Genomic DNA, 125,312 nt, shown 5'->3' with positions numbered 1-125,312 from the left:
TAGATTCAGGTCTGGACTTTGACTAGGCCATTCTAACACCTGGATATGTTTATTTGTGAACCATTTCATTCTAGATTTTGCTTTATGTTTCAACTCTTGTTGGAGGATAGATCTCCATCCCATTCTCAGGTCTTTTGCAGACTCCAACAGATTTTCTTCCAGAATGGTCCTGTATTTGGCTCCATCCACCTTCCCATCAATTTTAATCATCTTTGCTACTCCTACTGAGGAAAAGCAGGCCCAAATTATGATGCTGCCACCACCATGTTTGACAGTGAGGATGGTGTGTTCAGGGTGATTAACTTTCTTTCTCTTTTACCAAACATAACGTTTTGCATTGTTGCCAGAAAGTTCGATTTGGGTTTCATCTTACAAGAGCACCTTCTTCCACCTGCTTGCTGTGTCTCCCCGGTGGGTTGTGGTAAACTTTAAATCATACTTTCTATGAGTATCTTTAAGAAATGTCTTTCTACCATAAAGGCAAGATTTGTGCAGTACTATACGGCTTGTTTTCCTATTGACAGAGTCTCCCACCTTAGCTGTAGATCTCTGCAGGTCATCCAGTGAGCATGGGCCTCTTGGCTGCATCTCTGATCAGTCTTCTCCTTGTTTGAGCTGAAAATTTAGAGGGATGGCCGGCTCTTTTAAAATTTTCAGTGGTCTGATACTCCATTTCAATATTATCACTTAGACAGTGCTTCTTTGGATGTTAAAAGCTTGGAAATCTTTTTGTATCCAAATCAAGCTTTAAACTTCTCCACAACAGTACCTCATACCTGCCTGATGTGGTTGTTGTTCTTCATTATGCTCTCTGCGCTTTCAACAGACCACTGTATACGGAGTCTTGATTACACACAGGTGGATTCTTTTTATCACCATCAGTCATTTAGGTCAACAATGGATCATTCAGAGGTCCTCACTGATCTTCTGGAGAGTTTGCTGCACTGAAAATAAATGGGCCAATTCATTTTGTACGCCCTGCTCTTGCTGTTAAAAAAGTTTAAAATGTCCAATACATTTTGTTCCACTTCATGATTGTGTCCGACTTATTGTTGATTCTTAAAAAAAATAAAAATAACATTATTTTTTGTGTTTGATGCCTAAAATGTGGCAAAAGTTTCAAAAGTTCAAGGGGGCCGAATACTTTTTGTCTGCATTTATACACATATGAAGTATTGATTAATGGACTCTACGCACAGATAAATTTCAAAAACATCCAGTTTTTAGATTAAAGCCAGCAATTTCAGCTGCAGCTGAAATGTTTTCATAGAAATATTCAAACATTCTTCCGCATGTTAGAGAACATCTTAGATCTGATGGTGATGTTGAATGAGATCACCTGATTCAGCCTCCAATCTTATCTAAAATTGGTCTCAAATGTATTTATATCCTCCAGTACAAAGCAGGAATGTCCCGATCCAATATTAATATCGCCTATGGGGCCTAAGGAGTCGGTCCAATATTAGCCAAAAAAATAATATTGGATTTTATCGTCCGACAGCTAAAACCTCAGATACTTTCATGCTAATAGAATCACTCTGCTTCTCTAAAAAGTTTCTGTAATTGACTGGTTAATTTACTTGGGTCAGCTGTTTTGATACCTTTTATTTGTTCCCTTGATCAAACCTTTTCTAACATTCTAAAATAAGTAATAAAAGCTAGTATTGTAATGGTCAATGTCGGTAGAGTATTGGAAATGAAAAAGTTGTATTGGAAACCCCGGAAATTTAACTTGGAGCACTTGCAGAACAACCAAATACCCTGATCATATCTCCACCAAAATGTGTGTGCTTTTGAAAAATACACTAAGAAGAAAAAGACTTCTTCCTAAAAACAATCAAAGATAGTCTCCTCCATTTGGAGCCATCTTTGCAATGGGGTTATGGCATGCTTTACCTGAATCCATACAGTAGGTTCTCACTCCAGAGAAAGTGCAAAAAGGACTAAACAGGATCATTCTACAATCATTTAGATAAAACATGGTTATTTTTTTCATATTTGCGGGTCAGCATTTCTGAATTTAGAAGACAAATGTAGACTAAGGAATTCAGTTTAAAAAGTGTTTTTAGGGACAGGTTGGAGGAATCTTGACTGGGACGAGCACAGAGATGGACACCTAAAGACAGAGGGTAAGTGAGCTGAGGATTTGAGCTGATGGATTACAACAGATGAGTGAAAAAGATTTCTGGATTTACGGTTAAGGAGAAGGAGTTTAATCCAGGAGGAGCTGAGTATCCCACTGAGATGAGGCTGGCAGGAGAGATTATGTGAGACAAAATTGAGGATGCAAAGATGAGTAGGGTTGACAGGCAGGTGCAGATTAACAGTCTGAGTTGGAAAGATCCATAAGAAGGAAGGATTACAGCAGAGAGTTAATGTAAGAGAATCTTTGCAAGCAATGGAACTTGACTCAGGACCTGAAAATAACCAGAATAACTCAATGACAGCTGAGAAAGATTCAGACAAGAAGCCAATGGCATGACATACTTGCAGTGGCATTAGGTGGGTAAACATCACAACAATTCCCCCAACTGGGCTACATCCAAGCATTTGCTAACTTACGTGTTAGTATCCACAAAATAAACTGGTGCATCACGGGTAATGTGGGGCTAAAGGGGGGCACAAACTTTTTATACACGCCCTGCAGAGAGGAGGAAGGGAAAGCAGAAACACAACCATTACTGCAGACATCTCAGGCTTTTATTTGATTTGTGTAAAAGGCTCATTTTTAATGCGTTGTTACAGGAGTCCTACCTAAAATCTGCAAAGTAAAACAATACAGTTAAAATTCTTGCAATCTAGGTGTGGTAGATTTTGAGCAAGATTCAGATGCTGTCTCATTAAATCCAGCAGAATAACCATTCAGTCCAGATAACTGAAGCCTCACTGATCAAGGAATGGATTGATCTTAAATTGGTAGAAAACTTTTATTTCATGTGGATGGACCTATTGTTTAACAGCGTCTTACAACATGTTCACAGCTGAGCTGTAGACCCAGAGTTCATCAAGGATCAACTGTTAATGTGAAAACTACAAGTATTACACTCTCAAATCTTGTCTTTATGTGGGAATAACAAGAAAAGCAAAGTTTTGGATGAAAGTCAAAGCCAGTTATAAAGTCCATTTAAATGCAGTCATAAATGTAACCCTCTGAGATAAATGCTTGTTTATTTTATTATATATAACCCTAAACACCCCATCTAATTCCGCTTTAGATACTTAACGAAGAATGCCCAAAAGGGTTGGGCTCTGAGGACCCTAAACTGCAAGATACATAAAAACACATACCAAAATGTTCTTAGTGGGCTATTAGGAAAAACATGCTATACTGTAGTAAAACCGTCTTTTGAAAAACTTCGTATAAAAAAACTTGTATTCTTTCACACGTTCTATTTAAAGGGATAACACATTAAATTTCAGGTGACAAAAAGGTAATGTGCATAGGCCTAGTGGTTTTAATAGAATAGAATAGAAATGTCCCTTAGAATGGAATAGAATTTTTCCTAAGAAAGGAATTGAATAGAATCGTCTCTCAGAATGAAATAGAATAGAGTAGTACAGAATGTCCCTCATAATAAAATAGAACAGAAAAGCATTGTCCCTCTGGATAAAATAGAATAGAAATGTCCCCCAGACTGGAAAAGAATAGAATAGAATAGAATAGAATAGAATAGAATAGAATAGAATAGAATAGAATAGAATAGAATAGAAATGTCCCCCAGAATGGAATAGAATATTCCCTAAGAATAGAATAGTATAGAATTGTCCCTCAGAATAGAAAAGATTAGAATAGAATAGAATAGAATAGAAATGTCCCTCAGAATGGAATAGAATTTTTCCTAAGAAAAGAAAAGAATAGAATCGTCTCTCAGAATAAAATAGAATAGAGTAATACAGAATGCTTACAATATGGAGGAATTGGGAAACTAGATGCTCTCTAAACTTCCTGTTCTCAAAAGTGAAAGTAAGAATATATTATTGCGTAATTTCCTTTACCGTCTAATGTACATGTAGCCTCATGCTACACAGCTGCCCTCGGGAATAAAAAGCCTTTTTAAAAAACTTTAGAGGGAGACTTGAAGGATTTGCTTTGTGAAGCTGCTGCACCTTCTTCTTTGACAGATTCCAGCTGTGCCAGGTGTGCAAAAACTCACTTTTTATTCACAACCAGGAGGTAAGATCACCAACTTCTCATTACTTCTCTGTCTGTTCTCGGTCCCATGTATAGATAGCTATTTATAAGGAGCTTGATGTTCACATGCAAAGCTTTGTAGACTATTAATTGTGCGTAAATGATTTATAGTTCTAGTTTTAAAACGTTCATTAGACAGGTTCAGTTTAAAAACTTGATTAAGTCACACATCTAAAATATAGACTATCTAGATCCAGATGTGATTCATCTACATATATCGTTATCTTTTCTTCTACAAAAATGACACCTTTCTGCAACCACAGCATTTAGACAGTCAGCTATAATCGCTTTTTTCCCCCAAATATACCCTCTGATCGCGCTGGGAGACTATTGTATTTATACTCCTCCTCATGTGGGAAGAAAATGTCTGCAAATTGCAGCACCGGAAGAAAGTATAAAAGAAAAACCTTTAATAGCGTCACCAGACAGTAGTTTACTGTCATTAAAATCATGTGTATGCTATCTCAAGTTTATCCTATAAAATTCCTGTTGCTCAAAATTGAGGAATACCCCAAAGCCTGTGACCTATATAGCAAAATACTCATTAAAGTCATTTTAGTTCTGTATGGGATAGAAAACAATTTGAAAACAGATTTCTAAATAAAACAGCTTTAAATAAAGGAATTTCACTTTGGAAAAGCGTCATCATTTAAATAGATAATTCCTACACTAACATTTTTTATACTAATGAAAAAAAACCAAAAAAAAAAAAAAACAATAAACTTACCACAGCGGATTGTAGAACCACAAAACTCTGCAGTTAAAATAACCCATTGTAATCATACTACCATGAAATTCACAACACAGTTAAAACACCACATCATTATCATACCACTGCTCTTGATTTAGAAAAAAAATGTTTTAAATAATAACAAAAACTGATTTTTGCATTTTTTCCCCTTAAAATTGATCTACAACAAGAAATAACTGCTCTATTTACTTGTTGAAGTACCATGAAACTCACGGCACAGTTAAAACACCTCCTCTTAATCATACTACTGCTCTTAATTTAGAAAGAAAAAACTACAACATGCCACAGAGCTGTTATTGCTTGTTATAGAGCGGTAAAAAAAATGACATAAATATATTTAAACTGTTTTTTTCTGACCGGGGTCTCCAGTTTGCATTTTGCACAGATGTGCACAGGTGGTGGAGAAGATCCTGTGGGACTTCCACACACAAACAGACAAAATACTTGTGGCCAACCAACCAGACATTGTTATCATTGATTAGCAGAAGAAGAGGGACATAGTGATCAATGTGGCCAATCAAAAAGATGGAAAACTCAGGAAAGAAGAACACAAGAAAATACCAATAACCAATAAATTCTTAGGTCAAAATACGAAGGTCTCAATGAAGGACAAGAGAGAGCCTTGAACGTAAAGGCAATGGTAGTGATTGTGTTTATTTGAGCCCTCTGGACAGTAATTGGTCCACTGGAATAGTGGCTTCAACAGATACCTGCAGAAACATCATGGATCTCAGTTCAGAAATGTGCAGTTCTTGAATTTAAGATACTTAGAAGAACCCTTAAGGTCCCAGGCTTCTGGTAGAGGACCCAAGCTTCAGATAAAGGAACCACCCACAAAAGGCAAAGGTATTATTATTTTCCTCCAGGGTGTAAATATAAATACATTTTTAGTGTTTTGATTAATTTTTTTTCAAAAATATTGAAAAAAAAAACATATACTAATGATCATAATAATGCAAAAGGAGCTTTATGTGTTCTTTGCTTTGTAAATCACTCATGGTTTATACTGTTTTAAGAGTACCAAGTTGTGTGCCTTTGTAATAGAATGATAAAATCAAGGTCTGGAAAAAAAGTTTTTTTTAAATAAAAAAAGCACAAAACACTAATGATAACAATAATAATGGAAATGTATAAAAGATGAGCCAGCACAGAAACTACTAACTAATTTTCTCTGTTTTCTCTGCAGTGAGCAGACATGGCTGTCAGTGAGCTGCTTCTAAACTATCTGGACGAGTTGACCAAAGACGAGTTTGACAGGTTTAAGTGGTATCTAACAAATCCGGGGCTGGATAATTTTAAACCAATTCCCAAGGCTCACCTAGAAGGTGCAAAGCGAAATAGACACAGTGAACAAGATGATGCAGAACTACAGGGAAGAAGGTGCTTTGAAGGTCACGGTAACCATCCTAAGGAAGCTACGCAGGAATGATCTTGCAGAGAAACTTTCAAAAGAAAAAGCGGGTGAGATGAGATTATTTGATTCCCTTTGTATTGAACGTTCTTCCTCTTCCATGTATGTGTCTTAATAAGCTGCATCTGTTTGTTGTTTCTGCAGGAATGCAAAGCGCTGCATCCTCAACCTCTGCCACCTCTTCTGCGACGCCTGCTGCTGGTCCATCAGTTGTAGCTCACGAAGGAAGCGTGATCATTGCCCCAAACCTCAATAACAGTGGCCATGGAACATGGAATATAAATATTAGAAAAGATGATTAAATTCATACCATAGAATTGTACTTATTTTAACTCAGGTTATATTTTCAAATCAGCTTTACTCCTGAATCTCCAAAGCATCATCAGCATCAGGAGTTAGTGTAATCAATTATTTTCCTCTTTTTTAACATTGTGACATCATCCTTAAATGCAGTTATCTATCTTATAAATCTACACCTGCAGTAGTTGGAACATTCAGCAACACAGAAACATGACAAATTATTTTACCTTTTTTTCTATAAACCCATGTGGAGTATCTTGGATTTCTTTTTTTAGTTGTCAATTGATTTTATGTGTGTGGCGTTCCTCTAAGTCATCGCATACTTCACTCACCTGCCAATGTTTCCTCCTGGTCTGATGCATTACTGATTTTGACTAACAATGTTTAAGAAGCAAGACAAACACAGGTGCAACAAAGTGATGCACAGTTATTATCATAGAACATTTAAACTCTTTAACTAGACTTTTTCAGCAAGACACACTTTAACTCACTTCTATGGCCACTAGTCTGCTGCATAAAACAATGTTTGGTCTGCAAAGTGGTGAAACCAAAATAACAGTGATACATATGTGTTTGCTTTAGACCCATTTTAATCAAAGTTCTTCCTAGCTCATCTCATACCTTTATAATAAGATGTTCACCTATGATTTTCATGTGTATCTGGTGGAGGATTTGTATCATTTCCTATGTTGTTTCTGATATTTTGATGATTTTCTGTGAAGTTTTTTGATGATTTTACTTTTTGAATGTTTTTATGATATAAAGCGCTTTGAATTGCCTTTCCGCTGAAATGTTCTCTATGAATAAATTTCTTACTTACTCCATTTATTTACATGTATTTCAATATTTAACAGCTGAGTTCAGAATGTGTAAAACTTTCTAAACTGACAGAGGCACCAACACAGGCATGTTATATGAGGTCCTAAACAGACTATTTTAGGGACCCCTGTGAGCCATGGCTAATCTTTAATAGTTAACATTTCTTAGCAAAAAGTGGTATTTTGAACAATTAAGCCTTTGTTTGGCTAAAGATATGATGGAAATAATGAATTTACACAATGTTCTATAAGTAAGTTGTAAATAGTTTAGGCTATTGTTGACAATTTTTAGTCTTTTGTGGTCACTTACTAGAAAAAAAAAAGTGAAAAAAGAAATGTAAGAGGGTAACTTCTTATATAAGTCCTTATTAACGTGCATTTTTTTCTCATATAAAAAATGGTAAATGGCCTGTACTTCATCAAACCATAATTGAGTTAATAGCAGAATTATAAATTAAACCATGCATCAGGAACATGATTAACTAATATGAGACTAATTCACTTGGAAAGAGGCACAAGGAAGGGATGCTGTGTTTCAACACTCCTCTTCACCCTTTAGAGCCTTTAAAATCAGTGGATTGGTTCAGATGGCATATGGGGAACGAAACTTGTTCTTTTTTTGCAGGTGGGTTACTGTTAAATAGAACAAACACATTTCAAACACTACACACTTATGGAGATGATTGAAGAATAATGTTCACCAGCGGGTAACAAGATAAACGTTACCAGGTCCTAACACTAAACTATAACCCTAATTATGGAACCTTAACCTCAAAGCTGAAACCAGTTAGGATGAACATTTTCCACGTTTGCTGCACTTATTTCAGTACATACTGATCTAAATAACAGAAAAGCACTTCACAGAATGGGACAGACAAATTTTGCAGTGTATATATATACCTCCCTCTAGCGTTTGCACTGCAAAATTAGTCTGTACCTTTCAACTTAAAAAAAAAGGGTACAGCTATTTGCCTACAGAAATATAATATATTATGCATACGTGTGTTATTTATTTTATTAATACATAACATTTACAGCATGGGATTAAATAACATGGGAAATAACAAACAAATAACAAACTGAAAGTCTGAATTGTTGCGGAGGGCTCCGGCACGCCGCAAGGATAGCTTTCTTGCGGAATTTTCTGCAGCGCCGGAGTGTCTCGGCAACCGCAGCCGGACAGCTCAGCAGCCGGTGAGAGAGGTTTACGTCTTTTTAATGACTTGGAATCACTGCGGCGCCGCACCCACCGCACCGCAACGGTAAGACCGGAGTCGGTGTGGCCTGGGGTTAAGCTTCTTCAGTTGTTTTTTTTCGTATTGTTTCTACAGAGCGCAGAGCTGCGCAGGTAAGCAAACACTCCCAGCTCTCCAAACCAGGTCAGATCGCCCACTTCATTTCTCTATCTGTTCTCGGTCCCATACATAGATGGCTATTTTCAAAGGTTTATAGACTGCTAATTAAATGATTTATAGCTGCAGCTTTAAAACGTTCATTACACACGGTCGGGTTGGGTTAAAAACTACATTTAAAATCGATTGAAGTCACTAATCGAAACTGCTAACTATCTAGATCCAGATGTGGCTCATCTAACATGTTTTAATCAGGGACCTTTTCTAATGAATTGGCCCCATTAATCATTAGTTCAGCTCGTGCCTCTCTTTGCGCCCACCTGCTGTCATTTCCTGCGTACTTTCACTTCCTGAAGGAAACTACTTGATGCAAACGTGGCTATTTAGCCACAGCAGTTTATGTACTGATAAAATATTTGATCAATTTTATCATATACATTTTGTTTTGTTTGTTTATTTTTATGGGTGAACTGAACAAAATGATAACAAACACACACACACATGTCTGGTTGCAGTATTCCAGTGAGGACTTGACTTCTGTTGCCTTCCATTCATTTGTAAGTGATTATTCTAAACCTAACTATAACCAAAACCCAATGCACATCTTGTAGGGTGTAGGAAAAACAAGCAGCCCCTAACCCTTATTATTATCATGGACTATGTTGCATTGGTCTATGACATAGAATTCAGAATAAAGGCTAATTTTGTGTGAGACAGAAAAATGACAAAATGTGAAAGGATTCAATGTGATTTTTGTAAGACTCTGTGCTTTAGTACTCATTGTTTTATACTCTTTTAATAGTACAAAAACATGAACCTTAGTAATAGAATAATATAATCAAGGTCTGCTGAAAAAAATAGTTTCCAACTTAGAAATAAATTCACTAATGATAATAATGAGAAATGTAGAAAATTAAGCCTGTAAAGAAACTGCAAACTAATTCCCTCTGTTTTCTGTGCAGTGAGGAGACATGGCTGTCATTGAGCAGCTTCTGGCGTGTCTGGACGAGTTGACTGACGACGAGTTTGAAAGGTTTAATTTTTTTCTAATGCATCCAGTCCTGCATGATTTAAAACCAATTCCCAAGGCTCACCTTGACAAGAAAAAGCGAACAGATACAGTGAACAGGATGATACAGAACTACATGGAAGAAGGTGCTTTGAAGGCCACGGTAACCATCCTGGAAAAGGTATACAGGAAAGATCTTGTTGAGAAACTTTCTAAAAAACTGCCAGGTGCGATGAGATTCTTTGATTCCCTTTACATTGAGCCTTCATCCTCTTCCATGTATGTTTCCTAATAAGCTGAATATGTTTGTTGTTTATGCAGAAAGGCAAAGCACTTCATCCTCCACCTCTGCCACCCCTGCTGTGCCGCTTGCCGCTGGTCCATCAATCGTAGCTCAAGACAGACGTACGATCAGCAATATCAGTGACTATGGAAAATGGAACATAACTCTTGACAAAAACTAATTTTATAGAATAGAATGTATTGGAACAGGCTATATTTTTTAATTGTAAATTGGATATAATTTTGAGTGCCAAAAGTTTAATCAGTATAAGAAGTTAGTGTAATCCTCTGACATGGGAGTTGGCTTGTAGCTCGTCTGCCTGTGTGTTTCCTGGACGCCTTTTACAGTTGCTTTTTGTATCTCTGCTTCTTTTTCCTCTAACCCCAGTCGGCCTCGGCAGATGGCCGCTCACACTGAGCCTGGTTCTGCTGGAGGTTTCTCCCTGTTAAAAGGGAGTTTTTTCTCTCCACTGTCGCTGCAATCATTCTTAGTGTGAGGGATTGCTGAGTCATGGCAATCAGCTGGTTTTCCTTGGAGTCCTTCCTTCGAGTCAATGAGTCGATGCAATCAATTGGTTTTCCTTAGATAGAAAACTTTGAATTAATTTGACTGTATATTCTGGCAAACAATAAAGTGCCTTGAGATGACATGTGTTGTGAATTGGTGCTATATAAATAAATTGAATTGAATTAATTATTTTCCTCTTTTTTAACATTGTAAAATCATCCTAAAATGCAGTTATTTAACTGGTTGATCTGCAGCTGCTGTAGTTAAAACACTCAGCAACCCAGAACCATAACAAAAAAAAATTATTTGGATTTTGCTGGTCTCCTAAATTTTACCTTTCATTCTATAAACCTAAAAAATATCCAACAAGCAGAACCTACCTATTATTCTCATGTTTCACATTGTGTAGGAATTAATACCTGAGGCACTTAAACGATTCAAGAACATTCATTTCTCTGGCTTTCTTATAGGTTTGTATTGATTTTACATGTATGTCATTCCTCAAAGATTTCCTAGAAAGGCTTCTTCCTGAGGTGCTGCATCACGCATTTTTACTAACAATGTTTATGACACAGATGCAACAAAGGGATGTTATTAGTAAGTTATTATCAAGGAACATTTAAACTATTTAAAAACTGATTTTGTGAGCAAAACATACTTAAACACGCTCTGCAAGGTGGTGAAGCCACTCTGAAAATAACTGAACTACATATGTGATTCCTTAGGAGCTATTTTGATAACAGTTCCTCCTAGTTTATCTCTTACTTTATACTGAGATGTTCAACTGACATTATAATCTTCCTATGATTATCTTGTGGATGAGTTTATGTGATGATTCTCGTGTTTTAAGGATTTTTTTATTTACTTGATTCATTTAATAAATTATTCTACTTTACTTTTTGTCGTTTTTTATGATGTAAATCACTTTGGATTGCCTTCTTATTAAAATGTGCTATACAAATAAATTTCAACTTTTGTTTTGTTTTTTTTAGGGCCCCTTTCATATTGGCCATGCTTGATTTTTATTTAATGAAAATTGCTTAGCATAAAGTCCTAAATATAAGAGGATAACACTGGATTGTTGGCTCTTTTTGAGATGCATTTTTTATATGAAAATGTGAATTTATTCTCTTAAATATGAAGACAACATTCTGATGTTATCACTCTCCAAATGCATTTTTATCTGTAAAGGCTGTATGCCAGTAACTACTCATAGTTTTATACTTAAAAAACAAAGAGATACAACCTGCTTTTCATTTTAGATACTAAAGGAACTCTAAGAATATGAATAAAAGATGGTCGAGCTCCTTACCATATCTCTGGTGATGGCAGGGCTATTTGCAGGATAGCCCTGCCATCCTACAGAGAAAGCATATTTATGCCACTTGTACCCAGGATCACATTCTTTTGGTCATGATCCAGATTTCATGACTTTTAGTGCTGCATTTGATACGGTTGATCATAATATTCTTTTAGAAAGTCTTGAACATTTTGCAGCAATTAAGGGAACAGCACTAGGTGGGTTTAAATCTTATTCATCTGACAGATTTCAGTTTGTTCATATTAATGATAAATCTTCATGCTCCAGCGCTACCTGTGGAGAAGCATAGGGACAAGCTAGGGGCAATTCTCTTTACTATATATATGCTCCCAAATTGGTAAAATTATTAGACAGCATAGGATTATTTCCATTGTTATGCTGGTGATACTCAGCTATATCTGTTTATAAATCCAGATTAAACTAACCCATTACATAGATTACAGGCATGTCTTGAATATGTGGGACTACTGCATCATTTTACCTGCATGGTGGCCATTTTTTCACTCAGAAATACTGGAAAGACCCCCCACACACAGGCGCTGGGTTGAGGATGTAATGGCACATTTCAAACTTAAGAAAATGAAGCACGAGATCAAGGGATCAACCCAGAGGTTCTATAAGGTCTGGCAGCCGTTTCTAAAATATTTTCAATTACAATTCCCTGCTGGAAACACTGGAACATAATTGAGTAATGTAACCCTACTGCAACATGTCGATATTAATTTATGTATACATTTCTATGATTATTATTTTAGAATTTTTCTCTTCTCACAAATTTCTAATTTTTATATGTTATCCTTTTTGTTTTGTTTTTTTGTTTTTTGTTTTCATTTTACACTATTTTCCCTATGTTATTGCAATTCCGTGTTAATGCTGGGACTGTTGTTTGGTTTTTATTTTATATGGAAAATTCAAAATCCAATTAAAATATTTGAATAAGACATACTGGAAAGATAAAGTCCTTCTGGGTTTTTTTATGGAATAGTGTAACCCCTGTTTGTTTTGATTCCAAAGTATATATGTTATTTTTGTTAAGTTCTTTCAAAAGCGTTAATTCATAGCTGCCAACATATTGTATACCCCATTGAAGGCTGTGATTGTGCAAAAAACTAAATGCCAAAATATCTTACTTTGTTTTTTATTATTAACAGAAAACATCATCACATCAACATAATCCCATTGCACCCAGGGGCGTAGCTAAATGGGAGGCCATGGCCACCTTTAGCCAATCATTGGCCACCGCTATGGCTACCCCCACCAGTTTATTTCCCTCTAATACAGATGGTGGCAAGCATATTCTCAAGTAGAATATTCAAAACATTAAAATTTTTCATATAATAACAATTACGCGACAAAAAAAACATTGTGGTTAATTATGCACATCAATATAGTAACATTAAAGATAAGTACAGAATTAAAGCAGAAATAGATTTTGTGTTTTATGGGGTAAAGAGAAAATTATGTGTCTCTGCAAGTCATATTGGAGTCTTCAGTGAAATCATAGATAAACAAAAAAATATATATTAAATAATCAATTTATGTAGATATTAGTACTTGTTAATATCAATTTTATGCAGAATGATTATTGATAAAGGTAGGTAAGTAATGACAATGGAAAAGATGCTCGCCCCAAACTCAAACCTGTAAGAGTTTTATCCACTCTACCTTTTATCTAGAAAGCATGGGTGTTTTTCATATATTCGCCTAATTTTTAGCTAAGGCTGTGGGAAAGCATAGTTTGTCTTTATTTAGAAAATATGGATGTTTTACTCCTTAATGTTCCTGTTGGAACAGTGTAGATTGACCATAAAGTTTTGGTGCCTATTTACTTTCGACCACCCCTCAGAGTGCATTGGTTATTACCTGGCCACCCATAAAAATATCCTGGCTACGCCTCTGATCGCACCGCACATACTTCAAATAGTCCTGATTAGTTTGTAATGTTTTCAGACATGTAGACTTTATCAGTATTTAATTTAGCAATTAATAACAAACACATTATACGCTTTATTCCCAAAACGTCTTATAAGTAGTAGAACTTTAATTTCCCCATGGCTTGACGTTTATTTAATGAATTAATCATTCTCTCACTGAGGACCGATATACCCTGCATCGCTCTGATCACAAACTGTCTTATATGGTTTTTTATCTGAAAACAAAAGAGATGACTATCTTATTAATAGCATTATCGTCACTTTAAAATTTTATATACATAAATGCAGATTTGGAAAAGCGAAGCCGTTATGGTCTGTATTTAAAAAGGAAATCCATCTACTAAATGTTTCCTTGGACAAAATTCAGAAACCAAAAGCAAAAACTTTGTCATATCACCTCTCTAATTTATTTCAGCCCTCCCTCGATACAAATTAAAGAATAATGCTTACTTGGCATTTTTTTTTGTGTGTGTGTGTGTGTTTTTTGTTATTTTTATTTATCCATTTATCTTTAACTATAATTCTGTTATATTCGAAGTATGTAATTATAGATATCCTTTATTTTCGATTTTTTTTTCTCTCTCTCTCTCTTTGTGAAGCTTATTGCATAAACTTAACATCTGTTTACCTGGCAACTTGAAAGAAAAGAAAAAAATATTAAGAAAAGTGTTAGGAGGTATGATTGACTATAATATAGTCAATCATACCTCCTAATATAGTCAATCATAAAGCACAACATATTATGTTGTGCTTTATTATACTGTATTGACTGCTTTTGTCATTGTTGCTGTTCCAAATAAAGTTATAAAAAATAAATAAATAAAAACCCTGCATCGCTCTGCTCCACGTCTATAGTCAGTCACGTGATCTAACCTAGGACATTCAATTCAAGGTGTAGACAAATCCGGGGTACAGAAATATGAGTAAATTTGAACGGAATATTGAACACAGTTATAAACATTTTGGCTGAGGCTCTATAAAATGTTGGTGGGCGTTTTTTCCTCCCTCACCAGTGTTATACAGTACAGTTGTTTCGCCAAATGTGAATAAAACAATCCCGTTGTTCTACAGCTGCTGACGATTTTGTCCGCACCTTAAGTGTCTGGGACCAGGAAGTGGCGAAGCTGCCAAAGTCTACTACTAGCTACTCGTTAGTTTACTCGATGAAATAACATACATTGAAAAACATAAAAGAAGAGGGTTGTTTTTTAATAGCTTAATAGGTAATATGCGTGCTTGAACGGGGGTTTGTAAACACATTTCAGTGTAATTTAAGGTTAGAGACCGTACAGACTTCTAGCCAGCTTGTTTTGCTAATTGGTAGCTAACAGTTAACCTTAGCAGGTGTTGCGATGGCTGTGTCGCATATAAACTGCTTCGTGGCATGGATTTTATTGTGTGGTATGCTGTCTGGATCTAATGCGAGGATACATAAGCTCATTCTGAAGGTAAGTCTGTTGCATTGTTTTGCTTTAACTTAAGGTCGGCGTTAGCTAGCCTAAGCTAACACCACGGAGAATGACGCCACTCACAATGATGGGTTGACTACATTCAATGGCATGAAACTAGCTAATATCGAGCCATGCTGACGAAGTTATACAATACATAACTCAGTCATGTCTAAGTTATGTATTGTATAATTCAGAACATGCTGGAACCCGTTTAGCTTTTCGATTTAAGGCCATTTGGTTCAAAGATGAATGTAATAGAATAGAAAAACTTTGTCTAGCATACACAATGACGGCAGAAATTTGCTTTTGGCTTGCTCACACTGCAATGTAATCAAATACATTCAAATAAAATTATAAAAGAGTTCATTGCAGATACAGCAGCAGCAGATGCAGTTTATAAAGGGAAAGGAAGCAGAACAAAGTTACTTGTTGAGCTCCTTGATGGCAGAGGGCACTAAATAACTTCTATACACCCTTTCTTGGCATAAGGAAGTCTGTATCTCTGCCATGATGGAACGATCATCTGTCATCTTATGACTGACCTGATGCACTGCTTCACTATAATGCTGAGACTAATTGATTTGTTGTTGGCCTGTAATCTTACTGGCCTGTTCAACAACTCTGTCAAGTTTAGCTTTGTTTTTGGCAGTTAAATGATCAAACCACGTTAAATGTCAGTACTCTCTCAATGGAACACTGATAAACCCTCACAGGATATGGTCACTGGCTTTAAAACCCCTCAGCTGGCACAGCAGGAAGAGCCTTTGCTGGGCTTTCTCATAAACACAGTCAATATGTGCATTAAATGTGAAAGAATTGTCCAAAATGATGCCTAAATATTAACAAGATAACATATGTTTTGATCAACAAAAGTTTTAAATATTGTAAGCAGAATCATAAAACAGAAGAGGAATATAAGTGGCACTTATTGCACATATGGGTTTGTTGCATAGTAGTTATTAGATAAAGAAATATATTAAGCCATAACTGTGCTGAGTAACAAAGTATGAAAGTTAATATGAAAATGAATTATTTAGGCTTTACATGCTCCTAAAAGTCTTGTTTGTAGTTTAAAAAAACAAGACACTATGGTGTTTAAAAAGCTTTGTTTATGGTAACAGAAAAAAAGTTCTTGACAATTCATTATTTTAGCAATTTAGTTTAATTTTACTAAATACAAATGATTATCAGTTTTCTCGTTTACTTGCGTCTTCACTTTATTCAGCCCAGAAGTCACATTATAAATAAAACCTCCAAACTGTTTGTCTGGCTTGTTCGACTTGTGTCTGGCTTGTTTAGTATTATTCGACTGAATCTAATCTTGTTTCTGTTATTTTCAGAATGAAACACGGTTCGCTGTTGACATCAACAATTTTGGTTTCTTTGCAAATGGAACTCTATATGTGAACCTGACTTCTTTGGGGCTTAATGAAAAACTTGTAAACTACAGCATCTATCCAGTGAGTTCTTCTTTCTTTTTATTTTATTTCTATTTTTTAAATATTATAAAAGGGTGGAAAGAAATACTTTTTCTTGGGGCTCATTACCTCTGCAATTCTAGTATTTTCATCGTATATCCTGGTTGAGAAATTAACATAATTGTGGATGTAATAGATACAGTTTGCTTGTTTGTTTTCAATGCATACATTTTCTTGCATAGAGCTTGTGTAATTTACCCAGTGTTGAAATGCTTAATTACCCAATTCTGAAAAGAGGAAACTAGAACACCAAAAGAGGTTTTCTAGCTTGTATATAAAAAAACAAGTGTTTACTACAGCAGTCCATGCTGCTCTGCTGCCACTACTCCAGTTCCTTTGATGTTTTTTCCTTACTTTGACCCAAAAATTTATTTTTTTAAAGTTTATTTTCGTTTTCTATTTTTTACGAGTGGCTTAACAATTGTCCCACCAGGCCATATCTGGGTTTCCCCTAACAGTTCTGTTTTGTTTAGACTGAAGTGAATGGTTTAATGTAAAGCAGAACCAGCTACATAGTTTATTGTTGATGAAATAAAATAAAAAGCTTTTTCTTTCTTCACTGTCTTTACCAAACCACAAGGAAATTTTACTAATAAAATAAACATTAACACATCTTTACAAAGCGTATTTGTTTATTTGGTCAGTGATTGCTGATTGGAAGTGCCCATACTAAGCATTTTTAATCTGAATAGATCTATTGTTACACCCCAAATGAATCAGCATTTAGTATGTATGGTAGGAAGTCTTTTAATCAAGTAAGGGCACAATGCTGATGTAGCAATTGGTCTTGCTTAACAAACCCTAGAAAATTGTAAACAGTCTGTTGGGCGAAAAAAATAAAAAATAAACTTTAACCATCTGTGTTCTCACCTGTTTTTTTCTTTTATCATTTATGAAAACCAATAACACAGATTAGCTATAGCCAAAGCGGATTCATATTGATCTATTGTGTGTGGCAAGTGCAGCATGTAGATTCACTGTAACCATTCTGATTACCTCTAGGTTGGTTTTAGCCTGTCCAGGTCACGGGTTAATGGGGTGTTACCTTACACAGTGAGTACCGCCTTTATAACTAACCATCTGGTTACTTCAGGTTTCAGTCAGTTGGATAATGTTGTGATCTCTTTAGGCAGAGGAGAGTGAGGATTGCCCGCTCACAGCCACCAAGCAAACCAATGATGAGCCTCTCATCCTTTTTCTCATTGACATCATCAAAATGAGGTATGTTTAAAGATCAGCGGTTATTATTTTTTTCATGGGTTTAAGTGAAGTTTAAATGTATTTTTTTTTTTCTGTCTAGAGTCAATGTTTATGCCATGGGTAATCAAGATAATGTCCTGATAGCCAAAGCCAAGTCAGATAAGGCAAAAGGTTTGTGTTGTTGATATGTTGCACTTTCTCAAATTAACTAACCCAGTGGGAATGATGCAACTGTTTTATAGTGACTAAACTTAAACTTGAGTTTTATTCTGTATCTGTGATCTTTTGAAGAAAGGAAAGTTAGAGATGATGGGAATCAGCAGAAACCAGCAGATTCTAACAAAGTAAAGCCAGCTGAAGAAAATGACTCAGAAGATGGTAAAAAGACAAAGACAGCAGGTGGGAACAGTCAGGAGAATGGACAAGAAGGTGGCCAACCAAGTCAGAAGAATGCTCAAGAAGGTGGCCAACCAAGTCAGAAGAATGCACAAGAAGGTGGCCAACCAAGTCAGAAGAATGCACAAGAAGGTGGCCAACAAAGTACAAACAAAGAACAGTCAACCCCTTTTGAAGAAGCTAAGAAAGTGGAGGGAACCACATTCCTGGTAAATTGGGTTTCTTGATCATGAATAAATCTGAAGATTTCCTCTTTAAATCAATGTCTTAACTGTAATTTCATTTAGCTGAACCAAACAACCAAGCCGATTTTAGCACTGGACAAAATCAAGGGCTTCTATAACTTCAGTGTAAGTGCCCCTTTCTCTGCCTCTACATATAATTTGGGAGCGTTTGATTTGTTGTCCTATTAGGTTAAATATGTGTCTATTCCTCTACAGTTCCAGTTGGTGGTTGGCCCAAAGGCAGAAGGTCTTTACAGCCTGAAGTTCCACTACTGTCAGAACAGGATGCCTGGAATTAGGATTCCTTACTCTTTGAGAGTGAGTTCAGAGTGTTTTTACCAGTCTGTGCTCCCTTAGCTATCTGTCAGGGTTGATTTAATTATGCTTTCCTCTGCAGGTGGACGTGACAGAGACAAACCCAGGGAGCTTCCTGTCTGCAGCAGAAATCCCCTTGTCCCGCCTTTACATATGTATGGCTGGAGTCTTCTTTGCTGCAGCCTTGGTCTGGGTGTACACTCTCATGAAGCACAGGTACGTAACATAAATCATAGTCAAATTGTGACAGAATTTTCTTATTCAGTTTTATTTTCCAAGTTACTGGTAGCTCAATTACTCAGTCATATCTTTTATAGCCACTGTGGTTTGTTCCTTGGAGGTGGATACTGTTAGATGTAATCAAACTTCAAAAGTATTTTTGATAAATATATATATATTAGTGCTGTCAAAATTATCGCGTTATTAACGCGTTAACGCGAGGCCATTTTAACGGCGATAATTTTTTTAACGTGAGATTAACGCTATGTGGTTTTATGGTACAATTTTCCAAGTACATCCCGCTGCAGCCTGCGGGAAGGCAGGGCTATTTTCCCCCAGTGTATGTATAGGCTTCGAGAGCGGACCTCCTCAAGGGAAAAAGACGCTCATACACTGGGTGACGCTAGTGCCTTTTCTTTAAGCCCCACCACCAACAAACAAGTTGAGTGTCTGGTAACTAGTAGCAACCAGAAATACGCTGAGAAAAAAGATTACTGAGGTGAAATGGAATCTGCTACGGCACTCTTGCTGTCTGTGTACGCAACAGGTCGGTATCGTGTGTGTGTGTGTGTCTGTGTGTGGGTGGGTGGGTGGGTGTGTGTGTGTTCTCATTTTTGTTAAGAGGCTGAAAAGTAACTTTCTAGAGCATAGACTCCATCTAGTGATGTCGGTCTATTGATTTTGATGTATTGATTGAAAATTGTTCATTATTATCTTGGTTAATTAACATCTAATGTTAACTCTACTAAATTTTATAGCAGTAGGGTAAAATGCTTGTCTTTGTTCAAAAGACTGTATTAACTGTAAAGACTGTCTTTTACATCAGCCTGTTTTCAGGGCCTTTTTTTTTGGCTACATATTTGTTATTTTTTGCTACATGCCTCCCCATCTTCTTGCCATATGTTTCTATGGCATAAATCAGTATCTGTGACCTGTTTTCATTTAAAAAAAGAACATTGGCACAAACCTAGCCTGTATGTATTTTTTTGTATGTCATCGAGAGTATTTAAATGATTTTCAATCAGGAAAAAAATGTGCGATTAAAATGCGATTAATCGCGAGTTAACTCAGTCATTGATGCGATTAATCGCGATTAAAAAATTTAATCGATTGACAGCACTAATATATATATATATATATATATATATATATATATATATATATATATATATATATATATATATATATATATATATATATATATATACATACCTGGAATATTTTTCTTGTTAATGGGATTTACATTACACTACATCCCACAATCCAAACATCCTCTTGCTGCTTTATTCTGTGTTCTTGTTAAGCAGAGTGGAGTCTGCTGCACCCTCTTGCCTGCAGATGGCATGACGCCCACACCCAAAAAAAAAAAACATGGATCACTGCATTAAAGAAAGTACACATCCTAGATGGGCTTGGTTAACACAAAGATTTTTTTAAGATATGAAGGCTGCTGTATTTTTTTCCCCCACATATGTAAAAGTCAAGGCTAGCTAGCAAGCAGCTATGCTTTGGAATAAGCTGCAGATAACTTGTTCAAAACTAACCAAAAACATACAAATAATATTAATTATAAGAGGCCTCATATGGTTAAAGAGGAATAACTAGTTAGAGGGAAGCAGGAGAAAAAGATATATTGGCCTCTACTGAGGCCTTTTTTTTTTTTCCTCCTCTTATTCATTTTTTAGACACTTTTTCTCTTACGACCCTCGGCCAAAGAACCGTGGTGAGAAAGGTGAGCTTCAATGATTGTCTGAAACTATAGCTCACCTAATTATATGCGCCTGAAAGAACAGATAGCTAACGGGACGAGCACATAGGAAGGCCTTAAGTAAACATATCACCAAAATGATTGACAGTTAGGAGGACCACTTATTTAGATGATCCACCAGGAAAAAATAAAGTCCTCCACTATACCCTTAAGTTAGATTTTTAAGTATATTTTCTTTGCTTTTTTGCAGGTACAGTGTGTTTAAGATCCACTGGCTGATGGCAGCATTGGCATTCACCAAATCCACCTCTTTGGTTTTCCATAGTGTAAGGACTCCATCACATTCCTATTTGTTATATCTTCCTATCCACAAAAACTGTGTTTATCTCTTCTCTTTTTTTAACACAAGGTTTAACTCTTGTGTCTTCACAGATCAACTATCACTTCATAAACACGCAGGGGCGTCCTATTGAAGGCTGGGCCGTCATGTATTATATCACACACCTGTAAGTAATTTCTCCTGCCCTTTTCTCTGTTATGTTAGAATTATACATGGATTTTAACATGCTATATTTATACCAGACTGAAAGGAGCTCTCCTGTTCATTACACTGGCACTGATTGGAACAGGCTGGGCTTTTGTTAAATACATCCTGTCTGACAAAGAGAAGAAAATCTTCATGATAGTCATCCCTCTGCAGGTACTGTGTGTGGACTTGGAAAAATAGTCTTCATGGAAAGATTATGTAATATTTGCTAAACTTTGTAGCTTTTTTTGTTTTTCTTTGCAGGTCCTGGCTAATGTTGCATTCATCATTATAGAGTCTACAGAAGAAGGCACCAGTGAATACTATCTGTGGAAGGAGATCCTCTTTCTGGTGGACCTCATCTGCTGTGGAGCCATCCTGTTCCCTGTTGTCTGGTCAGTGTGGAGATGTAGAAGCTGTGTTTATTATACGGTTCTAGTTTAGTTCATTTCCGCATGACTCGGCTTAAAATAAACTTTTTTGTTGTTGTTAAACCGTACACATGAAAAACGGCTCCATTTCTACATGTTTCTTTACTAATTTGAAGTGAGTCTAGATGCAAACTGTAGTTGTAACAGTTTACCCTGATCTGCATATAACCTAATATCTAAAATGCTAACACCAACTTACCACTCAGAATTAGTCCCCGTTCTATGATCAGATGTCTCTGGAGGCCCAGCCTCTCTCAGGCCAATTTCCTCTGTCTCTGCTGAAGACAGTGAGGGGAAATCTTCAGCATCTTACGATCACAAAACAATCCTTCACAAAACTGACGGTGTCAAAAACCATTGATCTTTGCTTTTGATAAAAAATATATTGTTGGGTTTTAACAGCTAATTTGCTGGGAGTGGCGTGTTTACCTGAGTTGACCGTCTCATACTGAGAAGTAGCTCGGATGTGCTCCAGACCTACACCTGAATAGGTTATTGTAGCCACGCTGCAGTTTAAACATGTCACGTTAAAAAATTTCATTTCATTAAGACACTTAGTTTCTGATGGCTTTAGTCAATAGGAAAACATGTCAGTAGAATAATTGTTAACTTACAATATTTAAAGTGAGATGAGGATTAGCGTTAGCTTCTGTAAACTCCCCCAATCACTAAAGGTCCTGAGCAGAATGAAATGCTCTCTAGCTCCTAATGGCACTGTCACACCTTGACGATTTCGCCACTGTATGTCGACAAACGAAGAAGTTGGCAAAAACGCTGCTCTAAGTTGGATAAGTTATGGGTACGTTTTGTCTAAATTATGAGCACGCTGAAGCATACTGACACATGTCGACATATGTAAAGAAATGTTTGCGTATTGGCAGCATTTTGGTATAAAAAGGGGTTCACAGAAGGAAACAGCCTGTATTCCTCCTGACTGCATCCCCTCATAATGTGAGCGTGAAGGTGAGTGTGATGGAACCTCCCTGCATTCACGCCCATTGACACGACCACCAAACTTCCTAGACATGACGCTGAATCTGCTACGACTGCAAACCTTTTTTCTTTTTGTTTCGTTTTTTTGGCTGCCGGTAAACAGCAGCTAGATTAATATTGCGACAGTGAAGGTTAGAGAAATCTTCTATATGCCTCCGGGCGTATTGCTGCTCCCCTCAGGACACTGGCTTGTGAAATTTCATGTGCATTGCACTGCTGTGCATTATGCATAAGTTAGGCTGTCGTTGGACATAATTTCTAGACTCGTTATGAATAGTCTATGCATACGCCCAAAATTAAAAACAATACATTGAGAGCAGCATATGCCAACATTTTGTCAGGATGCAGAGCTGCACTGTGAGGTCTCCTGCTCTGCTAGAACCGGAGGTTTATTCAAAGACTTTCTAAGTAAAAGTGAAGTTGATTCAAAGCCTTTCTAAAGCAAAAGCTAGCATCGATAAACTCCCTGTGATGCTAGCTACCTTTCACAAGCAAGTGTTATCAGGGCTATCAGCTAGACTTTCTTGGTTTAACATGTAGTTTCAATTCTAACTTCCTCCTGCATTGTGCTCCTGGTTGCCTACGAATCTGTGAATCTTTCTATAAATATGTGCTGGGCTAAAATTAGGTGAATTTGGCTCTAGTGTAAAAGACTTTCATTTTTACCAGTAAAGCTCCTTGTCCATTCAGTCAATTTTCCATTAAATTTCCACCCCAGGATATCATCCATTTCTATTTAAACTAGTATTGAATTGGTCTGATAAGACCAAGTATTTATAGATGTCACTTTCTTCTTTCATGTTCCATTTATACCTTCCTGTTGATCACCCTTATCTTCACAGGTCAATCCGTCACTTACAGGAGGCTTCAAGCACAGATGGGAAAGGTTGGTAGTGTGAGTGTGTGTACAACTGTCTAGCCCTCAGAGTGAGGACCATTTTTCCAATTTCACCATCAAATTGAGGACCAGTTGTTTTAAAGTGAGGACATTTTGCCCGTCCTCACATGCTATTTTGCTAATGATAAGGTTTAGGGCTAAGGTGTCAACTGGTTAGGGTTAGGTATGCATTGATAATGGTTAGGTTTTATGGTTAGTTATAATGTTAGGGCATAGAAAGGGTTGAAAAGGACTGAAAATCAATGAAAGTCAATTGGAGTCAACACATGGCCGTCACTACGATGGCAGAACGAGCGCGTGTGTGTAAATATATACACTATATTGCCAAAAGTATTTGCTCACCCATCCAAATTATTGGAATCAGGTGTTCCAATCACTTCCATGGCCACAGGTGTATAAATTCAAGCACCTAGGCATGCAGACTGTTTTTACAAACATTTGTGAAAGAATGGGTCGCTCTCAGGAGCTCAGTGAATTCCAGCGTGGAACTGTGATAGGATGCCACCTGTGCAACAAATCCAGTCGTGAAATTTCCTCGCTCCTAAATATTCCACAGTCAACTGTCAGCTGTATTATAAGAAAATGGAAGTGTTTGGGAACGACAGCAACTCAGCCACGAAGTGGTAGGCCACGTAAACTGACGGAGCGGGGTCAGCGGATGCTGAAGCGCATAGTGCGAAGAGGTCGCCAACTTTCTGCAGAGTCAATCACTACAGACCTCCAAACTTCATGTGGCCTTCAGATTAGCTCAAGAACAGTGCGCAGAGAGCTTCATGGAATGGGTTTCCATGGTCGAGCAGCTGCATCCAAGCCATACATCACCAAGTGCAATGCAAAGCGTCGGATGCGGTGGTGTAAAGCACGCCGCCACTGGACTCTAGAGCAGTGGAGACGCGTTCTCTGGAGTGACGAATCGCGCTTCTCCATCTGGCAATCTGATGGACGGGTCTGGGTTTGGCGGTTGCCAGGAGAACGGTACTTGTCTGACTGCATTGTGCCAAGTGTAAAGTTTGGTGGAGGGGGGATTATGGTGTGAGGTTGTTTTTCAGGAGCTGGGCTTGGCCCCTTAGTTCCAGTGAAAGGAACTCTGAATGCTTCAGCATACCAAGACATTTTGGACAATTCCATGCTCCCAACTTTGTGGGAACAGTTTGGAGCTGGCCCCTTCCTCTTCCAACATGACTGTGCACCAGTGCACAAAGCAAGGTCCATAAAGACATGGATGACAGAGTCTGGTGTGGATGAACTTGACTGGCCTGCACAGAGTCCTGACCTCAACCCGATAGAACACCTTTGGGATGAATTAGAGCGGAGACTGAGAGCCAGGCCTTCTCGTCCAACATCAGTGTGCGACCTCACAAATGCGCTTCTGGAAGAATGGTCAAAAATTCCCATAAACACACTCCTAAACCTTGTGGACAGCCTTCCCAGAAGAGTTGAAGCTGTTCTAGCTGCAAAGGGTGGACCGACGTCATATTGAACCCTATGGATTAGGAACGGGATGTCACTTAAGCTCATATGTGAGTCAAGGCAGGTGAGCAAATACTTTTGGCAATATAGTGTATATATATGTGTGTATTTATTTATTTATTTGTATGTATTTAAAGGCTGCCGTTTGTTCTACCTGTTTTGATTGTGGTCTTGGATTTTTCCAGCTGCCATGAACCTGGAGAAGCTCAAGCTGTTCAGGCATTACTACGTCATGGTGAGAAAGGCTTCTTTTAATCAATAGTACTGATCATGCAGTGTTTTCTAGGTCAACTTGATGCAGTTGCTATGTTTACATTTAGTCTAAAATGTTTTTGTTTTTGTTCAGCTTTATCACACTCATCAAACTACATCCTTTGCTTAGATTTTTAAATTTAGCTGAGTCATTGCTGCAGGGCTGAGCAAACCTTATCTCTAAGATATGAATATGATACTTCACTGCAAAACAAGACTTTCATCCAATTTTTAGACTCCATCTTAGGGTATTAATTTGTTTTGTTTGCCTTTCTTAGATTGTGTGCTATATCTACTTCACAAGGATAATAGCAATTCTGCTGAAGATCACAATGCCCTTCCAGTGGCAGTGGTGCTATGAGGTAAGACGTCAGCAGCGCACATTGACATTTCCCTGACTTTGTTGCACAGCTCCTGTATTTAAAAGGTCAAACACCGTATGGAGCAGAATCATAAGCTAGGAGCTATTATTTTATGTCACTGTCTGGGTGATATCAAATTAACTTTTTCAAAACCTCACAAAAAGGCCTTATTGCCATCCCTGACACCTAAAAGGCCTAATATAGACTGATTAACAGGTGAATAGAAGCTGTTTCGGTTACCATCAAAATTATAATATTTCTGATTGGTCTAATGGCTCTCTCTGTAAGCACATTTTATTTAGCCATACCAAGGGGGATACTGGCTCTTTCGCTTTAAGACATATTTGTTTTAGATCTGTTTATCACAGCTCTCTGAGGGTGATATTCTAACTTACTGAGGTCTATAAAAATGACGCCCTCCTCTTTTCTCAGTTTTTGGTGGAGGTGTCAACTTTGATCTTCTTTGTGCTGACGGGCTACAAATTTCGACCAGCATCCAATAACCCCTACCTCCAGCTTCCCCAGGATGAAGAGGATGTAGAGATGGATGAAGTGTAAGTATGTTAGATTCCCCTTAATTTAGTTTGTTAGCTCATATATTAAAAGATCCTAATCTGTCTTTTCTTTACTTGTGTTTTCTTCTGTAGAGTGACGGAGTCAGGAGCACTGGAAGGCATCTCCAAAGTTAAGAAGACGTCTAACGGACGTGAGCGCCAGAAAGAGCCTGCTCTGTAGGTGGAGAGCTGCTTGTTTTTCAGAGGGACCAACCGAGCCGCCCGCGGCCAGGCCAGCTGGGTGTGAAGAGGCTCACATGGACCAAGGCTCCCCACTTCCACAGACTGCTCTCTGTTTAAAACTCATCAGTGGTTGCAAAGCTTGTGGCCACTGTCTGGCTATGCAAAAAGAAAGGAAAAAAACAAAACAAAAAAAAAACGTTATGATTATAAAATACGGCTAACATGATGGACGCTCACTGTTTTGTTGGGGACACTCCACCCAGAACCCGAAGGGTTTCAGGAGCCTTTTTTTCCCCCTCATGGACAGTTGGAGATGTGGAACAGAGCTCTGGAATCCATATTTTTCTCGTCTGTTTCTCTCCAAAGATAATTATTATTATTATTATTTTAGACAAAGACTTGCTTTTGGGAGTGTTAATGTCAGCTATTTAAAACGGTACTTCTACCACTTGGTTGTATCTTTTTTTTGTGATATGGGGACATTTATGGCTGTGAGATGACACAAATTTTCTTCCTTTGGATAAAATAACCCATGCTCAGGTTAAAGAGAAAAAAAGCTCATTGGTGTATTTATAACAGTCAATTGTTTCCAACCTGTCACACAGCACCATACACCTTCTCCTCATTGGCTTTGATTTATACATTAAAACGTTTAACAGGAAGATTTATTTCAAGATGTCGCGGTTTTTTGCGTATTGAAACGTTTTCTCTATCATCTGTGTTGGAGCATTAGCCGTTCCTCCCAGTGTGTCGTTTTGGAGTGCTGCTGTAATTTAGTGCTTTAGTGGTTGGAAACAACCTGCTTATTCCCCTTATTGACCTGAAGAACTTTAATCGACGTAAGAGAGAAGTTTCGGTCGTATTTTCAGGACGGCTGAGTCTTTGTGAGCAGAGAAGGACCGGAACTGATTTTTGAATTTAGCTGCTTTTAGTTTTAAATTCTTTTGCTCTTGATGTGACTCTTATTTAATTAATCACAGGTGACTTCAGCAGCGTGTGCAGCCAGACAGGGTAGGTGACCATTGATTAAAGGCTATTTGTAAATATGACTGTTCATACAAGAAGAGGTGGATGTGTTGAAGGCTGCCTAGTGTTTCAGGATGTTATCAGCTTAGTTTCAGTGAGGGTTTCTGTTCTTTCATTACTCATTTAAATGGACCCACTGGGAAGAAAAGATATAAAAATGCTACTGAGATTTATCCCCAGTCGCTCCTGTCCAAGAGGACAGATCTGCACAGTGTTTACACACAGAACCCGTCGAGAGGTAACAGTATAAATTCAAGTGAGTTGGCTGAAGACATCTTTTGTTTTTTTATTGTTACAGAAGGTTATTGGATGTATGTATGAACTGTCACAATAAAGTTGAAGGTTTTAAAAGCTCTCGGGTCACTCTGTTGTGGATAACGGTCATAATATGATTTAAAATCTGTTTTCTGTTGAATTAATTCATTAAAAAAATAAATCTCATTTTAAAGGAAGACCCTGTTAGGGCGAACTACAGTCTGCTTTTTGTTTTGTTTTTGTTTTTTTCTTGTCCCATTTAAATGTCAGATGAACAAAAAGGGGGGAAAAACTACCTAAATCTAGTGAATTCTCATTACAGTGTTAAAATCAAGTCCATGCATGTTTTTGGACATGTTTCTTTAATCCTATTGCAACTGGTTACTTTTTCTTCTCTCATAAGTGCCATTAGTTTTGTGTTGAATGTTAGACAGTATATTCTACTGGACTTGGTAATCATGCCTAAATGTTCAATTCAAAAATACTTTAATAATCCCAAAGGGAAATTAAATGTTGCTTTAAAGGTGTTGATAACTGTAGACAGGAAGGATCTCCTGTAGCTGGTCTGTCTTGCATCAGATCTGGAGAAGCCTCTTACTAAAATGACACTCTTTTGGTTGAATAAAAATCTTCTGAAGGAAGGATGCTAGATGTACATAATGTAATAAATAATTCTTCTTTGTGAAATAGTCACCAGAAGTTCAGAAAGAGTTCTTAGAACAGAACTGACCTTCTCAATTAGCTTATTGAACTTTTTTAAGTCTTGCTCTAATACTGTTACCCCAGCAGATGATGGAAATAGTTTTTTTTTTTTTTTTGGATCAAACAAATATAAATCATAGGAAATTCCCATCTTATACCACTGTGGCCAGTTAATTGATTTTCCCCCAGTATACATTTTTTTAGCATTACATAAATGAGCAAGTGATGACTTAATAAAATCCCAACGATCCGCTCTATGTAATTTATTCCAAATTAATTTGGCTGCTGTAATAATGGGATGATAAACCGGAGAGGTTTATCAGAGGGATTAAAAGCAGGTAAGCAAGCTCTAATTGTTTTGCATATAAAACCTAACAATACCATTTAAAATAAGCTAAGGGAAAAACCACCTTTGTCAACGCTTGCTTGTATCTATTTGATACTCATGCAGTGATGTGATTTACCCCATAAAAAAATCCAATATTAAGACATCTAGCTTTTAGAAAAGGAGTACTGACAGGAATATTACAGAGGATTTAGAAAACATTTGACACTGTCATTTTCTTTATAGAGTTCATTTTTCCCCACAGGGACAAGTGAATTTTACACCACCTACCAAAGTTAGTTCTTATTTTTTGCATCAAGGGACAGGTATTCATTTGAACCATATTATTATTATAATCAGATGGATTTTAGGTTTTGATGTAGAGGGATGTGATGGAAACCAAAAAATTTAGAAAGGTTTTACCATTTTTTAGTAGGTTTATGTGTCATTAAGTCAACTGATTTCAAACAGAGTCCCCAGGACCCACTATCCTGCATGCTTTAGGTATTTCCCTGCCTCTAGTTTAATGAATTGGGGATTATCAGGCCCTGGCAGTCTGCAGAAGCTTCTGACGAGGGAGTGCAATTATTTAATGCTGGTGTGCTGGAGCAGAGACCTAAAACATGCAGGACAGTGGGATCAAAGGACAGAGGCGTAGCCACAATTTTTTAATAAGGGTGACGAGGCAATAACCAATGCACATTAAGGGGGGGGGGGGTGTCAATCTACTCTGTTCCAAAACGAAAATGAACAACAACATCCATATTTTCTAAATAAAGACAAACTATACTTTCCTAAAGCCTTTGCTAACAAATAGATGCATATATTTAAACATCTATGCTGTCTAAATTAAAGATGTAGTGGATGAAATTCTTTCAGTTTTTAGTTCTGGGGCGAACATCTTATTATCATTACTAACCTACTTTTATTAACAATCATTCAGCATAAAATGTATCTTTAAATGTACTAATATCTACATTAAATTGATTACTTATTGTTGAAGTAGTTATTTTTCTGATTCCAGTGAAGATTCCTAGATGACTTGCAGAGACATCATTTTCTCTTTACCCCATATAAGACAAAATCTAATTCTGAAAAGAGAAAAAAAAAATTAAATTGAAGCATAAAGAGGAGTTAGACCTTGAGGCAACAGTCTTCTTAAACAGAACAGAGATACGTTTATGGATAAACCAGGAACATTATCCATTTCATGAGTCACAGAAAATATCTCTTTACAGGCAATGTTGTTGGGGGGCATTAAATTGGCTATAGAAGCAAAACAGCACATAGTTCCCCACCAGGTAGAGACCTAATGTTTTTGTTTCCACTCACAAGATGAGAAATTATATTTTTTAATCATTAAGAGGTTAAAAAAAAACTACCGTACCCAGAAAGGATCCTGTGCCTAGTCTGGAAGCTCCTCCCACTATAGGCGGGCCCCGGGCCCCATCCTCTCCTCCTCTCCTCTCCTCTCCTCTCTGCAGTAAACCCTCCAGCTCCTGTCCGGCTGCAGCGCACTGCAGTCTCCATCACTCCTCCACCCTGCGCACTCCTTGCAGCTGGGAAATAAACCCTCACAGGCCCGCCACAATGTAAGTACTGATATCAAAGCATCGATTATGATCATTACTTTAACCCTAAGCTTTATCTGTTGCATAATGACTTGCAAATTTAATTATCTCGGCTTGATGCAGAAAGTTCATTTTTGTTGCATTTTTTTAAAACCGTGCGTATTTACATGGGCTGCTGGTTAGTGTGCATGATCACAGAGCACATATTTACAGACTGCATTATTTATTTGTCCTTTTAAAGCTGTGAATAACAGTATCCTGTCACAGGATCTTCTGATAGAGGTAATAACTGATCATCCATGACCTTAAAACGCCTTTGCTTTGGTGAACAGACTGATGATGCAGCAGATTTCTCTCCTCAGCAGCAGGAACACGTGTCCTGTTTCATCTCTGCAGTGATGAAATCCACTCCTGAATGCTGCAGCAGCCTGATTCACTGCCTGGCATTCCCCTGCTGTCTGCCAGGAGTCCTTTAACTTCATCTTATTCTTTAATCGGGGTCGTTTAACTTTCCAACATGTTTTCTTTACTTCTTCACTTTCTGAGCTCCATATACAACATTTTCAGCTTTTTCTTTAAAATTTTGTTCAATGTGTCATGAAAAAAAATATTTATTAGACAAAGACACATGTCTGTGTGTCCCTTTTTCAGGAGGTTTATCACAGGTGTAGCTGTTTTGGCCCTGGTGGTTTCGATTGAAGGCAGTGTGGGGTAAGTTGACAGCTTCAAGTTTGAACACATCTGTCATGCATGCATCTATCATGCATTTCTATTTCAAATCTGAATGAAATGTGGGGAAAGTAGCCTGATGCATCTTGACGACTTAAGTTTTATTTAGCGATCAATTAAAATCAGCAGAAAAAACACAGCATATTGCAGCAGTTCTATCAGGATAAGCCGCATTAAAGGCTCAAACTATATCTAAGTATATCAATGGAAAGTTTAGTGGAGGGAAAACATCGGGTAGAAATAGTTCAAAAGACAGCAAGAATAATCACACCATTTAGATAATTATGAAGTAAGGCTCATTGGTTTGCAGTGAATTAGAGCCTCATGAGCCACCATACACAGATGCAACCCTGTCATTAGCTCCTACCTGTTAGTTTATAACTTTGTGTGAGGTGCATCAGTGTCACTTTTGTTTTACTGGTGTCAAATGTCATAAAGTTAGTGCAGACTGTATAACTTAGCATGCCTTTAATCCCAACCAGACTGTGTTGAGCTCCATGTTGATTTTACAGAGTGGTCTGGGACCCTGTTTGGCGAATCAGATACAATTCTTTAAGCAAAACTAGTTAGGCACCTTACTTGGTTCCCAACTGGGTCACTTATGTTTGTTTTATAGGAAAATCTGTCAAATGTTTTAATTTATTGATTTAGAATGTCCTATTTTTACTGTTTCCAGGTTGAAACCTATAAATAATTTGTTAATATAGTTAAAAATGTCAAATACGTCATCTGAAACCAATGATTAAGCAAAGTTCTTACCTATATGGGCCTCATATATAATTGTTAACCTCTACTGACTGTTCCTCTGGAATATTCCTGGTGCACAAATAGCCAACAATAGAAAAAAACGGAAAATATTAAATGTTACATCAACAAAGATTGGAAATATTTAGTAATCATTGATACCCTCTTTCATTAATTTTTTTTTTCTTTGCATCCTAATCATCCTCCTGCTAAATTAATAAAATCCTCATCAGCCCAGGCTGATTGACTCGGCTTGTTTTCATTACCAGCTGTTTTAGAGACAATCTAAAAAAAAAATGAACAGACCTCAAAATGCATCAAGGTGACACATTTTATGAAATTCAAGCTGACCTTTTTGGTTATCTGTCATTTTTACCTTATCCGACCTTCTATAAGCTCAGTATCAGAGTTTTTATCCACTTTTGTCCCTATCTGTCCTCTGTCCTTCATACCAATCCTGTGTTTATGCCTTTTTAGATTAGAAGAGGTGACGCTTTGACTGATGTGATAACATTAATTAAAATGTGTTTCCTTGTATATTTTTTCACTGTGTTGCAGACCAGCTACCAACACCAGCTTCTGCACCGAGTCCAGGGAATGTCTGGAATATGAGCTGATCTGCAAAACAGACGAGTATGAAGTGAGTCTGAAGTGCCAACAAGCGGCTTAAACACAAACCCTGCTGCTTCTAGAATTCATATCTGTCACCTTTCATGGTTGTGTGTGTTCAGGTGCGACATATCAGCCCCACTCGCTGGGTGTCAACAGATGCAGAGGCCTATTTTATGGGGGTGGGTGCAGCCATGGCTTTCAGGAGGCTCTTCATGTATATCAATGGAGGAAATGAAGAAGGTAAGGATGGGAGAGGAGACGAATCTGTCTTACTCAATAACTTTTGATTAATTAAAATTCTGTGGGTTTTTGTCTAGGTGTGAAGATGGAGATGACAGCTCCTGTACTGGTGAAGGTCCCAGAAGAAACCACGATGTGGGAGCCTGCTGTTTATACGCTCAGCTTCCTGCTGCCGTCAGCCTATCAGGATAAACCGCCTGCACCCACTAATGACAAGGTGAACTAGATAGAACCTATAACTGCAGAAGGATGCAGTTTCTCTGTTTGGGTTGGGCAGCTGTCCTTGAAAGTTAGAAGGTTGAACTCTGAGGAGCTCTGCATAATGTGATCAGGGTTGTTTCTTCTGTTTTTTTTTTTTTTCATCTTAACGATCAATAATAGGCACTGATGCAGAAAACTGAGTCTGTCTCTCATCCTGCTTTCACTCAGAGGAACAGAAAGATAAAAGCTTTTGGCTCCAAACATATTTCTTATAAATCCATATAGACAGATTAATAAATGCATCCCCTGAAACTTGATGACTTTAAATCTATTCAGTTATTAACTCAGATCTAAACCCAGGAGTGTGTTTCCAAACCAGTCATAGCATTGTAGCTTTGGCTGCATGTTCAGATTATTGTCCTACTGGAAGGTTCCTGCCCTTTTTCCAGCCAAGTTTTGCATTTTATTAACCTGTGTCGCCCAGTCTTCATGATGCTGTTAAACTAATGTTTTCTACCAAAGCAGTCAGATTGACTGTATCTACTTACCGGGAAATGTCTGAAGTCAGTTCATCACTTTAAATTATTATTATTTTTTAATACTGTCAGAATAGAATTGCATTTGTAAAAATAATGATGACCTCCTTTCCGTTGATCTATCACATAAAATCTAAACGCAACACACAGAAGCTTTGGTTGGAGGGTTGGAGTGTGGCACAGATTACAGGTTATCATAACCTTTTTATATAACTGCTAATATTTTAACCCTTTTTTGGAAACTTGATGAAATACTTAGTTGTTCTTGGAGGAGAGAGTGTGACCTTATCACTTTTGTGGGTTTTGTTTTTTGTTTTTTTAACGGCACTAGTGGCTCATTTTTTTATACTGTAGGCTGACAGGAAAGGGGGTATGAGAGACAACAGGTAAGACTCACGTCAAGGACTAAGGCCGCCGTCGTGCGCGCTAACCACAGAGCCAACGAAACTTGCCCCTTCAATTTTGTAACATTTAAAAGAAAAATTTTTTTTTTTATTTAAAAGAAATTTCATGGCAAAAACCAGAGTACATGTAATTACAAAAAAATAATAATAATAATTAATTAGTTTGGTTTAAACTAAATAGTGTTTCTATAAAAATAAATTGTTGCAATTTGCCTTTTTTGCTACATATTGGTATTTAGGGTTAAAGGTTTATACCAAAAATCATCACATATTTGTTCTTATTGGGGTAAAATAATATTAATCTTATTTTCCCTGATTCAGCAAAAGGAAAGGCATCGTTTGCTCTGGGTAAGACCTGCACTGGTTCATCACTTTAGTTCAGACACATTAATGCATCTGGATGGGTTATAGTTGGTAACTCAGAAAAACTGGACAAAGACCTTCACAGAGAGTAGAAGACCCTTTTAGAATACTCAGTGCCAGTGGCTGAAGTATCAGAAGTATCATCTGGGATGTCGATCTTGCTGCTTCCTGATATGTTTTCCTTGTTTTTTTCCACAGCTGTATTTTACTGAGATGCCGGAGATGGACGTGTACGTGAGGAGCTACGGAGGCTGGATGATGTCGGTCACCTCCAGGCTTCACTCCCACATGCTGACCAAAGAGCTTCAGAGGGTGCACGCTTCCTACAACCACAGTTATCACTATGGAGTGGGTTATGACAGGTAGGTAACATTTTACTCCTGTTTGCTCCAGTAATGTCAAACCATGTTCTATTTTATCTGGAAATTCCTTTCCAAACACTTCTATGCACTTGTCTTCTGCTCTTCCTCTTGTGCTTGCAGTCCCTTAAAGCTGCTAAACAGGCATAATGAGGTGTGGTACGTGGCTGAAGGCCAACCGGTTTGCACAGATCCACAGGAGCCCACTCCTGCACACACTCCCCGGCCCACGCCAACACACTTACTCCTGGACTCCTCTTCTGAAATGCTGTCTGATTCCCCCTACCTCACTCCAGCTAACCTGTCCTCAAACACAACCTTTAACTCCTCCTCTCTGCCGTCCTCTGACCCTTCAGCTGTCCTCCCATCTGAAACGCTGGCAAACAATCTCTCTGACCATCACACCGAGGCCGCTTTCAGTCCCCCTCCAACTTCCACCGTTATCTCACAGGACCCTGCCGCAGCCAACATGTCCGACCCGACCTCTGCGAGCCCTTCCCTGGAGCCGGAGCACGATGCTGGTGTGTGGAACATCACAACCAGCAGCTCCGTGGACACACAAGCTGACCCTGACACTAAAGTCCAACCAGATGATGTCCATTAGCAACACAGAAGCTATCACACATGGTGTTAGATACTCTGATATGATGTACTCTTTTCTTTCAATATGCAATCTGCTCTTATTGTACCACAGCGTTTCCCCTGCAGCCTCCTCCTCAGCCCAGTGTATGTCTGTTCACTTTGTCACTCTGAAGTTATCATGATACTGCATTCTTATCTAAATAGCATAAATGTTAGGTTAAATCAAATGTAACTGTTAGGACTTTAATGAGAATCTGGGATTTACCGCAACATAATATTACATCTGTAGAGAGGAAACAGTCCTAATGTGGAGTTTGACGTTACTGAATTTTTCTGTGCAGCTTCAGCTTTCTCTGAGCTTCATTGCCTACTTTCTTCCTCTGCTGTTCGTGTGGAAACATATTGAGTCGTGAAATCAGCGAGTGCATTTAATGGGGTCTTTGCTGCAGAGAAAATAATCACACGAAATGTGAAAGTTTCCCAACTGTCTGTGAAGCCATTCATTACTGGCTTAAATCATTTCAAATAGCCTCTGCGACTGCTTGGGCCTCCAGACCAACAGGGGGCATCCAAGAGTGACAAAATTCTCACACTAAATTAGTTTGACCTTTGTGATATTTTTGACTCTTAAACTGCAGAAAGCAATAAGGATAACAATTCCAGCACATTTTAGATTATTTCATACATAAAACCTTTTCATATTCTTCATTGCTATTGCTTAAAACCATTAATGAGACTAAACATATAACTTCAGCTCAATTCATTAAGATAAATCTTTTGCTATGCAATTTGGTCACAAAGGTTTTAGCTCATAAAATACAATATAAACAACTTTCCAGAGTAGGAGAAAAAAAAACAATGCAGAGAAAAGATCAATGCTTGAAGTATTTCGCTTTAAAATCTTCATTATTGTTAAGATGCTTCAATCTTTATCCAAACTGAGCATGAATGATTAAAAATCACCAAAACTTGTGACCTTTAATTAGACTTTGACAGTTAAAACTTGGTTAACTTCAGTCTTCCTTTTGTAAAAAACTCATTTGTCCAAGGCTTTCAGTGACTGATGGGTTACAAACTGGCATTCATGTGTTAAGACTGCAACAAAGATCCTAAATAACTGTGCTGCATCCAGTGCAATAAAAAGTATTTATATTAATTAAAAAAATCATTCTGTAGTAATGCATCTCAGAGCTATGTGGTGAAGGAAGACGCAATAAAACAGTACACTCTTGAATGCTTCTTATAAATGCTTTTTGACTTAACCCTATTTACCTTATTTCAACTCACAGCTGGGAATCAGGATGCAGCTTGAAGAGGGGAGTGATGGTTCCTTCTCAGTAGATGGACACAGATTACCTGGGTCAGTTTCAAAGGCAGCTGCGGGAAAGAGCACCTATGATGTGATAGTTAACCCACAGAAGAGTCCTGCAGGTCACCCTGTTAAAACAAACTTTTATCCATGTTGATGGTTCCCCTGCATCTAAAAACTTGTTGTGGTGAGACTGAGAAAAGCTTTTTAAAGGTATAGTAGAGGATTTTCATACATTTTTGAATAGATCAGCCTTCTCCACTTAAAAAAAAATACACATGCACAACCCTATACCTGTAGGAAATGCCTACTAAACGTGTGCATAAGCCCGTTTCTCCTCGTGCACGCTCTGTTTAAAATTTGCTGTTTGCATCACTCATACAAGTTTACTTTCCAAAATAAGATTAGCAATTTTTCCAATATGTCAGACTCACCACCGGTAAGTGAAAATGGGGACGAGCATGTACGATGGCATTATGTAAACATATAACCAGAAAGATTGACAATTAGGAGGACCACTTATTTAGATGATACACCAGGAGGAAGAACATCCTCCACTGTACCTTTACATTTGTTTTTACCTTAGAAATCCAGAAATGTCTGTAACGATCCATAAAAAACTGTAAATTCAAGCAATGATTGAGCTCAACTCTGAATATTCAGTGAAGCTGTTACATTTTTACGATGACCAAGTAAATATTGAAATAACCTATAATAATATACGGTACCAATTATGGCTACAAACATCAATGCCAGGAACAAAGGCTCTAACTTCCAGCCTCAAACAAACTTCAGCTGTTTTAATCGTCCAATCTGCAGTAAGAAGGTCAGAACACATTCCAAATCTTAAACAGCAATATACAGAACCTCAGGATTAGGCCCATTATTCTTTCCTCTGTTACAGATATCTGGAGTTAGCAAGGTTGTCTAAACCCAAAGATCACCCTGAACTTGATTCTAAATTAATCCTGTGGTGTTAAGAAGGAGCATACTATAATCTTAAAAAGAAAGAATAATTAAGTAATTCAAGTTTGTATTTATTTATAGACTATCAGCACTTATCTCCACCTGAGAGTATGACAGTCCAGATTCCTCTTGCATGTCATTCGGCATTATGCTAACAGTTTATTGTACAAAAACAGGTTTAAAGCAGCATCTAATGCTCTCACATCATCAGTTTCGTTAAATCACAAGTTTACATTGTGATATTTCACAACGTGGAGTAAAGAACCTTTCATGCTGCAGTGATAATGTCTGAAAACTGCTGGGATTAAATAACATCCAAACAAAGTCCTCTAAAAGTTGAACACAGTTCATCTCTGCATCACATACTTATGGCTATCAAATGTGCTTTTATCCACATAGTAACAGGTACTGGGAGAGTTAACATGAAGAAAAAAAAAAATCAAAGTCAGCCATCTGATGTGACTTGAAGGCATTTTCCTATGTTGATAGGCACTATTCAGCCTATCAACATGCTTTTCTCAATGTGCAAATTAAAAGGGTTTGATTTTCCTCCACAGAGAGGTTTGAACTTCAAACTAAAAAGAACAGGAAATTGTCTTTTTTGAAAGAAATGCTCCGTTTTCTCTTTTACAGTGTGTCTCTGTTACACAGTGAACATTTTAATAGATGTTAAAGGGAATAGAAATAGAAATAGGTTTGTAATTCTGAAAAATGGGAGAGATTACACAGAATCTGTGTGCACATAAATAGATTTGTGTCCGAATATTTTTTTTTTTCCAATTTAATAACATTCTAATTTACACTCCTCCTCACTTGGAGATAGCCACCTTCTTGGTGACAGTTGCTCTCCGGTTACTGCCTCCTCCCGCTCCTCCTCCACCGCCTCCCTGCCAAAGCTGGCTGGGGATGGTGAAGGCGTCCACACTCATCCCCATGGTTTTTGATGGGATGGTGCTGAATTGCTTCCTGTCTGAGCTGTATTTGAAGATGGACTCCACCTGGCTGGAGCTAACCGACCGAGGGCCCACGCCCGCCAGCCGCACCAGCTCCTGCGTGTCAGGGTTCATGGTGTAAACGCCTCTAAACTGACAGTTGGAGTCGCGGAAGAGAATGAGGAAGTGATTGGCAGAGCTCTTTTCCATCTCCTGAAACCAGAGCAAAGAGAACACGAAAATAAAAAGGTTATTTTAAATTCTCAGACACTATGTGAAAAATGTCTGTCATAGAAAACAAAATATATCCTAACCTCAACGATCTTGTTTTTTTGCGTCTCGTTCACCTTCCCAGCCAGGCAGCAGCGCGACAAAGCATTGTGAATAATGAATTTATTGGACTTGAAGCTTGGTTCTTTGAAGAGTTTTGGACCTGAGAATGAGAGTCACAGTTATTAGCGTTACAGAGCCATGTTTGAACACAGGGACTCTCCTGCTTATTTCTAAATAACGTAACACAGCTGATCAAAGGCCTGTTTAACCAATCAAAACATTACTATTTGAATATACAGACTTTATTCTTACCAGACAGAGAACTTTGATTTGATTTGCCAGTTTAGTTAATCTCATTATAGATTTATATTTTGATTCTATTAACAGCTGATTTTCTCCAAATCTTAAACTAGTCTACATCTACACTAAGTTAAATAATTTACTTACACACGACTGACTGTTTCAATATACTAACACTGAATTCATCTGGTGCTAGTATGTATCCAGTCACTGAATGCAGGTCTGTGCTGTGTGGTGATGTACCTGTGTATTCTGGGGCAGGCGAGGTCCCATTGGAACCAGACTCCCAGTCTTTGTCTCCATTCTGATTTATGGGTCTGCTTGGTGTCACGCATCGTGAAGGGGAATCAAAACGGCTGTTGGATGACATAACACTCTTTACTTTCTAATTAATTATGATGAATGAGATGGGAGTAGGACATGTAGGTTAAAACCATTTTCTATTGTTCAACATCATCCTCAAAATCAGACAAACATGGCAGCAAAAACAACAAATTTCTCCACAGTGTTGCCTTGTTTATAAGTAAGGCGAGTTGTTTTTTTTGTTGTTGCCATAAATAAGCTTTTCTAACTGCATGCAATTTTATTTACTTTTTAATTTGCCAATCCCAGCCTCTGTATGACTCACATCACTGAATTTATAGCAGATATAAAAGGTATCTATAGTGGCAAAGCTTCAAATATGGAAGCTCCAATAGTCCCTATAATCAGGGATTAATTGGACAAACTCAGATTTCTACACCTCCACCATCAGTTTCAGCATTACCACAGAGGAGAAAAAACTATCAACAGATGGTGACAATGAAATTAGCTACATCTGTTGATAGTTAGTTGATAGTTTTCAATATTCAGGGGGCTGAATATTGTGTAATAGGTGCTCAAACATACACCTCACCATTACATTTTGTATGTGAAAAAGTAATTGCCCCTTAAACCTAATAGCTGCTTGTGGCAAGTGTTTGGGATCACTCTTGGTTTACTCTTCCTGCTAGAATAGCGTTTTATTTATTTACAGTGAATTGGCTGTTTTGGTTTAACCTGGTATAAGTCAGATTGATAAATGTAGTTCTATTGGAATTCTACTATCTACTTAGAGACTACTGACAGAAGACTGATGGTGGATTTTACAGGACCTTAACCCACCATCACAGAGGGTACTAAGCTTGCGTGGGTAGAGGATTTAGGCATTGCACTGCACAATGAGATTTGGCAAGATAGCTTGAAATATAAACATACAACATCTCTTTGCTTGAGGCATGGCCTTATTCAGTTTAAAGTTTTACATTGCACTATTAAAATGAGGTGTTGGCTAGAATATTCCCTGATACTAGCCCAGACTAGAGTGTCCAAGATGTAGTCAAAATCCAGCCACAGTAGGTAACATGTTTTGCTTTTATTTTAACAGTGTTTTGGTGCACAGCTTGGCTATGTGTCGGGATGTAATGCATGTATAATGCAGTGCTGCTAGTTGGGCATGACTGTGGTTAGCTTAACACATGGCCATGTCTGCTTCTCCCTGAGCCATGCAGAGGTGCTGAGGCTCTGCTGCCTTTAGGCTTCTCCTTGAAGCAGCCAAGAAGACTTTAACAGGAAAGCTTGGTGTATTCTCAAAACTCTCACACATAATAGGGAGACCACTGCAATCTCCAAGCATAATTGAAGACTTCTAAAATCAAAGAGAAGACTTGTTCTTGCTATTTTTAAACATTGAGATAAGTCTAACCCAGGTGGGAACAGGGATTAAGCAAAGTGCCATTTTTAAACTGGACTTTTGGGCATTAGCAGCAGCATGGAACAGAAATTACATACAGCAGAAGATCAGCTGACATGTCTGGTCTCTGCGCTGTTTTTTATTTATTTAAATGTGTTATACTCTCATCATCAGGTAACAGGAATGGACAGAAAACCAGGAAAGTAGTGTCAAATTCAGGTGTACCTCTGGGGTTTCTTTGTGGACTCGCCATTATTTCCAGACTCCTCTGTGGCTGCAAGGTTTAGTGAGGATTGAGAGTAGACCTTTTTCATCTTGGAGCCTAAGAAAATAAAATAAAAATGACTAGTACTGAAGCTACCAACACATACTAATTTTTCTCCTTATTTTGTCATTGTACCAGTTGCTCCCTTGGCTGGACTCAGAGACAGCTTGGTTTCTTCCCGGGTCATGCTGCGAGGCCTGGAGCGGGTTTTCTTAACAGAACTTCGGGCTTGATGATTAGTTGTTTTCTGCTTCAGGACTTTGTCCAGGTCCTCCATGATTCTAAGCTGATGTCTTCGCTCGTACTCCCCTCGTGTGAAATCGTCTCGCCGAGCGGGAGTTGCAGGAGGTGTGGGGGAAGGTGAGGTGGTGACTGCTGGAGGCGTATTGGATGGGAATGCAGCCCCTCTTTCAGATGATGCCGGTCTGGGAAAAAACACAAGCCCAAAGGTTATTCTCAAGTTAGCAAACTGGCTTCTAATAGGAGACACGATTTGAACAATGGAAAGCATTAACTTGTGAAAGCATACTTATATGTGGGGTTTACCTGTTTTCTCTTTCTTGCTCATGCCATTGTCTTCTCTTTTTCAGCTCCTCCGTTCTTTTCTGCTGTCTCTCTAAAAGCAGAGCTCTGCGCTGAGCTATTTCCCCTTCACTGTGTGCATCCTCCTACAAACACACCACAATTCACTTAACTAGCAAATGTCTGGCAGCCTTTAAGTGGTGAAAAACACATCAACCTTTGCAGAAATACCAGAAAGATCAATTTAGTAAAATGTACGATCTCTTGGTCAGTTTTATGCAGTATAATTATGCAGAGTAAGCTCTGTAATGAAAGAGGCTGCTGAGGCCTAAACTCGGAGAGGAAAAACTAAACTGTCTTCTAGGTTTAGAAAGTGTTTTACAATAAAACAAAACTGTGACCATCTATCATCATATATGTTTATTTAAGCAATGCATCTAGATTATACTGTTATGTATTTATACCCTTTGATTTGTTCATACATTTTTTAAATCTTACTACCACAAACTTTGACGCATTTCATTAGGACTTTATGAGACAAACCCAAATAAATTTGCTTTTTTTCTACAGAATAATGAACAAGTTGCACTTGCAATCAGCCACGCAGAGTTGATATTTAAAACTTGTGAGACACCCAATCCTCACAAGCTTCACACTTCTAGAGATTAAATATTTTGATATATTTTTTTTTCTTTGCAAAACTATTTCACCTTAGTGTGATTGGATAGAGTGCAGTTAAACATCCATTTTAGGAATTTGCAGAGATTCCCAGAAGGTTAGGACATCTGCCATGAATATACTTTGATCTGAAGTATGTGTGGCTCCTTGCTTAGATTTAGGATGATCTTTAACCCCAATCTATAATCCATTGCAGCCTTTATTAGATGTTATTCGAGAGCTGTGCTTTATTTCTTTTCAGCAATCTTTCCATGAACTCTGGTCAGTTTCTACACCCCTGCAGAAGAAAGCATCCACACAGCTCGTGGTGTAACATCCATGTTTGGGATCCCTGTGTTAACAAGGTGCAGAACTAATAATTTCCCCGTGATTAGACTTCCTCCTCAGCAGCTCCCCCAGATTTAGGCATTTATTACACTTCTTGAAAATCTAGTACCGTTTCCCTTCTATTTTAAAGTTCATCAGTGCGTGTTGGTCTGTGATATACCTACTGTAGGAGCCATTTGTCCTGTCCTGTGTTTATCGCCACCAGTTGGCGTATTTCATTTTGAGTTCTGATTGTTTGATGGGTGATGGGGTTATTTAAGGTCAACCATTCTGTTCAGGTGTAATTAATGAGAGGAGGCAACCGTTTTCTACTATGTTTTGTTTAGATTATGTCAAATATATGTATTTATATAAGGCAATTGGTAAAACTATGGACATTGTTATGTTAATAAATGACTTTATTATAAGTCAAAGGAAAGATTGGCATGATGGTCTTAATTGAGCGTACGTAAAACTAACGCCTTCAGGAATAACAACCAGTAGCCTAAAATATAGGATTTTAGCCACTACATGTACTAATACACATTAAAGTTTGGGGATTGTAGTGAAACAATAAGGAACAATTTCAGTATTATTATATTTCAGTATTATTCAGACATTGAAATAGCCTACCTTTAATTCCATAGATTAAAAAATAGGGCGTCTAGGAAACACTGAACAATGTCATACCCTTTTTTTGTAAACTGTTTTTATTGCTGTCCTTTTTGAATGTGATGGATTTGTTGTTGAGTATAAACACTAACCTTAAAGAAGAATCCGATTCCTCCTCTTGCTCCGGGTTCAGTCTTCTCTCCGCTTGGCTCTGCTGTCTCAGTGAAACTGCTTTGCTGCTCTGCTAGTTGGGTCTGTGCTTCAGGCCCATCTCTGTCAGCGGTAGCTTGACCAATTATATTGACGGGACCTTGGTGCTGAGGAAGTGGGCTTCTCCCTGCTTCTGAAGCAGATTCTGTGTGGTCGCTCATGGAATCAGAGGAAAACTCCTGACCCTCATCGATTGGTTCATCACTGCCCCCCTCTGGCCCTCCAGCAAAAGACTGCAACGCCTCAGTCAGGCTGCAGGGCTGCTGAGCACCGTCGCCTCTTTCCCCATCTCCTCCTGCGCTATATGCAGCTGAGAGGGACAGGGTGTCAATCTCAAAGGAGCACTCAGAGGGAGCACCGGAGCTGCTGCCTCCAGCAGCCCTAGGCCTTTCCTGTCTGATCTGAGGCAGGACGGGCAGTGCTCCTACTGACTCTGCATCCTCTTGCTCCAGCTCCAGGCTGAACTGGGTGGGTGTCTCACTCGAACCCGTGTCAGAGGTGCTCTCATCAGGAGGCATCTGCTGTGTAGTCCGAGGGGACTCCTGTGGGGTTCGAGGTCCACCGATGTGGAAGGAGGAGGAGGTCTGGACCTGACACTTACTGGGTGAGACGCGTCGCAGGTGTGGGATGGTGTCCACATTCTGGGTCGGTGTCAAGACACGGTTGAGCGGAGGGAATTTGAGCTCTGAGGGCCGTGGGTGAGGTTGGTGGTGGGGACGGCTGCTGTTTTTGGGACTGCGGGGAGAGGATGAGGAGTGGATTTTACTTCGAGGAGCTGGACAGGAGCTGGAGATGATCACCTTTGGGGAGGTGGCTGAGGGAAGGATGTGGGAGCGGCGGGATGGGGAAGTAGTCTCAGTGGAATTAGAAGCAGCAGGTATGACCCAAGCCTTAGTACCGCTCCTGGAAGGAGTTCTCGGGGGTGTCTTTGTCGGGGTGTGAGGGGGGGTTCTACTATTGCTTCTTGGGAAGGTCTTAGGTACGTTTGGGGGTCTTTGGCTGCTCATGAGCTGCTGCTGCTGTTCTGTTAGTTTCTGCATGTCCTTTTGGAGAGACTGCAAGGCTTCACTCAGCTTCTGCACCACTTCATTGTATTCCACGATGACAGCCTCTCCTCCTTTCTCCGGGCCCTTTCCATCTACCGTCTCTGCTCCTTTCTCTGCTCCTTTCTCTGCTCCTTTCTTGCTCTCCACAGAGAAGGTGACCTGTTTCTCCAAACGAGGAGGGTTGGAAACAGACGGCTTCTCTTTCTCTGTCTCTTTCTCCTCCTCCTGTTTCAGTTGTTCCTCCATGCGAGTCAGACGCTCCTCAAGGGTCAACCCATCCTCCTCTGCTCCCTCCACTCCTCCCTCACCTTGCTCTCTTTTCAGCTGAAGGAAAGCATTTTTCCCAAGCCGTTGCCTGTGCCTCGCAAAAATGGCTTCGATTCGTCTCTTTTGAGCTTCGATATTCTTGCGTTTTTCTTCCAGTCGTGCTCCAAGCTCCCAGGCTTCAGAGCCTGGCTCGGACCCTCGGGGACCTGGACTCCCTTGCTGACCAGACGCTGGCGTGGAAGGGGTGTGTGGTGTGCCTGGGGTGGTTGGGGTTGGAGCTGAGGTTGATTCCTCTCCAGGGGTGGCGGGGTGTCTTCGTCTGTTGTCTCTGCGTTCAGCAAAGCTGGTCATGCGTGGACTGTCGTTGTTATGATTCCCTTTACCGTTAGAGGGCCGGATATTCCCAGGGACATTTCTGGGAGCTTCATCTGATGCTTCTGAAGAGTCAATGCTGCCATCTCGTAGAACAGAGTCGTCATCACGCGACATATCAGATTGCTTTTTTGATCTGTCCTTCCTACCTTGCCTTTCACCAATTCCAGCATCCCCCCTGACTGGTCGATACTGGACTCCAGCGCGACAGGGAGCAGAGCTGCTGAGCTGAGGACTGTCCTCTTCAGGGGAGTGCAAAAAGAAACCTGCAGGAGCTCCATCAGGACACAGCCTGGGCTCCGGCCTGCAGGAAAAAACCTCTCGTCCACTTTTCTCTGACGTTCTTCCCTTCATCCTATCTTTACCGCCGGGTATAAGAACCACCTGCCGAGCCTCCTCGATGGTGGGCAGCTCTCTGAGCGGTGCTGTATGTGCATATGGGACCCAGGAGGAGTGCTGCGAAGGGGCCGAAGCACTGACCAGGTGGCTGAGGTCCTCTGGAGGGCTGAACGGGACACGAGTCATCCCTGTTGAGGCTGCCGGTGAGCTCAGAGCCGGGGTGCCGGTGAGGTTGTCGGTGCTGATAGAGCGAAAGACAGAATCTATTGGGTTTCCCATGACAATGTCAACATCACTGTCCAGGCCGAATGGGATGCTGAAAGTCACTGCTGACAGAGGACGACTGCAGAGAGGTGGGTGACGACACAAAAATGGATGCCAACGAGCATTTAAGAAGCAGAAACCACAGAAGCCAACATAAGAAGAGTAAAAAATCAAAATACGAATGCAACACGTTTACATTTATAACAAGCTTTAATATTAACATACCTGATTTTTTTCTTTGTCCAGCTCTTGTTTTCTGCAAGAAGTGTTTAAAATGAGTCAATTAAATTATAATAAAGCATCCATCCCTGTAAAGATGCAAAGTGCTGATTATTTACCTGGAGACACTGGAGAGGAGATTGGCACAAAGGGTTGTTTGAAGATGAACGATGGAGAACTGCTAACAGAAAACAGAAAGATTTCATTACTGGAGTCTGAACCTAGTGATTTAGACTTTAGATTGTTTTTTTTTTTGTTGGAATTTTATAAAAATCTATTTATTGATACAAGAAGACCATCTTAAAAAAGAAAAACTTAATCATTTAAAACGTATTTAAAAGTTTGATTTCCTTAATTTTTTCCACTCATACCTCGGATCTGAATCCCACAAAACTGAATTTTCAGCTTGATAGCCTACAAATAGTTCCTGTTTAAGAAATTAAAATAGCTAAGTCATAAAGAGATGGTAGTTAGAGGGTAAATGGTTAAGTAGATAATTTGTTGCTGAAACTTTCCAGCAATCACCAACCACATGTAATCTCTTAAAATCCCAACCAGATGGCTCCATTTGCCAGCCAATCTGCATGATGGAGCTGCTGCAGCATTCTCTGTTTTTAATGTTTTTGCCTCCACACCTGCATAGATGATGGGGATTAAGATCTGGACTTAATGAAGGCAATTTGACCATGGAATAAATAATCTCTGAGATAATCCTTTCAGCTCAGTGTTTTGAATTCTTCTCCTGCTGGAAGCCACACGACCTGCATCTTCAAAGCTCTCCTTTTTATGTGTATTTCAGTTGAAGAATAATCACAAAATTTCTGAAAATATTTTTAAGAACATTAAAAGGTTACTTTTCTTTCAAAGTGTTGCTTTAAGGGTTATAATAAATCATATCCAAATATTTTGGGATGGTTTGGAAAATTTACTATCAAGTATCAAAAGTACTTCATGCCTGCAGGCATAGATTAGACTGCTGATTTCCACTGATGCTCTTGCAGGACAAATAAATAATGTTTAAATAAGCTGAAAGACCAAATTGTCCTCATCTGTACTTGAAAGGTTGTTTTTTTCCCTCTTGTGTTATTAAACGAAATATTGTACAATTAAGACCTGATTTAAGACTGTTTCCATGATGAGAGCTTTTTGAATATTAAAAGTGTTGTTTAGGTGTGAATAATGGGAAAATGGTACCTGTTACTGTTTCCACCGACAGGACTCGTACAGTCGAGTAACCCTGTGACATCTAAAGCATTTACAAACACAGATGGGGGCTTAAAAACATGCACAAAGCAACAAGAGACACCATAAAGGCAGCTTGGTGAGGGTACCAACCTGTGAGATCGATGGGTTGGATGGGCTTCACAAAATCAGGCTTCTTAACCTCAAACCACTCCAGCAGTTCTGCTAGGAAGCTCATTATATTCAGCTAAAGAGAAGAAATCTCTCATCACCATTAATAGTGTACTTAAAATGATGTATTTTCAGTCTAAATAAGGAATACTAATCTAAAAACTTTAAAAAAGGAAAAAAAAAACGTTTTCTCACTAATTCCTGATCTTAGATCTCATGTGGATTCTGGTTGCTAAATTATAATTTCTCTTAGATTATAAGGCATATGAAAATAATGACAACAATCAGTCATACCCCACCAGATTATTTTCTCCAACAGGCTTTTTGTGCATATAAATATATACTTGAGTTCATTAATAAAGTACTGAGCAAAAGTTTCAGATAACAACCGCTTTCTTCCTGTTTTCCTTCTAAGGCGCCAGAGACGATGTAGGGCTAGCTGAAAATGACACGAATTCCAATAAGTACTGTTTTTTTTTTATACTTGATAATCATTGCTGTTAAAGATCTTCATGCCTACATGCAGAGCTGGTGGTGCGTAAAGCAGGTCCTCCACAGCAAGGGGGCAGCAGCTCTGCAAGTTACTCTCGCAAAACTCCTTGATCAGCTGGAGGTTGTAGACGCTGTCTGCCACAGACATGGTGTCCTTCAGACAAACATCTGGAACGAGAACACACAGGGGGACATGGATGATCATTTTATGATAGTAGTTTGACATTCCTAGAAAGCCAAAGCATGGATGAAAAATGTCAGATATATTAATGTGTAAGATTTTACCCTACTAAATACTAATCAGATTGTTATTGTGTTTAGTGTTATATATCGTATAAAAACAGGATTTATGGATCTTTACAAATGGTTTTCATTTAGTGTGCAAGGAGCTTTTACATGTTGCATCAGTGTATATGTGTTTGTTAGTACCCTCTAGAGGTAGGAGGCCTGGGCAGTAGTAGTGCAGAACAGCAGCTATGGCGCAGCCATTAGACAGATCTTTGATCGCAGAAACCAAAGGAAAAGTAGGAGTCAGCTTGGACTGAACTTTGTCCTTTCTATAGCGGATCTAGACAAGAGCAAGACAGGAGATGAAAAGAACATTTAGACGAGGAGTTAAAAGGGAATAGTTCCTCCAACACAAAAAGAAAAGCATGACGAACAATGAGCTCAGACAGCAGGAAACAGCTTTGCTGAGCACAAATAAAAAAGCAGAAATTCAAACTAGACTCAAAGAAGCAAAACTAAAATACATTACAGGGTTCCTATTTTGATTAATTTTTGGACAAATATGGAAATAGAGTCAGTCCGCCCATAAAAGCTCAAAATGGACTGAGATCTCTGAATATGTGTGAGATTAAGAAACACTTTCTACATGTAGGAACCCTGTCAACAGGAACCAGCCAATGCAGGCCTTTCATCACAAGAATAAAAAAACAACATGGGGTCAAGCTTAGAAGCCAGTGCAGAAAGAAGAAAGTCCCATGTAAACAAAAAGCACAAACTGCATTTAATAAAAACACTTGCAAACACATACACATTAAGTAACCAGGTGGTGCCAGGCAAAGCTTAAATCGAGCAGAAAAGGCCTTGGTTAGAAAAATGGTAGTGAAAACAAGAAAGTTTCCATGCAACATAAACAAAAAGTTGTGACACTTCTAATAGTTTAAAGTCTCTTAAATAAAAATAAATTATGAGTGTTAGAGCTTAGATGGTATCTCTGTTTATTGTTGACTTGTGACAAACAATAAAAGTGCTGCATGACTGAGTGAATCGACTGTAACTTTCTGCTGCACAGCCCTGATGGAAGCAGTTGAAGATGTTCTATCATACATCAACAGTCTGCCTCTTTACAAAGAGTTCCAACAGGAAACCATGGATGCAAGTCAGCTGTGCTGAAAGCTGATGAGTTAAAACAGTGCCATTCATTCTGAGGGTTGGAGCGACCATTAGCGTGATATCATTCAGTCTAAGGTGAGTGGCGTGGCGATCGACTGGTCAGTTAGGCAGTGAGAGGAGAGCAAGGTGTAATACTTTACCACAGGAGGTTTGTTCCCCGACTCCTTCAAACAAAAAGCGATAGCATGCTGGATGGGGAGGGATGGCAGAGAGAGGGAAACAGGCGTAAATGACAAGGGGGTCGGTCACCATGGAAACCGCCACACCACACTTTACAAGGCTCTGCTGAGGAGGAGGCAGAGGAGGAGAAAGAGAGGGAGATACTGTACCATGCAAAAGGACCCACACCCTTTTAGCTTTTACACATTTTGTTCCATCATGATTACCAATATTAGATCATTTATTTAATTAAGATTTATATGACAGAGATAGTAAAACGTAACTGTGAATTTAACCCAAACTAATCCATTTTTTTTTTATTTTGAAAAAAATCTGAAAAGTGTAATATTTATGTAAAGGGCCCATTTTACTCTGATTCTCTACCCAAAGTAAAACCTGTATAGAACCACCTTCAGATCTCACCTCATTGGTAAACCGGAATGCAGCAGCTCTGTTTGTGGTCAAAGAATATTAGAAAACAGGAAGAAAGGTGCTTTGGTCCGATGAGACTAACATTTGGCTTCAAAAGTCTTGAGACTAGAGTAGAGGATTTCCTTCCAGCAGTACCACGATCCTAACACACAACCAGAGCTACACCAGAACGGTTCTGGTGAAAATACATGCAGACATAAATAAAACTGAGAATCTGCGGCATCTCAACAATGTGCAACATTTCTTGTCTCCAGATGTGCAAAGCTGGTAGAGACCAAACCGATTACATCTGTGATGCAGAAGTTGGTGCCTCCACTAAGTATTTACTCTATCTTTAGATGTTTCTATTTGTAAGTCACAATTATACACTTATTGTGCTTGTTTATCACATAAAAAGTAAAATACAGTTGTGGCTGTAATGTGTACTTCTGCAATGTACTATATCTTAGGGTGACCAAACGTCCGTATTTCCCAGGACATGTTCGTATTTCACGTCCTGTCCTGGGCGTCCCGGGTTTTTTTTTAGAAAGTGAGGAAATGTCCTGATTTTTTAAATTACCTTAATTGGCCGATTAATTTTAAAGGCGCTAGGGCACTGCGCACGACGCTGCGTGTGACGTAATCCCTGAGCCGCGTCAGTGCGGGCAGCCCTGTTCTTAATCAGAATATAGATAGCGTGGCTGTCAGTACGCCAACAACATGCAAAGGCACAAATGTATGTTTACCAACGATTTACAAAAGAGTTTCCCCGCTTTCAGACCGGATCGAGGCAAACGGGAGGCCTTGTGCACAGTGTGTAAAGCAGGCACATATGTCTCGGTGTCCAATGGAGGTGCAAGGGATCTGAAAAGCCACCTGGACTCCGAAAGTAAAGATATTCTATTGATATGTTTGTTCGTTTTTGGTACATTTTGAGTTATTTTTGCTACAAAAGAGGTATTTTTTGTCAATTAGCTCATTTGTTTATTTTTTCCAATAACCTACAGAACAGACATTATTTCGTTCATTGCTGAGTCTGAGTATCATCATATTGGAAGTTGAGAGTTATTGTTAACTTTTATTGTTAAGTGAGGGATGTTTAGATGAGACATTATTTCTTTCATTGTGCTATTCATTCATTACAGGAATTGTTAAGCACTTTTAATAAATACATTTTGAATAAAATTATCATTTGTTATTGGAGTTATTGCTGTTGACTTTTACTGAAAAGCATTTTTAATAAATCAACTGTTAATATCATGTTATTGTAGGATTACCTAGGCCTAAGCATGGGAAAAGAGATCCCCTGCCGCCGACCCCCCGCTCCAAGCTGTCCTGGTTTTTCAAAATGAAAATATGGTCACCCTACTATATCTACCCTCCCTCTGCTCCTTTCCAACACCCCCCCCTTCTCTCTCTTGACTCAGTAAATCTGATGACTGAATGCAGACCTCAGAAACACATTCACAAGCATCAGTCTGTAACAAAAAGCACCTACATGTCAGCTGACAACCAACCACTCACTTTATCACCCTAAAAGGATGTTTAAGCACAACGTTTTCTGCAAAACCTGTTAAACACGAGGACATATAAGAAATATATGCAGCATTTTCAGCAGGCACAATAAGGCCAGCCACAGCAGACAGACAGACAGACAGACAGACAGACAGACAGACAGACAGACAGACAGAGAGAAGAATGGGAGAAAAGAGGAGGACACTTACGGGGACTAGTTTCCAGTACCAGCGGTTTGACTGACACTGCCAAGTAGCAAAGACAGAGGCGAACCGGGGGGGGGGAAGACAAGCAAACCAAAGCACGTGTTAGAATCTGTAGACAGTCAGTTTATAGATAATGAGGTCATGTTTTGGTTTTTAAGATTGATGTTTGCTGTTAGGTGACACAGCATAGTTGAGGTTAGCAAATGAAGCACAACAAAGGATCATGTCGCTAATCTATGAGCATGCTTTTTAGATTTCATCTTTATTGTTGTTTTACCGTTTCTTGAACAGGCTGCAGATCTGTGCATGTTTGTGACTTAGGAAGCTCTTCTTCTTCTGTGCTTTCTCTTAACCTCTGGTTTAACTGAAAGAGAAGATGGACAGGTGACCCTACAGTTAGAGAGATAACAAGCAGGATATTGCTAAAAAAAAGGCATCCTAAGGATGCTTGAATTAACTCACAGCACTAAGAAATTAGGATTAAATGATTTTAACATCCTAACCTAAATAATTTTGTTCTGTTTAAAGCTGAAAATATTCAGTTTAATGAACTTCTGCTGACTAGAAATAAGAGTGAACCCTGTGGGGAGACCTGCAGGAGGTTTTCAGAAAACAGATTGTAGCAGATTATTAGTCTGGGATGGGATTTGGAGAGGTCCCTGAAGGATCTGTAATCTGCCATCTTACTGTCTGTTTGAGAGTCTGCAACTGGTGGTCATTCAAAAGAACTAATATATGAAGAAAGACTGTGGATCGCAAAAAAGAAAGTAGACAAAGACTGAGACATTTAGATTCATATTCTTTGGAGAGATAAATCTGAAAACTAAATAATTGAAACATCAGGAGATAAAAGTGGGGCGACCTTTCCTCAGACCCACGTCAGACACATCAGGAAAAAATATCAGATTATGATCAAAGTTCTGTCAGCTAACAGATCTGTATATATATACAGTCACTGCAGTTAGTGCTGCCCTCCGTTCTCTCACCCACTGGACCTCCCCTTGACGTTCACAAATGTGAATATTTATAAAGACATCATTTATATATTTAAACACTGAAAATCCTTGATCTAAAAATATCCTTTCTGCAGTGAACAATATTACATGATTAACATAATCCGGCCCCAAAGTAAGCCTGGAATCACGCCTCATTTTTTATACCTATGAGTCCTTCATTCATTCCAATGAGTCCGACATTATTGTGCTCTTTTAATCAGCTCCACAGCCTCAGTCTATTTTCAGTCCAGCCATTTTCAGTCCTGTCAAACTATTAGATATGATTGCTTTCCATATGTACAAAAAATTTCTAAACAGAATATTTAGGCTCTGAAGCAACACCCCCGACCCTGGTGGAGAGGACCAATCCTCCCCTGCAGCAGGTGATTGGCATAAGGGGCAATGCCTCTCTCATACCCTGTAGGGATTTATTATTATAATAATTGATAATTCCATGTTTTATTTCACTATGATCTTTAACTCACTCATTATTCTGACTATTTCAGAACATTTAGATTTAAAAAAAACTTTCTTTGAATAGAGCTACCATTTTTTTCGTATTGTAATTGGGACCTCACCTTGTTAACCCAAAACAACAGAGCGTTCTCCCACGGCGCCCCGACGCCAATCTGCTCCGCCTCTGCCGCCATTTTGACCTGGCCAGTCGTCTCTCTGGCAGACAGTGACATCAGCGAGTCAATGAGGGCCAGGTGAGCCTTCTGCATAATTAAGACACGAGATGGACACTTTGATCAGTCCTGGTGGAAGGGGGATTTAACACAAGCCCCAATCTGATCATCTAGCAGCATAATATTCCCTGATACGGCTCAGAAGATGTAAACTTTCAGTTAGAAATGTACTCTTTTTTACTTTATATTTAACTATATCAGTGTAATTATTTGAACCACTAGATTTCACTTCATATTCTGTCCAGAGCCAAATGTAAACATGTTCCCACTCAGACGCACCGTGTTGATAGGGTTCCTGCTGAGGTCCTCCTCTGTGACGTCTGCATCCTGGACCTTTGGGCAGAATCCTTTCTTAATGAGGAACTGCAACAGAGCTAAGTTATCAGTTAGGGGCCCCTGTGACGCCTGTGCGGAGCCCCCATGTCCCTGAGCCAGCAGGGCCTGAGTTCTGCAGTAGATCTCTGGCGAGAGGAGCAGCTTGGTGACGGACGGCTTCAGATGCTCTTGTTCATACTGATCCTTGTAAAGCGGCTCTCGGAGCTCCACTGGGACATTTTCTGAAAAAAGAAGGGAGCTCTAAGTCATCGAAATAGGAGATAAAATAACATTCTATTCAAGGCTATTTAAGCACAACTTCCTTTTACAAAGCATGACAATTCATTTAGACAGCATTTCAAAAATAAGGAAATGAAAATGCTGTAAATAAAAAAAGAACATACAATAAATACACAGAGAAAAAGACATTGAAGTGGAACTAAGGTAATTAAGTAATTAAGGAACATTAACAATTTAAGATTACATTTAAAATGGTTATAAAAAGTGAGTTTTAAAATGGTTGATAATAAAATGAAAGTTGAACGACAAACTTAACCAATATTGTTTAGACAGCACAGTTACAGGTGACTAAACAAAATAGATTTAACCTCAATTTAAAGCCATTTAAAAGATAAGTGGTGCTTAATTAAAAGCTGCTTCTCCTTGTTTGGTTCTGGGTATGATGACTACATTAGAGCCAGAACACCTTAAATGTCTGGGATGTTGATAATGTGACATCAAGTCTGCATCATACTTTGGTGCTGATCCATGCAGCGAGTTATACACCAACACAGTGGTTCCCAAACATTTCTTACTGAGCCCCCTCAGTGAGCCCAACCTGCTCAGTTGAAAAAAGTTAACTGCAGTAAATTAGCCTACAAATTGAACTAAAACTATAATCTTCTACCACCTTTAAAGAGTCATTACTTTATGTCTGTTCAATTTAATGTGTAACAAAATGTATTGGAAACAGGATTGGAACCAATATTTTCTTTTTAAAATACCTTTAAAAATGGGTCATTTATTTAATTTGATTCTGACCCACTCCAACTCCTGAAATCACTCTAGAGCCGCCACTTTGACTGCTAACTAAGTATTTCAGGGTCGATTCAGTTAAGATACTATGAGCCACTGTAAGGATTTTTAGCATTGCTGAGATGTGCTCCGCTTTCTTAGGTTTAGTGAGGACATTGGCAGCAGCATTCAGCTGCAGCTCTGATCCACTTTCTAGGTAGACCTCTGAAAAACAATGAAACAGCGATCAATTCTACTAATGATAAACATATGAATTCATTTTATAAGGTCCTGCTGAGACTTTAGTCCTTTAATCGTGGAGATGTTCTTTAGGTGTAGAAGGTTGACTCTTTATGTGTCTTTGGGGTTCAGGTCTGAGTCCATTACTACACCCAGGAGGATTACCTGAAGGTTCTTGGCACATCCATGGCTTGATTTCATCTATCCTGTGCGTGTATGGGCTCATAGTCACCTGGTGACATCGTAATGTATGTTTATTGTAAGCTGTGTGTCGTCTGCATACTGTAGTTATGGTAACTAATGTTTTAGTTCATTAAGATCTGTGTTAGGAGGAGCATGTACATATGGAGGGGCTCTAAGATGGATCCCTGAGGTATGTCACATGCAATGCTTGTTATCTCTGATGTAAAGTTAGCTACTGACACAAAAAAGGTCCTGTAGTTAGATTTAAACCAGTCCATAGCTGTAGCAGAAAGGCAGACCCAGTTTTCCGTTAGCTCTAATACAATGGGGTGATCAACAGTGTTGAATGCTGCACTGAGGTCCAATAATACCAGCACTGGGGTTCTTTTCACTGTCTTCGAAATTGTAAAATCTGAGCAAAATTACCTATCTGTTGTTTTAAACACATTAGAAGCTGAGAGAAGAAATATTTTACCTTTTTGCATAAATGACACTTTAAATAAAGTCATCTCTGCAGGAATGCCCTGGTGATACTCTGCTGCAGTGAATTTCCTTTGTGGAAAAAAAGCCCAACACACAAAGCACTGTTTCAGGTTTCTGCACAGAAACCACAGCATTACTGATTTGGATCTTGTAGAAGAAGAAAAAAAACTGCTTGAGTTCAGGATAAAACTTGGAGACGAGGGGGAGTGAGGTGAGGAAAATGTCATCATCTGCATGAACAGCTCCACTGGGTTACTGAGATAAGAAAGAGCGAGACATAGAGCATGAATCTCAGAGTGAAGAGTGGGTTGACCCATATTCCTCCTCTGGATAATCCTCAAAATTGGAAAGGACTTCTTTGGAAAACATGCAACTTTTCCTCCTATCTAATGGCTGCTTTCGTTTATGTCCTAACATGATTTCTAATGAGGGCAGGGATTGGTTTGATCTCCTCTCCTCCTTTGCATGTCGCTGTTGTGAGATGCATTTATGTAAGACCTCTCCTCTCTGGCCTGTTTCAGTGATCCACCGAGAGCAGACAAGAGGAGAAAAGCTAACTGTCCCTACATCAACAGGACATTGCAGTTGAGTGACACGCTGTGCTGAAGGGAAAAATTTTGTCTCATTGCTGCTGTGTGTCGGGGGTGGGGGGGCAGAGGGGTCTCTGGTCACTATGGAAACAGCACAGCCATTTGTCCCAATCAGGACTGAGGCAACCGGACAGGACTGCAGAGCAGGAGCCTTAAAAAGCACACTAACTGCATTAGGGAAAAAGAAACAAGCCACATTTTACAGCAGTACACAAACACATAAAGCATCTTTGGTATAAAACCAAAGGTTCGTCTTCTTAGAAGTGCTTTTTTTCTGAGTTTGAAATGTTGATGTTTTGGAAATTTAATTTGATTGCCTCTATTTGTGCATGTTTACTTCTTTTTAGACAAAATGGTGCTAAACTGTTGTAAAATAACACCAGAAATTAAACAGTTTCATAAATGTTTTGGTGGGTATCTGCTAAGAAAATCTAGAACTTGAGATTCTTTTCCATTGTACCACAACACATCATTTGTTCATCTCCAGATTCTCTTTTTACTATTTCTAGTCAGATGTTTGCAGGAACTCAATTTCTGCAAAAACGTTTTCTAAGCATCAAACATCTGTTGATTTAAGCTGCAGCTGAAGAATTGCTAGTCCACCTTTTACATACCTCAGTTTACTTTCTGCATCAGTGGCTGAGAAGGAGACGCCCATGATTCAGCCACCACCATGCTTGACAGATGGTACAGTCTTTAATAAATGAGCCCCTAAAAATGTCTCCTTAGGCTGAAGGTGTTGACTTTGGAGCAGATTCTTGGTTTGTTGTGATTTATAACTAGTTTCATTGTAACAGTAATGCTAGTGTTTTTGGCAATTTCCAGACTTATTATTCCAGGGTTCCTCTTGAACTAAGGGGGGCTTGTTTGACATAGATGGTTGAAACATGGTCACATTTGGTGTTCCAACAGCAAATGATCCTTAAACACAGATCACAGCTGTTTCTAGGATTCTGGAATAGCCTCTCCTAAGACTGAACATTAGCCAAATTGAATATTTTTTAATCTAGGCTGAAATAACAGCTCCTTACCAGGAATTACAGCCAATTTAAAATAAGTATGGTGCTGCCAAATAACCTTCCACCAAAATGCCAGAGGCCTTTTAATGGCTGAAACAGGAGGCCCAACCTGTACAGATACATTTAATCAAATGTTTATATATTAAGCTTATGGATTTCATGTTCAACGTTCAAGTTGCTTAAATACAATTTTGCATAAATTTAAACCTGTGCGCCCAGTTATTTAGAAAAATCACTGATGCTGTGAAAACACTTAAAAGTTGTGCCTAAAATCAATGACATTACGGTAGATGCTGAGTTCAAGTCACCTTTCCTGCAGTGGGAGGTGTTCTGAAGGCTGAGAGGAAATGTTCATGTCCAGGAGCTTCGGTGTGTAAACAACATAACGTTCCTGGTCATTCACGGTTCCTCTGACCTCTAGTACCTGGTAAAGAAGGCCCAGAAATGGCTCTTCTTTAACCGGGAGTGGAAATGGACCCAACTCTCTACTCAGCTGCTCACAGACCTCTGCAGGGCCTCGACTGGAAGCCTCCTATGTGTCAGTATGATAGAGTGTCATGGGAGCTGCGGAGTAAAGGAGAGGGACCGAGCTTGGGTGGTGAGAACAGCCTCTATATCAGAGCTGTGAAAGTAATCAGCCCCCCCTGTAGTCAGACACTCACATCCCATCTCACCTTCACACTGACAAACAGTCACCACAGCTGTCACCAAGAAAAGAATCTGCCCATTTCATAGTCCACTCTGGCTAAAGCTGCACTTTATCTAAATGCTATGTTACTATGATGGTATTTCACGTCTAAAAACGTTTTATTTCCTGTAATTTTCTTGTTTTAAGGGTTTCTTTTGCAGTATTTCTTTGCTGGGAGTATTTTATGTCCCATGCTTGTTTTCCAGGGTTGTCTTATCTACTTTAAAGAAGCTTCTCAGAGAAAGAAAAATATATTTTCATGTTTGACTTTTCAATAAACAAAAAATAATTGACTTAAAGTATAAGTTCTTAGATTATTAAAAGAGAAATTAAGGTTTTACTCATACTGTAGAAAACAAGCTTGGTGAGCAGATGGTCTTTATTAACTAAACTGCAGGTTTATTTTCTTCTCCATTAAAATTCAATGAGGCTCCCAGTTGGGGGTTTCCATCTGACTGACAACAAAGAAATCATTCTCCTCCTGTCCCACTTACCTTATTGGAGCTGTTTTATAAAATAGCAGCTGATTTGTGTGGGTTAACCACATTAAAAAGCAGTCTGGCAATTTGTTTTCCCAACTTGAGCGTAGACACAGAGTGACATCACTATCCTAGTCAGCAGAGTCTGCGCTTTGACACAAGCGGCTAATGATGAATGAAGGACATCCTTTAACACTCAAAGAGACAAAGCCAATAAGATCAGACAAAGAACCCCACAAAAAATCTTCTCAGTTCAATCAAACCTCCGATTCAAGCTTCTCGTATTTGGTCCTTCTGGTTTAAACCATCAGAGCTGATCAGTCACCCACAGAGGAGAGATATTCTGTAATTATGTTGAAAAAAATCCAAGCCTGAGATAAACAGGAAGATCTTGAAACAGCAGAGGCAAAGCTAATAAGCTGATAGGACATTGAAAGGGTTTATGGTCACTATGTCAAGAGGAGATTAATCCTCAAGCATGGAGGTGGTAGCATCATGCTGGGGACATTTAGCAGCCAGTAGTACTGATGCATTGCACAGGGTAGATAAAATGAAACAGGATTTATTTCCTCCAAATACTCTGAAGGTAATATGAAGGAAACATAGTTTGAAATAGAAACCTAATCCCACAAAAATGAGAACTGCTTTTAGAATAGATAGAACAGGCTAACATTGCATCCTAAAAATTATTCTGACTTTAAACATGTTTGAAACTTATCCACAATGCTTAAAATCTGGTTTGGAGCAACTTAAATATTTAACTTTAAGAAAAGTTGGAATGATACAAAATGTTTGATGGTAAAATGCCTTTTTTTTTCTTGCTGTGATTGGTTAAGGATGCTCTCTGCGGATTAGAGATAAATCAATGCAAAAGAACATTGTATGTTTTCGAAATTAAACTGAATCAATAAAACATTTCCAAAATGAAGAAGAGTCATTTAAAAGCATAATCAAAAAAAGAAAAACTAACAATAAAATTTACAATGGTTTAAACTTTTCTCATCACTATTGGTTCTATGTGTCAATTGCATAAAACAACTTAAGAACTTCAGAAGAATCTGAAATTTGCCACTAATTTATTTTTCTCTATGAATCAATTCAAAAGAAAACGTCACCCAGCATCAGAAGTTTCTATAAATGTCTAAATATTTGTTTTCTTATCTTGAACAGAAATGCAGCAGCAGCAGACTGAGCCTTGATCTCTCTCTCAGCGGTTAGGGCACATTTTAAGGAAAAGGATGATTCAGTAAGCTGAGGGGTTCAATGCATTTTTTAAGTAAAGGCATACTGCAGCTGATATTACAAACAAACAAACAAACAAAAAAACACACAGACACTGCAGTCTATAAGTGTCACCTTCACTATATACCAGCGCGCGCTCCTGCAACCCCGCGTGCGTGCGTAACACTGACACAAATATGATGCTCTGACCCATTTACAGCAGACCCACGCGTGGGCAACATGTAGATCGTTGGAAACCTTGTTCCTTGTAGTGACACAAAGAAATCCAGCAGATTCTGTCTCTGTGAAAGCCATCCACAGGCCTGAAGATGCCATAATTCGACAATAGGCTTTGTTGCATTGCTGCCCCTCCACTTCCTTCATGCATCCCACTCCATTTCCTGAGTGGAGTGGGATGCATGAAGGAAGTGGATCCCACTCCACTCAGGAGATACCTCCTGACGAGCCTCATTTTTATCTGGAATAATTGACTGAAAGCCTTGGACCAGACCAGCAACCCTGCTCACTGATCTTCACACCCCGGCATGCGCCGGTAGGCCGTGGCAGCTGTGATCGTGGATTCTGCAGAGCTGGAGGCTCAATGTTTCCCCACGCAGAACTAGATAACAAGTCAGAGCACCAAATATAAGAGGATCAATCATGACGCGCCCCACCCAAGAGGCTCCTCGGAGATGCTATACCTGCAGAGCCGCAGGACTTGGACAACAGCCACCGGACGCTGGCGCAGATCCGGGCCCGGTTAGAGTCGTATTTGTCCAGCGGCTTGATCTCTGGCACCGTGAAGGTTTTCTTCACGGCGCTGGGAGAGTCCACCATGGCTGCGATGTGCCACTCGGAGGAAAAAGGAGCAGGAGGAGGAGGAGGATGATGATGATGCTGAGGAGAAGGAGGAGGACCTTGTGATGCAAACACGTGCTCACGGGAATTAAACCTAAGAAATGAAGCTTTCAAAGCGATATGGTATAATATGTTACAAACAGTTGAAATCCATTAATAATAGTACAATATAGGTGGCTTTGTGGTAAAGGCTGATTCAGCTGAGCCATCAATGAGGCTCACGCCCCCTGTACGTCACATTTCAGACAGAAAGCAATAATATCTTCATCAAATGCTTTACTTTTGGTTCTATATTACATGTACACATTCAAATGGCAACGTTTATTTTTTTTTAAAGAAAAAAAAAATACATGAGATTACCGTCCTCGACGTCGTTTGGTGATTTGCATTTGCGATTCCCGTAGCAGTACCCCCATCTCTCCACAAGGGGGCGCACTCCTTCAAGCGTAAACTGAGATGACTGCTGTCTATCAGCTGAGATCTTTAAGTTGCTATTCATAGCAGGTATTCCAGTTGGAAGAAAAAACATCACACCTCGTGATTTTTTTTTTTTTTTTTTTACATTTTGTTACATAAATGCTTTTAAGATTGTGTAATGAAACAAATCCAGGACTCCCTTGATAAACAGGTTTTTAAATGGGATTTTTTTTTTCTGGTTAAATATAGCCTAAATTAAAATATATATACGGTATATCTTTGAACTGCATTCTGATTTATTTTTATGTTATATAAATACATTTATATTTAAACGTTACTTTTCTGTCTTTACCAGAGAACACCCGGTTGTATTAGATGCTGGCAGTTTATGAAGGTTTACATTTTCCTTCTTAAATTAACTGATCTGGCTGCTGGTTTACTCTGGTTGGATGAAGAATCTGCTCCTGCCTGAAGTGTTCAGCAGCTGCTAACAGGTATTCTCTCCCAGGATTTCCTCAACATTTACCTCCATCTATTCTCTCATCTACTCTGGCCAACTTTACTGTACCTTCTGGCGTTAAGCCTCATGATTTAATGAATAATGTGCCGGGGGTTGGGGGGTCTACAGGGAACTGTAGTGTTTCTGAGTCGAGTCTATATGTGTTGCATAACAATCAGAAAGCTGAGCTTCTTAGTTGATCACACCTTATCTAACTCACCTATGGATTTTGTTGCACTACTCTTCCTCTAAGCCTTATTCACAGTGTTTAACTGTTCTCCAAACCAGAAATTCTCCCAAATAATCCGTGGATCCCTGAAGCCATGACCATCTGGGCTGGTTCAACTCCACTCTGCTCCACCAGCCCAGCGTTACTTATCTCCTAAGAGCTTTTATAGCTGAGATGTTATGAACTGTTAATTCCTGCCCTGTCTGTGTTCCATGGTTTTTATGATGCTGTTTACTAATTCTCCATTTCTTACAATAACATACATTTATTAGGATAAACCACAAACACAGACTAATCAGATACTCTTGAAGGTAGAAATGACACCAACATGAATTGATGCCTCACTTCTCTGGATTTTATTTGTAAACTATACAAACCAAAGGTGAAAATCAATCCAGTTTCCTCAAATTCCCTATAAAGTTTCATTTTGGTCCTGTAAGTCCCTTTATGTTTTAAAGCCGACGTCTATTTAGAGGCCAAACCTGTTTTCATGTCTTTAAACCAGCATATGAAGAAGCAGTATCACGCCTGGAGAATGCAGCAGAACTAGTTTGTCCTTCTGGTTGACTCCTTTGTGCCCTGCCTGCAGGGGAAAACCAATGGGGAAATAAACTCATGCCGTCTCGTGGTTGATCTTTCAACCAAAAGGTAGTTCCTTGAATACCTCTCAATGATGGTCAGTGCAGCAGGAGACTCGGGTTAAAGCAGACCTCAGAAGCAACTCAGGAGAAAAATCAGCTGACTTTAAAACAAACACTTAGGTGAGTCTGTTTCTGGGTTTAACCTGTTTAACTAACATTTATCATAAACTGTATGCAAATTGCTGTATTTAGAGGGTAAATTGAATGATTAGGTTATAAATAACAGGTGAACTTTAAAAATCTGAGTAAACTTTTACATGTTTTCCCATTTCACATACCTCTATATGTACCTGTATTGGACATACCTCAAACCTGGAGGAAATTGTGACATTTTGTGTTATGCTCAGTTTTTTTTTTTTTTTAATGATTACATTCATGAGAAATGTTTCTTCTGATTTAATTCAATACACTCATGTCTTAAAATACCTAACTTACCTTCATCTTATTTCATTTTTTTAATATTTGAGTTTAAACCTTTCAGGTTTAGGAGGTATGGGCGGCACCTCCCTGAAAAGAGTCTTCTTTCCGAAAAAGAAGTCACCCCTGAGAGATGCATTCAACCAGCTGCAGAGGGCGCTGCCAAAGAAGAAAACCAAAAAGAAAAGCATTCTGAAAAAACTGCAGCTGGACAACTTAAAGAAGGACAAGAAATCCAAGAAGAGATTCTCCCTGACCCGAGAGAAGAAGGCATCCAAATCGCTAAAGGTCTTCTCCCTGAGCAAAGAGAAGAAGGAGTCTGATCCAAACAATTCAGAAGGAAAGAAGGAGAAAGACAGAGAGGTGCTGAGTCGAATGGGAGACAAGATCAAACGGAAATTTTCTCAGGAAAACAAAAGTGAGCTCAGTGTAGAGCCAGAAATGACACCTCTGAAGGAAGCAAATGAAGGTAAAACCTCCTTACAGAAGCTGAAGGACATGATGAAACCCAGAAACACGGAAACCAAGAAAACTGAAGATACATGAATCAGAAAGACAAACTGGAGCCAAAAGGACATGTATTTAAAGTTCTTTAATGACATTCTGCCTTAAAGCCATTAATGAAACAGAGGCTAAGAAAACTGTGGTTTTTGCTTTAACATTTGACTGATTAACATGTAAATGTCAGTTTTACTTCATATTAAATGGATTTAGTCTTGAATTTGTGGCATTACTAGTCTTGGTTGTTCCATAGCCTGGCATTCAAACTGAGAGAATCATTTGTTTGATTTAGCATAAAGCCAAGCTGCTCTCATGTCTGCTTTGCAGCACAGATCACAAGACCATCCCTTTAAAGTGTTAAATGTAAATATTTACAAAGACTGCATGAGCATCAAGTCTGTGGCAGAAACTTGCTGTAGGATTTAATCACTTAAAAAGAAAATAGCAAGCCATTTTGCTTGCCTCATATATAAAAAAAAACACAAAGGTCAGCATTTAGATGTGTGGGTGACAAGTTTCACTTTCCTTCAACTTTTCCCTTTTACAACCACACATTTCTACGGATTTTATGTGATGAACCAACAGAAAGTCAAACACAAATGTGAAGGAAAAGGATAATGATGCATCATTTTCAGATATTTTACAAGTAAAACTCGAAATATGTGGCATGCATCTGAACCCTGAAGCCACTACATAGAATCAACACCCAACGGCACTCAAACGTTATCTGATTAGTAGAAGCAGGCACTTGTTTTATGTTAACCAGATCATGACCAAACTATTCGTTGTGCACAGTGCAAATTAGGCCTTTATCAAACAGTAGCAGGAGGAAAGTCATAGGAAGCACTGTTTCATGTTTATCTGCAGAAAATTCATTCAGAATGATGCGTGGATTAAATCTACTCCCAGGCCCCCCTTAACACACCACCTCTACCATGAAACACGGTGGTGGGAGCATCATGCTGTGGGGATGATTTTCCTTAGCAGATGGAGGAAAATTGTTCAGAGTTGATGGGAAGGTTGAAAAGGCATTTCAATAATGGCTGAAAATCTAACCATGGCTGCAAAAAAAAAAAAAACTGAGACTGAGGCTAAAATTCACCTCTGAACCTGTAGCAAAGACCTGAGGATTCTTCTCTGTACAGAAGCTCTCAACTTGAGTTGAAGGAATGTATTTCAAAATACTTAGAGCTGTGATTGTAATGAATAGTTGTTCTACAAGATATTGACCCCAGTTTTCTTTCCTCTTAATGTTGAAGCACTCAATGCTGATCTATCACATTAAACCCCAATAAAATACATAGAAGTGAACAAATCAGATGCATGCCAATAAATATATTTGGAAAAATCTATTTTTGCTCATCAAGAGGCAACTTTGAGCTGAGATATTTTTTAAGCTAAACATGAGACCATAAAATCTTGATTAGAGAAAATTAAATAAAAAAAAACAATTTGAAAAAATCTATTAAAATTAAGAGGGAAAAAAAGTATGCATTTTTATGAAAACTGTAAAAAAAAAAAGAACAAAATTTGATCCTTTTATAGCTTTGGTGCACGGTTAAAAGTCTGCAAGCAACACAACTGTAGATCAAAATGTTAGATTAAAAACCAGGTTCACAAAATTAGCTCAGCATGCGTCAGTTCACGCACTAATAAAACCTCAGATAGCACATTTTCTATTTACAGTTTATGGCTTGTTTAAAACAAGTTCTTTTGGAAATAAACATTTATTATTTAAACTATATTGCATTCATTCAGCTGCCTTTTTTTGCTTTTAAATGAAGCGGGAAACAATGCAGAATATCCACCAATGGGAAAGAGCGCTGATTAAACCTGGAAGCTTTGCACCGCAATGAAATTTGTTTTACTGGATCTCTAACTTTACATGATCTACTTTTATCTAAAAGGAGAAATTCATTACCAAATGTGCTAAACAGATTCATAGGATATAATGTAAAAAACTTAACCTACATAAAAAAATTTAAAAATAAATCAGTATGGTTTCTAAATTACAGAAAAAGAGGTTGACGAGTTGTTGTAGCAGCTGATACATACACAGTGTGGAAAGGCTTACTTTGCATTGCTCCTTCACAAGTAAAACCTTTCATTGTAATGGTCCTTAAAGTTTTACTTCATAAGCAAACCATCATGCAACTCTTAGTGCTCCAGCTGTCTGGATTCATCTCTTTGGCAAAATATCGGCAGAAGAATCTCTAAAAGTGAAGACAGCTGCTTACTAAGATCAATCAGTGTTCACATTCAAAGCAGACAGTGTAAGCTTAAAAAAAGTGTGATGTTGCTTGGATTTATGACAGTTTGTTGCCAGGAGATGAAGACATTTGGAGCAGTTTTCTTTAAAGTGTTCGATCATCCACAGATTTTTTTTTTTCAGGAGTGTATGCATGTTTGGGTCATCTGCCTCAGTTAAAGCTGTCTGGAGGATGGACGTCCTCTTAGTCATCATTCATGAGAGAAGACCGGTTGCTATCCGTTTCCTTCCTGATGGTGCGAAGTCTCGAGTTCTACAGGCAGACAGTAGGAAAGAGAAGGGAAGGTGAGGGACCAGAGTAGTAAAGGAATAAAAGGTAGGGATTATAAGAAGAGGATTGTGTGAAAGTGAAACAGAAGGGAAGAAAGGGAAACAATAAGAAATAGATTAGTTATGTCCAACCAGGCAAACAGAGTCATAGAAGTTTAGAGGAGAAAGTCATGGGGGAAAAAAAATACCATAGATCAGTTGGGCCAGGGTGGAATGCCACAAGAGGGCGGCAAAAGGCAAAAAAAAAAAAAAACTTTAGCTAATTGTTTATTTCTATTGCTTTTCTTTCTATTGTAGTCAATGGGAAGCTGCTGTAAACTAGTAACTATGAGAATGTTACCGGATTATGCTTTATGATTAAGAGAAAAACCTTACATATTTAAAATAATCCAAATGTAGCTGGATTCTGGCCATAACTTCATTGAGACAAGGATGGAAAGCACAATGTCAACACAGGGCTAAATGATTTGACACTTTACAGACTCTCATGTTCTTTAAGATCATTCTTTTACAAATTAATTTCATAATAAAGTTGTGTTTGGCTGAATGGGTTTTGCTAAGGAAGTTGTGCGTTTCATTGTGTGAGGAGTACGGGTGTGGCTCACCCAGGATGCAGTTTAAGCTACGACATCTGGATACTTTTTGCTAATGTATTTAATTATTTATACATCATATTACAACCAAACCATGAATGCTTTTTATTAGGATTTTTCGTGATAGACCGACATCTTCTAATGACTGAAAACCTCCATCATCTAATGACTGAAAACCTCAAGTCCCCGTGGAAAAATTGTGTTTTATTAACTGCAGTGTTATTTTCCATAACACTTGGGCTGTCACAGAAAACCTAAATAATTATTACCGGTAACTAAAGGTGAAATTTAAACAAATGCAAAGAAGCAGGGGTTGAAATTTTGCAAGCTGCAATTTGCTTGTAAGTTTAAATTTCAAAGGATATCACAGAAGAGCAGCCGCAACGAGACAAAGCAAGCAGACGAAAAAAAGAAATAAAATAAAAGACACATGTAGCCAAGTTCTGCATTTATTTTCATCAGCTATAATATTCGTACAAAAATAAAACCTGGATAATATGAAATAAAAATTGAAATACCAAAACCATCACTAAAATGTCATTATGTGTCAAAACTTAACTTGGTAAATAACAATATATTGGTGTAAATATATAAACATCTCGGTAATAATTCTCTATAAATTGCATATGTAATAAGAAGACACTTCTACCTCTACCTGATCAAGGCTCAATTTTAATCTCATTGTGATAAAATAAAAAATGAAAACATGGAAAACATTGCTCTCGTGAACCTCTGCTATCACGTCAACATGTCAACATGTACAGACACAAAATGTGTGACGAGATTCCCTATTCGTGTGAATGCATACTTTCAACTGACATGCCAGAGTAAACCGTCAGAGGAAATGTGGCAAGAAGCGTGACCTGGTTTAAAATACCACTAACATCTGGACCCACTTAAGAAATTACAACAAAGGAACAAACTGCACTGATGAGGCAGAAATGTTGTGGTGGTGATACACTAAGTGACATTAGCATGTGGCAGTAAAAAACATTCCCGGCATTTGGGTAAGAAATAAAAAAAACAAAAGGAAGCCTGGTTTTAAGCATGAGGCAGTGAAGCCATTAAAATTTCTGATCAAAGTCTCTCCTTAGGACAAAACGATCCATATATGGTCTCTATGTGGATGGAATTAGACCTGCATTCAAGAGAACTATGTGGACAGAAGTTTCTACCAAAACGCACAACTAACTATTCCCAACTGACAGCCTAAATTACTGGAGCAGGTCAGTACTTGTGTAGCAACCCAACACTTGCAAGGTACTGAATGTATTGAAGATCACAGAGATCGAAAACACTGGATAGTGACACAATACGCTGCAGACATGATGCAGGAAAAAAGACATCTGCAGGAACAGACAGGGAGCACAGGGCTGGAAGAAGTGACCTGAACATTTGGCTCGGGATTCGGGATGACTTCTAAAGGACTTAAGATAAGAACGATTGTGTTTCATTCAGAAAAAAACCCTGAAACCTAAAGAGGTACGACAAGACATCTCAGTATGTAAGACCTTCATTAGTTGGAACTTTATATACACCAAACCTAAATCAGAAAGGCTCCATCAGTAAATACATTAGTACTGAAGGTTTTAACTAGCACTACAACAATAAATCAGAACTGGACGTTTTTTACGCTCAAGTCGGTATTAAGCAAGCTGTAAACTAAAAGCAAAGATGTTTTTCTGATGAGTCAACACATCAAACAGGTCACTCTAACACAGTGGTTCTCAAACTTTTTCTGTCATTCCCCACTTTGGACAAGGGGGATTTTCAAGCCCCGCCTGTCCCCATCGCCCCAACACAATGCTAATGAAATATGCAACAATCTTAAAATGTTCCAATTTTACTGAAGTAACAAGTAGTATCTAAATACAAACTATCTACATCAAATAACAGCAAGCTAAAAAATAAAGAAAATAAAAATGCAGCTGTGTCAAAATTTGTATCAAGCTCAAAGATAGAAAAAATTAAAGTGCCACTCTGCAATCTGTTAATAAAAGAAAAGAAGTGAAATCCATCTGGCAAGACAGTTCTATTTATCCCTGCATTAGTGGCTGCAATGAGCCTGTTTTGCATTGCACAGTTTCTCAAAACGGGGTTGCAGGCTTGATACTGCCACTCTCAAGTCATGCTCAATGTTCAGCTGAGATCTGTATTTTGTTTTCATTGAAGCAACAGCTGAAAAGCCCATCTCACAGAGATATGATGTGGCAAAGGGAAGAAGAATGCACACAGCTCTCTGCCCGATGAGTGGATACTCCCTCTCCACTCCTAACCAGAATTCACTATTAGTCTGAGCATTAAACCTGAGCTTCAGGGTGGAGTCAGACGTCATTTCAATAAACTGGTCCTCCTCAGCAGACCTAAAATCAGCAGGTGCTGCAGACAGAATAGGAAAAAATAGACTTACTTTATTTTTCATTGCATAATAAACTAATAAAATATTTCAAATTCAGTTATTTATGATCAACCTGCGCCGTCAATCCCGGCGCATGTGCGCTTTATTTGCAGTCTGGACGCTAAAGTTAAACATGCTGTGTCTCTGCTCTGACTGCAGCGCTGAGAGGGACTCCTGCGATAGCGGGGGAGAACGGGGTTGGGACGGGGGAGGCGCCCCACGGCAGCACCTGCCGCTGGAGGACAAGAAAAGGAACGATACGTGCTTTCACGTAAGAGTCTCCAAAAGTCGCTAGATTTGTCGCTAGTCGCTTTTTTGAAAAAGAGTCGCTGGAGGGGTCTGAAATATAGCGACAAAGTCGCTGAGTTGGCAACACTGGGGCGCGAAAGTTTATTCCGTTACAAATAATATGCCGACGTCACGTCAATAATTATTTTGGCACTTCAGTTCCAGGTGAAATGTTTCTCATATCTAATGTTCTTTTAATTAGACTGCATGTAGGCTAGTAATGATTACTTTGTGGGTTTGATTGGTCTAAAAAGCGGCAACATACAGCTATAAGGACAGTTTGCTCTCACACGTTCTACATTTATAGTCACACACACACACACACACACACCGGAACTTGGCGCGCCCCACCTGTCACGTCTCAATTCCCCACCAGTGGGTCGCGCCACACACTTTGAGAACCGCGGCTCTAACAACACTCATCAGTGTGGTAGCTGTAACTGAGGGAGGAAGCCTGAAAATTAGTTATTTTCAGTATGTGCAGGAGCACAACAAATTAGGCCAGAGAGGGCAGAAAAGCTGGCAGAAGCTTCCAGAAATGCATACGAGATGTCCGTTAAATAGATAACACACGATGTGAAGAAATATTGATGACTGAGCTCATGCGTAGATTCAATATTTGAAAAATTTAAAGTTTTAACCGTCTAATAATAAATCAAAAGGTTTTGTAAAAGGATTAGAAAAGATTACGCTGTAATTTCTGCTCCAACATAGTTTGAGGTGGTTTGTTTTGAAAAACACATTTTACAGTGTTTTTATTTTTTTGTTATTTTTTATAAGTATTAAATATGATCTGAAATAACCAAAATCAGTTTCAACAGGTCAGAGGTCCCAAAAGTTAGAAGTCAACCCTGCAACCTCTGATCGATCCAATTGCAGTGTTATCATTTTTGTTTTGTAAAGTTCAAAGCAGCAAATTCTGAATTTCTACAATGAGCTGGTGCATATCTGACCGTTTGGCTGTGGGGCTGTAGTGGTTTGACAACAGATTTTGGAGTGTTTTATGAAACAGTAACCATACATTTAGTTTACAGAAAAGCTTCACTGGAGCCCCTGGTCACAGGGTTAAGCAAGCAAACGTTGCTCAAACTGAGAAAAGAAAAGAAGCACTGATGCCATCTGAACTGTTTTTACCAAAAACATGAGGCAGAAAAGGTTTTGCACAGAGCAGATGAAGACCGCGATAGCCGATTTCAATATGAGCCGACAAATGTAGGCTATAGTTGCGCAATACTACGATGATAAAAATTAGCAAGGCTGTTTGTCTATCTTGGAAAAGTCTTAATGATTCACCTTTGCACAGAAGAAGGTTAACGGTTCCCACTCCCCCAGGTGTTATCAATCATAGTCTCGCTGTAGGTATCAGCCGCTCTGTGGGTGCATTTCCTGCACACTCATGTATGTAATTAGTGGCTTTCGTTAGAAATACCCTGAAAACGTCAATTCCTGCATTGGTAGATGGCGCACAACGCCACAACACGCCTTTCTCAGCTAGCTGCAAAACAAGTTTTTAGAAGAAGTGCGTAAGTGCTCTTCTATTAGGTTTGATTATTTTTATCTAATTTAAGCAAACAATTTGCAGTTTAAACCTAATCTTGGGGATATTTTTCACTCTACAGAGTCCATAAAAACCAAATCTTTCCTTGAAAGAATAGTTGAGGATTTATTTTATTTTAAATCAAAGTAGCCGGAGTTGTTGATCTGCCACTTGGAGCCAGTCTAATAAACAGAACGAGAGTAACGATAGCAAATGGTAAGAGAAGGTCTAGATACAAAGCAAGGTCTTTTTTTTTTCTTTTAATCAGCAAAGCAATGCAAACCAGTTAAAAAAGACAGAATAGCACCAATTATTTTGAGAAAGCTGCTCTCTTGGAAAAAAAAACTATAATTACCATGTGTGTATTCCATAATGGTTCATCCCAGGTGCATCCTACAGGTCAGTCAGAGAGTCTTTCATTTTTTGATTATTTCAGCGTTTCATTCACAAATCGGCTTGACTGAGATTAAAGTTAAGCTCTGTAATGGAATCATTTTATCCTACTTCTGTCAGTCTTATAAAAATATTCCATGAAACACAATGTAACATGGATTTAGTCCTCTTTGTTACGTTAAGTTTAATGTGCAAATATTAAACGATCAATCTTTACTACTAAATCGGGCTTTATCAATATGCAACTTCATTAGCGTATTGCGTTCATCGATGAGGCCAAAGATGTTAAAACATATCCGAAGAAAAAGAGAAGGAGAATGTGGACGAAGTGGTTGTTGGGGAAACTACACCAGCTTGGGATGCTAGTTAAACAGAGTTGGAGGTAGGCTGTGTTGTAACATTTAGCACCTTTATGGGCCATCTGACAAATACGTCAGCTATGGAGTTACACACAGCAGGCCTTGTGTTTTGGCAGCTGTATTCAGAGATTGGGGATCTGGAGTCAACAAGTCATCTCTATGTCATGTATTTGTTCTGCTCAGCCAATGAACCAGGGGAGTCTGATCTGTACAGGTTAATTAACTTTACAGATTGGACTCGCCTGGTTCAGTGGCTGAGCAGAATAAATATATGACAGAGTAGAAATGTTGACTACAGATCTCATCTGTCTGTATTCGATATACAGAAACAAAATGAGCTGTTCAACCACATGATCTATAATTTCCTCAATGAAAAAAAAAATTAAAACAATTACAAAAATCTTAGAAATGATCAATGTGAAACCTTGTATTATTTGTCAAAACAAAATAGAGATACCTAAAAAGGTAAATGTCCTGCAGAAGCAGGAAGCAGAGCTATTTACATCTGAAAACTTGGAAGCAGGCTAAATAACAACTAGCTCATGTAAAAAGAAGGAAAAAAACAAGCCAATAGTATAAAAAGTTATGTGCAAGCTGGACAGCAACACAAAGACCTTGAACTTAGAAAGCAGCATAGGGCAGATTCAGGTCCTTCTTAAAGCTAGTTTTTGTGATCTGATAGACATCTGATATTCTGGCAGGATTCCACTTCTCTGCGCTGCAGTTATACATAGAAATTAGTACTTTAATAAGTGTTGAGATTTTCCAATATATCTGTAAGAAAGCTAAACAAGCAAATCGCCAAACAATGACAAGCAGCAGTCAACTAAGGTGTCTGGCTTGAAAGCAAAAGGAGTCTTTAATATGAATTGTTCTGTTTGTGATTGATGACGTCATCTCCGTTGGTTTCGGACAGTACCTCAAGGGTGGTAAAGTGATTGTCTCGTGTTGTCTGGCCGCGATTCCGGTTGCACAAACAGCACAGCAGCTCCTTGAAGGTCCTCCTCATGTCTTTGTCCCTGAAGCAGTAGATGATGGGGTTGACGAAAGAGTTGCACTCGGCTAACACCAGGAAGTACTTCTCGTAGCGCAGCACTTTACACGATTCGCAGTCGATGCCGTCAAGCATCAGTAGAACAAGACCTGGTGTCCAGCAGAGCACAAACAGGCCTGTTAGGAAAAAAAAACCAAAGATGTTAGAGAATCCCTACTTTAGCGTGAAGAAGTAGGTCTTACAAAGAATATGAAGAAGTTGATAATTGATGATGGCTGAGGGAGAGATCTACAGGTTTCCTGATGGACTCAGAGCATTCCGGCTTGTGGAATGGGTTTAGTCTGTACGATCAGGTTTTATTATCATAAGCCTTGATTAGACATCTCAGGAATGCATACCCATGCCGGACACCCAGGACTAATGTATGCACACAAACAAACTGTGGACAGAACTGGTAAAATGATGTGCAAGTGAGCATTAGGATCAAAAACCTGCCATGCATTCCTTAGAAAGCTAAACAATCCCCCCACGGTCACAGCAACCAGACCCCCCGTTTCATGCTAACCTAAAATGTCCCTCTGCTAACTCCAGATCTACAAAACAATTCAAACTCATTATAAATCTAAATTATTCAAAAGAGAAAGTACAAATAAGGAAAGGAGTGGATTACAAATTCTTGGTTGTCATCCAATCCTTGCAAAAGCTGTTTTTCCTAACAGACTTGCATTATGCAGCTCCATGTCCGGACATGCTCAAGAGTTTTTCCTCAACCTTAAAAGTCAAACGGCTGGATCCTAACTGTTCAGCTGCCAAGTGACACGACAAAAGCGTGTGACACTTTTTTTCAACATTTAAGGAATCTGATCAACTTTGTTGCTCTTGAGAGACAAAATAGGTGGAAGAAATAAGAATAAAGGAAAGGTGCCAAATATATGAGCTATGTCAGAGGAAAGGAGGGAATGAGGGTTTTGTAGGGGAGGCAATGGTTTCCCTGACAAGAATAGACATGTAAAGGCATTCATCAGGCAGTTCAACCACCAACTCTCCAATTCTCAGAAGAAGAGGGTGGAAGATTTCCATTAAAAAGGGAAAAGAACAAGCAAACAAACAAACCTAAATAACTAAAACCGATCCCTACAGGATGGGTCTAGTAACTTCTTAAAAGAACTGTACCTATTCTCCGAAAAACAAAACCTAAAGCCTCTGTTGTGCCATTAAAGAAATGCCTTACTTGAAACTTGCATGTACTTCTCTCTTTCTGTGAGTTCTCTGCTAAATAAGATAAGAAAACTCAGATTTTATCATTTGAACCTCTGGCAGGTTAAAGTTGTCAAATATCTTCAGTTATTGAACTTAGACATGTATTAGTAATAGGGGAGAGGCACATTCTTATGACATGATGCAGTAGAGTGTCGCTTTTTGAATAATTCTGCTGTTTTTATTATTCCTCACAAAAGGCCAAGTTGAAGATCAATTTCTCTCTTCTCAACCAACCATGTAAGAACCTTTAATGTCATTAAAGTGATTAAACCATTCCTGTAATTTCTGACCAGATTTGTTCATTTTTCCTCTCGTGCTTCCATGATTTATCCGTTTAGTTCAAAGTCCTCTTGTTTAAAGGCTTACTTCCAATCCCTCTCATCCTTAACCCCTCTCCTAGATACTTCATCTGGTTCAGAAGTGGAGACATGCAATGGTGTCTTCAGAATGCTGGTATTACTTGCAGTCAAAATAAAAATACATGGCTACATTTTAAGGACCATCCTACGCCTGTTAAAGTGGCCCCTTGGGAGCCAAATCGTGTGTCAAAATGGCCTCTATAGTAGTGAGGATGTGCAATATGTACCGTTTTCTTTCTGGTACCAGCCCTACAAAAAGTCACTTTTACAACCCCCTTTATTACTGAACTAAATGAATAAAAACACATTATCAGAATGAAAGGTAAATACATAGGGCGAACTGAAATAAACACACCTGATTCAAATGTTAAAATAAATTGCAAATCAGGTGGCATCTTCAAATGGTAAAATCATGCATGGAGTCTGCTTATATTCCTGAGTTCTCCTAACCTGTGCGTTTGTTTTACTTCAGTGTAGTGCCATTGACTGTACTATCATTTATATTATATATTCTATAGCCATGCAAAAACACTTAGGTAATCTCCATAATTTGCATCACAGCCATAACAACTTGCTGTGGCAGTTTCTGGCAGATTTTTTTAGGCTGATTCTCTTGACCAGTGAAGCAGGTGGACTGGTGCAAAGAAAACACCCTGATCTCGAACGTGGAGAAGCCGAAGGAGATCATGCGTTGATGATGTCACCAGTGCGACAGAAATCAGTAAACAATAGAGAAAAACATGGAAGGGAGCCAGGGCAGAGTAACCCCGAAATCCCACATACTCCGTCAGCGCTCCGCCCCGCTGCGCTCCAGACCGCCTGCGCAAACCAAAGCCTACAGCCTCCGCTGTGGCTCCCGTCCGCTCCGCTCTGAGTTCCTTGGAGATCGTAGAGGGCATGCGCGAGATGATTAAATTCAAAGCAGCAAAGCATGCGGAAATTAACCAGGGTTTCCGCAGATCATTAAAAATAATTACAATTCATTATTTATTTTTTTTTAAAATTAAGGCCTTAATTGGCATTAAAATTAATTAAATATGTTTATCGCAGCATTTATAATTCTTTAATAAAAAATGTTTATAAAACAAGATATATTATATCACGATTAATTTGCGTGGAACTGATCATAAAGCCATATGTTCGGAAAGGAAGCTCGAGGCGGAGAAAAAGCTAGAATATATACCGTATTTTTACGACCACAAGGCGCACCGTACTAAAAGACGCAGTCTCAGTTATGTGTGCCATTACTGTATTTAACACACACATAAGGCGCATGGGACTATAGGGTTTTATATACAGGTACATGTCCTCTACTACGTTTAAATACCTCTACTGCGTATTTAAAAATAGAGCAGGAGCAAAACTGAGTATGATTGTAATAAATGCATGAATAAAGCACAAAGTATTAATCAAACCTGGGAGCTGGCCGTGAGACAGACACATCGCTGATGACACAGAGCGCTGTGATCACTCCTCTGAAACAGTTTATTGACGTATAAATTAACTTAAAATGCAGAAATCTGCCAGCAGAATATGTTCGCTTTCATTATCCTGGTGCCTGCAGTTTCCCATCTGTTGCAACTATATTTTAATTTGACAAACCGGAATTTCTCGATGTTCTTTTTCCTTTTTGGTGCGATTGCGATTGCGGGTCTTGACCTGTCCAGACCGGAGCGGAGCAAAAAATAGCTCGGCTCTGTATTTTGTCGGTGACGGACGGAGAAGACGTACGTGGACGGAGACGAGCGGAGGAGTAGCAGTGGATGTGGAACAGCTCTCATTGATTTACATGAAAGACAAGTGCTCCGCACGTTGTACGTCAGAGGGGCGGAGCGTTGACGGAGTATGTGGAATCTGGGGGTAAGTGTGCTTTATTGTCTCACTCTTTCCAGTTCAACTCCAACAACTCTGACTGCATGCAGAGTTGTTTGGCTTGTTATAATCAGAGACAACTTGTGATGTTATGAAATACTTTCATTGTGCTCAACGGTATCACGTAAATGATTTTAACCCCATTCTGTGAGTCCAAGGGCAGTTGTCAGTCCTACTGCCCTGACCAGAAACCAATTAATATCAAAACATCTGAGTAACAAAGGAAACAAACTAATTGAAATAATTAAATAAATACTCAATAACAGACTCAAAAATGAATACATTTCACAAATTTCTGAAGTTAAAGTCATGGAGACATTTAAGATTTTTCTTCCTTACCAAGGATCATTGAAACTGTCTTCATCAAGCCGAGTACGGTCTCTTTGTGCCTCGTCTGGGTTGTGTGCTCCGACATCTGCTTGCTTTTGTGCCTTACGTAAAGGAAGATCCTAGTGTAGATAGCCACCATTATGGAGAAAGTCACTAAGTTAAGAACAGCCCAAAACAGCAGGAAGCTACGGCTGTAGAGCGGCGCCATTGTGGAGCACCTGTCCAGGTCGCACACACAGTTCCATCCCATGGTTGGGAAAAGACCCATAATGATTGCCACCATCCAGATGAATAATATGACGATTATAACCCTCCTTGTGCTCATCTTACTGTGCAGCTGCATGTTAAAAATAGTCTGGTGTCTTTCTGCAGCTACAGCAAGCAGGTTGAGGACAGAGGCTGTTAGGCTGGTGTCGATAAGCCCCTGCCGAAGAAACCATCGGTACTGAGATAGCTTAATGGTCCAGGGACCAGTGTGAAACATCAAGTGGAGATAGGAGATACCTGGGGAGAGAATATTTAAGAAATTACTGCAAGAAACAAAGATAAAACAGACAGAAACACTTTTATAAAACATCTTAAGCAATTCATAAGTTTTCTGTTACTTTAAACATATTGTGTTTCCAAATCACAAAACTCTATTTTTTGGGTTGACTTGATTAATACATCATCAGGCTTTTTTGTTATGGTCTATGATGACCTGGGTTTTGCTTTAGTCGAAACTGAATAGGAATCCATCAGTCATGACATAGATGGTTGCTTTATGTTTGCATGTTGCTTTGCATTTGTTTTGCTCCTTGCCTTTTGCAATCTCTGTAGGACACGCTACCATGGTTACACACAAGGACTGGGCAGAGTAAAGCCAAATATACAGAAAACCACAGTAAGGCCTTCAGACTTTAGTGTCTTGGCTCAGAAAAAGAAGAAAGATCCCCTACATTCCATACACAATGTCATGTCTTTTTAATCTACTGGTCTGTTATCAAATTATAGCACATGTGTTGGGATGGCAGCGCATATAAGCAAAAGTATACAATAAATAGTTCAAACGTATTACACTGATATTGATTACACTTTTTTGAAGGTTGGGGGTTGGACGAAATGATCAAACCTCAAGAGATTAATATAGTTCTACACAAAGACCAACTACCACTTCTTTTTTTGAAGAATCCTGCCCTACTTTGCTCCTTCTTTAACTCTTCACTCTTCTTAAGCTGCCATAAAAACTAGGAATAGGAATAGAAAACCGTATTTTAAAAAATAGATTGTCTCAGCTATATCAAATACTGACAACAACAACAAATGTTTTCTTAAACATGATTAAACTTAGGTATATTTATCTGATATTACAAAACAGGAACCTGTAAGTTCACTGTATAAAAAATGAATAAAATAGGTGACACATAATTTACTCTATAATTGTGTTTATAACAAATTATAACTCTATAATTTGCAACGAACAATGATGCTGTGTGATGCTGTCAGTTTGCCATTGTTGAAATGAAATGGATGCCAACTGTGATATTGTTCTCTGTTTTTAGTGTAATCCGATTAGGGCTGCAACTAATGACTCTTTGGCTAATCAATTAATCTGTTGATTCTTTTTTCGAATATTAATCGATAGAAAGTAGTTCATTTTCCATTATTTAAATCAAGTGAAACTAAAACTTTTCCACTTGAGGAGTTCTGGATAGAGGATATTAACAGACTGCACAATTTCTTTTTACCATAGATATATAATTCCTGCTCTAAGTGGGTTGGGTTTTAGAGACTCTATAGTTCTGTTAATGATTCATTGATTACTAAATTAGTTGTCGATTATTTCAATCATCAATTGATTACCATTATTCTGCTTAATTGTTTCAACTCGAAGTCCAACAACGAGTGATTGAAGAAACTTTGCTCTGTAAGCAGTGCTTCTAATTCCAGGGGCTGTGTTTGCTGCTACATGATAGAGAGACAGATTAATTAGCTGGGCCAATATTAGCAGAGTTTTGTTTCCATATCGACATGCTTTCTTCAATTCATCAGACCTGCTTTTAGATCACATGAAACACTTGTAATGCCACTCCCTCCAGTTTTGTTTGATTTGTTAATTTAGGCTTTGTTATCACTGTGTCATTTTAGGGGAGTGGTGACCTAGTGGTTAGGGCATAGAGCTTGCAATCCTAAGGTTCTGAGTTTGAGCCCCACTTCCACTGACTGCCACTCTGGGTCTCTGAGCAAGACCCTTTATGGCAGTAAAATGGAAGCCCCATGCTCCCCAAGGGGATGGATTAAATGCAGAGGTAAATTTCTCTAATGTGAGATCAATAAAGTTCAATTATTATTATTATTATATGTATATATTAGGGATGCACGATATTGGGATTTTGGCCGATATCCGATATGCCGATTATTTTAAAACTCATGTAGCCGTTAACCGATATCGATACCGATGTTAAAGCTGGACAAAAATAAGTAGTCATTGAAAATAGCAGTTTTGTTATCCATTTCTGACACTTTGAAAAATAATATACTCAAATATATTTTCATATGCTGATATCAAATTGATTTTTAAAAACGCGGTATCAATCTATTTTACTTTCAAAATCTCGTCAAATTTCATCGTTCTGTTACAAACACTCGTGATATTTTGCAAATTCTTGTGAGATTTTGTTAGTAAAATAGATCGATACCGCGTCAATATATCAACATACAAAAATATGGCAAAATTTCGTGAATTTTCGGGGGATTTCGTAGCATAAAGATGACATATAGCAATATTCATTAGTAAAAGAGATTGATATGGTGTTTTTAAATGGCAATATATTAGTATATGAAGATATTGTGATATTTTAATGTATCACTATTTTTTCCCTCGTCTTTAGAAGTTTTTAGTCTGTAAAAAATAAGTTTTTGAGGAAGAAGAAGTATTTATTTTTTAGACTTTAGAAACTCAGAAGCTGACCAAATATTGGGTTAAATATCGGTGGGGTGGCCGATGTCCGATATTCAGTTTTAAGGCTGACACAGGCCGATACCGATAGGGGGGCGATTATATCGTGCATCCCTAATATATATGTATGTATGCATTGTACTTCCTAATCCAAAACAGTAAACCAATAACTAATGTTAAATTTAAGAAACTTCTTCAGTTGTTGAGAAGACACAAAGGCCAAAACTAAAGATCAGGCTCTTTCTACCCAAGCGTTTAGAACAACCTTTATTCTCAATAACCTAAAATAATGTGATTATAAACAAATAAGATAAGGTGGATAAATAAACAAATAAAGGATGCAGTGCTTTTAGGTAATGCAGACATTTGCTTAAATTCAATTAGAATCCTTTGAGGTAAAATGTATATTTTACAAGGTTAACAAACTCAGTTAATTCATATGACAGTATTTAAAAATGTATTACCTGAGAAGAGGTCTGAGAGGGCCAGATTACCCAGCAGGTAGTAGATGGGGAAGTGAAAACGTCGGTTTTTAAAAATGGCTGCTATTACCAAAAGGTTTGAAAAAATAACTATGAAGCAAACAGTCAAGCCCAAAGTGACCACTGCATAATCACGTTTGCGCCAGACGTCACTTATGTTCTTTCCGGTCTTTTTATAAAAAAAACTGACATTTTCATTATAGTAGCATTCAGTGGTATTTGAAAACATGGTGACGGTGGTTGGACGGGTGGTCAGAGAAGAAATAAAAAAGGAGTGAAAAGATGGAGTGTTGATCAAAGCTCTTCTTCAGTGGGTTGCAGATCAGCGTGCCATCCCTTGGAAGGAGGAATACAGGAATCCAGTTTGTAGTTTTAAGCCTTTACTGATTTAAGTGTCTTCCAGAGCAGTAAGGATATCTATAAAGAAATAAATGATTAGTTTTAAAAAGGAAACCAAAGTATAATTGATCAAATAATAAACCTTGATTAAAAAGAGCAACTTTACTCATTCTGAATATACAAAGACAAACTACTACAGTAAATTACTCTGAAATTCACATAATAAAACCTGTATTGTTAATGAAATAGGTACAACAAATATTAAGTGCAAAACATTAGCAGGGCCTAATATTTTTTTTTTCTTTACAGGCAGTTTTGATATAACTGCACTTTGAATTCAAGTGAAGTCCCAAACTGTGACTGCAGCATCTGCTCCACTCTACCAGGGGCTGCAATTACTCTCCTGACTAAAAAAACATAAGAGGTTAGAGCTGGAGAAATGTATCCTTCAATATCAAGTCCGGTTCAAAATTTGTCTCCAAGTGAAATTAGCTTGACTAGATTTTTGCCATTTTACGAAATAAAATTAAAATATCTCAGAAGAAATTATACATCAGCTAAGCTCATTCTCCTGCTCCTTCTCCACAATGTTTTATTCACAGCCCTTCTTAAGAAAGCCCTGCTTGTCATAACATCTGGATTAACTCTGATAATAAAAAAACACCTTCCTCTGTCAGTTCCTTTCCAAGAGGCCCAAAAAATGGCAATTATCAAACCACTAATGACAAAGAAAAAGACTGCAGAGCTAAAAGCCCATCTCAAATCTCCCTTTTTCAGTAGCTAAACACCTTCAAAACAACCTGCTGCTTCTGCCAGTCAGACTGTCTTCCCCACATTACAAAAACTGTCCCCGTCAGAATGTTCAATGACATCTGTATGAATTTAGACTGTGGAAGAACCACAATGCTGGTTTTAATCAAACTTAAAGAGGTTGATTAAAACCAATGTTGATTAAAGAGTTTTCTAATGAAACTTCCACCTGTGGCCAAAACACAGAACCGCAGCACTCTTCTGCTCGTTCTAACGCCTTTGGTGTCGTTGATGAGCTGGATGTCGTTTCAGAGTATCCACAAAATCTATCTGGAATAACATTTTCTTGTATAGAACGGTTCGATTGTTTGCTAGGTCAGACCTATTCAACATGGACGCGTTTGACGTCACGTCTGCAGAACAGCGAGTGAACTTCTGACCAAAAATATATTCAGGTAAATTAGGTAGCAGGTTTACATTTGCATTGACGCTTAACTATTGATGGGTCCATCTGTTCACCAAACAATGTTTTAGTCATAAAGGGTCAAATAAAAAGACACTTGTAAAGTGTAAATACTTGCAAAATCTTTTATTTCAATAATTATTTCTGTAGATACTTAAAACTAATATAAAAAATGTAAAATTATTATCCTCAGCTCTACATGATTTTAAAATGTCATTTGTTTTCTATCATACTGTTTCTATGGTTTAAAGTCTTAAGTTAGATGTCAAAGAAAAAGGGCTGAAATTAATTAAAATTAATTTTCTTTTTTTTGTTTCTGCATTTTTTATTTTATTTTATTTATTTTGTATTCATTTTTTTAATTTTTTTTCCTACTTGCTTTGATTCTGTTTTATCTTCCTGTATTTTAATCATGTAAAGCACTTTGCATTGTCTTTGTACTGAATTGTGCTATACAAATAAATTTGCCTTTGCCTTTTAATGATTATTTTGCAAATCGATTAACCTGGCAATAATTTTTTCGATCAATCGATTAAAAATTGGATAGCCAAAGGTTTTTTAAAGAAGATTTTCTAAGGAAATTAAACCAGGTGAAACTAAAACATTTTCCACTTAGGGAGTTCTGGATAGATCATATTGACCAATGAAAACATTTTTTTTTTACCTTAGATGCAAAATTATGTATTTATTGATTTACATTTTCGGTATAATTACTGGTCTAAGTGGGTCACTCTGTCAGCTAAAGGCATATTTTACAGTCTCTATACTCCAGTTAACGATTAATCGCTTATTTAATTAGCTGACAATGTTTTCAATAATCGATCAGGATTAATCTGAAAACTTGTTTCAGCCCTAGGCAGAGCACGCTGGAGTACACAGAATACTTCAACTGTTTGAGGCAGAGAGTACCGCAGTGCTTCCCCCTCCCACCTGTTGCCACACACTGATGGCTAAAAGAACATTTCTACTACTGCAGCTCTTAAAAGCAAAAACTGAAAATAAAAATAGGAATATTTCCAGTAACAAAACAAACAAAACCCAGAACAGCCAGGATGTGGAGGCTTAAAAAAATGTCCCTCATTCCTCCTTTAAAAGTAACATTCTTCTATAACAACAGTTAGCGGACTACGAGCACAGGCATGTTTTAGGCACCAGACTTCAAGCTGGTAAGCAGAGATCATAATCTAAATCTAATTACCACTTGGTTTACATCTGTATTGTTCTATAATATATAAAGAGAAAACCTAAATTCAACGATACTGAGAAACTGGTCTGCATCACAGCAGCAGATGTAACCATTATCTCTCTGTGTCAAAGAAATAACATTTGCTCAAGATGTATTTTTTGTTCTAGATTTTCACACACTCTGGAACTGTGATAAATTTATACAAACTATTTCTCTCAGAAAACCTAACTGTAGCACATGTCTCGCAGAACTTCATCTTCACAGCGAGACAGAGTTGCAAATCTCAGAAAGAAGGAGCCTAATCTTCTGTTTACGGTAAACTTGCATTTGGAGTTAACATTGTCTGACATACTTTCCACTCTCCCGTGAAACTAGAGCAGCACGACAACACGGCAGCACCGTCGGGTCCAAGTTCAGCCTGCTTGGCAGTAGAAAGAGCGGAGCAGCTCCTTGCAGCTGAGACACACCTCGTAATTATGCAATCCAACTATGTAACTTCATCTCAATCCAAACAAGCGGGATGCAGCAAGCACACGCACGCACACGTTTGTGCACAATCCCATAGAGGAAGCCTTAGCGACCAGCTTCCTTAAACCAAGGCGGTGTGAAAAGAAACACTAAATCCAACACGGAAAACAAAGTGGGAGCCTAGATGATAGGCTGATAGGAAGTGATAGCTGGTTTTAGAGAGGGAGACCATGTGCACTGCTTTCAATCTGCTAACACACTGCGGCACACAGATAAGTACAAGCTGAGCACTCTCGTCTCCGACAGTGAAAAAAAACAGGAAATCTGTATATAAAATAATTTCTAGATAAGATCAATGCATTCCTTAGTGCAGCAGAAAACTCAGAAGAGTTTTAACTGGTTGAGAAAAAAACACGGTTGTATCTATACAGAACCCTCAGTTTTGTTAATCTAGCCTGTATGGCAACCACTGCCTTGTAGCAGAAATGAACATCATTAGACCACAGTGAACCTCAGTGTCAATGAAAACTTCTTCACATATTGTGATTCTCCCAGTCAACCCCCATATCAACAGCTTTACAGTTTGCTTAGAGTTTAATTCCTTAGCTGTTTTTGTCCTTAATCTGTACCAGTTTATGTTTCGTTTTATTTTATATTTATTTTTCACTGTACAGCATTACAAAAAGTTAAAAGTTAAAAAACAAATCACTGGACTTTTTTTTCCGAGTTTGAAGAGGTTTTGCTTCCCATATAGGAAGCTTTCTAAATTCAAAATGTCTGGCTTAGTGTGGAGTCCCAGGGTTTTATATAATAGCCCAACAAAAGCCTTGTAATGGCTTAGAAAACATTTACATTTAAACTGGAAAACCAGCTCCAACCCTTAATAATGGGAGTCGTTGAGGTTGTTATTGGTCTGCAACACCTGATAATGGTCACTCCACTGAAAAGGCAGTCGTTAAGGGTCATTGTTGGCCTGGCTGACCTGGGGAGACATTTTGTGCCCCCTGCATAACGATGGGAGTTGATATGGTATTGGGAAGAAATCCACTGTATCCCTTTCAAACCACCTGTCTTCTTTATCTAAAATGTGACATTATGGTCCTCAAATTGTCCTTAAGGTGTATGTGGACAGCACAATCTTGTCTGAAACGTCTTCTTTCCGAAGGAGATAGCCCTTCTATATTGAGCCATGTGTTTGTGGATAGATTGTTTGGTTTCTCCAATATAAAGGTCAGAGCATTACTCACTGCATTGAACTGCATACACCATTCCACTCATCTAGGTTTGGGGGTTTTGTCTTTAGGATGCACTAGCCTCTGTCTAAGGGTTTTGTTTGTTTGAAATGTACTGGGATTTTTGTATTTGGAGAAAATCCTCTTGAGTTTTTCTGAGACTCCAGCAACATATCGGATGGATGTTTCTGCATTTTATTTTATTACCGTTGTTGTTCTGCATGTCTTTTGGATTTCCTTGCTGATTAGACAAACGCCCAGTTTGGGTTTTCACAGGTTTAGAGAGCATCTTTGATGTGTTTCTGTTCTTTGCATTTCCCTTCTGTTTTAGTAGGGACATGCTCAGCCTGGTGTTGTAAGGTTCTGATGACAGAAAGTTTCTGTGTAGCACTTTGGTCAGCTGTAGTTGTTTGTTTAAGTGCTTAAAAAATGAAATTGGATTGCATTAACATCCACCTAATTTTAAGTAATCCTCGCCTCTTTGCATACCCAAATAGAAAAGCAAATGACTAAGGAACTGCAACTGGATACTGCATCAGTTCAAACATGACTCAAAGTTGTTGTAAATACCGTATTTTCACGACTATAAGGTGCACTTAAACGTCTTTTTTTTCCCTCAAAATGTGCGGTGCGCCCTTTGGTGCGGTGCGCCCTATGTGTGTTGTAACTGCGACTTTTGAGACCACCTCGTTGAGGAGATGATGAAAGAGTGGCTGAATGTAAGGAGACCAGGTGTTTTTTTTCCACTCATCACCATCGCTGTTAATCTGTGACTCCATGCGTGCCCATCTCACAGCTGATGTGAAAAACATGGGGAAACAAATTAACGCTGTGCTCGCTGTTCAACCGCTCGACATCGGTGTGAACCGGACCCAGCAGGTGCAGCAGAAGCAGTGAGTTTACATGCAAAGTCAATGGTTGACGCGCGTATAGGTGCAGCAAAAGGTCCCGCAGCGCGTTTTGAGCAGCAGGCGCAGCGCGTCGGGAGCGTTTAAGCATCTGACGCACCGCCAACGCGCTGCTGCTGCTCGAGATGAAAAAATTGAAGTTTTGCTGCTGGACGCGCCGCATCAACCAATCAGAGAAGCTGATCTGGGAGCTGACAGCGAGACAGACACAGTGCTCTGATGACATTAACGCAAATGAAAAAGGCTGGATGGATGAGGAGATGATGAAAGGCAGGTGTATGTGAGGAGACCAGGTGCTTTTTTCCACGCATCACCATCGCTGCGTGCCCATCTCACAGCCGATGTGAAAAAAAAGGTGAATCAAATGAACGCTGTGCTCGCCGTTATCCCGGGGGTCTGACAAAGGAACTTCAACCGCTCGACATCGGTGTGAAGCGGCCGTTCAAAGTAAGGCTGCGAGCGGCGTGGGAGCGATGGATGACAGACGGAGACCACAGTTTCAGGATAAGTGGAAGGCAGCGCCGGGCAAGTTACGCCACAGTTTGAGGATGGATTGTTGATGCTTGGACTAATGTGTCTGCTGGCTCTGTTGTTCAAGCTTTTGCAAAAGCCGGCATTATTTCTGAGGAGCCACCCGGCACAGAAACAGAGGATGAGGACTTTGATGGGTTTGATTAATACTTTGTAATAAATACATGAATAAAGCACAATCATACTCAGTTTTGCTCCCGCTCTATTTTTCTACCTGAAAACTTAATTCAACAGCAGCCTCTGGGCCGGGTCTCCTCCTCTTCACCGCGGTGGCTGGCAGGTGTTTTTTCATCTAAATAATCTAAATCTTGCAGCTATATTTGCTGTGATCAGTGGGAATAAAGTAGTTTTAATATGTTTTTAAGTGAGAAAGTCCACCTGAAAACTTCATAATTGCAGTCAGTTCATCCAGATTATCTATTTCTGTCGGAGGCGCTCAGACCCCCACATACCAGCGGTGCGCCGACAGCAGCCTCACTGCGGCGGCTGGCAGGTGTTTTTCATCTAAATAATTTAAACTCCAGGCACCAGGATACCGGCAATAAAAGCGAACATATTCCGTCGGCAGGTTTCAGGGTTTTAAGTTAATTTAGGAGTGATCACAGCGCTGTGTCATCTGCGATGCGTCTGTCTCATGGCCAGCTCGCAGGTTTGATTAATACTTTGTAATAAATACATGAATAAAGCACAGTCATACTCAGTTTTGGGCCCGCTGTATTTTTAAATACGCAGTAGAGCTATTTAAAGGTCATGTACCTGTATATAAAAAACGCGCCCTATAGTCCGGTGCGCCTTATGTGTGTGTTAAATACAGAAATGGCACACATAACTGAGACTGCGCCTTTTAGTACGGTGCGCCTTATGGTCGTGAAAATACGGTAATAGGTATTTTTTGAATAGTAGTAAAAAAAAAAGAAAAAAGAAATGCTTGAGAACAGGCATGTTGCGTTGTCTTACATTTATTCTGCATAGTGTCAACCACAACTGCAGAAAATTTTATACCTCTAGGTGTAACAGTTCCAGAGCAATGGGACTTTAAACTGCTGGTGTCACCAGCGTCTCCAGACCCCTCAGAATGTGCCAGATTATGCCAAATTGTGCTTATTGTTTTTACACACACAAAATACCAAAATATTTTTTAAATAATTTTAATTTTTCTAAATTTCCATCTAATTATCTAACCGTGTGCAATGATCCAGTCTTTCATGTGCATGTGGGCTTTTACAAACCAAGATACAGCAGGGTGAGCTTTATTGAAATTAGCAATGCTTACCCTTGCTTTAAAGGTAATTTCATTGGTTACACAGCCAGACATCGCGTGAGGACTTAACCAATAGCAGCCAGACTTTATGAGCTATAATATGACAGCAATCATGTGTAAAGATGGAGGCTGAGAGGGAGCGATTGTGATGCTTCAAGGGCTGTCTCAGAGTCAAATCTCAACCGAAATTGACAGGGACAGGGAATTTGTTTTGTAGGCTGGGAGGTGAGGAAAACAAACACACCTAAGGTTGACAAGAAATGCTCTTGGAAGCTATGTGCTGGTAAAGATTCTCAGTAATCCAGGTCATAGTCATTCCAAAAAAAGTTGAAAGACAATCCACTGGATTTTGTTTGGAGTCGTTTCGCTTTCCATCCAGGAAGCTTTTTCAATTCAAAATGCCAGAAATAGCTTTAGGTTCGAGGCTTTATACAGTAGCCCAACAACGCCTTGTTTTGGCTTACAGGCAAATTGAAACGGATGAAGGGCTCCACCCCTTTGGAATAAGGGACGTTTGGCTTCTTTGTTAGCATGCAATGCCCCATACCTGTCTATGTCTCTGAAAGGGGGGTTGTTAAAGGGAATTGCTGCCCTGGCTGAATAGGCGAGGTCTTCCGTTCCCCTGTAGGGGGTCAGCGAAACGTCTTTAAACTTGGAAACAAAGTCCAGTGGATTGTTTTCCAACTTTTTCGGAATGACTCAAAAGCTAGGTTAATTGGAAAAGACGATTAGGGTTAGCTATAAAGATTGAACTTTTCTAAAGGTAAAAAACAGACTTTATGTGGCTATTTTCTATCATGGAATGTTTTTATTACAAATATGCTGGATTGCGTTTTATCTGTTAACCCATATGGACAAATGGAATACAAACAATCCAAGATTGGACTTATAATACGGCCTCAGGATCGCTACAAATGTGGGAAGTCGAAGCTTTATGTTAAAAATTCAGATTTAACATGCTGCTATATCTTTATTAAGGTCTCCCTCGAAAAAGAGATTTTATCTCAAGAGACTTCCTGGTAAAATAAAGGTTAAATAAAAAAATAAATGTAATTTGCTTTGGTGCTCATAGTGTCCATAAAATGAACTTGGTGGTTGAACTGTGGAGAATCTAAGGTATCTAAAATTATCTACCATGTCTATATTAGTAAAAGTTAAACTGGTGTTATTTTCAACCTTACATGTTGCGTTTAATGTAAATATGCAGAATCAGTTAAAGCCCCAACACCATCACACCTAAACATGTGTTTTCAAACAATTATTAAATTTATTACTTTGCATAAAAAGCTATCAAGGACACATTTACTATATAAAAATGTCACATACCCTCTTGTTAAACTTAGAGTAATTGCCCACTCCCCCCAAATTGAATCCCACAAGTTACACCAATACCTGTCTATTGTCAGACTCATAACATGTCATGGTGCTGTCAGACCATTTGTCACTATGAAGTTATTGTGATATAGCTCTCCCTGTGTAATCCAATAATCAGTGGTGGGAGAGACTTTGTCCTGTTAGCACGGCTTTTAAACAGACAGTTCTGGTTGCTCTAAGAGGAATGTTAAATCTTGCCTCTGTAAAGTGCATTGACTCACAAAAGCATTACCCTTCCACAGTGCTTATTGTTAGCATGCCTTTTTAATATCGTTACAAATGTTTTGTGTAATGCCCTAAAGTTTTCCATCAACACATCCTCACCTTCCAAGCATTGCAGAGAAATTCACATACTAGGCTAAATGGGGCTATTTTAAAGAATCCTTAAGTAGTTTATCAAGAGTTTACATTTACAAACAGAACCACATAAAGTTAATTCAGTATCCTTGTTGTCATTAAGCAATGTAAATAATCCCAGACCTGACTCTTTACCCATCAGCCTTTCTGCTCCAGCATTACCCCTCTTTAAATACCAGTGAACCTAAGAACGAGCAGCGGTGCCTTCTACTAGATGGCGACCACACTAGAACACTGGCTTCATTTTAGGACCTGGACTTTGATGTTTTCAATTATATAGATTTTAGCACATAAAAAAAAAGAATGTATGCAACTAATTGCAATGTTTTTAATACAAACAAAAGTCGCTAGCAGAAATCTTTGTCTTCATTTCTAAAACACCAGTAAATCTGACACACAAGCAGCATCACAGGTGCAGGTCTACCAAGAGTGCTTGAGCTAAAAAACTATCACAATGCAACCAATACTGGGCAGAAATGTCAGCGTTAGCCTCAGCATTCACAGCTGCAGCACAAAATCTCCAGTGAGCTAACATTGGACCAGATGATGAGTTTCACAGCCAACAGAAGTAAGTCCATGTATGAAAAAGTAAACAACTGTCTGGTAAAATGGATTGCAACATGAATAGTTTGTCTAAGTAACTGGCTCAAGTAGAATAAATAGCTCCAACAGTATATATGGTTTAACTGCACTTTATGTTGCATGTTAAATAGCTAACTTTAAAAGGCAATGGTTTATGCAGTGCTCTATTGTTATAGTTCTGTTGTTAGTATTATAAACTGAACTTCTGTATAGAGCAAATGTTAAACTCTTAAAGACCCTATTTTATCTCTTGTCAAACTATTTTTAACCATATTCAAGGGGAGGAATTATGCTTGAAAAAATTTTCATCTACTGTTTACATTTTAGTTACATTTTTAGTTTTTTTTTTTTTTTTTTTTTTTTTGCATTAAAGATCAGGGATTTAAAAAAAATGTATTTCACCAATCTCATCAATGTCCTTTCAACCAGTCAGGTGATTAAATAACCTAAATAATGGATGGAAAACAATGTTTAACGTATTAATGTCCTCATAAGTTTATTTCTTTAGTAATTTAGGAGCAAAAAAGGGTTTTTGAATTAAAGGGTTGTTTAAATTGCCGATATATGGTTTTCAATAAAAAAATATGATTCATTGCAATTAAATAATTACAGCGCCTGTAGTTGGGTCCCACAAAAAATATATATAGGTATAAATTATTTAGAAAACATCAGCCAAAGGAGCCCTTCATCATTTGAGGCCATCTTTCTGACATATTTCTGGAGTTTGGAGTTTCAACTTCAACTGTGTCAGTGGATTTGGTAGATGTGCTCTTTGGTCTACGCATCATTGTTATGGGATGCTTCTTTCTCCCAGATACCTTTCCAGTTTTAGTATTGTTCAGTCTCCAGCCTAGGTGGGTTGGTCCATGTGTTCTGACCCTGCCACTGGGTGTACACCTTAACTGGTTCAGTGGAGAACAGCCTGTTTTTTCATATTGCTTCCATCTCTTCAGTCTTCAGGCTCGTTCAGTCCTTGCCTGACAGTTTTCAGGGCATTTCCAAGTCTTTCAAGTTTTATGTCTTTAAAGCTACAGTGTGTAATTTTCAGCGACATCCAACGTCCAGACTGCAGACCGCAGCAACATGAACCTCTCTCACCCACCGCTTCTCCCCCCCAACAGTACGGCGAGCGTTACGGGACAAAATGTCTTCCACGACGTCCGCATCACCTACCTTCTCAAGTGATGAGGTTTGTTTACATAGATAATTTTACAGATAGTATTTCATTAGACTGTGTAGGGTATAGATTTCATGTAGACTTAAGATAATAAATATACCCGTTATTTTTTCTACATCGTTGTGACGTTTTGGTGAGCTGCTTTGCATGGTGATATAAACAGACAAAGTAATTGTGGTCATTAGTTTAACAGCGTGATTGTGTTCGCTGGAAGAATATATATTCCCCGTTTACAGAGTCCAAGTCTTGTTTGTGGCACGGGGTTACAAGGCGAGTAAGAGGGAGAGGAAGAGGGCGAGGAAGAGGGCAGAGAGGCCGGGGTGGGCGTGCAGCCAGGGCCAGGCGAGGGAGAGGTGCCAGCGGGGTGACTAGAGCAGAGGAGGAAATGCTTGAAGATCTCCAAAGAAGTAAGCGAGGTATATATCCAGAAAATTATTTTACAGAAAATTACTGAATCATCACCTGTGAAACGTCAGGGACATTGCTGAATAAGTATACTGGAGAGTAACAGCATCATCATGCAGCATGTTATTGTAATGGGCGATCTCGCAATCGCTAGTTTGTCGGCTCTGCGCTGCCGTAGCGCAAAGATGTCTGCCTCCATGGCTGCGAGACCCGCTCCTATGTAATTATAAATAACGAATTCTAAGGCAACGCAAATATTAAGGTTAAGAGGCTGAGCTCGTAGATGATGATAAATAACATAGTTATGTATAATATATTACATTTCTGACTGTATATCCCTGTAATTATTACACACTGTAGCTTTAAGGTTGAAAGCTTCGAAACAAAGAAACTTTACTACAATCCATTCAGCAAGTTATCAGTAAACTGTTGTTCTCTTAGCTTGTACTGCAGACATTAAAAAGTGAAGCCTTTTCCTGTTATAACGGCACCCACATTGAAGATTGCCGCTATCGACATAAGTTGGTAGAGCTTACTTATGGTGTGATTTTTAAACTCCAATAGTCTAGACAAGAGGTCTTCAACAGGGGTTCCGCGACCCCTAGGGGGTCCACGGAGGTAATGCATGGGGGTCGCAAAGGTTTTGGTTGATTAGACTTTTTTTTTTTTTTTTTTTTTATATTCCCACCTGCAATTTTTTCCACTAATTGAAATGTCTTCAAATACACAAACTGAATTAAACACACTGAAGTAAACAGATAAATGAAGCCAGAAGATGTCTTTCAGTCTTAAAATGCACACATTTAGTGACACACAAGAGCTTTCAAGCTGGGCACCGTATCATTCACAACACCTGTCCTATTAACGAGGAATCAGAATCAGAAATACTTTAATAATCCTAGGGCAAAATTAGTTTCGTTACATTACTCCATCTCTAATAGAGTGACTAGAGGACCAGTTTGATTTAAAACAATTTCATACAACATATATAATCAGGGGGTCCCTGCTCCATCTCGCCATCAATTTGGGGGTCCTTGGCCTGGAAAATGTTGAAGACCCCTGGTCTAGACCATTTAATATGAGAACTTTCTAATTTTACAATCAAGAATACTTTGTGTATCTTTACTGCAAGAATTTAACAGTTCACACTGCTTAACTTACACCACTGTATGCATTAAAGCTACAGTGTGTAATAATTACAGGGATATACAGTCAGAAATGTAATATATTATACATGACTATGTTATTTATCATCATCTACGAGCTCAGCCTCTTAACCTTAATATTTGCGTTGCCTTAGAATTCGTTATTTATAATTACATAGGAGCGGGTCTCGCAGCCATGGAGGCAGACATCTTTGCGCTACGGCAGCGCAGAGCCAACAAACTAGCGATTGCGAGATCTCCCATTACGTCACAACGATGTAGAAAAAAATAACGGTTTAAGTCTACATGAAAATCTATACCCTACACAGACTAATGAAATACTATCTGTAAAATTATCTATAAAAAAAACAAACCTCATCACTTGAGAAGGTAGGTGATGTGGACGTCGTGGAAGACATTTTGTCCCATAACGCTCGCCGTACTGTTGGGGGGAGAAGCGGTGGGAGGGGGGGGGGGGGGGGGGGGGGGGGGATGTTCATGTTGCTGCGGTCTGCAGTCTGGACGTTAGATTTCGCTGAAAATTACACACTGTAGCTTTAAGAAAGTGCTTCTACCTAGTGTAAATGTGCCCCATAGATCAAAGGTTTGCTGTATAATAGATTATTAGAGTCTGTGGGTATCAAAGCAAATGCAAGAAAACCTAAATTGTTTTGTACAGCTTTCAGACAGTAAATGAGCAGCAGCTTAGCAAAGAAATGAACAAGATCACCAACTATGCAAACGCCTGCAGTTGCACAACAGGAAAATGCTAAAAAAATGTGCAGCACCTGAAACAAAATGCAAAGTCTTGTTCTTTCCGTCAGTGAAACTAAAGTCAGAACACATTCGCCGCCCACAAAGTGAAAGACTAAGACTGTGTACCAGCTACCAATTCACCACAACCAAACCACTACCTTTTCAACTTCTTGTAAAAGAGCAAGCATTTACGAACTTGCCTTTGCAAATGAAAAGGAAGCACTTAGCATGTCTGCAATAAACAAATCCTAATTTCAGTTTATACCTCCCACTAATTCTAAACCAGCTCATGCTTTATTTTTTTAATCCAAGACAAAAGGTAATCCTTTGGGGATTCCACCAGTAATGGGGCGAAATGAATAATTAAACATTAGTTATAAAGATCAAGACAAAAGCTTCACAAAATTAAGACAAAGAAAATATAGAGAACAAGAAAACAGTCTGCACCAGAGAATGTGATTGCATTTTAATTTCTAATACCCTTAACATCCACCACAAAGAAACATTCATACAGATGGACACCACCACTTGACATGTTTTGTGGATACAGAGTCAAAAAAATGGATTTTAGAAGTTTGGTCTTTGCGAACTTCTGGATGAAATAACACAAGGGGCTCCTTTCATAAGGCTATTAGCAGTGTTTAAAACCATTTCTACATTTAGCAGAACTGAACCATCCACACAATAGCTTTGATCATAAAAAGCACTGTTACTTTCATATGGTAAGAGCAAGAACCAAAAGGCGGAAGAAGAAATTAAGGTTTACAAAAAATATATTTAAGGCCAAGCCATTACATGCATTAAAGTGATGCTGATTGGCAATCTCAACAGCCTGACTATTACATTTAAGTTTGATCATAAGTTGTTGGGTTTTTTTTTTAAGTATAAAATAGTATTGGAAAAAAAAAGATTCTGTGGTACTGAAACCTCAGAGAGTGAAACTTTCTGTGGCTCCGGCAGGTGCCCCAGAAAGGTTAATCATCCATCATAGTTGCCATGAGCAACACTACATTTTAAAGCGTTTTCACAAGTCAACACTAAAAGTTGAGGGACAAAAAGAGAAAAGTGCAGCAAACTATTTAAACATTTCAGTCAATAATCCAATAAAGATGTACTAAAGATGCTATGGAATTTTACGTTACAATTTTTTTTACTAAAATTTCAAAGTTCAAAGTGGGTAAGTCTATCATATACCTCAAGGTTATTATTTTTCTTCCAAGTCCAGCCTTTAGTAGGGTATTTAAATTTACAGGGTCCTCAACAGTAGATAACAGTACATATTAGCCCTTTGACTGACATGTGGGCTCCCTACCACACGGTTCTGTCCAGCACAGCATAACAAAAACTGGTTACACTGATAGTTGTTCAAATTACACTTACCCTTATACACAACATATGTGTGAGGGCCTTAGATGTTCCTCACACACAGAGGCTCTACAGAACAAGGCCCAGCAGAGACAGTACTTCTTGTGGCAAATTAAGAGGGGCATTTTTTTAAAAGAAGCTGTTAATCTACTTTCAGTCTGCCTAATTTTTGGTGTATTCCACATTTATCCATTACTGCAAGTATATAAAACTAAATGCAGGACTTAAAACAATAAGGTCTGCAGAGAGGATAATCAGGGATGACCTCCCCTCCATCCAGGAGCTCTACAGGGTTAGGGTCAGGTCAGATCACTACAGAGCAGCGTGTGCAAGCACCAGTCATCACAGAGATCGTTTCTTTCCTTCAGGCTGTCACTTACACATAATGAACACATTGCAACATGATTAATTTAACTAACAGAACCTGCGGTGTTACCTTTAATCCAGATATACAGGTGCTGGTCATAAAATTAGAATATCATGAAAAAGTAGATTGATTTCAGTAATTCCATTTAAAAAGTGAAACTTGTATATTATATTCATACATTACATACAAACTCATATATTTCAGATGTTTATTTTGTTTAATTTTGATGATTACAAATGACAACAAATGAAAATCTCAAATTCATCATATCAGAAAATTAGAATATTGTGAAAAGGTTCAAAATTGATGGCCCCTGGTGCCACACTCTAATCAGCTAATTAACTCAAACCACCTGCAAAAGCCTTTAAATGGTCTTTCAGTCTAGTTCTATAGGCTACACAATCATGGGGAAGACTGCTGACTTGACAGTTGTCCAAAAGACGACCATCGACACCTTGCACAAGGAGGGCAAGACACAAAAGGTCATCGCTAAAGAGGCTGGCTGTTCACAGAGCTCAGTGTCCAAGCACATTAATAGAGAGGCGAAGGGAAGGAAAAGATGTGGTCGAAAAAAGTGTACAAGCAAGAGAGATAACCGCACCCTGGAGAGGATTGTGAAACAAAACCCATTCAAAAATGTGGGGGAGATTCACAAAGAGTGGACTGCAGCTGGAGTGAGTGCTTCAAGAACCACCACACACAGACGTATGAAAGACATGGGTTTCTGCTGTCGCATTCCTTGTGTCAAGCCACTCTTGAACCACAGACAGCGTCAGAAGCGTCTTGCCTGGGCTAAAGAGAAACAGGACTGGACTGCTGGTGAGTGGTCCAAAGTCATGTTCTCTGATGAAAGTAAATTTTGCATTTCCTTTGGAAATCAAGGTCCCAGAGTCTGGAGGAAAAGAAGAGAGGCACTTCATCCACGTTGCTTGAAGTCCAGTGTAAAGTTTCCACAGTCAGTGATGGTTTGGGGTGCCATGTCATCTGCTGGTGTTGGTCCATTGTGTTTTCTGAGGTCCAGGGTCAACGCAGCCACATACCAGGAAGTTTTAGAGCACTTCATGCTTCCTGCAGCTGACCAACTTTTTGGAGATGCAGATTTCATTTTCCAACAGGACTTGGCACCTGCACACAGTGCCAAAGCTACCAGTACCTGGTTGAAGGACCATGGTATCCCTGTTCTTAATTGGCCAGCAAACTCTCCTGACCTTAACCCCATAGAAAATCTATGGGGTATTGTGAAGAAGAAGATGCAATACACCAGACCCAACAATTCAGAAGAGCTAAAAGCCACTATTAGAGCAACCTGGGCTATCATAACACCTGAGCAGTGCCACAGACTGATCGACTCCATGCCACGCCGCATTGCTGCAGTAATACAGGCCAAAGGAGGCCCAACTAAATACTGAGTGCTGTACATGCTCATACTTTTCATGTTCATACTTTTCAGTTGGCCAACATTTCTATAAATCCTTTGTTTTTATTGGTCTTCAGTAATATTCTAATTTTCTGATATGATGAATTTGAGATTTTCATTTGTTGTCATTTGTAATCATCAAAATTAAACAAAATAAACATCTGAAATATATGAGTTTGTATGTAATGTATGAATATAATATACAAGTTTCACTTTTTAAATGGAATTACTGAAATCAATCTACTTTTTCACGATATTCTAATTTTATGACCAGCACCTGTAAAATAACTGTATACATGTTACATTAGTCATCTGTTTCATTTCATGTTTATTACTACTCCATGTCTGTGTCGTGTGAACACTTAAAACGGAAGTAAAATTCCTCCCATTGTCCTCGCAAAGCTCTCTAATAAAACCTGTTTCTGATGCTTTAACTTCCTCACAGACGATCAATTGCTTGCTTTAGTCTTCAAAATGCCGTTTTCCTAAAAAACGAGGATTTCTCAGAACAAAACTGCACCCCCGTTTACCAATTATCATCTCTGAATTTTCCTGTTATTTCACAAATATACACACTTTGGTCCATCTCATAATGGAAAACAAACTTTTTAAAAAGTGCATAAGGGTGAAAATCTGAGAGGAGTGAATACTTTTATAAGGCAACTACGTCTTCTGTGTAAAGGTTAGGCTGAACTTGCGCACTACCTGAAGTTTGGTTCATAAAATTTATTTAAGATCATAAACTCTCTTATCAATAAACACTGATGCTCTATTAAGAATTTGTCCATTTCTGTGGCCAAAAAAATGAAGATATTCTACATCATGCATCTGCAGACAATTCACAGTTGTTGTTTTTTGCAGATTTTTTAAGAACATTTTGCAATATCACTATAAACCTAATACCTCTTGCCCTTCTAGATAACCTTCTCCTTGGCCGATAAACTAATGTTACTTTATTCTTCTTCGACATCCTTCATAGCAGCTGTCTTATCTTTTCTCTACCTCCTTTATCCATGGCAGCACCATAACCAGGAAAGATAGGTCATGGACACCAATCTCCTGACACACTGTTTTCAACGTGTGCAAAAACAAAAACTCTAAGTGAGGCTGAAAAGGGAACTAATTCAAAATGTTAACCATCTATAAGTGTTTGGTAACCATGTTGTACATTACATGGAGGCAAATTACTTCGACAGCTTCGATAACATTCAGTTTGCAAAGCAAAATAGTATTCATGTAAATGTCTTCATTGATTATATCAGTTTGATTTTTCAAAAAAAAAAAAAAAATAGTTACCAACAAAGATCTTCTCAAACACTTTCCAATTCTCCAATCATAACCAGCCTAAATAAAAATTATTAAATTGACTGTTCAGTTCATTTCTAACCTCATACTAAGGCCTAGGTCAGGATCTGCAGCCTGTTGTTCCAGAGCCACAAGTGGCTCTTTAAGCCCTTTTAGTCTAACAAACACATAATGAGAACTTATGAATTATGATATTTTGAATACAAAATCATTTTAATGACTAGGGAAAAAGAAAGGGTCCTTCTGAGTGTTTTGATGCATGATCCATAACAGCAAGGTACCAAATGGTACAATGCCTTTTTGTGCATTTAGCTTTCACCGTGTACTTTTATATGTAGATAGGCAAATTAAAATTCATCTTTTAGATCTATTGCTTACTCAGTTTGCCTCATTCTACTAAATAAGTTTATATTTTCCACTTTTTTTAAAGGTTTAAATGATAATTGAAAATCTTTTTCGGTTTTCGTTATTTGTAGAGTTTTCTTAATTTTTTTGTCAAATTCTTACAAGGCCGTGATAATAAAAGTGTCTCTTTGAATAGAAAAGGTTGCAGACCCCTGCAGTGGGTCATTAGATGTCTCAGAGAGCCACAGGGCCGGATCAACTCTTCACTTTGATGCAGCCCATTATCCTCCCACCATTTTCCGCTTATCTTAGATAGGGTCACTGAGGTCAAAGGGCCAGGAGTTAAACCCCTCACCTTCACCACACCCCCAGCTACTCTACGTAATTTTAACAGTTCTCTGATTAAATACCTACAATTGACGAAATTACGGTTGCCAAGACGACCATGGTTTTGAGGTCTTTTTTTAAGGAATGTCAGAGTAAGTTCAGAGTCGTTTTCTTGGGCTGATCCTGCCCAGACCTGTGGCTGCACACAGCTGGCTGAAACACAGCTGCAAACGTTTCCAGAATTATACAAATAAAAGGACATACACTTATGATGTAGAAAACCTACATACAGATATAGCGCATATATAGCACACCTACATATAGATACATAATGGAAAGGATCTTTCAGATATTTTGCAAATTACGTTTGAATTTAAATACTTTGAAATTGTACAACGTTTAGAAAGTACTAACAGTTGCCAGTATACAGATACTATCTGTGTGTGATCTCCTTTATAAAAATACAGACAAATAAGGTTTATAAGACAGCTGATTAAAAAAAAATAAAAAATACCTCGGACAAGTGATTGGTTTATCTGCACTAACTACTTTTATAACCAGTCCTATATTACTTTAGTAGTAGAAACAATTAATAAAAGCAACAAGACTTCAGATCTTTTCTTCTTTCTTTAGGCAAAGGGGATGGATTTCAGCTAAATGCAGTCATCAGCACAACCATGGATAAAAGACCAACAAAGAGACATAATCGCCTCGAGTGTCTACGAACCAATTTACCAAAACCTCACTCACTACACATGTGCAAACACAGGAGTTCTTCTTCTTCCAGATTGACGAGTCCAACCAGCGCCATCTCTTGGTGCAGAGTCTGACATGTGGTTTTTGGACGTACAGTGTGAGTAGTTAGATCGCATCAAAGCATCAGGCTTCATAGCGTAAGAAAATACGTCACATTGTGAGCTGTGAACCTTTAATCCTGCAGTTTGAGCTACAGCTGAGAACAACTATTGAAAAAATATCGTACAGTGTATGCCCAGCCATAATGAGAGCAACTGGTGTTGATACTGTGCTTTTCAACTTATTTTTTTCAACATGTAAGTGAAAACATGTATGTTGGAGGACCTTGGTTCAGTCTATGAAAGCATGTTGGTTTGACAGTGATGGGTGTGCATGCTTGTTATAGAGTGTGTATGTAGTTTGAGCATTTTTCCCTACATTTAAGAAACCCTGACGGTCTGCCAACAAGACCGCCTGCACGCCCCGCCCTCTTGAAAGCTAAGTCACTGACACAGACTCACACTAAGTTAAGTGCGCTCACACTCAGTTTATATGAACTTCTGCCATCAGACTGAGAGTGTAACCTTTGAAGGTAGGTGGCGAGTCCTAAGGAAGGTTCCGATGGATTTCCAAATGGCTGATCTCTCATGCAGAACCAAACAATGGTCTGAATATTTTTTCTCCTACCCTATTAAATGCGGCAGCATTGCTGCATCGGACTGCAGAAGACTGTCTCTGTTATTTTGCATATTAAGGAGAGATATTGACTCCTCTTCAAATAATAAAAGAGAAAGAATAAAAAAAGCTACGTTCTAAAACTGTTTTTTAACCCCCCCCAGCCACCCAACCTCTCTGCAACCCAACTAACCTTTTCAATAGATTAAGAAAAGTCAACTGCAGTAAATCATAAACTGCAATAAAATAAACTACAATCTTCTTTAAATAAAAAAAAGGCAACCTTGATAATGTAATCACTTTATGTTTAATCATTTCAATTCCACATTAAGATTATTTTTAATACCTCTCCAAATGGGTCATTTACTAATTTTCTGTCACACACTTTCACAATGGCATTGTCCCCCACCAGGCAGGGGGTGCCCCCCACTTTTGAAACAAGTTAGGTAGGCCAGCAAAGACTGAAACTGGGTCAGTGTGTTCCCTTTATTTATTTCTGGCCATTTGCTAACCCTAAACCCAAAAACAAATCAGCCTAAACCTATTTTCTGTAAGCGCTTCTCTTCACAGCTGCTGCAGGCATTTAGCCATTCTTATTGTATTACTGCATTCATAGAAATACTTCTATCAGCTGAAGTTTAGTAAGCAATGCATTGCTTATAGCAATGGGTGTGTCAGCCAGTAGCTCTGATGTCATCTGCCGTTCCAGTGATCCTGTTTTGCTTTGAAGGCAGTGTACAAAAGCACATCATGTCTGTACATATTCTACAAAGGTATGCTGATGAATTTCCCAGAGTCACGTACTACAGGTAAGGTTGGTAAAGTGTCACAACACCAAACGAAAACCCCTGTAATATCTTTAGCATTAGCTCTACTGAAGAAGAAAATTAGTTTATTTCAGTCTACTAGTGTAGCGTTCATCCAAAAGCAAAGGAATTGGTATATGTATACCGTAATAAAAAAAAAAGAAATTACATGTAGATAGAGCAGAAATGAGGCACAGTTTTTCTCAGGTTTATGCATGTGAGAGGAATAATAGGGGGTGCAAATTGAGAAAAGCCCTGCAGGCATCTTCATTTCAGAATTGCACAGCTTAAGAGGGCTGCATGCTAGAGTAGTTCTGCTAAATTTGAAAAGAAGATCAGAATCAAAAGAACTGAAGCTTTCTTTTTTCTTATATTTTGGTCCTTTACTTTAGGATGCTGTCAAGCTGATGGATTTTTTGTTCATTTCTTTTCATTTTGGGAGATTTGTTGATATTCACAACCACAGCAACCATAACAGGTGGCTGCAGGGGCAGCTGATTAACATCTCAAAAGCTGAAAAATAAAAAACCTGTCAATGCACCGTGTCAGCCAGATGGAGACGGCATCAATGCAATGACTGAGTTTGTGACGGATTATACAAATTTCTATGCAGAGAACATCATCCCTAGCAGAACAGTAAAATGCTTCTCCAGTAAAGAACCACGGATCACCAGTAATCTGCAGGAACTGTTAGAAAAGAACAACATGGTCCTTCAGGAAGAGGGTAAAGTCAATGATGAAGAGGATCATAAGCTTCAAACAGAAGGAGAATCTGAAAAATGAAAGTCTGGAAAAGCCAAAAAAACAAACATATTCTTACCTAATTGAACTTTAATTAGGTTCAGTTTGGAACCTGCTTACAGTTTCTCCATTACACCTCAAATCATTCATCTTGCAGCTCTGTCATAGAGCATCTTAATTCTATACAAGTATTCTTAACCACATCAGAAGATGGTGCTGCTCCCTCTAGCTTAAACAAGTCTGTCTCTTAGTCAAGTGAAGAGGCAGCTGGGGAGACTGAATCATAATAAGTCACCAGGTCCTGATGGTGTCAGCCCCAAAGTCCTGAAGCCTGTGCAGAGCAGCTGTGGGATTCTACAGCACTTCATCAACCTTAGTCTGACCCTGGGGACAGTCCCAGTGATGTGGAAGACCTCCTGACTTGTTCCAGTACCAAAGAAAACTCAGCCAACAGTCCTTATTAACTATAGAGCTGTTGCCCTGACATCCCACATCATGAAGGTCCTGGAAAGGCTTCTGTTGGTTCCCCACAGCAAGCAAACAAGCAGCTATCAGTTTGCTTATTGCTGTGGAGTTGATGATGCCATCATACACCTGCTTCAATAAAACCCCTGTCATTTAGACAAAGGTATAGTTTGTTGAAAAAAATAACTTATAAAAAGAAGAACAATATGGATAAACCTAAGCATTTTCTTCAGACGACTGTTGAACATTTAGAGGCTTCGCCAGATCTGCTGAGAGATGGATATCTACAAACGATTCTTCCTGTCAACAGTCAAAAAGTATATAAATAACATTTAAGCATTGTTCACACTGAGACAAACACATTACATTGTATTAAACGACTCAAAACAGCACCAGTGCATATATTTGGCACCTACAGAAAAAAAACACTGGGTATGAGGCCAGGGAGTTTTTTTTCCACTGTATCAAAAATTATCTCTAAAGCCAGCTCTGTTTGGAAACAGCTAAAATGACTAAATATCTTTGCAGTTCCACCTAATCTCATCTCCGTGTGGATGGGGTTCTAATTTCCCTCTGGTTTCAAGATCTCCAGCTTCTTTTACCCACGAAGGAAATGTTGCAATCTATTTGAACTTGGAACATGAAATTATTAACCATTTAGTAGGAAATTTAAACTGTAATGCTCCCCTTAATTAGAAAGTTTGGGTAAAATAACCATAATTAACTACATTCAGTAGTTTAACTATTTGCTTTGAATAATAGCAGTTATTTATTGTGTACGCATTCGCAATAATTACTTTTTATTTTTTTATAAGATTCATTTTTATATGTCCAAATAAAAACAGAACAGTGTTTTTTCTTATTGCTATGGTTTTGAGACTGTGACAGTAGTGGTGATACTCTAAAAATGGAGAATACGAGCAATGACATGATGGAAACTAAAACGCCATAACTATGGAGATCACATCAGTCTGATTTAAGTCAGACTAGGTCTGGACAATAACTCCCAGACAGTGTGTAACACAATAGACATGGGATCAATATCAGTGGGAAAAAAATTGGATCAAATTTGTCAATGGAACTCTGATCCAGAACCATAAATCATTTTTAGGAATGCCATTAGGCTTATATCGTGATCGATTTTTCAGCCATAATTGCATAATAGAAAATGAAATGCAATAAAATCCCATTTGGGCCTTTTTTAATTAGCTGGTATAAATACATGAGAGATTCACAAAGAAAGGAGGATCCTAAGAACACAGAGTTTAAACAAAGCCGTGAATCTTTTAGCTCAACATCAGGACATGAAACTGATCTTTACTGGGGAAGAAAATAAACAGGGGGTCACAAAGCAAATACCTCACAACCCCCAACTTGAGATATCCTCTCCGTTTCCTGTCCCCTACACTTTGCCCTGTTGCAATGATTTGTGTCGTCACTAAATCCACTAAAACAACAAGAGCAACAGAAAATAAATATTCAAGTTAAAAGGAAAAACCATGTACATTTAGTTATATATACATAACCGATAATGATAGGTCTAACTGCAGCACACTGAAGTATTGTAGATGGGTTTCAAATTGTTGGCCACACACAGTTCTGTGTCGTCTCCTCCACACTTACGTGGCTCAGAGGATTTGCATGGCTATGCGTTTTTTTTTTTTTTTTATGGATCACGTGCCTGTATTTGTGAGTGAATGAAACAGGTTGGATCAGTAAACACCAGTTTGAAAGCAAACCAGTCATTAAGAGGCCTGAACTCCCTCCTCCCCTCTGTAACAGAAGAGCTGCAGCGAGCAATGCAATGCAAGAAAAAGTCAGTTCTGTTTGACTCATTTGTAAGATGAGACATTTGCTTATCTTTACAGGAGTCTGGTATCTGATGAGGTGTTTGTTTGTTTTTTTACTTGCAGTGACAATCTACAGCACGGTGCTCATTTCTATCTGATAAATTACAGGAAAAAAATAGCAAAGGATTACCACATACTTTCATTTTGATTGTGTTCCTATCCTCTGCAGTTCACAAGAATTTTTTAGATCTAACAATGTATCCCCAGAGGTATATTAGCTCCTAATAAGGGCCAAATAACCCCTGTATGTTCTATGCAGGGGCTGTAATTGAGATAGGGTGCCTGTATTACACAACAGTCTCATCTGATCTGGTTCTTTAGGCCTCGTTGTCCAGCCTGCACTGCAGCGGTTCGCCACTGAGTTTAGTGTGGCTGGAATAAGTCAGATCATCTAAGCCCAAGGATCTCCATTTGTAAAAGTGGGACTGCTCTTTGGATTTGGGGGTGACGCTATGCCTCCAAAACAAAGTGTTTATGGGGATTATCTCTGGGCCATAAATTCAACGCTTTTAAGAGAAAATATGTGGCAAAAGCTCTGTACCATGAGCAGTTTTGTAACAAACTGTAAAACTAACAAGATTATTCCCATTTATCATGTATTTAGTCCCTTAAACAAGACAATACTGAGCACAACAGAACGAGACAGGGCTCTGACTATATATATCTGTTACTGTTATATGATTAGTTACAGCTGATAAATAAACATTTTACAAACAAAAAGGTCAATTAATTGAGATAGATTAAAATCGATTAATTTCTCATCCACTTCTTGGGCTTCCATTGCACCGGGTGACATGAGTTCATCACTTTCTGTTCTTAGATGGGTTCTTATAAGTTATAACCTCGCGGACTGTGTAACACCACTGGCTGCAAACATTTTGTTTCTTACACTCATTGTTTTTTGTGAAACATTGTTTTAAAAAACGTTTCACTTTTTAAGGAGAGGATTGAAAAAAAAAGCTAGTTTTTGAAAGAGATATGCGATTTGTCATTTTTATTTTATTAAACTTATGGTAAGGTAGAAAAAAAATTGATTAATCGGATTTGGTAGTTTATTTCTATTTTTATTGGAGATTTGATTTTTTTGCCATATCACCCAGCCTTATATTTACTGCAGATAATTCAGTCCAGTTTTGATAAGTCCAGGTGGTCTAGACACCAGAAAAGTATTGAAGATTTTTTTTTGTACTTTCGTTAATAAAAGAGGAGCTCCAGGAGTTTTTTTTTCAAAACCAGAATTTGCAACCCAACTTTAGTCAAAAGTATTTTGATTTAAAACTAGACAAAATCAAAGGCAGACCTAGTAGCTTTTCATTGCAACGTAGAATAGGAGAAAGTGCAAAGCTGGTGCCAATGCTCTCACTTTTGTTAGCTAAAAGTTGGCTAGTGTACTATTTTCAAGTGCTTCAAAGATTTCCATTACTAAACTTTTTTTTTTCTTAACCAAGTACTTAAAATGTTCCAGGACAATCGAAAAACTTTTATGACAAGTTTACAGCCACACCAACGAGTAGCACAAACGGACTTCGACAATAAAACTCAGTACGGCATAAAGCAGCATCTTTCTGAATTTAAAATAAGATTTAAAGTAGGCATGCCATCAAAATCCACTTTGTATCTAAATGTTTTTGTGTACTTGGAGTCTTTAGGGCTGCACACTGGAGTAGTGGGTAGCACTGGGTAGCACAGCAAGAAGGTTCCGGGTTCGATTCCCGGTCTTTCTGCATAGAGTTTGTTTGCATGCCCCCCCATAGACTAATGGTTTACAATTTAATAAACCTGACTTTTTTTTTTCTCTTCTGCATTATTTTGTAGTCCTAGTTGGTTGCCAACGTAACAAGCAGATGAATATAAGTGTTTGCTTTAAGGTCCTTAAGGACAAAACCCTTCTCTAGGTTTTAAATAAAAAGGTTACGCAAACACTTTAGCAAAATGTCTGGTTGCTATTTTTGTCTTACTGAACTCTTGACCCAAATACATCCAGTGATGTTCTTGCTGCTTAATTAACTTGTGAACTAAGTAGAGGTATTTTATAAAAGATGTGTTTAAGAATCTTTGTTGTCGCTATGGATCTATAATGAAACTGTTTTGAGAAACCTGGTTAATAGTGTAAATATAGGCTATAATACCCCAAAAACTTTGGAGAGGAATGGCAATTTCTTAATAAGCGTTCAGTCATATTGTGTTAGTATTTAAATTTTAAAAAGCATACAGTTGGCAGAATTTTTTTCGCTACTTTTAATTTCCCAAGTTTTTGAAGATTTTTTTTTTTTTTTTTGATTGGAGAAAGGTAAAACACCAAATTCATATTTAATTTTTTCTTTGAATCTTGCTCAGTGTGAGACTTTGGTCCTAAAATGCGAGGGTGATTGGAAAACTTGTCTGTTGTTAACATCTTTAAATGGATTTTTATTTAATCTCTGTTACTAAAGTACAAATAAGGCTGACCTGGTCAGAGTTGAATAGTCCATAACCTGGACAGGGTTTAAAGCTCCTGCTTTTGATTTAAGGAGGCTACAGCAAAACAATGTGAATTAGAAAACGTACAGAAATAAATATCTGAGGAGGTGCATTAACAAAAAACCAAAGCATTGCATTTTCACTTCATATAGCCCACAACTGAATATTTTATACAGAAAAAGGTGGGATTTAATGAGTCCTTTAAACCACATGCATCTACATCAAAGCTTTAGCACCCAAACAAGAGCGCCATGGCAACTCAATTAGCACCTAAATGATATCACACAAAAATTAGAGGCATATTTTCTTGCAATTGTACAAAGAGGCTAAAACTGTAAAATAATTAAAATTGTACCACAAAAGTGTGCTCTTTGTAACAAAATCACAAAATCAAGTTTAATTTATAAATTTCTTTTCAGCTTTTTAAAAGAGTTGATTAATCTGTTGCAAAAAAAATAAATAAAAGAAAAGAAGATCCCCCCTGACAGAAACACTGCTGCAGAGTCACATGATGATACCAACTGAATAGCATCAGGCAGATGGGAAGGTTGTTTTAATGTTGGTAACCAAACCAGCAGCCCATACATTTATGCGTGTGGTATTCATCTGAAAACCAAAAATGTTGATCCACTTCTAGAAGACATCAATTAAGTTTTAGGCATGTAATAAACGAGAAAGTACCACTTCATTTTCTGCTAACTGCAAGGCTGGCTAAAAATTATCCTTTTCTCAAGCAAATATATGACAACAATTACTGATCATCAAAAAAACAACAACAATAATATAAGTCCAGATGGTTGATTTGACAGACACATTTCAGTTAAATCCAAATAAAAACCTCTAGGAATAATAAATACATGGGGTACCTAATCCTATTGGAGTGGGATTCTTTTTTACAATAATAAGTCTTACTTAATTAATACCTCTCTCAAATTCTATTTTTCCATAGTCTCATTAACAAAATGCATGCTCTCTATCTTGTCTTTTGTCGGAATGTGCAAATGAGTCATCCGGGAAAAGGAAGAAACAAAAATGACAGGATCTTATCTCAGTAGATAAGATTTTTTTTCCGCGTAAAACAGGACAAAGTTGCCTTAGATGGCTTAAATAGTAAGTAAAAAAAATAAAAGTGGATGTTGTTTAAACAGTGTCGGAGACTTTAAGGCTGTAGTGAGTCTAGAGTTATTCCAAGTTCCGCACTTCGACCTTCAGACGCTATAAAACGGTCTCTGCGCACTCTGCGCTTTTAAGGGTTTTCCCTTCAGTTAAAACACATTGCAGACAGGGGGGAATAAAAAAAAAAAACATTAACCAACTCACCTTTTCCCACTGGGGTATAAAGTTGTCCTTCATGTAGGCTTTATCCAATCATTAAACACTAATTCATCTACATCAGAAATCACCTGCGCGCTGCAAACAAACAAAGACGCTCTGCTGGGTCGGAGGGTTTTACGCAGCGGCTCAGTGCCAGTCGCTTCTTCTCGTCCCCCCCTTAAAATAAATAAAGCGGTGAAAAAGTCATAGTCCTCCCTACTGGTACTTCCTATGCTGCTTCCGGTAGTTTCAGCATGAGTTACCTGAGCACAGAGATCCACAAAGGAGGAGCAAAAAGGCGCGGCTCGCTGCTGTGCTCCAGCTGCTGCTCCTCTCTATCAAAGAACCTGGAGCTCTGCGCGGCCCCCACCAGCTGAAAGCTCCGTATCCGCCTCCTGTTACCCCCTATTGACTGACGGAGGGAGCCAGCAGCCAATGAGAGGCGCGCTGAGGAGGGGCTGACATAATGAGAAAAACTTAGGAATTTAACCATGAAGGTGGGAGGTGAATTATTAGAGATAAAGGTCAGCCAAGGAAGTACAGGAATGTTTTGGCAAAGTTAGCAGTGATTAATTTGAACAAACAGTAGGCTATCTCAATGGATATAAATATATACTGGATCATTTTAATAAATTAGAATATCAGGAATCCATTCACTGCTGGAGATGTTTGGCTCAAGAGTGAAACTCATGAAGGTGGAGGTTTTTATTGGCTGGCAACTATGAGGAAAGCAACATGGGGGGCTCTAGATAGGGGCCAATGGTGACCAGTGCCCCTGTGGATCATGTCCTGGCCCCTATTATGGCCCCTGTGCTGAAGACATAATACTCAAAGAAATTCTAATGATGATATGCGCTGGAACAGACATAGTTACTGATAGGTCCTTTGGATCTATTTCATTTTTTACCTTTATAAATTCTGTTTAATTATCTAAAAACAATAAGGTGATAGCTTCAGTGGAATTGAGATAGGATCCCGGTTTTTATCTGCTAAATGTTTTTTTTTTTTTCAAAACAAATAATTAAAAAAAATACTCTAATTTGTACAGCTGAATTAATCACTTGTAATTTAAACTTAAATTAAGTCAAAAATATGTAAAATGACTGAATTATGAATGTTTATTGACCTAATAAGACATAGGATTTTAATTAAACCTACTTGAATGGAAATTTCACTTCATGCAGCTATCTTAATATATTTGAATCCCTTGCTCTGTTTTTTATTTCATGCTTTTCTAGGCCCCATGAAAACACACGGGCACCTTCCTGGCCCCCTGGTACATTTTTGTCTAGAACCGCCACTGGAAAGCAAGGGAAAAAAATCTCCCAGGTGCATAAAACCAAATGCAGAAGAGGGAATAGGATAGACATTTTAGCTACTGGAAATGATCCATTGTCTTGCAACTAGAAAGACAGAAGACCTTTTTTTCCATGAAAAAAAAAACTTTTGGATTGATTGCGAAAATATTGTTAATCAGGAACGAAAGTATTTATTTTTCTTGAGCTCTGTTTTTGTTATACTGTTGCCCATTGGTGGTTCTAGGCATGGGCCAACAGGGCCGAGTGCCCCTGAAGAACTAATCCTGGTTAATTTTATTCAGCAGTGCTGGTTCTAGACCAGACTTACACAGGGGGCCTGGGGGGGGTCCAGAATTTTTTTCATGGGAGCACAAATAAAAAAGGAAACAACAAATTGGACGGAAGTTAATCATTTTATAAATTATAGCCCCATTTACACTACCTTCTGAAACCGTTCCGTGCCGAGTTCATACCGAACTTGGATCCTTACGACCATTTATACATAATTCTAGCACTGTTCCTCACCCCTTCATGACTACCTACGGTACTTCTGCACTCTAGAGTAGAGTCCTGCAACGGGTCGGGTACCGGCGGGTCCCCGACAGGTCACCCGCTAAAATGCTCTTTTGTGGGTGAAAAATTCATAAATAAAAATAAACGGGTCGGGGGTCGGGCGGATATTTTTTTAGTGCGGGCGGGTAGTTGGTGATTTTTTTTTTTATGCGTGTGTTGTTATGGACATCAGAAATGTTATATTAATCAGGCACTGGGGTCACCCTTGTTGTAGCTTAAAGCCCTGCCGTCAGTGTGGGCTTCCCTCCAAAAAGGCCACAGTCAGTGCATACACGTCTGCTGCAGTGTTAATGGCGCTGTTCTGCAGCGCAGCGTACTATAGCCTATTACTTGATGTGTTAACGGGTCGGGTTGCAGGTTAAATATCAACGGGTCTGGTCGGGTTCGGATTTGAATTTAAGATATCCGTGGGTGACGGGTCGGGTTCGGTAGTCATCCTAACGGGTTCGGGCGGGTGCGGGTTGGTAAAACTCGACCCGTGCAGGACTCTACTCTAGAGGGAAAGAAGCAAATCAACATGGCGGGGCCTGTAATATTCAGGAAGTTTGGTTATAACTGTTATATTTAATTGTTTGCAGAGAGTCAGGCAATGAAGGCAGCCTTTGGTGAATTAACTTGACAGAGTCGGATTTTGAGAAGTGGATACGACAAACGATAGTCTAATCAGGGCCTACAGAGGCAGGAATAAAACAATGTAGTTTGAGGTTTATCACAATGCTAAGCAGAATCATCACTGGAGATCATGTGGCAAAGTAGTGAAGCTAGTATTTTTATGAATGTCGGAAATTTCATGACTGTAAGGAGATGATGCGGTCTGCTCTTGTGCTCTTTGTTATCTGACAGCCGAGCCTGAACTGAACCGTGCCGAGCCCTACTGTTGAACTAGTAGCAGTTTGGAGCGGTTCGGTTGGGTCTGGCACGGTTAGGTTCACTTTTGCATGCCATTATCCAACAGTAATCTCAGTTACCATGCTCAGACCCATCTCAGCAAGGTTTCAAAGGGTAATATAAAAGGGGTTTAAAGCTATTGTAGAGGATTTTTTAAAAGACTCATCCTCTCCATTTTAAAAAACAATGCTCATGCAAGAGCATACACCTTTAGAAAACATGCAGATTGAACGGTCAATTGGATCTGCCTCTTTGGAATGGGGGTCGTTTGGCTTCTTTTCTTAGCCTGCAATGCCCCATACCTATCTTTGCCTCTCAAAGGGGGGTCGTAAAAGGGAATTGTTGCCCTGGCTTATTAGGCGATATCTTCTGGTCCCCCGTAAAGGGGTTGAGGTTGCCAATGATAGCTGGAAGGGAATGACTTTCTGCTATCATCATCGGTATAGGCATTGCATCGGTATGTGTATTGCATGGGTATGGGCAATACAGGGGTATGGGCATTGACAGGTATGGGGGTTTGCAGGCTTAGAAAAGAAGACAAACAACCCCCATTCCAAAGGGCCGGACCTGTTCGTCTGTTCAGTTTGCATGTTTTCTAAAGGTTTTGTTGGGCTACTGTATAAGAGCCTCAAACTCAATGCTATTTCTTACATTTAATTTGAAAAAGCTTTGTTTACAAGTCAAACTTGTAAACAAAGTCCAGTGGATTTTTTTTTTATTTCAGATGTTTTCCATATAAACAGCAGCACACCTCACCATCAGAAGGACAATTTAGAAGCCAGATAAGGTTTGGAATATTCTTTAAGATAGAAACAGGTCAAACTAATTGAGAATTTAGCCCTTATCATGTTTTCTCTCTTCGCTTAAAAATGTAAAGAAACTGTTTGCTGTCTGCATTACAGCAATAAATTTTATAGAAGTCAAGGGCCAGTCAGCGTGGCAAATAAATGAGGTCTAATGCAACTGAATGAGAAATAGAGGGAAAAAGATAAGAAGGATATAACATCAAGTCTGTACTGCAAACAGAAAGAGTGACAATAAAACTAACATGTAATGATAACCTTTTCCTGTTTACACATATAACGGTGTCTGCCTCCAGTGATTGCTCTACATGTGCAGGTTTCGTTCCTTATTAGACAGGCTGCATCCAGTCAGACAGTCTACATCTAGTCAGTAAATGAACATTTATAGTTGCAATTTGTTGCGTCTGGCCTTTCCATTCTCTTATTTCCTCTCAGGGCTGTTCACAGCTGCCCCGAGGCAGTAGTTAAGGTTATTGTTATGATAAAGGAAGGCTATTCCTGTGCCTCCCACAGCTGTTTGGAACAATACATTACCAAACAAATCTCCCAATACACGGCACCAGACCATGATGGCCACAGTAAATGGTTGGCAACACCAGTTCACTATTAAATTTAAACTTTAAAATTACATCTCCTTAAAGCAAGATTCATATATTTAAGAAGTCTCTAAATACATCACTGTCAAGCACTGTCTAGGGATCAAGGGTTCGTCTTAACAATAGAAGGACATAATCCACTAGGAGCTGATTTACTTCTTAGAAAAAGTAATCATAACAATACCATGAAACACTGTTGGGACTCTATGACTTTGAACTTAATGCCCTGGAAATGGCATCCTGTTCAGGAAAAAGACGACCTCCTAGGATTCCTGCATATGGTAATATCCTAGAATGTTACCTAATAATCCCATTCTAAGATAATAAAAAAAAAAGTAAACAGCATTAGGCGTTTTAAATGTTTTTCAAAGCACACAATCAATTATAAAACAATTCTCTAAAGCCAACAGAAAAGGATTTTGAGTTAACCTCCAAAAAATCAGTAAGGCACTACCATAGAGGTTATAAGATGTTTGAAGTATGTCCATTGAAATAGATTGGATTTAATGAATGTATGGCTCTGTATCATAATCAAAAATTTTAAAAAGAGTATTTTGATAGTTACGTGAATCATTTATCTGGGAAATGTTGATCGCCCTGAATGTAGACATAGGTAACAAAATCAGATTTCTGTTCAAAAATAACAGTATGGCTGCTGGAAATACTTTATCACTGGATTAATAAATGTATCTTGGATATGTGGAAAGTTGCAGTATTATAGTTTGCAGATGTTGGTAGAGAACTGGAAAAATGTACCGAAGCTAGAGAAGCAATACTTGAACTTATTTTTACCTAATTAAGAGTAAAAAGATTACATTTAAAAGATACCTCAAGTAAGAATATAAAAGAATTTGATTAAAAAAAGACTGCTGAAGTACAGAATGGCTGATCAAAACATCTGATTTGATTTAGACAAAAGTATATGAACAGACTGACATATAAAGTAATTTCCAAATTCTGTTATCAAGTGAAAAAGATTCATACAAATACATAACTTATTGATAATAAAAAAATATTTAACATAACTAGGGATGCACGATATTGGGATTTTGGCCGATATCCGATATGCCGATATTTTAAAACTCATGTAGCCAATAACCGATATCGATACTGATGTTAAAGCTGGACAAAAATAAGTAGTCATTGAAAATAGCAGTTTTGTTATCCATTTCTGACACTTTGAAAAATAATATACTCAAATATATTTTCATATGCTGATATCAAATTGATTTTTAAAAACGCGGTATCGATCTATTTTACTTTCAAAATCGCGTAAAATTTTATCGTTCTGTTACAAACTCTGGTGATATTTTGCAAATTCTTCTGAGATTTTGTTAGTAAAATAGATCGATACCGCGTCAATATATCAACATATAAAAATATGGCAAAATTTTGTGAATTTACGGGGGATTTCGTAGCATAACGATGACATATAGCAATATTTCATTAGTAAAAGAGATTGATATGGTGTTTTTAAATGGCAATATATCAGCATATGAAGATATTGTGATATTTTAATGTATCAATATTTTTTCCCTCGTCTTTAGAAGTTTTTTTTTAATTTTTTTTAGACTTTAGAAACTCAGAAGCTGATCAAATATCGGGTTAAATATCGGTGGGGTGGTCGATGTCCGATATTCAGTTTTAAGGCCGATACAGGCCGATACCGATAGGGGGCCGATTATATCGTGCATCCCTAAACATAACACTTAGGTAAAAGGTGTTTATTGTCAGAAATCTTTACGTATTAAAACACCAAACTTCATCCAAAGACAATAGCTAGTTTTTATCATTTATTAATTGGACCTCAAAACAAGAAGGCAGGCCCAGCAAATAGAAACTAACACCATGAATCTGTTGCAAAAAACAAAACATTCCACTATAACTTAAGTGTGTCTGATGTGACTCAGAGGCATTTTCGGTAAAACATGCCTGTTCTTCATTAGGTACAGATTCTTGGGATGGCTAGAGAAACCAGAATCTTTGTTCAAGTAAGTGTTGCAATATTTTCAAATTATTTCGTTGAAGTACATCTTACAGTAAAAAAAAAAAAAGAAAAAAGATCTCAATTTGGCTCCAATTCACAGCAATCTCACAAAAAACATTTGGAGAAAACTCTATTTAAGCTTTAGAAATGTGCCTCAGGCTCGACAGTTGGTAAAGTTAAATGAGACACTGACTTCTAACTGGTGGTGGATCTGTGGAAGCTGCTAAATATTAGTTTGTTTGTAAAGAGGCCTTCCAATAATCAATAAAGAAGATCTCATCACCAAAGAGAAACCATTTACATATTGAAGGAAACCTGCAAAATGCTGATCAGCACCTATTAAGATTATAAAATTAATTAAAGAGAAAGATTTTACTGATTGTTGACACATAATTTAACGTAAAATGTAAAAGAAAAAAACAAAAAAATGTATATCAAAATTTGAAACGTTTAAATCAAGTATCTCTCAGGAGACAGCTGCCTTATTTCCGAGCAGGAACAAAGTACATAGATGAATTCAATTATTTGAATCTTAATTTGCAAGGCATATGTATAATTTTGGTCTATTGTTAAGCTATACATAGAGACAACATGTTTTTGTTTGTTTTATGGCTGAAAGATTGCTTGATCAGAGTTTAATGATTTAAACACAAAAAATGAATATTTATGGTAATTCTGGACTGAACATTTATTCGAAATGGAACTAAAGATGAAAAGTTCCCAAAGCTGAAGGAATACTGTTAAAAGCTGAATAATTACAGGTGCTTGGCTCCAGGTACTCAGAGATTCACTTACGTACATGTCAGACTTAATAATATTACTTTAGCGATAGTTTCAAGGTGTTGCTTTATTGTACGTCTGTAGTGTATGTCTCGTACCATGTCTTTCGGTTGTGCTGTTCTTCTTTCATCTCGTTACAGGTGATGAAGCAGACTGTTTTGTCACTGTTTCCTTTCTATCTCCTCTCTCTTTCATCTTCTCTCTTTTTTTTCTTCTCTTTTTTCCTTTTTCTTCTTCTGTTTTTCTGCTCTATTTACATTGCAGTGTCCATATAAACTGTAAAACTCCCTGCATAATTATAATAAAGCAATTTATATGCATGAAACAAGTGGAGCAGTATGGCAACTGCCATACTGCTACACTTGTGAAAGTAAAATCTGTTGGGCTCTTTTTGGCATCAAGACAATTGTTCTTATTGCCACATTGCCAGACAGGACACTGTAAAAAAAAAAAAAAAAAAGCTGAATAATTGGGCATTAATGACAGAGCTAGTCAGAGGAACCCTTACTTATTGTCTATTATTCCTTATTCTTTAAATAGTGAAGCTCAGTAGTTTTTAAAGAGGCCATATGTTACTAAAAAAGGTTTTAACATACAAAAGGAAGTCCTGTTATAGAGCAGGATGGCGGGGTCACTGTAGAACAACGGACCAAAAGCAGAAGTACTTGGGAGAGATTTATGACTGAGAGCGTAAACATTCTGTGTGCAGTGAAACAGCACAGACAGAAAGGAAAGGCCCAGTCAACAGCCCAGTGACAGCCAGATATCAGTCCCCACAGGCAACCATGTGCAGCAGAAAGCTCAGCATGAGCTCAAGTTGCGTGTAAGCAGCTGTGTGTCAGCAAGTCTGTGAGCGAGCTTTCCACAGAATTATTTGAGGTTCTTGTGCAATGTGTTAAAAAGCTTGAATTGTGACTTTATGAGATTGCGTGTCAATATGCCACACATGGAGCTGCTTATTGCCATCTGGGGTGGATATCTCTGAAGGCCTTCATGTCCCTGTGATTACTCCCTTCCCTGATTTCCATCCCCCAAACTCTTTTAATGCTGCTAACGGGAAGAGCGGGGTTGGTCCTGCTCCATGCGGGGATGGAGATGAAGCCAAATGTTTGTTTCAAGCTGTTGGTGGGGCTTCGCTGGAGGTACCTCCTCCCCCATTCTTCTCCAGATGGACATATCCTTCCTGCTTACGGATGAAGGAAGGGGAAATATACTTTAAATGAGATCAGCAACTTAGTGTGACCCTGCTTTTTTTTTAATCTAGTAGTAAGTTAACCTGATTAGAGCAGACAGTCCAGTTTGCTTTAGAACATAATGAAGGTAAATAAATATAGATTAGGTACATTAGGAACACAATATAAGTGCAACTCAATCACTGCATGTGCTGATCCCAAAAGTCTGAGATTCATATATCTACCCGAGTGTTTAAAGGATATGATCTAAAATAAAATATTTTGTTCTGTCAGCTCATAAGGCTGTTCTCCATCTACATTCAGAGTAAAATCATAGTCAGAAGCTCTATTTTTTGGTGAAAGCAAAACACAAACTAGAGCAGAATTTTAAGTAGGAGAGTTTTCAATATGCATATAAATTCTGCCCAACTGAATCAAAATATTGCAGTTAAAGCTGCTTTTAGGGGTATAGCTACCAGCTCATCTAGAAACTGAGCCTTTTCGCCATTCTACTTTACAAAACAGCTTAAATTCAGATTAACTAGACAAGATCAATGAAGATCAATTTATAAGTACCGCTGAAAATTCCTTGACCTAGTCTGTTTCTGGACTCAGCTGTAGCCGTATGTTTGGGAGTTGGTGTACTGCTGGAAGGTGAACTTCTGCCCCATCTCCAGCTTTTTTGTTGTTTTCAACCAGAACCCCACAGTATTTAATTGTGTCTTCTATGTAAATGCAAAAAAAAAAAAAGCCTCCCCACAGAATAATCCTGCTACCACAAAAAAAAAGAAATACTTGAAAAATGAAAAAAAAAAATTAAAATAAAATGTGTCTATTTTCTGTCTACAGCTGGTGTTCCTCAAAAATTAACTTCTGATCATTTGCAGAGAAGGATCTTAACCACTGGTTATGTTTCTCAAAGGCAGTTTTGAGGAAGTCCCATGCTTCCTACATGTTTATTTATTTTTTTTATGCAAAAAAGCTGCAGCTCTCCAAGGAAAACAAGTCCAGAAACCTCTCTGGTTGACGCCATCAGGTGTGGAAAATGAGAGGAAGTGCAGAACTCTTTGGTTTTAAATATCTAATTTAACTGATTAAGTTGAAGGCAAAATGCAGAGAAAAGTGAAAAACAGCGTTTCCCGTTTTGGCACAAAACACCACAAGTCAGAACTATGAAGGGTTAAATCTAGAAGAGGATCATGTGACTCCTCTCTGACCACACACCATTTCCTTAAAGCAGATTTCAAAAGCATACTATCATATGTAGTGATGTGTATCATAAGTAGCATAAACTGATGTGTCCAATTGTATTCATTATACACGATCCTAATAAAACCAGCAACTCTCATTTGGAGGTACTAAACACAAATCCATTAAGTTTAACACATAATGCAGTTTGAGTTTTTCACCCACAATGGTATTTTCAGGGTTTTTCTTTCTGCAGCAGTAGAGATGATACAGTATTCCTTATCTTAAGGTTGAACTTCCCTTGTCCTCTGACCTGATAAATTTAGAAGTCAAAATGGAAGCTTTTTTTATCTCAACTTTCACAAATTTCCCTGTGTGGATTTAGATTTAATTTGAATTATTTTAAATACCGAAGCACTTAATTAAAGGTAAAAAAAACCAGAAGATTGTTTTGTCTCGCTGAATGAGACGGAGAAACATTGAATAAAAGTATTCTCTCTCTCGCTGCGGCGGCTGTTATCAGAGTGCAGAGCTGCTCAAGGCCGCTTCAGGGTGATGTTTTTTTTTTTTTTTAACCCTCTTAATCTCTCGTTGCACCAAACATTCAGATGTTACAGAACATTTGGGGGCGTTATAGTAACTTCTTTATTTTAGATTGAAAAGTCCTAATGACCTTCATTGTTTTTCTGTGGCCTCCTTTCAACCTGTAGCCGGTTTGAACTGGTCCGAACCGACCACAACATCCTTCTCTGCTATTTTTTGAAAGCATTGCATGTTCTTGAATAAAGACAAAAGCGACTTCATCAAAACCACAAAACTGTTTCACATAAACTATTTTTGAACATTAATGTACAGCGTTTTAAATGATAGCACGCCTGTGTTCGGTATGCAAACGTCACAACAGTTTCAGTTGCGTCATAGACAGCAAGAAGCTAAAGATTTGTAAGATTAAACTACCAGAACAGCTGCAGAATATGGACTGATAATTAATGCATGGTTTTCTGATTGGTGGTTTACAAATGAATGGGAAGAGAGTGACATGCATTTGTATGAGCCCTTGAGTCAACACGTGCGCTGCAGGTCAGGGGTTTGTCCCATGAGTCATTGCAAAGCTGGAAACTGACCACGCTTTTAGATCGACCATGCTTGTTCCAAAAAAGTTTAAAAAATTTAGTTTGTTTTTCCAAGTTTGAAGACGTTTCACTTCCCATGCAGGAAGCTTTCTCAATTCAAAATGTCTGAATTAGCGTTGAGTTTGGGCTTTATAGAGTAGCTCAACAAAGCCTTGTTATGGCTTAGACCACATGATAAATGAACTAAAAGAAGAGGTAGTTGAGGTCGTTGTTGGCCTACAAACCTGATACTGGCCTGTGCCTCTGAAAAGGGGGAGTTGTTAAGATAATTGTTGGCCTGGCTGACCAACGAGATGTTCTAGTCCCCTGCATGGCGATGAGGATTGACAGGAAGGAATCAACTCTATCACTGCCTTGTAGGTTTTTAGACCGGAGGCCTTCAACAGGGGGTCCACAACCCCTAGGGGGTCCACAGAGGTACTGCATGGGGGTCGTGAAAGTTTTGGTTGATTAGACTTTTTTTTTATATTCCCCCCCCGAGATTCTTTCCACTAGTTGAAATGTCTTCAAATGCACATTAACATGAATTGAACACACTGTAGTAAACAGATAAATGGAGGCAGAAGATGTCTTTCAGTCATCAATGCACACATACAGCGACACAAAGGAGCTCTTTCAAGCTGGGGACCATTTCATTCACAACACCTGTCCAATCGAACAAGAAATAGGAATACTTTAATAATCTCAGGGCAAAATTACTTTCGTCACATGACTCCATCTGTAATGGAGTGATTATAGGACTAGTTAAATATAACACAAATTCATAAAATATATATAATTTGCGCTCCATCTTGCCATCGGTTTGGGGGTCCTTGGCCTGGAGAATGTTGAAGACCCCTGTTTTAGACCACAAGTTTAGTTAGATCATGCCTTAAACTCAAATACCAAGCCTTGCCACACTTTTGCTTGAATCAAGGCCTAAACTTTGCACTATTTCAAGATGAATATGGTTCAACCTAAACCTTTTCGCTGTACCTCGGTTTGTAAAAAGATATTTTGTGGTCACCCTTTGAACTTTTCTATACATTTGTATTTTCTCCTACATGGTAAATGGCTTGACTTATACAGCACATAAGTCAGACAACTTGACCAAAGCGCTTTAAAACTTCATTCCGTCATTCACCCAGGCCTGCCATGTCGTTTTTCCACCAGGGTAGGTGGGGGCATTTGTAATCATTACATGAACTTTTCTTGTTTTTTTTTGTAGGCATGCAAACAGCACCCTGACAGGAAGTAATAAAATATTTGCCCTAATGTGACTCATGGAAGATTCCTTTGCATTAAGAGTGACTACATTTCCAGGTAGGAGAGGAGGATGAAGTACATTACGGGGAAAAGTTTCCTCAATATTATTTCAGAGAATAGACAAAAATAACAAACGTAGGTGTAGCTATCTTGTATTTAACTGAATATGTAAATATCTAGTTTTCATTTTTCCTTTAAAAATGATTTCTCATAAATCAGTGTTGTTTAAGTTTGAAGTCCTGACCTTTCACACTAACCAAATGTAATCTCATCCAACCTGTGAAGCGGGCTTATTGTTATCAGTTGATGTTGGACTGTGGCTTCCATATCTGTCAATGCAAACAATTTTTGGGTTCTTAAAAAACCCCAAAACAAGGTTGCAAAACAGATGCCTTATTTTTTAGGAGTGTTTTTATAAAACAAATGGGCAAAAATAGCAAAGATAAAGCATAGCTAACATTTACCTCAATGATCACAAGACCATCCTATTACAAATAACTACCAGCATTTTAGACTAAATGCACTGGAAAGACAGAAAACATTGGAGTGCTAGTGTGATGGTCTGGGACTACGTTCCTTACTTATACAGGTCTGTATAGGTAAGCGTAGCAGAACACTTAGCTCTGACAAAAACATGAAATGCTTTGGAGTAGTCTGGTCAAAGTCCAGTGTAAAAACAGATTAAGATGTCCTCAAACGGCTCTGCTGAGGGAGTTCCTCTGATTTATGACGTAGGTTTGAAAGCAGCTGTGGCTGCAAAGTTTGGACACAACCAGCTAGGAATAATAAGTGTTTACTCATAAATGAAAAATACTACCGGTACTTTAAAACCATTTTTATATTCTAGTGGGAAAAAGTGAAAGAAAAATTTAACTGAGCTGCAACAAAACATATTGATTTTAATAAATAATCTGTAGAACTTCCAGGTTCTAAAATTGAAATAAAAAGAGACAAGCTCCAACATAAGTTTTTTAAATATCATTTTAATACTTTTCTTAAAAAAAAAAAAAAATGCTGTACTCCATTATATGAAGATGAATCTATTGACCTCAATGCCTCACTCACCAACATACAAACACATTGTTCTGGATGAGATAAATCAAAGAAAAAAAAAAGAGCAAAGGAAAAAGAGAAACCTCGAAGCTGTGAAGAAAGGGCAGCAAAATGCAGGAAATACAAAAAAAAAAGGAAACGATAGAAGAAAATGATAAATGAAAACCCTCTTGGATCTCCGAGCCGACCTACAAAAACCGGTCATAGCTTCCACCAGATAAACACAATGGCACAAAAATCCAAAAAAGCTCTCACTAAAGACGACTGAGTAAAGATAAATTGATAGAAGAGAGAAAAAACAAAGCTAGCATAGGGATGTAGAAGCTGTACGGATTATCATGGCAGATGAGATCGGTAGAACAGGCTAAAATATTCACATGAAGGAAACAAGGGTTTTAAAAACCAATTCCGCAACTGAGTGCAGATCCATTAAAAAAAAGGATGGGACTTATTTATCACATGAAATTCATTCGAAACTGATTTGCAACTATTAAACAGAAAAAAACTGTTGCATAACTTCAGATTTTAAATTGGGGGGGAAAGCAAAATTAAATAGCAAGGATGACATTGTTTAATAGAAAGTGAAAAGACAATGCATTTTATATGTGAAACAACTTTCAGCACTCAATGGATTGGTTTTGGCATAGAGTTAAGAAAAAATAAATGAAAACGTGAGAGTAAGACAGACGAAACAATCCTCTGAATAGAATCATAAAAAAGTTTTTTCTTCTTTACAGTAAAGTCTACAAAATCAAAACCATAGCTCAGAGATGAACACAGACACGAGCTTTGCTCTCCACAAATAATATCCCTCTCATTCTTCTTCACTGACTTTTCATCATATATAATATATATATATATATATATATATATTTGTGTATCTATTCATATATATAATATGTAGAATTTGTAGGGTGTGATTAGTTTACAGGCCAGAGCGCTAGGCAAGGGACACATTTAGAAACTTTTAACACATGATCATCTTTTTTTAGTTTCGCTCCTGAATGTTGCAGAGGGAAGAGGAAGGTCAAACGAAGAGGGTGTTTTTTTCCCCCCCTCCAATTTGTCCTGAGAAAACAAACTTCTAATGATAGCCGACATTTCTTACAAACTTAACCAAAATAACTCAAATTTCAAACCATCCAGATACAGAATAAAAGTTTTTAAAAAGCCATCAGTTTTCCTGTTTTTTAAAGCCCCCCTGCAATTTGCTCCAGTCTCTTAATTTAACATAATCCAGTAGATTAAATCAGAATTCTCTTCTTAATGTTTCAGACGGTGCTTGTTTATCTCGTTGTCCTTGGAGATCAATAAGTAATTAATAACATCAAGCAACAAACATATCTGAGGCTGGGAGAGAGAAAACCCTTCATTCTACGTTCCAAATCACGACAAGCGAGAGACAAGGACAGATGCTGTTAGGTCCAGGATGTGGAATTGTATCGGCGGCAGCCATGTATCTCAGAGCTTTGTTGCATGTTTTTTTTTTCTGTTTTTGTTTTTTTTTGTAAATATGCAAATGTTGTAACTTTAAGTCCTTCTCTCATTCCATCATCCTTTAGCTTTCAGAAAAGACTCTCCTCAAAAATGGCCATCAGCTCACTCTGGAAATTAATGTCAATATTATCCGTCATCTGCAGGAAAACACAAGAACAAAATGTACGGTCATAAAAGGATCATAGATAAGGACAAAACAAAATCTAAAGATCTAAACCACAGCACAGATCTTACCGCCTCTCTCCAGCGCCTGTCCCGCTCGCGAAGGCGCTCCCTGTCCCTCTGCTGGTCCAGAGTGCTGTGTGCAGCCGAGGGGGGCGGAGGCGCGGCCTGTTTGGCAGGGGCAGGAGGAGCTTGAGGGGAGTGACTGGGCGGAGAGGACTGGGCTGGAGGGGTTGGAGCAAGGGGTGACTGTCGCCCTCGACGACCCTGCTCCATTGTGTCATCGTCGTCACGGCTACAACACAGAAAGAGGCAACAACTTTGAGCCACCTCATGCTTTCATATGTTCTAATATTGAGATGTTTGTTGATGAAAACAATGACACTGAAAGGTTAATTAACCAACATGACAATTAAACATTTTTCATCATAAACTTCTCAGCTGTTCAACCGCTTAAAGAACACGAGGATGGCAGGAAACATGGGAAGGATGATTGGAGGACCAAAGGAAGAAAGATAAACAAGACAAGACTATCTGATCTCCTTCCTGTTCTCCTGTTGGATGGACGCTCATCCTGTGGCGATTCTGCTGGAGCTTTTCATCATGTTGGGAAGGAGAAGATCCTTTGCTTTGGGATAAGTCACAGTCTACTTCTCCAGTGATATGTCCCTCTCACTTACCGTAGCATTTCTTGCACTCTCTTTGCCTGCTCCGCCTGCACTTTCAGCTGTCTCTCCCTCTCCTCTTTCTCTATGGCCGCCCGTCTGTACCTTTCGAAACTGTCACTAGATGAGCGCAGTGATGAGGTCGGGGCAGACTGGGACCTCTGAGCCAGGCTGGCCCAGGAACCCATGTTTTTTAATTTCACATCCTAGAAAGAAATAGAAAATTTGTCAGAAAAACAAACAAAAAAAAACAATGGAAGTTAGTTTTTTGTATGTAACTTGTGCAGACCTGAGTTTTCTTGGATGTAATCGGGGTCTTGGGTTCTTGCTTGACTTTAAAGTCCTGCTGGGAGGCAGCCGGTGATGAGGAGTTTTGGAGGCGGGGGACGGGGCGAGAACCATCAAGTGGCTTTATCTCTACACCTAAGGAAGAAATGAAAAAGTTAACCTCAAACCTTAACTAAAACCTGCTTTTAACCATTTCCTTCCTCACTTTGTTTTAATAATAATAATAATAATAATAATAATAATACATTTTATTTGTATTGCACTTTACATTTAAAAAAAAATCTCAAAGTGCTACAAAATTCATAGTTAAAACAAAACCGTACAATAAAAACAGCACACATAGTTAAAATGAGACATTACAATAAAATAACATACGTAGTAAAAAACAAAACAGTAAAATAACCATAAAACCACACAGATAAAATACTAACTAATGTTCAAAGGCCATTTTAAATAAAAATGTCTTGAGGCCTTTCTTGAACGCCTCCACACACTGTGGGACCCTAAGGGACTCTGGGAGGCCATTCCAGAGTTGTGGGGCAACTGCCTGGAAGGCCCTATCTCCCATTGTGCAGAGCTTGACTCTTGGCTGGTGCAGTCGGTGGGTGCAGGTGGTGGACCGGAGGGTTCTGGAGGCGGTGTGAGGTGTGAGGAGTTCCTTGAGGTAAGCAGGGGCAGTTCCATGTATGCACTGGTGAATCAGGAGGCAAAGTTTGTAATGTATTCTGTGTTGGATGGGCAGCCAATGAAGGGACCTGAGGACTGGAGTGATGTGTTCGTGTTGCGCCTCCTCGTCAGGACCCGGGCAGCACAGTTCTGGATGTGCTGCAGCTTTTGTAGACTTTTGCCAGGGACCCCGACGAGGAGGGCATTACAGTAGTCCAATCTGGAGGAGATAAAGGCATGGATTAACTTTTCTGCGTCGGGTTGGGAAAGGGAGGGGCGGAGTTTGGCGATGTTTGAGGTGGAGGAAAGAGACCTTGCAGAGGTGACGTATGTGGGAGTCGAACGTGAGATGTGGATCCAATTTGACACCAAGGTTTGTAACAGATGAGGACAGAGGGATGTTTTGACCGAAGATAGGGATACTGTTTAGGGAGAAGGACTTGGTTTGGTGTGGGGTGCCAATGAGAATGGCTTCTGTTTTGTTGCTGTTGAGCTGTAGAAAGTTTTCAGCCATCCATGTCTTTATCTCCCCCAGGCAGCAGTGAAAAGCAGATGGCAGAACTGTGGGAGAAGTGGAGTCCATTTTTATGTACAACTGGGTGTCATCTGCATAACAATGAAAAGAGACCTTGTGTTTTTTGATTATCTGACCGAGTGGGAGCATGTAGATGGTGAAAAGGCACTCCCTTGAGGCACTCCGCAGGTGACTGTATGGGGTGATGAATTGGACTGTCCTATGGCAACAAATTCGGACCTTCCCGTGATATATGACTGGAACCAGTTGAGTGTGGTTCCAGAGAGTCCAACTGTGGACTGAAGACGATGGAGTAGGATGGTGTGGTCAACGGTATCAAAGGCAGATGATAAGTCCAATAAGAGGAGGAGTGATGGTGAGCCCTGGTCCGCTGTCATGAGTAGGTCATTCATGACGCGGACCAGGGCTGTCTCTGTGCTGTGTGCTGATCGGAAACCGGACTGAAATTTTTCATATAGTTTATGGGTGTGAAGATGACTGTGGAGTTGAGCTGCTACAACTTTTTCCAGAACTTTGGATAGGAATGGCAGGTTTGAAATGGGTCTGTAGTGGGCCAGGATTTCAGGGTCGAGTGAGGGCTTTTTCAGATGGGGGCGAATGACTGCAGTTTTGAGAGCTGGAGGAACCTGACCGGAGTGTAATGACTGGTTAATTATTGCTGTGATTAATGGACTGGTGGCTGTGATGTGATTTTTTAGTAGTGCTGTGGGGAGAGGGTCCAACACGCAGGTGGATGGCCTCATGCTTTTTTTGATCTTCTCCACCTCTGTCTGTGTGACGTCTGAGAAAACTGAGAAAGTATTGTGTTGTGAAAGTCATTTAAAGTTAGATACACAGTTAAGAAAATTTAGAAGCTGTTCATAACATGAAACATCAAACTCAGTTTGTGTATCTAGACAGTATGCCTAGTCAAACAAATTAAAATATTATCAAAGAGAAATAAAATATCTTTGGAAAGGTTCACTGATTTCAGTAAATGCTTAATCAGTTTATCTTGTTTATATACATATATATAGGTTTTTTTTTTTTATTGAATTATTGTGGCCTCTTTAAAAATTTATATGACAAACTTCTAGACTTTTCTGAATTCCTATTTTTGTGCTTTATACTCCTAATGTTTTAGATAACTTTAAACACTTATATGTAAATGCTTATATTCAGAATGAACAGACCAAAAAAGGGTTATCACATCAGATGATCTGACTCAGATCAGCCTAATTTAGGAATCTGTAAAACTTAAACATACCAAATGTTGACTGGATTTGGAAATGTATGCCAGGCCTGTAAGTGGCGCTGTGGTGCCAAAGCAAAAATAGGCGAAAACAGGCAACGAAATGTTGGGCATGCGCAGTAATATTTATACAACAACCAAACCGGAAAATGGCCCTGCGGGTCCATTTTCGTGGTTCAGTCAAATTGAGGTGATGAACTATGTCGTCTATATTAATCTGTTCTTCCTGGAGATATTCCAGAAGAAGAAGATTCTGTTGTAAGCCCGACAGCAGGGTGAGTAGCATGAGCAGCAACCATTCAACACAGTACGGCGCCATTGTTGTTGTAATACTGTGTCGCACATGCGTTTTTAGAGGCGACGCTATGACACATGCGTGTAAGAAAAAAAATGCGGTTAGAGCTTAAAGATGGAAACGCGAAAACGGCGTTTCAAAATCTTCCCACTCTGAAGGCTTAATAAAAAAAAGATCGTTTACAGACCCCCGAAACGCCGGCTTCGTATGGATGAGAGGCTGGTTTGGTGAAAAATTTGTGCGTTTAGGCCAGGGTTTGACTTCGTGTGGCCTAAATCTTTTACTCACTGTGTGTGTTGTCAGGTTTGTTTGCGTCTTGACAAATTGCAGGATTGAAAGGTGAAGAAGGTAGACCAGGAGACTGTGGAAGCTTCTCCTCTTTAACTCCAACCAGGTTGGATCTCTGTTCCTAAAAGATGGCAAATCAGTGGATATATATGATCAAGAAAAACTTTCAAAGACCTTAATGCAGCCTCCTCACATCCATACAGTAATAAAACATTCCTGATGTGCTTACATGTTTTTTGGTCTGTAAAGGTGACTGCTGTCCCATAGGATGAAACTGAGGCATTTGAGGCGAATGCATCATCAGAGGGGAGGGGCTTTCACGCAGGCAGCCTAAACACAGGAAGCATGTTTTCTGTTACTGACCACAGTTGAGTTTAGAGCTGAGCTATGTAGCACCACAGTATGGATAGTAGAAACACCTGCGTATCTTCAGCAACCTGTCATGGGTAAATATTAACAAATAAACAGCAAAATATAAATAATATCTTATTGGTTGCAGGTTTCTGATGTCAGTAATATAGAGCTCTTGGTTGTTGCAGTAAGTTAACGTTTTTCGTTTATCTCAGGATGTTAAATACCAGTTAATAATATAATTAAATTCAGATTATTTATATTGCTCCAATTCACGATACATGTCATCTCAAGGCACTTTACAGAGACAATTTAACCAGATCATACAGTCAAATTGGTTCAAAGTTTTCTATCAAAGGAAACCAGCTGATTGCATCGAC

The 125,312-nt window shown here is 38.6% G+C and overlaps 5 protein-coding genes and 1 long non-coding RNA gene across 8 annotated transcripts; 3 read left to right on the top strand and 3 right to left on the bottom strand.

Moving 5' to 3' along the window:
* The first annotated feature begins 3,970 nt into the window (after positions 1-3,970).
* On the top strand, positions 3,971-7,482 carry LOC119790857. Its single transcript, XR_005281778.1, has 3 exons — positions 3,971-4,174; positions 6,130-6,404; positions 6,499-7,482. It is a non-coding gene; the product is annotated as an uncharacterized LOC119790857 (long non-coding RNA).
* A 7,479-nt stretch (positions 7,483-14,961) lies between these two features.
* Positions 14,962-27,916, top strand: LOC119790845 (protein GPR108-like). 3 transcript variants are annotated; one of them, XM_038296566.1, is made up of 19 exons: positions 14,962-15,326; positions 16,670-16,789; positions 17,810-17,860; positions 17,937-18,028; positions 18,108-18,178; positions 18,299-18,436; positions 18,470-18,612; positions 18,691-18,753; positions 18,844-18,945; positions 19,025-19,158; positions 21,120-21,195; positions 21,302-21,375; positions 21,452-21,569; positions 21,660-21,790; positions 23,662-23,705; positions 25,373-25,422; positions 25,718-25,801; positions 26,234-26,355; positions 26,449-27,916. In XM_038296566.1, the coding sequence occupies exons 1-19, from the start codon at positions 15,231-15,233 to the stop codon at positions 26,534-26,536; spliced, it is 1,797 nt and encodes a 598-aa protein (XP_038152494.1). In that variant the 5' UTR covers positions 14,962-15,230; the 3' UTR covers positions 26,537-27,916. The 3 variants fall into 3 exon arrangements, with proteins under 3 accessions (XP_038152494.1, XP_038152495.1, XP_038152492.1); XM_038296567.1 differs by having other exon boundaries at positions 18,299-18,502; positions 18,536-18,612; XM_038296564.1 differs by having other exon boundaries at positions 18,299-18,612.
* A 2,391-nt stretch (positions 27,917-30,307) lies between these two features.
* soul5l (heme-binding protein soul5, like) lies at positions 30,308-36,421 on the top strand. Its single transcript, XM_038296607.1, has 7 exons — positions 30,308-30,438; positions 31,069-31,128; positions 32,449-32,530; positions 32,622-32,742; positions 32,820-32,959; positions 34,445-34,608; positions 34,729-36,421. Coding segments are annotated over exons 1-7 (1,050 nt in total). The 5' UTR covers positions 30,308-30,436; the 3' UTR covers positions 35,210-36,421.
* Positions 36,422-37,276: 855 nt separating this feature from the next.
* Positions 37,277-60,157, bottom strand: LOC119790853 (calmodulin-regulated spectrin-associated protein 3-like). Its single transcript, XM_038296585.1, has 19 exons — positions 59,930-60,157; positions 53,276-53,553; positions 52,886-53,026; positions 51,590-51,676; positions 51,316-51,351; positions 49,162-49,209; positions 48,053-48,191; positions 47,652-47,791; positions 47,114-47,207; positions 46,973-47,024; positions 45,898-45,959; positions 45,785-45,815; positions 43,214-45,638; positions 41,490-41,611; positions 41,079-41,368; positions 40,904-41,000; positions 39,211-39,323; positions 38,709-38,827; positions 37,277-38,607 (listed from the first exon to the last, which is right to left on the bottom strand). The coding sequence occupies exons 1-19, from the start codon at positions 60,063-60,065 to the stop codon at positions 38,272-38,274; spliced, it is 4,746 nt and encodes a 1,581-aa protein (XP_038152513.1). The 5' UTR covers positions 60,066-60,157; the 3' UTR covers positions 37,277-38,271.
* A 2,709-nt stretch (positions 60,158-62,866) lies between these two features.
* lpar2b (lysophosphatidic acid receptor 2b) lies at positions 62,867-106,631 on the bottom strand. The gene is made up of 6 exons (XM_038296605.1): positions 106,502-106,631; positions 106,245-106,415; positions 79,115-79,549; positions 75,722-76,216; positions 71,817-72,067; positions 62,867-65,312 (listed from the first exon to the last, which is right to left on the bottom strand). The coding sequence occupies exons 3-6, from the start codon at positions 79,359-79,361 to the stop codon at positions 65,244-65,246; spliced, it is 1,062 nt and encodes a 353-aa protein (XP_038152533.1). The 5' UTR covers positions 79,362-79,549; positions 106,245-106,415; positions 106,502-106,631; the 3' UTR covers positions 62,867-65,243.
* A 13,782-nt stretch (positions 106,632-120,413) lies between these two features.
* LOC119790864 (bromodomain-containing protein 4-like) lies at positions 120,414-125,045 on the bottom strand. Its single transcript, XM_038296597.1, has 6 exons — positions 124,811-125,045; positions 124,582-124,702; positions 121,568-121,701; positions 121,294-121,484; positions 120,686-120,908; positions 120,414-120,588 (listed from the first exon to the last, which is right to left on the bottom strand). Exons 1-6 carry the CDS (start codon positions 124,880-124,882, stop codon positions 120,520-120,522), a joined length of 810 nt encoding a protein of 269 aa, XP_038152525.1. The 5' UTR covers positions 124,883-125,045; the 3' UTR covers positions 120,414-120,519.
* Positions 125,046-125,312: the final 267 nt, after the last annotated feature.

This window comes from Cyprinodon tularosa, unplaced genomic scaffold (genome assembly GCF_016077235.1).
Source record: "Cyprinodon tularosa strain WSP-4 unplaced genomic scaffold, ASM1607723v1 ctg372, whole genome shotgun sequence".
Lineage (NCBI taxonomy): Eukaryota > Metazoa > Chordata > Actinopteri > Cyprinodontiformes > Cyprinodontidae > Cyprinodon > Cyprinodon tularosa.
The sequence above is the reverse complement of the archived record's forward strand: the minus strand, read 5'-3'. Positions and strand labels throughout refer to the sequence as shown.

What these genes read in the sequence shown, in the direction of transcription:
- LOC119790845 (XM_038296564.1), top strand. Translation starts at nt 15,231, where the DNA reads ATGGCTGTGTCGCATATAAACTGCTTCGTGGCATGGATTTTATTGTGT. An exon ending in TAAACTACAGCATCTATCCA is followed by an intron (nt 16,790 to 17,809) that starts GTGAGTTCTTCT and finishes GATTACCTCTAG; the next exon opens with GTTGGTTTTAGCCTGTCCAG. An exon ending in AGTGGCAGTGGTGCTATGAG is followed by an intron (nt 25,802 to 26,233) that starts GTAAGACGTCAG and finishes CTCTTTTCTCAG; the next exon opens with TTTTTGGTGGAGGTGTCAAC.
- soul5l (XM_038296607.1), top strand. An exon ending in CAATGGAGGAAATGAAGAAG is followed by an intron (nt 32,743 to 32,819) that starts GTAAGGATGGGA and finishes GTTTTTGTCTAG; the next exon opens with GTGTGAAGATGGAGATGACA. An exon ending in CTGCACCCACTAATGACAAG is followed by an intron (nt 32,960 to 34,444) that starts GTGAACTAGATA and finishes TTTTTTCCACAG; the next exon opens with CTGTATTTTACTGAGATGCC.
- LOC119790853 (XM_038296585.1), bottom strand. Translation starts at nt 60,065, where the DNA reads ATGGTGGACTCTCCCAGCGCCGTGAAGAAAACCTTCACGGTGCCAGAG. An exon ending in TGTTGTTTTGGGTTAACAAG is followed by an intron (nt 51,677 to 52,885) that starts GTGAGGTCCCAA and finishes CTTCTCTTTCAG; the next exon opens with TTAAACCAGAGGTTAAGAGA. An exon ending in TGGACAAAGAAAAAAATCAG is followed by an intron (nt 45,639 to 45,784) that starts GTATGTTAATAT and finishes ACCTCTCTGCAG; the next exon opens with TCGTCCTCTGTCAGCAGTGA.
- lpar2b (XM_038296605.1), bottom strand. Translation starts at nt 79,361, where the DNA reads ATGTTTTCAAATACCACTGAATGCTACTATAATGAAAATGTCAGTTTT. An exon ending in CCTCTCAGACCTCTTCTCAG is followed by an intron (nt 76,217 to 79,114) that starts GTAATACATTTT and finishes TTCTCTCCCCAG; the next exon opens with GTATCTCCTATCTCCACTTG. An exon ending in ATCACTTTACCACCCTTGAG is followed by an intron (nt 65,313 to 71,816) that starts GTACTGTCCGAA and finishes GTCTGCCTGTAG; the next exon opens with AACTCGAGACTTCGCACCAT.
- LOC119790864 (XM_038296597.1), bottom strand. Translation starts at nt 124,882, where the DNA reads ATGATGCATTCGCCTCAAATGCCTCAGTTTCATCCTATGGGACAGCAG. An exon ending in TTACATCCAAGAAAACTCAG is followed by an intron (nt 121,485 to 121,567) that starts GTCTGCACAAGT and finishes ATTTCTTTCTAG; the next exon opens with GATGTGAAATTAAAAAACAT. An exon ending in AGAGTGCAAGAAATGCTACG is followed by an intron (nt 120,909 to 121,293) that starts GTAAGTGAGAGG and finishes TCTGTGTTGTAG; the next exon opens with CCGTGACGACGATGACACAA.